The sequence below is a fragment of the Molothrus aeneus genome, unplaced genomic scaffold, assembly GCF_037042795.1.
Source record: "Molothrus aeneus isolate 106 unplaced genomic scaffold, BPBGC_Maene_1.0 scaffold_34, whole genome shotgun sequence".
NCBI lineage: Eukaryota > Metazoa > Chordata > Aves > Passeriformes > Icteridae > Molothrus > Molothrus aeneus.
In genome coordinates this window covers 656,530-798,459 of record NW_027099005.1, presented here as the reverse complement: position 1 = coordinate 798,459, position 141,930 = coordinate 656,530, and the positions used below count along the sequence as shown (strand labels likewise).

At 52.9% G+C, this 141,930-nt stretch overlaps 3 protein-coding genes and 1 pseudogene across 3 annotated transcripts; 2 read left to right on the top strand and 2 right to left on the bottom strand.

The window, feature by feature from the left end:
* Positions 1–63,305: 63,305 nt before the first annotated feature.
* Positions 63,306–64,070, bottom strand: LOC136570424 (olfactory receptor 14J1-like; the record flags this gene model as incomplete). The annotated part of the gene is made up of 1 exon (XM_066570900.1): positions 63,306–64,070. A coding segment is annotated over one exon (765 nt), but the record flags the coding sequence as incomplete, so codon positions are not given.
* A 7,761-nt stretch (positions 64,071–71,831) lies between these two features.
* On the top strand, positions 71,832–122,577 carry LOC136570473 (serine/threonine-protein kinase pim-1-like; annotated as a pseudogene).
* On the top strand, positions 95,195–96,112 carry LOC136570475 (olfactory receptor 14C36-like). The gene has a single exon (XM_066570940.1). The coding sequence runs from the start codon at positions 95,195–95,197 to the stop codon at positions 96,110–96,112; it is 918 nt and encodes a 305-aa protein (XP_066427037.1).
* LOC136570404 (serine/threonine-protein kinase pim-1-like) lies at positions 118,165–120,275 on the bottom strand. Its single transcript, XM_066570882.1, is given in 6 exon segments — positions 118,165–118,295; positions 118,562–118,738; positions 118,966–119,335; positions 119,593–119,618; positions 119,621–119,642; positions 119,736–120,275. Coding segments are annotated over 6 exon segments (1,266 nt in total).
* Positions 122,578–141,930: the final 19,353 nt, after the last annotated feature.

Here is a 141,930-nt window from a genome sequence, read left to right as displayed (position 1 = left end):
GCAAACAGCATGGCTGGGGCTCTGCAAGGGCCCTGGGGCAGATGGGAAGGAGCAGCAGAGCAGGGGCTGATCCATCCCCAATGCGCTGCATAGCCCAGGGCAGCGTCCCAGAGCGTCCTCATGCAGCTGCCAACAACATCCCCCCTCTGCAGCCCTGGCCTCTCCCCCAGCTCACACAGGTGCCCCATCCTTGCAGGCACAGACACGGCAGCACTGGCTCAGCAGCCCCTGTTTGCATTGCACACAGCAGGGAGAGCACCCCCATGCTGTTGCTGTGGGAACATGAACCTGAGGGAGCACAAATGCCATCAGCCCCTGGGGCCAGCAAGGGCTGGGGGACACCAGGGAAACCACTCAGCTTTGTCCTGGCCTCTGCAGTCAGCCAGAAAGTTTGTTCCCATCAGCTGGGAGTTTCCTGTGCCTCTGCAGACGCTGTTGCTCAGAGCCAGGGCTGCCTGGCAGCCACCCCCAAACAGCCCTGAGCATTTCCTTGGCTTCACCTGTGCTTTCTTTCCTCTTTCCTGATCCAGATTTCTTCCTATTGCCCATCACTGTCCCCTCCCCTGCAAACAGCCCATCCCTGTTTGCCCTTTCCTCTCTGGCCCCACTCCCCATTGCAGTTCCTGACTTGGCACCATGGGAACGTCCCTTGGGCAGCAGGATCATCCTACAAGTGCTGCAGGAATTGTCTGCAGGCTCCTGCAGTGCCTGCTGCTGCTCCCTTGCCAGAGGCACCCCAGGCCAGGGGGGCACATCTGGGCTGCTGTGTCTGGCTCTGGGGCTCCCTGTTCTGGGCAGTGAGGAGGGGCTGCAGAGGCTCTGCAGGACTGACAGAATGGGCTTTGGGGCTGCCAGGAGAAGCTGAGGGACCTGGGCTGCTGGAGCTCCTGAAGAGGAGGCCCAGGGCTCCTCCTGCAACTGCTCCAAGGGTGGTTCCAGAGAATCACAGAATCAGCAAGGTTGGAAAAGACCTTGGAGATCATCAAGTCCAACCTGTTCCCTGAAACCACCTTGTCTCCCTGAGCCTCCTCTTCTCCAGGATAAACAACCCCAGCTCCCTCAGCTGCTCCTCACAGGACTTGTGTTCCAGACCCCTCCCCAGCCTTGTTGCCCTTCTCTGGACACGCTCCAGCCCCTCCATGGCCTTCCTAAATTGGGGGCCCAGAACTGGACACAGCACTCAAGGTGTGGCCTCACCAGTGCCGAGTGCAGGGGCAAGAATCCCCGCCCTGCTCCTGCTGGCCACACCATTCCTGATCCAGGCCAGGAGCCATTGGCCTTCTTGCCCACCTGGGCACACTGCTGCCTCATGTCCAGCCTGCTGTCCATCAGTGCCCCCAGGTCCCTTTCTGCCTGGCCGCTCTCCAGCCACTCTGTCCCCAGCCTGTAGCGCTGCAGGGGTTGTTGTGGCCAAAGTGCAGCACCCAGCACTTGGTCTTGTTCAACCTCACCTTGTTGGATTTGGGCCCTGGATCCAGCCTGTCCAGGTCCCTCTGCAGAGCCCTCCTACCCTCCAGCAGATCCACACTCACACCCAGCTTGGTGTCACCACAGCTCCTGGAGGTCAAAGAGTGTCACAATGGTCTCCATGATTCCATGAAGCCTTCCAGTGTCACAATGCCCCTTTGGTTCCATGGAACCCCTTTGGTGACAAAAATTCACTTGGATCCTTGGGTCCCACAGTGTCACAATGGATCCTTGGTTCCATGAGGTCTCACAGTGCAGCAATGCTCTCCTTGGTCCCACAGTGCCCCAATGGCCTCTTGGTCCCAAGGTCTACCATGGTGTCAAACATGTTTCCTTCATTCCATGAGTCCCTGCAGAGCAACACTGGCCCCTTGGTTCCATGGGGCCATGCAGCGTCACAATGGCCCCATCATTGCACGAGGTCCTGCAGTGTCACAATGGCCTCCATGGTTCCACAAGGTCACACAGTGTCACAGGCGTCCCTTGGTCCCATGAGGCCCCAGAGTGCCCCAATGGATTCCCTGGTGGTGCAGTGTCACAATGGACCCCTGCTCACAGAAGATCCTGCAGTGTCATGAGGGACCCTTGGTTCCATGGGGCACCAGAGTGTCACAATTGTTCCTTTATGAGCTGGTTTTGCATTAACTGACATTTGGTGAGGAGGGAAGAAGCTACCCATGGAATTGATTATTCGAGAAGAGCTGCTGAGAGCTTCCTCTGTGGCTAACAGCACCAATCAGTGACTGGTTTTGAAGACTGACACCTTGTTAAACCACTAGAAAGCTGAACACACCTCCATGAATACACATTTTAAAAATGACCAAGACCTGGGAAAAGCGCTCTTTTCCTTCTGGCTGGGAACAGGTAACAAGGCCGGCCTGGCTCCCGTCTCAGCCGAGCCAGGCCAGGTAGGCACTGTTGCAGGGCTGGGCCCCTTCTCAGGGACCCTGCCAAGCCCTGTCCCAGCAGAGCTGGGCCACAGCAGCTGCCAGGCAGGGGGAGGAGAGGCCATCAGCCCCTGGTGTGTTCCAGCTGAGATCTCAGCCATTTCCCCCCAGTGTGGCCGCTGCACGAGATCGTGTGGCTGAGGCCAGAGGCGGCCTTGTAGCCCACACAGAGAGTGGCCCTGAGCCTGGAATTGAGCGCAGCAGGGGCCAGAGACCGGCCATGGGGCTGATCCTGACACAGCCCCCAGGGCAGCCTGAAAAATCCATCACCGCGATTGAGCTGCCACACAGCAGGAAGCACATGACCATCTGCAGGCCCCAGGTGAGATATTAACTCTTTCAGTGCATAGATAAGGCTTACAGACCTTCAGTCCTGCCTCGGGTGAGAGAAAAGGACAGAGTGAAGACACGTACAGAACAACATGAGACATGAAGGTCAGTAAGAGGAAGTCAAGTTCCAGATGGGAGGGTTGAGGAGATGCCTCAGTCCTGAGCTGAAATCTTCCTGTAGGGCTATGGAGAAAATATAATTTATACATCAGACTCTTTTTTCCCTGTAACTCATTGAAGTATGGGGGGATGGAAGTGTTCAAATTGGAGATATGAGCAAAGGCATTTCTGCTAAAGCAAGCAGATTTTGAAGTAGCTGTGATCCCATGAGAATTTTGAACTGAGGGAAGGAGAAGAGTGATGAAGACCCTTTGCCGCCAGGGAAAGAAAAAAGATCTCTGTTCCTAGAGATGAAGATGATGTCAGAGGCAGATAAAGAGAATCATTGCTCTTGAACAGCCTAACCTTAAATTAATACCTCATAAGTTGACATAGCCCACAAACACAGCCATGGGAAGGCTGTGAAATAATGGGAGGGACTTCACGATTGCAGATTCCAGGGCAGTCACTATTCATGGAAATTAAAAGCCACGAGAGAACTGTTTTCTTGTGGAGAAGTCTCCATAAAATAACAAGAGGGACTCCTCTCCCTAAGTGTACTGAAGAAAGAGTATTCTAGTTGTGATAAACTGACTAAATTGTTTCTGTGTCATATGAGTGGGAAATAAAAGGTTGTGGGGGAGGAGAAGTGTTTCAAAAGTTTTATTCTGATTCTCATAATTTTTTCATTTAGTTACTGTTAATAAAGTTTTCTTTACACCCTTTGAAAGTCTAAAGCCTGCTTTGCCTTCCTTCTAATTCTATCTCACAGCAGAAAATGAGTAAGTATATTCTAGTGGGGGCACTAGCATTTAGCCAGCACTGAACCCCCCACAGCTTAGTTCCACCAGTCCCTGCAGTGTCACAATGGCCCCTTGGTTCCATGGGGCACCAGAGTTTCACAATTGTTCCCTTAGTTCCACCAGTCCCTGCAGTGTCACAATGGCCCCTTGGTTCCATGGGGCACCAGAGTTTCACAATTGTTCCCTTAGTTCCACCAGTCCCTGCAGTGTCACAATGGCCCCTTGGTTCCATTGGGCCCCAGGGTCTCACAAGGATCTCCTTGGTTCCGTAGTGTCACAATGGCCCCTCAGTTTAACAAGGCCCTGCAGTGTCACAGTGGCCTCCATGGTTCCACAAGGACCCAGAGAGTCCCACTGGACTCCTCGCTTCCATTCAGCCCCACAGTGTCACAATGGGGCCTTGGTTCTATGGTGCCTTCAGTACCCAGTGTCACTGTGATCCTCTTAGTTTCACAGGGCCCTGCAGTGTCACAATCACCACAGAATCACAAAATTAACCAGGTTGGAAAAGACCCTGGAGATCATCAAGTCCAACCTCTGACCCAACACCACCTTGTCACCCAGACCATGGCACTGAGGGCCACATCCAGTCTTTGCTTAAACACCTCCAGGGGCGGTGACTCCACCACATCCCTGGGCAGCCCATTCCAGTGTCCAATCAGCCTTTCTGTGAAGAATATTTCCAAATATCCATCCTAAATATCCCCCGATGCAGTTTAAGGCTGTCCCCTCTTGTCCTGTCACTGTTCCCTGGGAGAAAAGCCCGACCCTCCTGGCTGCACCCTCCTGTCAGGGAGTTGCAGAGAGTGATGAGGTCTCCCCTGAGCCTCCTCTTCTCCAGGATAAACAACCCCAGCTCCCTCAGCCACTCCTCACAGGACTTGTGCTCCAGACCCCTCACCAGCCTTGTTGCCCTTCTCTGGACATGCTCCAGCCCCTCCATGGCCTTCCTAAATTGGGGGCCCAGAACTGGACACAGCACTCAAGGTGTGGCCTCACCAGTGCTGATGCAGGGGAAGAATCCCTGCCCTGCTCCTGCTGGCTACATCATTCCTGATCCAGGCCAGGAGCCATTGGCCTTCTTGCCCACCTGGGCACACTGCTGCCTCATGTCCAGCCTGCTGTCCATCAGTGCCCCCAGGTCCCTTTCTGCCTGGCCGCTGTCCAGCCACTCTGTCCCCAGCCTGTAGCGCTGCAGGGGTTGTTGTGGCCAAAGTGCAGGAGCCAGCACTTGGTCTTGTTCAACCTCACCTTGCTGGATTTGGGCCCTGGATCCAGCCTGTCCAGGTCCCTCTGCAGAGCCCTCCTACCCTCCAGCAGATCCACACTCTCACCCAACTTGGTGTCATCTGCAGATTTGCTGATGCTGGACTCAGTCCCCTCATGCAGATCATCAGTGCAGACATTGAAATCCACGCTGGCTGGCTCTGATCCCTCAGCCATCCTGTGGGTGCCCTGTGATGGCACTCAAGGTGATCTGTTCCATAACCTTGCCGGGCACCCAGGTCAGGCTGACAGGCCTGCAGTTCCCCAGCTCCTCCTTCCAGCCCTTCTTGGGGATGGGCTCACATTGGCACCTCCAGTGCTCTGGGACCTCCCTGCTGAGCCAGGACTGATCGTAAATGATGGAGAGCAGCTTGGGGAGCTCATCCACAGCTCCCTCATCCCCCTGGGATGGATCCCATCTGCTCCCAGAGACACCTGTGAGCATCTGAGTGGCTCAGCAGGTCCCCAGCTGCTTCCTCCTGGATTACAGGGGGGCTGTTCTGCTCCCTGTGCCCATCTACAGCTCAGGAGAACACTTGTCCTGAGGACAAGCTGTCTTATTGTTGAAAATTGAGATACACAAGGTGTTAAGCAGCTCAGCCTTTTCCTTATCTTTAGTTACTCTGTTCCCCACTGCATCCACTCTCAAGTAGAGGTTCTCCTTATTCCTCCTTTTGCTATTAGTTTATTTATAAAAACTTTTCTTTATTACTTTTTACAGAAGTGGCCAGGTGAAACTCTAATTGAGCTTTCATCTCTCTACTTTTCTTTCTGCATGACCCAACAGCATCCTTAAACACTTCCTGAGCTGCCTGACCTATTTTTTCTGAGTTCCCACAAAAAGCTCATGCCCAGACAGGACAGTAATTTTCCTCTCTGGTTCAACTTTGGCACAGAGGCACAGGCTGCTCCTTCCCCCTTAAGATTCCTTTCTTGTGGTGTGTCCATCCTTCCTGGACACCTTTTTTTAAAGGCTGTTTCCCTTTAAAAAATCAGGACCTGATTCAGTACTCTCCAAATCTGCATCCTGAATAGGCCAAGGTTTGCCCTTCCTGATTCCAGGGTAGACGTTTTGTTCATGCCCTTCCTTCTTTCACAGGATATTGAAAACTCGATTATTTCATGGTGGCTGTGCCCCAGGCAGCCTCCAACCACCACATCTCCCACCAGCCCTTCTCTGTTTGTGAACAGCAGCAGACAGAGCTTTCCTTCGGAGTGGGATTGTTACCAAAAATGCAGTAAAATAAAAACTCCTTAACACCAATGTAGCATTAAGAAGCAGCATTCTTTATTTGGCCAGATGCACAGGGGGATAGCTCCTCCCAAATCTGTGCATGCTCAGTACAGGAATGTTTCTGTTTACATTCTGTATTTTGCACACATCTTCATTGATTGTCCCAGACTAAACATACATATGTGTGGAGTTGGCCCAGCTGTGACTCAGACTCAACTGGATTTTACCCCAAAAGCACCGAGCGTGAGCTTCAAGACCTGAGAATCATTTGTTTAACTTGGGGTGAGCTTGAGAGTTCCCCCAGAAGCCTTTGGTGTTGTTATGCTAAGTTGTCCCAGTTCTGCTCCCCTATTGGTTACCTGTTTGCCCTAGATGGTTGTTGTTCTAGAGTGTTCCACCCCCAAGTGTATATATTGTTGTTTCCCCTTTGCCTCAGGTCTTTGGATCCTGTCCCTCATACTGTGGTCGTCTTCTCCACATTTGTTGTTTTTCACCCTGTTATTCAAGTTCTTTTTAGACAACTCCATCGAATCCACTCCTTTTCATTTTCGCCACCCTCGCCCTGAAGTCAGGGAACCAGAGAGGTTTGTCGCGCTGCATTCACTGTGATGCATATGATAATCATTTCCCCAAAATCATTAACATATTTCCCCTCCCCTTTATCCATGCGTTCTTCTGTCCTGGGGGTCTCTCTGGTGGTCCCTGGTGCTCGTGGACCCCAATGTTCCAGTGGGCCTGGCTGAGCTGGCAGGACACTGAGGCTGGTGAATTTCAGTTCCCCTTCTCACACAATGGGCATTGTGTGGTTTCCATAGGCCTGGGGTTTTGAAGAACAAGCATTGTGTGTGCTCACCTGGTGATGTCTCTGTGACATCACAGAGCCAGCTGTGACATCACAGGGCAGAGGACTGACATCACAGAGCAGACTATGACATCACAGTGTTGACTGTGACATCAGAGACCAGCTGTGTGACATTAGAAAATGGGTTGTGACATCACAGAGCAGGCTGTGACATCACAGGGGGAGGGGTGGCTGTGTGACATCACAGGAGGGCTGTGTGGCTTCACAGAGTGGGTTGTGGCATCAAAGACCAGCATAGCGATATCAGAGAATAAGCTATGACATCACAGAGCAGGCTGTGACATCACAGGAGGGCGGTGTGAGGTCACTGGGTTGGTCACTCTGCCCCTGACCCCCCTCACAGTTTCCCTCGAGAAGTCCAAAGCTGTTCATGCCCAGCAGGGTCCCTGTCCCCTGGTATCCCCCTGGTCCACCTGGAGCTGCAGCCTCCCCCAAGGATGTTCCACAGGATCCACCCCAAAACCTGACTCAGGGACAAGGGGCTGGGCTGTGTGACCAGGACATCAAGGACGGGGATTACCCAGGTCACTGTGGCCTGGGTTGGGTTGCCCAGGGCAGGAAAGATGTCTGGCAGCTGGAGCAGGGTCTGGGAAGGGCCTCCAAGGTGGGGCTGGAGCCCTTGGGCTGTGAGCAGAGGCTGAGGGAGCTGGGCTTGTCCAGCCCAGAGCAGAGAAGGCTGAGGGGCTCCTCATCCCAGCCTGGCAGTGCCAGCGAGGAGGGGATGGAGAACTCAGAGCCAGGCTCTTCACTGGGGGGCCTGGGGGGAGACAAAAGACAATGGGTGGAAGGGGAAAAAGAGGGGAGATCAGCCAGGACAGGAGGAGATGAAATGAGTCAGGCAGGTTTCAGCATTTCTTCAACACCAAAAGCAGCCTGACTCCCTTCTCTGTCCACCACTGACAGCTTAAAAAAATGGGAATTGTTCAGGCTGCTTTTCCCCCACTCCAGGATGGGCATCCTGATACAAGAGTTTGAGTGTGCTTATATCTATCACAGAAACATATTTTTCTAAAATTAATTTTAGTATGGAAATCACTTGTGGATGGTGGACATGTCAGAGGCTGCTGGGACATTGCACATGGCTCAGGGAAGAGCGTGATTGTTACTGAATTGTGTCCTGTTCAACCATGGTCTGTTGGCCATGAAGAGAAACTTCCTGTGCCTCTGAGTCCCACCAGTTCCTAACCCCCAAAGGACACAAACCTGGTGAGTTCTGGTTCCCACTCCAGCGGTGGCACCTGCACCTCCCTCCATCCCCAGAGCAGAGCTCCCTTGTCCCAGAAAGTCCCTGGCAATGCAGGGATGAAGGAAACAGGGCAGGCTGTGGGGATCAGGGGCAGGGCACAGCCAGGGATTTGGGGTGGTTGTGAGCCCAGGGCAGGACTTGGCCCCTGGCCTTGGTGAACCTCATCCCATTGTCCTGGGCCCATGGCTCCAGCCTGGCCAGATCCCTCTGCAGGAGCTCCCTGCCCTCCAGCACAGCCACACTGCCACCCAGCTTGGGCTCACCTGGGAACTGACTGAGGGTGCCCTCCATGGCCTCGTCCAGATCAGCAATAAAGAGATTTCACTGACCTGGCCCCAATCCTGAGCCCTGGGGACACCCCTGGATGTGACTCCATTCCTCAGCTGCTCTGAGTGCCAGGGGTTGGATGAGGGAAATGGTGGGGAGGGGGTAGGGACAAAGTCTGATTGATTGTCAGCCATGGAGGGTCTTGATTTTCATATCTGTTCAAACTGCATTAGGAGGGGCTGGGGATCAATATCAAATGAGGATTTCTGATAGCAATCTATAAACAGGGAAAGAAAACTAAATAGGACAAAGCAATTCTCTCTTCATTCTTTTCAATTTAGTAGATTCAGTTTGAATACACATCTGAAATATCTCTAATTAACCACAAAAGAATTCAAGACTTGAATTATTCCCATGGGCTTGTCTTGTTTGGGTGTTTTGAACAAATGTTTATGAGCCTTTGTCACTGAATTCCTGAACTGAAGTGCTCAAGCAGGAAGAGGCCTCTGCAAAAGTAAAGTTCATCACCAAACTCCAAAAGGCTGAGAATCCATCCTGATCAGAGCTGGAATGAACAGAAATGGGCAGAGCTTTGTGGCTGCCCCAGCTCTGGGATGGGCCCTTGGCCTGGAGCAGGAGCAGCTCTTGAGGGCCCCAAGGCCGGGGCTCTTGTGCTGCCCTGGGCAGATGGGATGGCAGCAGGGGCTGCAGAGCTCTCAGCATCTCCTGCAGAGGAGAGCAGGGCACCCAGGGAGCCTCCTTTCCCTTGGCCAGGCACCTTCCCCCATGGTGGGGCTGAGTCCTGTGGCAGCTGCAGCTGCTGCTGTGCCCTTGGCAGGGGCTGAGGCCGTGGGGCAGTGCCCAGAGCAGCCTGGCCTGAGCAGAGCTGTGGGGCCAGAGCTGGCTGGGCTGGGCTGGGCTCAGAGAGGCCCTTGGTGCTGCCCAGAGCTCAGGGCAGCTGGCAGAGCTTGCAGGGAGCTGGGCTGGGCTCAGAGAGCCTGGCCCAGAAACCATCAGTGTCCATCTCAGCCTGGCTGAGCGTGCAGGGGCCAAGAAGAGCAGCCCAGGCTCTGCAAGTTCTCTGGGTGGGAGCTGAGTTTGTGAGCCCTGAGCCCTGCCCAGTGCTGGGGCTGCACCTCCAGCTCCAGAGGAGATGGGACAGATGGGAGCAGAGACAAAGAATCCCAGCTGCATTCTTTCTTGTGTTTGCTTTTACAGGTCACCTGGATCCATATGTAGAGGAGGTGCTTGGTGACAGATAACACTCCTAGAATGAGGAGAATAATATTCTCTGGCTGAAAATATTATTTCATGCATAAAACACAATGAGAAAAAAAAATAAAAATATATGATCAGAAGAGCATCTGAATTTTTCAGAGGAGGAGAGACTCATTGATGTTCCAGTAGTCAAAGCTGTTCAAATAGTTTCCCCAGAGCTTCCTTGAGATGAGAGGTGACCACCAGAAGCCAAGGCCAGCCAGAGCTCTCTGTCCTGGCAGCTTTTGTCTGGGAGAATCTTGCATATAGGGAATTTTTCAGAGGGAGTATCAATTTTGGCTGTGGGCACCTGGAAAGGTGGGTGGTTCTTTTCCATAGTGCTGCTTCACACTGGCACCTTGGGACCATGCAGCCCAACACTGCCACAATGATTGCCTTGATTCCATGGGGTCCCCACAGTGTCACAATTGCCCCTTGGTTCCTTCATGCCCTGATTTTTTTTGTTACCACGATCTCCACATGAAGGAAAGCACAGAGCCCCAGTGTTTCAGGGGCTGATGAACAGCAGCCACCAGAGGCCAAGGCCAGCCTGAGCTGTCTGTTCTGGCAGATTTCATCTAGGAGCAACCAAATAAATATCTTGGATTCTGTATCTCAGATTTACAGAATTTTGGGGACAGAATCCTGATTTTAGACATGAGCACCTGGAGGAGATGGCCAGTTCATTCCCACAGTAAGGAAAGCCCAGAGCCCTAGTGTTTCAGGGGCACAAGGGAACAGACCCTCAACATGCCAAGGGCAGTTCAGCCAGTCAGGCCAAGCAAACCAGACCTGTTCTCTGTTCCCTTGGATCCACAGGGCCCCACAGTTTCAAAATGCTGGTGTCATGTTGGATCCTTGGCTACACGAGGCTCTGCTGAGTCACACTGGCCTCTTGCTTCCATTGGGCCTTGCAGTGTCACAATGGTCCCTTGCTTCCATGAGGCCTTGCAGTGTCAAAACGGTTTCCTTGGTTCCATGGAGCTGTACAATGGCACAATGGCCTCCTTGGTTTCATGAGGCCGCAGAGTGTCACAATGGCCTCTTGGTTCTTTTGAGCTCCTCAGGATCCCAGTGGCCCCTTGGCTGCATGAGGCCCAGCTGTGTCACACTGGCCCCTGGCTTCCATTGGGCCCTGTAGCATCACAATTGGCCCCCCTTGCTTCCATGAGGCCCAGCAGTGTCACAGTGCTCCCCTTGGTACCGCTGTATCACAATGGAGCATTGTTCAATGAATCCCTGCCATGTCAAAATGGTGTCTTGTATTTCATGGGGTGTCACAACCTCACAATGGACCTTTGGTTCCATGAGTCCCACATTGTTCCATGAATCCTTAGCTCCATGGGGCCCTGTAGGGTCACAATGGTCCCTTGGTTCCATGGTGCCACACAGGGCCACAATTGCCCTTTGGCCCAACAGGGCCTCATAGTGTCACAATGGACTCCTTGCTTCCATGGGGACACAAAGTGCCACAGGTGCCCTTTGGTTTCACCAGGCCTCAAAGTGTGAAAATGGCCTCCATGGTTTCATGCAGCCATGCTGTGTCAAAATGGACCTGTGGTTCCATGATGCCCCATAGTGTCACAATGGCCTCCTTGGTTCTGCACTTTAAGAATGCCCCCTTGGTCCCATGGAGCCCCACAGTGTCACTATTGTGCCCTTGGTTCCATGAGGCCTTGCTGTGTCACAATGGCCTCCTTGGTTCCATGATGTCCCGTAGCATAGCAATGGTCTCCTTGGTTCCACAGTGTCAGAATGGCCCCTTTGTCCCATGGAGCCCCACAGTGTCACTTTGGTCCCCTTGATTCCATGAGGCTCTGCAGTGTCACAATAGCCCCTTGGTTCCAATGGGTTCTGAAGAGCCATAATGGTCTCCATGGTTCCATGAGGCCCTGCAATCTCCCAATGGACCCTTGGTTCCAAGGGCCCCGCAGTGTCACAAGGCTGCCTTAGTTCCACAAGGCCCTGCAGTGTCATGGTGGCCCCTTGGCTCCATGAGGCAAAGCAGAATCAGAATGGCCCCTTGGTTCCATGGAGCACCACGGTGTCACCATGGTCCCATTGGTTCCACAGGGCCCCACAGTGTAACAATGGACCATTGGTTCCATGAGGTTCCTCAGTGTCTCAGTGGCCCCTTGGCTCCGTGTGGCCCCGCTGTGTCACAGTGCCAGGTGGTTCCATGAGGCCCCACAGTGTCCAAATGGTCTCCTTGGTTCTGGGAAGCCCCACAGAGCCACAAGGGACCCTTGGTACCAGGAGGCCTTGCTGTGTCACAGTGGACTTTTGGTTCCAGGAGCTTTCACACTGTCAACAATGGTCTGAGCACTGCAGTGTCACCATGGATCCTTTGTTCCATGAGGTTCCAGAGCATAACATGATCCCCTTGATTCCAGAAGGTTCTGCAGTGTCCCAATGGACCATTGGTTCCATGCAGCCCCACACTGCCACAATGACCCCATGGCTCCATGAGCTTCCACACTGTCAGCAATGCTCTCCTTGGTTCCATGAGGCCTTGCTCTGATACAATGGACTTTTGGTTCCATGTGGTTCCAGTGCATCACAATGGACCCTTTGTTCCATGGGGTTCCACAGTGTCACAGCTGACTCCTTGGTTCTGTCAGCCTCTGCTGTCACCAAATGTCCAAAATATCAGAATAAGACTCCATAACACTAATTTGTTGTTTCAGAGGGTATCATTTATTCAGGCCTAAGGTCCAACATGGAATAACTGCTAACCTTATTAGGACATGTAATTCTACCACTGTGTTGCTTATACACAGTGGCTAAATACGAATTACAACTTACCCATTTCCATAAAACCCACCCCAAGTTCCCAGATTCACTCCTTGTTTTCTCTATCCCTGCACCCTTGAGCCAGATGTCTTCTTCTTCTCTTCCAACCACCCTTGCTGGGAAAGCAGCCCCTGCATGCCTTATTCCCGTGCTGAAATTTCCCAGGCAGGGTAAAAATGGAATGAACCCTTTTGGTATCAGCCCCAGGCTTTGTGTGGGCAGGCAGAGGCAGGCAGGAGGCAGAGCTGTCAGCAAAAGAAGGGCCCAGCCAGGTGGGGCAGGCGGGGGATGCCGACAGCCTGCAGGGACAGAGGCGCAGGGCAGGGACACCGTAGGACAGCCTGGGCTGCACAGGGCACAGGCATGGGCAGCAGCTGCAAGACAGCCCTGCCAGAGCCAACTTGGGCAGCACTTTGGCCATGGCTGCTGGGCCTGGGCCTGAGGCAGGAGCAGGAGACAAGTGACCCTTGCAGGCCTGGGGCCTCATGGCCTCCTTGTCCCTGCTCAGCAGCCTGGCAGGGGCCGCCCCATGCTCCTGCCCTTGGCATTGCGCATCCCCACATGCCAGAGCCCATCCTGGCAAGAGCCCTGAGCAAGGAGGGAGGGACAGGATCTGCCTGGCCAGGCCCTGGGGCTCAGGCCTTGGCCCTTGGCATTCCTCAAACACATCCAGCTTTGCTCAGCACCAGAGACACCTTGGCCTTGTTTGTTCCCAGCTGTCATCATTGCCTACAGTGTTCTGCTCTAACTGGAACCTGGGGACATTTTCTCAGTCGTGTCCCTCAGTGGGATCCATTAAAACTTCAAGAAACTTTGCAGTTTCAATTTAAGTTTGAGGTCTTGAGAGGTTTTTTGAAGACACTCTCAGGGATTGAGTCTGATGTAAACAACACCAAAGCTCTGAGAGAGTCATTAAAGTTTTCCTAGTCCAGTGATGGAGAAAGATTTCAAAAAACTTATCAGAAACAGACATTCCTATTTTAAACGATGTATTTTATTTTCTTTCTCTTTAGAGTAGAGACGATTGCAGCATTCTGTGATTGATATTGACCCAGGGTCTCTCCTCAGCAGCTCTGGCCTGCTCACAGAAGCTGTGCCTGGAGCTCTGACCCAGTGTGGACAACCTTGCTCCACATTGCCCAGCCCCATCCTGTCTGTCCTCACTGCCCTGGCACCTGCTGTGCGTGGAGAGCTGGCTGCACTCAGCCTAAGAGGGGTTTTCTCTTTTTGGGGTTTTTTGAAGCAATCTGAAACTCCTGAGTTTCCCCACTGCAAACAGACACACTGCTCAGGTGCGTGCCAGCCCCAGGTGCCACCAAAGCCACTGCAGAGCTGCCCTGGGCCAGCTGTGAGGGTGGATCATCAGCCCAAGCTGCACTGGGCCACTGCAAGGGGCTGTGGCCATGGGCACTGCTCTGACCCCACTGCTGGGTTTGGCTGCCACGGCCACTGTGAGAAATTAAACTGTCCTTGGAAACACTGGGGAGGACTGGGACATACTGGGGAACACTGGGAACATTGTGGGGAAGACTGGGGACACAGGGGCACCCTGTGTTTGAAATTGGGTGGAACTGGAGGGAATGGGAATGGACTCAGGTGTTTTGGGAGGGACTGGTGTGTATTGGAAGGGATCAGAGGGGCACTGGGGTTTTACTGGGGTTGTACTGGGGTAGTACTGGGGATGAACTGGGCTGTACTGGGAGGGAATGGAGAGGCTGTTCCCGCCTCCGCCGCCTCTCATTTGCCGAGGCTTCCGCCCATCACCACTCACAGCCAATCAGCGCCAGAGATCGGGGCTTGGGGGCGGTGCCTAGACGGCTGCAATATTTTCCTTTTGCCTACAACTCCCATCATGCCCCGCGGCCGGATACAGCCCCATTGCAGCCCGGACTGTTACGCCCGTCATGCCCCACGCTCCCAACAACCCCGGGATCCGCCCCCATCTGTCCCATAAGTGTCCCCTAGACCCTCCAGGATCCCTCAGTGCCTATCTGGGAGCCCACAAAGGCGTCCCCAGTTCCCCTGAGTGCTCCCAACCCCAAAGATGCCCGGTACAGCCACTTCTGGGAATTCGTCTCCTCTCATCCCCCGTGGCCCCAGAGCCCCTCAGAACACAGTCCCGCGCCTAAAACTCCTGCCGTTTCCGCGCCCTAAAGAGCCCGGTTAGAGCTCCCCGAGCTCCCCCCAAGGATTCCCGAGCCGTTTACGTTCCCCCGAGGACCTCAAGTCACGGCTTGGACGCAAAAGTGTCCCCCAAGAGCCTTCCCGGACCCCCAAACGCCACGTTTCTACCACTTCCAGGACTACAGCTCCCATCATGCTCCGCGGCGCACGTCCAGCGCTATTCCAGCCGGGACTTTATCTCCCGCCATGCCCCGCGACTCTCGGAGAGCCATTGCAGCTGCGCCTCGAACTCCCATGATGCTCTGCGGCCCCGTTAAACCGTATGATACCCGCGCCTACAACTCCCATCAGCCCCCGCGCCCCAGAGAGCCCCGTTCGAGCTTCCCAAGGGCGCTCCCGGACCCCGAAGGGCCCCGAATTCCCCTCCCTGACCTCAAAGGGCCCCCCTGGACCCCCAAGTGCTGTCCCGGACCCCGAACTGTCCCTCAGAATCCCTGAGTGCCCCGTCCAAGTGCCCACCTGGCTGCCCCAAGTGTCCTCCAGACCCTCAAGTTCTCTCTGAATTCCCTCCCCAGACCGAAAATTGCCCCAAATGTGCCCCAGAAATGTCTCCATGGACCCCAAAGTGCCTCCTCTTGACCATATGCGAAAAAAAAGATGATAAAAATGATGGCAAAAGGTCTACAAAGAATATTAGTTACCATAAAGAGGAAGAAATAAATACCCAATAGAGCTTAATGAATTAATGAAGGGAATTGTGTTACTTGGAACCAATGACCAATAATTTTCTTGGTTGCTAAAAGTGTATAGACTTTTTAATATAAATATACAAATTAGGTAATTAATTTGAATAATACTATCAGAATAATATAATTATCATTTTATTAATTAATTGAATTTTATTTATAAGGAAAAATGCTTAAATTTTTGGATATGTTTAGGGATGTCACTCCCAGGTGGGCGATGGTTTTATCATTCCAATGGTGCAACTGCCAGACCAGTCTCCTGGCAATTTAGTGTATGCTGTAGTACCACAGATCCCAAACAGGTGTTTAGGGGCCCCCCAAAATGTATACTTAGGTTCTGTTGGACATTCCCAATATTTAGAAATGGCTTTCATTCCCCAAAAGGGGTTTATCCCTTCTTCAGAATACTCATAAAATTCATATGCTTCATGGTAGATACACTTGTTCTTTTCTTTCAACAGACCAAAATCTATTTGGATCTCTTGGGATCCGCTGGGTAGCAGAGTTCTTTACTGCTAAATGCCATTTACAGACCATTCTTTTTACTGGTGTACTGTACCCCTTAATACTAAATTAATACTAAATTCTGAGTTATTCTGTATCCAGTTACAGATTTCTAATAGCCTTAGATTAATCTTCTCCCATGGCCAAATTTCGGTCATCTGAGTACAAACTCAACAATCAGTTAAATTTAGTTTGTGGCTAACTTTTTTCACTGAATCTATGAATAGGTTCTTACCTCGGGGTATCTCTAAATGGTCTTGTTCTCTTATTGCTTTTACTGTCTCTTTCTCTTTGACCTGATGTACCAGGCTTGCTTCAGTAGCATCACATTCAAGGCACAACCAGGTTTCTCCTACAGGGCACTCTCACAGGAGTTGCTGCCTAAAAGTGGTGGTATTCTGGACTGTCCAATACATTGGGGGAGGTTAACACAATTCGGGTTAGAATTGGTGTGGACTCTAGACAAGGAGCTCACTTCTTCCTCCTCAAAGAGGGGTTGGTAGCACTCACTGCATGGCTCTCTTGGGCTCCCCAGAGCACCACCAGCAATTAGAGCCATCATTACTGCTCTTCCCAAGAATCTGGTATGGGTCATCTGGCACGACCGGCCCACCCGGCCTTGCCTCTTGGGGAACTTTACCAAGAAGAAGCTTCCAAGCTCTTTAGAGTCCCTTCTCCCCGCTTCTCTGGTTAAACTTCTCTTGGTCCGTTCCTTACTAATTTTGTTTTCTCTTAGGGGAGTGGTCTGTAGAGGATTAACCTGGAGTCTTTGGAACTAAATTGGGGGAAGTTAACCAGAGTTACTTATTAACAGTCTTTAACTTTTTACAAACTTATTTTAAACACAGAGCTGTCTTATAACACTTTAAGATAAGGTATGGTTCTGATACCAAACTCTTTTCTTATTCAGTTCATCAGTCTTTTGGGCTCTTCCTTTTGAGAGTCAACTTTAAGTCTTTTGGTCCTTTTATAATGGTATACTCAGGTGAATTAACTCGTGATGTGGTTGACTCCTGTCCTGAGTTAGGGGGTGAGTCATGTGGAATCCTGTCCAATGCTAGGGGGTGAAACTGACATTGAATCCGGCCCAATGCCAGAGGGTGAGTGGTGTGGAGTCCGGTCCAATCCCAGAGGGAGAGTGGTGTGGAGTCTGGTCCAATGCCAGGGCGTGAAACTGATGTTGAATCTTGGTCCAATGCCAGGGGGTGAAAGTGGTGTGGAATCTGATGATGTGGGTCCAACGTTTTCCTCTGGTCCGCACAGTCGAATTAGCACTGAGGAGTACCTGAAAGGGGCTTTCAAATATAGGCATTAATGGTCTACTATGATTTTCTCAAAACCCAATTTCTTGGGTTAATGTTATGTATAATTTGTTAATTTCCCTTTTTCCATAGCTTGCATGTTTCTCTCATCAATTTCTGCCTACTCTGTATTTTGCAAGGAGTTGTATTTCTGTTAGCTAACTTAACTCCCAAAGGGCTGTCTTGGGGGTATCTTTTCTAGCATGCTTTTATTCTCCCATTTTTCTCGGCAACTAACTTACTGGTTTGCTGTTCAATTTTCAAGATCTTATCTATTCATCCCCTGCCTCTGTTTCTCACTTTCACTAACAGCTGAAATACCACTTTTCTTTCAACCCCTTGCATCTAAAACAAACTTTTTCCCCACACTGCTTTTCAACACAATACACCTCCCTCCAAGGAGATGTGGTAAAACTTACAATGCACAATCCACATTACCTATACTTTAATTCGTCTACATTCACTCACTTTTATTTCTCATTCACCTTCACACATTCCTTCACACCCTCAAGACACAAAGTGGATCCTCATTGCCAGAAAATCACGGGTCCCTGTGGCCCCCCCTCGCCTTGGGGTTGGCCTCCAGCTCTCAATATCTCCGGGCCTTCTGGAAGGGCCCTGGCTCTGCTGCCTCCGGTGCCCGTTCACCTGTGAGGCTGCCTGCGTGTCACTCACGCTCTTACAGCTACGGCCCCCTCACACACCGGGGAACACTGGTCTGGTTTGCAGGTCACACACACTCTTTCTACTGCCCCCTTCCTACCTGCCCGGGAAGTTGAGGCTGACTTTGTTTGTGACTCACTCTCACACACACAACAGACAACAATAAGGTACCTTTTACTTTCACATCACTTATTACAAGTTTAGTGCTACTGTCCAGTCCTAATGCTATTGGATATCCTTCTACCTAGCTGTTTTTGTCTCACCTCAGATGTTTTTGGGTATTTTACTATACTTTTTGGTACTTTGTTGAGACAGGACTTATCTGCTCCTGTATCCAACCAAAAATTCAAATTCTTCATTTAGGGGTCCCACCTCAATGTTTACCAAGGGCTTTTCTAGATGTTGCATCAGGTCCCCTAAAGTGTAAAGCCCCTGTCACCCTTAATCATCACCTCTAAGAACCCTCTCCAAGGCTTCTTGTTCCCTGGCTATTGCCTCATCGAGACTGAGCTTTCTACAAAACTTCCTGACGTGTCCTGCCTCTCCACAATAATAGCAGTGTCATTCACTCAAAGGGACTTGAGGTCTCTCTATCTCTCTTGTACCTGACAGTCCTGGCCTATCTTTGCCTCCTCCTGGTGGTGGACCCACCCACCCCTCACTTTCTTTAGCTATGGCAACCATGATCTTGGCCTTGGCCTTTGCTTTTTCTCAGTCTCTCCTTAAATACACTTTCAATGCTTCTCTTAATAACTCATTTCTGTCCTTCTCTTGCCAATCTTCATTTTTTTTTCTAGTTTTCTCCATATATCTGGCCAAGATTTGGTAACAAATTGGACTTTTAGTAGCACTTGACCTTCTGTGGTGTCTGGGTCTATTCTAGAGTACAATTGGAAGTTCCGCTTTGGGCGATTAAGCCAAGCAGCAGGAGCTTCATCCTTCTCTTGTGCCCCCTCAAATGCCAATTTGGTATTAGTTCCTTTGGGAACTGACTCTTTTATCCCTGAATTATCAAAGACCTATATTCCATCATGGCCTTCCTCCCTTCCTCCTGGTTAGGGTTCCAGCTGGGATCTGTCAGTGGCAATTTCTGTTCACCTGATGGCACTTGGGACAGTTCTCTTTCTCCCAAATTCTTATGCCAGCCGCCCTAATCATCTGGACCTCTTCTGGGGAAAATAATATATTTAGAATGGAATTCATCTCCCCCCAAGTGTAGATATTTGGACCTAAGAATTGATCCACTTGGTTGGCTATGTCCACTGGGTCCTCAACTAAATGCCCTAACTCTTTCTTGAATCTTCTCACCTCAGAAGCTGTTAGGGGAGCATTCACAAAGCCAACACCTCCCACTACTCCTCCCATAGGAACTTCTCTGAGGGGAAAAAGTCTCTCTGCCTTGGAGGTCTTGGATCTGGTACTACAGTACGGCCCATCTTCAGACACCATGCTACTCATTTGAGGGATATCAGGGTTACCCTGAACTTTCTGCAGATCAGCAGGTGTATTTGGTGATAGCTGTTTATCGGGCAAGGAGACATTTGTGTCCCAACTAGGAGGAGGTAAAGGGACAGCAATAGGAGGGGGAGAAGAGCTTGGGTACATTTTAAGTGGAGCTGGAGAAGGGGTGGAGAATGCAGCAGGTGGAGTAGGCAGGCACTTGTGGTGGTGCAGGAGGAACTGGAGGAGCCAAAGGGGGTGGTGAGGGAGTGGTTACTAGGGGAGATACTGGGTCTACCATAGGGGAAGCCTAAGAGGTAGAAGGAGGAATTTGAGCAGGCGGTAATGAGATGGCAGCCGGGGGAAGAACCGGACCTGCCATTTGAGGTGCCCAAGGAAGAGGATTATAAGGTGGAGGGGCAGGAGGCAAATAATCCAGGGGGTCCCATCTTTTACCAATTCCAGCATCCTCTCCTTCATTCCCCTCTTTCGTCCTCTGTACCTTACAAATTCGCACCCTTCATCCCCAATAGCGTTCTTTAACCAGCAAGCTACATACAATAATTGCTCAGGATCGGTATCTCCTCGAGCTGTCAGACAATGACTCAGTTGTTGGCTCATCCACTTGTCCCTTGCCCCACACCAAGGCCATCCTCCTTGCACCTCTAATTCTGGCCAGACTTCTACACAATAGTGGATTATCTTCACCTTATCTAATCCCTCTGTGGCCTCTGTAGAATGCCATTTCTCTAACAGTTCCCCCAAGGGGCTATTGGGAGGTATATTCCTCAGATGCAGGCAGGGAAGCCGGCGGAACCGCGGCCGGAGCACCCACAGGCTCTTGCGGAGGGGCGGCCGCGGGACGGGCCGCGGGGGGAAGCGCCCTCACGCGCCGGGCGGGTTGGGGCGGCGCTCGCGGCGCTGGCCGGGGCGGCGCCGCCCACTCCCATCCCCCCTGAGAGCAACGGGAGGGGGGAACAAACGGCTCCGTCTGAGCATGCTCCGAAGACACAGTAAAAAAAACTTCGGCTGCGGGCGAAACTTCGCCCCCCCACAGTGGTTCAGGGGGGCTGGAAAGCAGCAGATCGTCCCCCTCCAAAGGGTCTTCCCCCGGAACTGGGGGGAATGGGGCTTTCCCCTTGCAGTTAGCAATCCAGGGAAAAACAGCTGCTCTCCGTTTCAAGACTAGAAAGAGCTTCAAAAAGGTTGGATAAATTGAGGGGCATCCGAACCCCCGGTATAAAAAGAATTGGAAAATGGAGCCCATACACTCCCAGACAAACATATCGAGGGCATATAGCACATTCGTAAAAAACCCAAAGAGCTTTGCCCATCGAAAAAACTCATAGAGATCTGTCTCCAACAGGAGAATTCTGTCCTCTTCACCCCATTTTTGCCAGAGGGCAATAAGTTTCTCCTCTGAAGGGGAGAATGGAACCTCATCCTCTAGGGGAGAAGTCCTCCAGATGAGCAGCCACAAACTGTGAATGGCCTCATCTTTAGGAGGGGAAAAACCAACAGTACCTTCTGACAGTGTCCAGGACTCTCTGGCTATCTGCATGGTTCTGCTGAGCTTTCTGAACATCTTCCTGGAGGCTTTTCAGAAGGTTCTCTTTGTGGTCAGCCTTGCTGTGAACTCTGTCCAAATTCGGATCTTCAGTTCTTCAGCTCCTGGCTAGAATCCACTTCTGTGGTCACTTGTGAAGCAACCATCAATGCCACACATTCAGGGTTTACCCAGTGCAGCAATGCTCCTTTGGTGGTCTCACCAAGTGATGATTGTCCTCCTCAGTCGAGGGTCACCAATTGTGACTGTGGTCACAAGGGTTTTCAGGATGAAGAAGAGACGAGAATGTTGGCTCCATGATCAGAAGGCTTGATTTATTATTTTATGATATATGTTACATTAGACTATACTAAAAAGCAATAGAAAGGAAAAGGTTTCTTGAGAAGCTAGCTAAGCTAAGAATAGAAAAGAATGAATAACAAAGATCTGTGTCTCAGACAGAGCAAGAGCCAGCTCTGCCATGAGTGGTCAAGAAATCCAAACACCCATAGGAGACCAATCATGGGTCTACCTGTTGCATTCCACAGCAGCAGATAACCATTGTTTACTTTGGTTACTGAAACTGCAGCTTCTCACAAGGAAAAATCCTAAGAAAGGATTTTTCATGAAAGATGTCTGCGACATCCCTGAGCTTTGAGGGTGCCAAGGGATGTGATATTGCCATTTAGTGCCTAAGGCCCTGCTTACCTCTCTCAGTACTTTGTTTGCAAAATGGGGACCTCTATCAGAGTCTAATATTTCTACTAGTCCATACCTAGGGATTATTTCTTCCAGCAGGGTTTTAATCACCATATTTGCAGTAGCCCACGATGTAGGATATGCTTCTACAAAGTGGGTTAGATGATCTACCAGTACCAAGAAGTACTTGTATCTCCCTACTTTCGGTAGCTCGGTGAAATCTATTTGTACATGTGAAAAAGGTCAGTGTGCTAATTCCCTTCCTCCTGGAATCCTTTCTCGAGCCTAATGTCTGTTAACTCTTTGGCATGTTATACATCCCCTAACTACTTGTTTTGCTACATCGTAAATTCCTATACACATGTACTTAATAGTAAACTGATCTACTAAGGCTTGGGTTCCCCAATGAGTCTGGTCATGCAGCTGCTGCACTATTCTTCGGGCCATAGATTTTGGCAGTACCTGCTTATCATCTGGCAATTTTCAAATATCCCCATTCTCTTTTATTCCCATTTTGTCTAATTTCTCCTTTTCCTGGGCTGTGAAGCTCAGGACTCGAACTTTCTCATCATCTCGCGTTCTCCTTATCCCCTGATCCTGGAATTTTCTGAGAGCAGCTTCCTTTGCCTCTCTGTCTGCTGTGTTGTTTCCTCTGCTCAAATGGGAGAGACCCTTTTGATGTCCTTTAACATGTACGTTTGCTATTTTCTTTGGGCCTCTTAAAGCTTGTCGTACCTGAGTAATTAGTTCCTGATGTATTAATTCTCTTCCTTGGGAGTTTATTAACCCTCTTTCTTCCCAAATTTTCCCAAAAGTATGTACCACTCCAAAGGCATATTTTGAGTCCATGTAGATGGTCCCAACCTCAGCTTCCAAGAATTTTAGAGCCCGCAATACTGCATACAGCTCACAGGCCTGGTCTGACCAACTAGGACTCAAAGGTCCAGATTCTATTATTTCCAAATTTTCACCTCCCACAATTGCATATCCAGAGATTCGCTTTCCCTCAACAACTCTAGAGGACCCATCCACAAATAGCCTTTCTCCCTCTTCCAGTTCTTCCTCTTTGAGGTCCGGCCTAATTTTTGTTTGTTTTTCTATGCTATGTAGGCAGTCATGAGTTAAATCCTCCTGTGGATCTCCAAACAAGAATTCAGCGGGGTTTTGCAGAGAGGTGGTTTCAAGTATCAACCAAGGGGATGACAGTAAAATGCCCTGGTATTTCAAAAGTCTGGAGTCTGTTATCCATTTTTCTGCCTTTTGTTGCAATACTGCCTGTATGTTATGGGGGGTAAAGACTTTCAGTTCTCCTTCACAGGTAATTTTGAGAGCTTCTTCCACTAAGAGGGCTGTTGCCACTATAATCTGCAAACATGTTGGCCATCCTCTACTTATGGGGTCTAGTATTTTAGAAATAAATGCTACTGGTTTTCGACTGCCAGCCCAGTCCTGAGCCAGTACCCCAAATGCTACTCCTGCCTCAGTGTTAACAAACAAATAAAAGGGTCTCCTAACATCCGGGAGGCTTAGCACCGGGGCATTAGCCAATTCCTCTTTTAATTGTTCTAATGATTCATCATCCTCCTCAGTCCATTTCATCAAACCTTCAGCAGTTAGTTTTTCATAGAAAAATTTTACTTTACCCCTAAAGTTTTCAATCCATTGTCTGCAGTATCCTACAAGACCCAATAGCTGCCTGATTTGTCTCTTATTTCTTCGGGGAGGAAGGGAGAGGATTCCCTTAACCCTCCCTGGGTCTAGTGTTTTAGTTCCTTTACTAAGTCGGTGTCCTAGGTACTTCACTTCTTCTTCTACGAATTGCAATTTACTTTTGGACACCTATAGCCCCTGGATGCTTAAAAAGTTCAGAAGCTTAATGCTTTCTTCTCTAACTGATTCCTCACTTTTTCCAGCAATTAAAAGGTCATCTACATATTGAACAATGGTTATTCCTTGGTTTGGGGTATAGGATTTCATTATTTGCTCTAGTGCCTGCCCAAACAAATTCGGGGATTCTGTGAATCCCTGTGGGAGCACTGTCCACCTTAGTTGTTGCTTTCGGTGGGTATCGGGATCTTCCCATTCAAATGCAAAATAATCTCTACATTCTTCTTTCAAGGGGCACGCCCAAAAGGCATCTTTCAAATCTATAACACTATACCAGTAATCATCTGGTTTCAATTGACTGAGCAATGTATGGGGGTTTGCTACTACAGGGAACCGGGCAATGGTTCTCTTATTTATTTCCCTTAGATCATGTACTAATCGGTATTTTCCGTCTGGTTTCTGTACAGGTAAGATGGGGGTGTTGAAGGGAGACATGCAAGGTTCCAAGAGCCCTTGTTGTATTAACCGTTCTACCTCTGGTTTTAGTCCCCTTTGCCCCTCATCTGACATGGGATATTGTTTTATCCTTACTGGGATTTCTGGGTTTTGAATGTTGACTGTGAAGGGCTCTATATTCAATCTTCCTGATGTATCAGGGGTATACCAGACTTCTGGGTTGATTTTCTCTTCATCAGTGACCCGTAAGGGGCACAACCTGGCTTTCAGCTGTTTTTCTTCAATATTTATATTTATCCCTAATTCCACCATTAAATCTCCTCCTAATAAATTGTAATCGGCTTCAGGGACCAGTAGCAGTGATCCTACCCCTATTTTCTTCTCTGATTCTATTTAGACATCTTTAATTACAGGAACCTTGAAGGGTTCTCCTTTTGCCCCAATAACCTGTACTGTGGAAGGTGAAATCTTACATCCCGGGGGTAAAGATTGAACTGTTGATCTCTCGGCCCCTGTATCTACAAGGAAGGTTATGGGGGTTTGCTGGGGACCCACCTTAAGTTTTACCAAGGGCTCCAATGACATTTGGGTCCCCAATAGATAGAGCCCTTGACCCCCCTAATCCCCTTTGAACATTTTCTCATCCCTAAGCCTCTTTCGACATTCCCTCTTCACGTGTCCTTTTCCACCACAATAGTAGCACACGGTTCCTTCTCTCCCTCCAGCTGGAGGTCCTCCTGAATCCCAGGGACCTCTCCTCATGCCATTTCTTTCTCGTGGTGGAGGGTTGTTTCACTGTCCCTCCCTGACTGCCGCCACCATCATCCGAACTTGTCTTTTGTGTGCCTCATCCTCCTGTCTAACATACACCTTCTGAGCCTCCCTGAGCAATTCATCAAGTCCTCTGCCCTGCCAATCCTCTAACTTCTCTAATTTCTTTCGAACATCCTCCCATGATTTGGCTACAATCTGTGTTTTAAGGAGCACTTGCCCCATTGGCGTCTCTGGGTCCACCCCTGAGTATAACTGAAAACTCTTCCTTAATCTTTCCAACCATTCAGTGGGGGTCTCATCTTTTCCTTGGCACTCTTTGAATGCCTTGCTTATATTTTGTCCCCAGGGCACAGCCTCTCGTATGCCCTGGATTATGATGGTTCTTAAGTCCTGCATGTGACCACAATGGTTGGGGTCCTGATTGTTCCAGTTGGGATTTTGCAAGGGCCATTTCACATCAGCCGCGGGACCTTGAACATGTTGGGTGCCCCAAATCCTCATTCCTGCCCTCCTAATCATCCCTCTCTCCTCTGTTGTAAATAGGATGCCTAGAATGGATTGCATCTCCACCCAAGTATATATGTTTGGCCCTAGGAACTGATCCACTCTTTCTGCTACTCCTATAGGGTCTTCTAATAATTTTCCCATCTCTTTCTTAAACTCACGGGCATCTCCTGAGTTCAAGGGGACAGTGACAAACCCCATCCCAGCTTGAGGTCCTCCTAATGCTATTTCCCTGAGAGGGAACAACCCACTGTTCTCTCCTTCTTCAATTACTGTCCTCATCTGACTCCAAGTACGCCTCCTGCAATCCGGGGAGTCCGTGACCTGCTGTCTATTAGGGGCCGATGCCGGGGGTGCGTTTGGGGGGGGTTCAGGGGGAGCTGGTGGTACATACGGGGGAGGATAAATAGGAACATATTCCTCCGGTCGAGACTTTTTGTCTTCCTCCCCTTGACTTCCCTTAAGGGGGAACAACCTAGCCGTTTGCTCATTACTTTCTACCAACCATAATTTAGCATGTGCACTCTCCTCCGCGTCCACTGGCTCTTTAGAATTCACATAAATGTTCAGGGCTTGACAGACCCAATCCTCCAAGGATCTGAAAACGGGCCAGTATATACTTCCTGAATCCAGATTCTTACCTCCCCATACTACCATGCAATAATTTATCATTTTTGCCTTATCCTTTTCCTTTCTGGAAGGAAAGTCACCCCAATGCTTGATCATTAATCCTAACGGACTGTCCTTAGGTATTGGGGGTAACTGGGGACCCTCCCCCATGGGATCAGAAGGCTTGCTCTTCTTCTGCCCCATCTTCCAAGGCACCTCCACAATCACACACACGCACAAAACCCCTCGGTCATGGCTCGCTCCCTCGCGGGCTATGAGAACCGCACTACTAGAGGGTCCCTCTCATGTCGTCCGCAGGTGGACGTCTCATTCACCGTGCCCTGGGATCCCAACCCCAACCGAGCGGTTCACCTCGTATACTCACGCATCCTGCGTCGTCACTCGGATCTTCGTGCACAAAGTTTACAGGGTTACTGGTGTTTTCCTTGCTTATTCCCAAATTTAGGTTCGTCAGCCCAGATGAGGGGTCGGGTGAGAAGGCCAGGGCCACAAGGTGGTGGGGCGCCCGCCCAGGATTCTTGAACCAACCCCGTTTTCTGGATGTGAGTCACGGCAACAAATTGTGATAAATGAATTCACTGGATTTAAGGATCATACAATTATTTTTATTATTATGCAAGCAAGAATAAGCAAAGTCCAGCGCTGGGTGGCCGGGAGTCTCCGCTCCTCTAGGCTCGCACTGTTCCTATCCCCAAGGTTTGCCTTTTATTGCCTTCTTCTCCCGGGTCCAGGGATGACGTGGTCTGTCTTTTGCGCTTGCTCGTTCAGTTGCTAGGGGGTCTTTTTCTGCCTTCTGGTGGTCGTGGGATGAAGGCTCCAAGTCTTCCTGTTTTAACTGCTGAGTGAACTTTCCCTTATAAGGCATATCTATACAGTGGAATTTCCAGAACACTATACAATTCCTGCAAGCCTAAGCAATTCTTGCGAGTTTAAGGATTGTTGTTACAGCCTTCCTCTGTGACCACTGGGTGAACTTTTTCTTATAAGGTATATCTTTACCATGGAATTCCCAAAGCACTATACGATTCCTGCAAGCCAAGCAACCATGTGTGCCTGCACATTTAAGAATCAAGCGGTTTTAGCTATTTAGTTATTGCTTTTATATTGTATAATTATTTAGCTATTGATTTAATTAATGAACAAATGTATTGCTACTTATTAAATTCAATTTGTGTTGAATTGGGGCTGGGTTGGGAATTGTTGTTTTGGGGAGAGTTAATGGGTGTTTGTTGTGGGTCCTGGGGAGGGGAGGTCCAGGGTTTGGTGGGGGCGATAGTCGAAGGGGGGCAGGAGGTGATTGGACAGGGGACTTGACCAATCATTCGATGCCCTGAGAAAATGATTGGTCCAGAATGAATATCGATAAGGATCAATGAGAACACTGGAAAATGACCAATCAACGTGCGGATCCAAACCCCATCAATCCTGGACCCAAGAGGGGTTATAAAATGAGGGTTTGGTTGGGTTGGGGTTCTTCTCCTTCTGAGGGAGGTACTATATGGGGGGGAACCCAGTGTGTTTGGGACATGTTGTTATCTTTGGGTTGTTGGGTGGGAGTTTGGGCTTATCTCAAACTCCCTCTCCTCTGTAGTTTGTTTTGATAAATGAGAGCCTATTTCCTTCTCAAAATCTGGCCTCATTCGAATTCATAACAGCATGGTTTTTCACTAGCACTGAGTGGGATCTTCCTTGTTATGGTTGGGCCTTGCCAGGGTTTCCACTGCCCTCTTCCAGCCCCAGTGGCTTCTTTCCCAACCCCAAGTCTGTACACAAGTCCCAGGTGCTGGTGAGAGGGCAGTGGGTCACCCCGTGTGCCACTGGGGCAGCCCCCGCACGCCCAGGGATGCTGGGGCCAGGCTCTGGGAGCAGCAGCATCCCCCTGCTGAACTCCATCTGTATTCCATAGGAACACGGTCATACAGCCCCCCAGAATGGACCCACTTTGGCCGGTACTATGGCAAGCCAGCTACCATCTGGTCCCTGGGCATCCTGCTGCACCAGATGGTCTGTGGGGAGCACCCTTTCAGGAGGGGCCAGAACATCAGCTGGGACCATCAGCTCTCGCTGCCACAAGGGCTCCCTCAGGGTGGATCCTCATCTCTGGGCACGGGGGGAATCCCAGTGCTGGGAGACAGCAGAGGGCTCGTGGGCATCCCGCTCTGGGAGCTGCTGAGGAGGTGGCACATGTCCTGCTCTCCTGCTCTCCTCCAAAACAGGGAATTGATGGGAAAGTTTAGGCCCAGCTCTGAGCACATCCAGCAAGGCCTGGGCATGGGAATAGTGGGGCAAATCCAACAGGAGCCTTCTCAACTGCCCGGTGGTTTCTGGTTTCTGTGCCCAGAGTGCCAAGATCTGATCTTGTGGTGTTTATCCATGCTGGACTTGAAAGGCCCTCATTAGAAGAGCTGTTCTGTCATCCTGGGATGCAGGATATTCATCTGCCCTAGAAGAAGGGAGAGAGCCACAGGCACACTTTGATGCAGGGCCCTGGTGAGTTGCAGCCCCACACATGCCTTGGCAATGAGTAGCAAAGGAACCCAGACATTTTGTCCTGCCTGTGTCACTGCCCAGGGCTCATCAGATGGGAACACACAGCCCTTGTGCTGGAGCTGAGCTGCTCTGCCCAGCACTGGTGGCTGCCATCTGAGCTGGTTTTGCTTGTCCTGGTTTCCTGACAGCTGGGGCCCTGGGCAGAACCCTGAGAGCCTGGTCTCATCCCAGGGAAGGAGAAGGAGCCCCTGGAGAAGCTGTACCAGGTGGGGCTGCTGCTGCTGGAGACAGCAAGGACGACATCAAGGATGACAACCTCTTCCTGGACCTGCCCACTGACCAGCTGAAGATGCTGGACTTTGATTGGGGCACCTTCTTCAAAGCCAGGCTCCACAGGGAATTTGCAGATGAGTCCACACGCAGGGGGATGCTCCCAGATTTGGGCATTGCACAGCCTGGGCAGGAACCAAAGGTTCCCCCTTTGCTGGGGTGGGTGCAGCTGATCCTTCAGCCGCTGCCCAGCTGCTTTTGGCAGGGCTGGGGCATGGGCTGGGGTGGGTACAAATGGGAGTGGGCTCCTGGCCCTGCCAACAGCCCCCAGCACCCACCGTGCCCCGGGCTGGGGCTGGGGCTGGGGCAGCCAGCCCGACACAAACAAAGCCCCATGGTGGGAGCAGAGGTGGGACTCCAGAAGCTGTGCAGGGGCTGCTTTGCTGTGCAGGCAAGGAAGGGCTTGGGCTGCTCCACTGCCCTTGTTTGCTTTGGGGTCACTGTTATTGTTGGGGGCAGTGCAGGGGGGAAGGGAGAAATCCTGGGCCTCCCTCACCCGTGGGTGGGTTTTTCCCTGGCATGCAGGGGTTGGGCCTTCCTCAAGCCCCTGGTAGAGATAAGATTTTTCACCTTTTTTCTTGTTTCCCCTTTTGTCTGTAATCTATTTTCAAAAATTTTTTGTTTGTTTTCCTAGAGGAAGCATTCCAGGTGGGCTCCAGTCTGGACTGGGAAGTGCTTGGGAGCAGCTGCAGCGTGGATGGGCCGTGCCCTTGGAGAAGGCTGAGGACATCGTTTGGGAGCAGCTTTTCTTCCAGCGGGGGATGGCGTGAGGTGGATCCCTGTGTGCTTGGCAGGGTGGGATCAGAGCTTTTGGGAGATGGCAGCGAGCACAGGAGCATCCTGCTCTGGGCAGCTGCTGAGGGCTGGATGTGCCCTGGCTGGCTGCAGGCTGGGCACATGTCCTGCCCTCCTGCTCTTGCTCAAGTTGTAGCTCAGCCCTTCTCTGAACCGTTCTCTCCTCCACCTGCCTTTTACTTCCCAACTGCTCCCTCTTTTCCCCCAGTGAGTTCCCAGCCCATTGCAGTCTCCATCACACTGTTGCCTTCCTTGGTGCCCCTCACCATGAGGAAGGCAGAGCCCCAGGTTTAGGGACTCATCCTGTCACTGCCTGAGGAGCAGCAATGTCTCAGAGGTCCAGTGGGATTTTAGCGTCATTCAGAGCCGCTCTGCAGCCCTCAGCTCTCCTCACTGCTGAGCTCCCTCTCCCTTTTCCTCGTCCTTGCAGCAGGATGAGCTCTGTGAATCCCCTTGAGCCTCCCCACTCTTCCCAGCCCACGCACCCACCTCAGTTAGGCTGAAGCTGAAGCTTCTCTGTCTCCTGTGGCACACCAGCCCAGTGCCCTGGGCGGGGAGCCCCAGCCCCAGAGCACAGCACACAACAGTGCAGTCCGGGCTGCAGCAGCTGCCCTGCAGCCCTGGCTTGGCTGTTTGTGGCAAGGGAATGCTCCCTGTGTCCAGCTGTCCCTGCAGGATGGCCCCAGGGCAGAGCCCAGCTGGGCTCCCACTGCAGCCCCTGGAGCTTGGGGCAGACAGTGCTCCTAGAGCTGAGGTTCCTGGGGAGCACCCGGAGCTGTGCCTTGCACTCTGTTGCCGTGTGTCACAGTGCAGGCTGGCTCGGGCTGTGTGAATGTACCAGCCCTGGTTTGACTGCCAGGGGCCTCGCCCAGTCACATCTCTCCCAGGGCTGCAGCATTTCACCGGCCAGAATCTGACAAGGCATAGAGATCAGAGCAATGAAATTATCCAGACTGGGTTTCTCAAAGGCCCTTTAGAAGGAAGGGCTTGAGAATAAACGCTCACTGTTTGCCACATGAACATCGGGGTGAGTGCTCTCTCTGTCTCCAACCCACTCCCCCTCCAGCCACTGTTACAGCCACCCACTCCCTCACACATCCCCCTCGTGCCTTCCCACTGCCGTGTCCTGTCAGGGCTTCCCAGCCCCTCATCCCTTCATGGCCCCAGCCCCTCAGGGGCTGCCCCAGCCTGGCCAAGCTGCCCGGCAGCAGCGCCGCAGCCCCACAGCAGCTCCAGAGGAGCCCCATCCAGAGGCAGCCGGGAGCCCTCAGCAATCCAGCCAGCAGCACGCGGGCAGGAGGACACAGAGAGCGCTCCCTGCCTGGCACAGGGCTTGTGGCCATCTCCAGGCACCGCTCTCACAGGGATCCCCACAGCTCCGGCCCCTGCCCAGCTGCTCTGTCACCAGCACAAAAGCTTCCACAGAACCATCAAAGGCCAAGGGGTTTCTGGCCATTTTCCCTGCAACACTGCACGCCTGGGCAGCTGGCCGAGCCCAGGCACCCTTGTCCCCCTTTTCCCCTAAGCCCTGCAGAGCCTGGGTAGCAGAAGAAAGCTCCTGGGAGTCTGTGTATTATAACAAACTCTATATTGATATACTAAAGAACAACCAAAAAGAAGAAATGAACAATCTGAAAGAAATGGAAAATTCCTGCTGGCTCAGGTGGCCGCCGCAGCAGACAGAGCCTCTGGTATCAGCTCTCTGCAGAGCTGCAGCAGTGCAGCCAGCCGAGCGCCGAGAGACGAGGCCGAGTCCTCCATGCCCTGCGGAGCTGATCTTGCAGCCTCTGGAAGACGGAATATGGCTCACTCTGCAGTGCCTGGAGGACATCCAATGTTGCAAGTGCCACGTCTGACACGGCACTGCTGGTGTCCTCTGTCAGGTGTTGAAGGGCTGAAAGAGAGAGGGACAGAGCCATGGTCAGATGCCGCATCTGCGGGGAGCCGAGGAGAGCGCCCTGGCAGGGCCATGGCAGCCGGCTCTAGCCACGGCCAGGAGGGAGCAGGGACCAAGGGGACCAGCCCGAAGCTGCTGGCCACGAATCCCCCGAGTGGCCCTGAAATCTGTGTGTGCTCTGCCCACGCCAGCCCTGGTGCGCACAGGGAGCAGAGCCCTCGGCAGCCGGGGCAGGGCTTGCAGCTCCCCCGGCAGCCCCCGCTGGCCTCACTCACCGTTGTAGATGAGCCGGAGCTCTTCCTTCTTCCCCCTCAGGTGCCGCGCGGCCATCCCTGTGAACACAGAGCCTGTGAGGGCACCAGCGGCACAGCTCCCTGCCAGCGGCGCTGCCGGCGCTGTGGCCACACAGGCTGCTGGCCCGGCAGGGCTCAGCCCGGCCCTTGGCGCATGCTGCCGCCCCAGGGCACGGCTGCCAGAGGGCGGCAGCAGCAATGCCCAGGCCAGGTGGGGCTCCACGGCGCCGGGCCCAGCTGGCGCTGCTGGGGCAGTAGGCGGGGCTGGGGCCGAGCTGCGGCGGGCCGGGCCTGGGAGGGAGCCTGGGCTCGTGGCTCACCCGTGAACCTGATGGCCGCCGCTCGCAGGGACTCCTGTGGGCTCTGCAGGTAGGGCAGGGCTTGGCGCAGGTGCTCGGCCGCTCTGCTGCTGTCCTCTGCCAGCTGGAGAGAGCGGCAGGAGGGAAGGCTTGGCGCAGGCTCAGCCCCTGGACCGGGCGCTGCCTACGCCCGACCCTGGCCTCCCCTTCCCGCACAGCCCTGAGGCGTGGCCAGCAGCTGCCTGCGCCGGGCTCCCGAGTGGAGGGGGCAGAGGGGGCCGGCTGCTGCCCGGGGAGCCGTGGTGCCGGCCCGCCCCGCAGCCCCGCCGGGCCGGGGCTCCATCGGCCCCCGGCTCGGGCCCTTGGGAGCCTGGAGAAGAGCCTGCAAGGCCTCTGGCTGCAGCAGTGGGCAGGGGCACAGCTGCCAGCCCCACACTCTGTGCACCTCCCTCAGGGGGATTCTCTGGGCTGAGGCTGGGGCTTCCAGGCCGTCCTTACCAGGCACTCGCTGAACTTCCACAGATTCTGGCTCTTCAGCAGTCTTTCAAGATCCTTCCTCTTCAGGAACTCGGCCACACAAAGCAGCGATTCCTGAGAAGCCTGGAGAGCAGCAGAGACGCGGAGATGGCCCCACAGCCCAGGGCGCAGGACCCGCGTCCCTGTGCCAAGGCCTGCAGGAGGCTGCAGCCCGGCAGGCGCCAGGCCAGGAGGCAGCCGAGCCCCCTGCCAGGGGGACAGCAGCAGCCCACGAGTCCTCACCTGTGCCACAAGCTGATTGTCATCATGGCAGTGGAAGAAGAGGGGCAGCAGGCTCTGGTGCAGGGGTGTCTTCAGGGCCTTTTTTTCATTTTCCCTTTCTGGAAGAGTCACCAATGTTCGGAAGAGCAGGATGGAGAGCAGCTGCACCTGGCTATTGTTCTGTATGGAAGCAAGAAAAAAAGACCTCAGCATTGCGGCTGCATGGGGCTCAGCTTGGCGCAGGCCTGCAAATGCACAGGACACAGTGTGCGGGCAGCAGCCAGTGGCCGTGGCTGGGGGCAGTGAGCCTTACGTGGTCAAAGAGTGGCAGGAGCGCCTCAAGCAGCTGCAGTGTGATGGGGCCAGGCATCAGTGTGTCATTGTCCAAGATAATAAAGCTCAGTAGCATGACTGTCATGCTAACTATCTCTCCATCTGCGTCCCACAGGAACTGCACAAGACTTTCAGTCAGGCTCCACATTTTTTTGGTCTGTGCGGAACACAAGTTTGCGAAATGCCATCCTGCTGCCGCAGGGCCCAGAGGCCAAAGGCCTGTCCCCAAGCACTGGGGCAGCTGAACTGGGAGGCAGGAGAGCTGGGAGCAGCTGCCCCAGCGCCCAAAGCCCTGCCAAGCCCAAGTGACTGCATTCCCCAGCTCAGCCTCAGCCGCTGCCCCCTTCTCACCATGAAGGGCTCCTCAATGAGCTCGAGAAGGGCCCTGAGCGCCAGGCGACGCCTCTCTCTGCACTCGCTGTGCAGCTGCCTCGACAAGATTTGCAGGACTCTGTTAGCACCACGTTGACTCAAGTCCAGGAACTGGAGGACCTGAAAGGCACAGGGCAGTGACAGGGGAGCCGGCCGGCAGCAGCCTGGAGCCGCACAGGCCTGGGCCCGGGCAGCAGCACAGGGCGCAGGCACCGTCCCAGGCAGCTGCGGCTCCGAGAGGGCAGAGAGCTTGGAGGCAGCTCAGCCAGGCAGCGCTGGCCATCAGGCTCACCTCCACAAGGAAGGCCAGGGCGGGCAGCTCCCAGCGTGGCTCCTGTGTGCTGAGCAGCTGCAGCAGGTAGCGAGCGATGCGGGAGCACAAGGGGATGGAGACACAGCACATCTCCCTGGAAGGAGAAAAAGGAGCCAAGCCTGTGGGCCAGGGGGACAAAGTTCTGCCAGGACTGACAGCCAGAGCTCTGCTCTTTCCCCAGCATCCTGCAAGGGGCCCTGGGCTATTTGGGAAGCAGCTTCTGCTGGGCACCCTCCTCTGCCAGCCTTTTCCAGTCTGCTTGGCCATCCCTCAGTGACAAGGCCCTCTGGCCCACGACTCGGGGACTTTGTGGAGCTCCCTGGGCCCGGAGCACAAATGTCAGAGGCTGTGGGGAGAAGGGGCTCTCACCTGGCCAGCAGAGCCACGGCATAGTGGTGGGTGTCAGCACACAACAGCGTGTCCCAGCCATGTTTGCGTTCAATTGCCACCACCACATCCTCATGCTGCATGCGGCAGAGCAGGGACTTCAGGGTCCGCACTGCAAACCTGCGTGCACAGCAAAGGCCAGGTGACGCTGGGAGTGCTGGCTCCTGCCCAGGGACATGGCAGGGACAGGAGGAGTGGGATGGAGCACCTGTTGGGGCTGGTGGCAAGGCCGTATTCCTCCTGGCATCCCTTCCAGAAGGCATCGACCTCCTCTGGCATATCCAGAGTGCTGAGGAACACTTGGAAGAGCAGATGCACAAAGAGGCGGGGGAAATAGACCGTCACCATATGTGGGACACAGGGCACCTGCAGGATCTTCCACATCACCACGGTTGCCTGCAAAGGACAAAGCCCCCCGAGACAGTGCTCAGTGCCCAGGTGTCCGTGTGGCAGGGCCTGAGCTTGGCAGGGAGAGGCCCGGAGAGACCTTGGCAGGGGGAGCACGGGGCCTGCTGGGCCTGGAGCTGCCCCTGGGCCAGATTTCAGCACAGCGCCTGCAGCAGGGAGATGCAGTGGGGGAACGGGGATGGAGAGCTGCTGGAGAAGCAGCCTTGGGGCCAGCAAAGGCCAGTTAGAGAAACTCACAGCCAGGACAAAGACACCCGTTTTGTCCCCGTCGGAGGTGCATGTGCTGTGCTTGGGCCAGTTGCCCAGCACATGCAGGAGGATCAGCAGCGTTGCCTCTGCAGTCCTGGGTGAGCACATGATGCTCTTCCACATGGTGAAAGCAGCTCTGTGGGGTTAGAGCTCTGTCTCAGGGGGGTCTCAGACACAGCACGGGGGCCTGGGCAGCAGTGGGGACCTGAGCTGGCTGCCAGCTCTGCCTCTGCCCACTGCCACTGGCCAGCAGCACCCAGGCAGCCCAGGCCTGTGGGGACAGGCCCCTGAGGGGCAGCGAGGGAGCATGGCAGCAGGCTCGAGGCCTGACGTGCCAGGGCTGGCAAAGGGAGCAGCCAGAGGGCCCTGGAACTCTTTGTTGCTCGGACACCTGGGCCAGGCTGTACAGGCTGATGGGCTGGGGATCCCTGAGCCCTCTGGGCAGGTGGGCACCATACCTGTCACAGGACGGGGCCACACGCAGGAGCGTCACAACTACGTCAGCGGGCTGTGCTTCCGTCAGATCCAGCAGGCTCCTGTTCAGCCTGTGCTCAGCAAACTGATTGGCCTGGAGCCACTGGTGGATGTACCTGACCAGGGCGGGCACCTGGACAAGGCACGGGGACACTTGGAAGGCTGCCAGAGGGAGGAATGTGCCCAGCTTCTCCAGACAAGTGCTTCCCTTGCCACCACGCTGCCATGGCCTCCAAGAGTTCCAGTGACCAGCAGGCATGGCTTGGGAGAGCAAGCAATTCCTGGGAGGATCAAAGCCTGGCCACAGGCTGCTTACTTGCTTTGGGTTGGAAAAGCCCTCCTCTACCAGCATATCCAGCAGAGCAGCACTGGTCTTAGTTTTGAAGATGTGCGAATAGGCTCTGAGCCCACTGTCCATGGTGCTGGTCTCTTCCTCCCTAATTCTCCTCATGAATTTGCAAACCAGCTGTAGGAGAAGGGCAAGAAGCCAGGGATGTTACAGGGAATGCTCCAAGCGCGGTGCCAGCAGGCCCAGCCCAGGTGAGGATGGCTGCAGGTACCTGCACTGTTCTGCGGAAGAGGCCACGGGCGGGCTCCTGCTCTTGTGTGCGCTCCAGGGCTGCACCTGGCAAAGAGCGAGCACAGCCAGAACTGAGGGGCTGCTGGAGAGGCCAGAGAACACGGCCCAGCCCTGCGCTCCCCAGGCAGGGAGAGCCCCGGGATGCCCCAGGGGATGGAGCACGGCCCCTGCGGGGTGTCTGCCCGGCCCCTTTTCTGTCCTGTCCATGGGCATGGCCCAGGGGATGGGATGGGATGGGATGGGATGCAAAGGTGCCAAGCTGGCTGCAGGCACCCACCCTGTGGCCCAGCTCTGGCACTCACCCTCCTGTGGCAGCCCGAGTGTCACCTCCTCTTTGGTTTCCTGTGTTGGAGCAGGTCCACGGCCTTCTTCCTCCTCCTCCACCCTGAGCAGCTTGGGCACTCTTGGGTCTCTCTGCTCCATGTCTTCTTCATCCCTATTCCATTCTGTCCATGGGAACATCCCCAGGAGATGGGATGGGTTGGGATGCAATGCGATTGCATGGGATGGGATGGGATGGGATGGGATGGGATGGGATGGGATGGGATGGGATGCAAAGGTGCCAAGCTGGCTGCAGGCACCAAGCCTGCGGCCCAGCTCTGGCACTCACCCTCCTGCGGCAGCTCAAACGGCACCACCTCTTTGGTTTCCTGTGCTGGGACAGCTGCAGGGCCTTCTTCCTCCTGTTCCCCCCAGGCCACCTTGGGCGCTCTCAGGGGTCTCTGCTCCATGTTAGTGGCTGGATTTGTGGCTACTTGCAGGAGAGATGCCCGGGAAAAGCTCCGAGTCAGCACGTCCTGCAGTTGTGCCTGGAAGGCACCTTCAAGACAGAAGCCTGGGGAAGCCTACAGGACAGCAAGTCCTGCACTCTGGTCTCCAGGGCTCCTGCCACAAGGACAGGAGATTCCTGTCAAGGATTGTGGTCGGGCCTCGAGGGCACTGGTGGCAGGGATGGGAGATGCCTCTGGGGCACCAAGTGCCACGCTCTGCCCTCGAGAGCAGCTGCAGAAGAGAAGCCTCGGCAAGGCCACGGGTCACCAAGTCCCGTGGTCTGGCCTCGAGCTCAGCTGCAGGAATAACGCCTGGGAAAGGCTGCGGGTCAGACAGGAACGAGAGCGTTGTGCGGGGGCTCCTGACAGCACCGCTCTGTCCCGTTCTGCCCCATTGCCTGTTCCCAGCAGCCGGGCAAGCTTCTTTTTCCCACGTGTCACAAAGGGGCCTTGGACACCCGTTCCATGGCATGGTGACCGTGCTGCAGCGTGTCACAAAGGAGCCCTGCACACACTGCCCCCTGCCTTGGGGCCGCCCCCAGCCCAGCCAAAGGGGCTCAGGTTGGAAGAAATCACTCACACCAAGTGTCTAAGACAGCCCAACAGGGTCTTTAGGAACAGCTCAAACCATCAGCAAACACTGCCCTGCTCTGCAGGCTCAGGGCAGCAGAAGGAGCCCCAGGGCTGCTGATGCAGCCCCGCTGGGAAGGGCACAGGACCTTCCACAGAAGCTGGCACGGCCTCCTTGGGACACGTCCCAGCTGGTGGCCATCCTAAACCCACGGGTGTGACACGGACAGGGAACGTGTGGGCCAGGGCACGAATGCTGCTCTGACCCCTGGGACCCGGGAGCGCTGACATCAGCAGGTGTGGCAGAGTCCCTGCCCAAGCAGAGCTGCCACCCCCCGAGCCCTGGCAGCGCTGGTGCCCATCTCCTGCCCCAGAGACCTGTGCCCCCGGGGGGCTTCTGTGCCCCCGGGGAGCCAAAGCCCACGTGCATTGGGGGCTGTGCTCCTTCCTGCAGGGGCTGTTGGCAGCAGCACCTGGAGCAACTGCTGGCAGCACTTGGTCTCTTACTCCATGCTGAAATTATTTTCTCATTGAAGTCATTTCCTTCAGCACAGAAACACCTTAGTGACAAAGGCACAGAAGAACCTGGCATTTAAGAATCCTCAGTTCAGGAAATCTTTACTTCCCATTGCTCAACTCAAGTAGTTCTAAAAAGTTGCAAAGTTCCGAAATTTATTGGGATGGCCTGAGAAGGTGAAGAGTTGGAATTTTGCTTCCCTTCTCAAAGCAGCAACTCATTTGCCTTAACATCATCCACTGAGAGTCACTTTACAGAACATAACACTACACAGAGGCAAACAAAAGGCCATTCTTTGGTTTGCAAACAGTTTCCTATGAAGGGATGATAATATCCTAATTCTCTTAAGGAATAAAAGCTCTCAAGAAATTACAGTCCACTCAGTGTTACAAAAGTAGCCCAAGCAAATGAGTACATGGCAAAAGGGCTAATCCTCCCCCTGGTACAGATATCTAAGTGGCCAGAAAAGTACAGCTCTCCCCTCTTGTTCCCTGCAGGAGAATCAGGACCATGAAGAGTAAAAGTCACAGATATTCTTTCTGCCCTCTGTAACCAAAGCTGTGCCAAAGCACAGATGCTGCCTTCAAACTGACTCAAATTCCAGCCTAGACCTCTCACCTTCCAGACAACGCCTTCTCCAACACCCACCAACACCAATCCCCCAAACTCCCACACAGAAGCCCTCAACACCCCACCAGGACCCCCAGCTGTCCCTGTCCCTCCGCAGAGCTTTCCCAGCCTCCAGCAGACGCCCTGGCTCCCTGCACGTGCCGTGGGCTGGCACTCAGGAGGATCTGCTCCAAGGCCTTCCCCGGTGGCAGCTCAGGCTGCCAGGCCTGTGGTTCCTGGATCACCCTTCCCACCGAGCCTTCCTGGGCATGGCTGTTCCATGGGCACCTCTGCGCTCAGCTCGCACTGCTCCACTCAGCCAGGGCTGCTGGGAAAGGATCCAGAGCAGCCTGGCCAGCTCTTTCTCCAGCTCCCTCTTTACTCTCCGGGGAGGCAGAACATCCCACAGCAAAGCAACTGGTGCCACAAGGAGCAGGGGACCTCAGGCACTTTTGGCAATGGAACAAGGCCTTGGTTTGACATAAGTAAGCACAAGCAATTCACATTAGTAAACAAGTGCTTAGCACAGACAGACATAAGTCCTTAGCACCAGCTAGCATAAGAAAAACCTGGCAGGCCTAACTTGAAAAGAGAGTGACATGACAAAAGTTTTAGACATAGTCTGCCAGAAGAACTAAGGGCAAGTGGCGAATCAGCCCAGTGCAGGGAAGCCATGAGGAAGACTTTGTGCTGCTTTAGGGCATCAAGAGCGCTCCTGGCCAATGCCTGGACATCAGCTTCAAGTACAGGAATCTGACCCAATGTCTTTCTAACCACCTGCCTATCAAATCACCTCAGCAGTGTAAAAATGGATGGTATTTTTGATACAATTCCTACATCAACCTACTGAAATTTATATGTGGTGGAGAAACATTTTAGTAGGATGCAGACTCCTGCCCTCCTGTCAAGTCAATAAAAGGGCTTTTGGCAGACAATGCATTTGTCTGCCGATTTCTTTGATTGAGGAAGAGCCCTCAGGACTGCTATATCCTGAGGGAACACCCTTGGCCTTGACCTGTAGGCACCTGCACAAGCTTAAAATCAGCTGCCTCAGCTTCCAGGACCTCTCTTGGCCCGCATCCTGACATGGGTGCAGGGCTGCTGTGAGGCACTGCTGGGACCCAGCAGGACAGGAACGGCTGTCTCATGTCCATGTAGCACCCCTGACACAGCCAGGGCCATCCCAAAACCAGACAAACGCTCACGTGTCAGCAGAGAGGAGCAAGGAGCACTGGGCTACTCTCAGGTATCTCAGCTGGGCTCGCTCCACAACACGCCCCCATTTTGAGGCCTGCTGATGCTCAGCTGCCAGAAATGCCCACCTTGCTCTCTCCAAGATGCACAGGGAGAGCCAATGAGCAGGATGCCTTGGGAGGCAAACCTTCCAAGCCTTTTGTGAGGCCAGGGACACACCAAGATCAGCCAAGGCTCTCCACGCTGCCTGGCCCACACAGCCCAGCTCTGTGCCAGCCCTGGGCCACAGCAGCTTCCACCAAGCAGGAGCCAAATGCACATTGCCAAGAGTTGAAACACAGCAGACAGGGAAGATGAGAAAAGTGTGTGTGTAAAGGCCTTTTAATTCACAGCTCTCAAAGAGAGCTTTGGGGCGCGTGGCTGGACAGAGATGCTCCTGCTCACACCTCTGTCCAAAGGGAGGAACACACCCTGCTGCAGGTGCTTGGGTTGGTCTCTGCAGGTCCAGGCAGATGCCAAACCTGCTCTTCACAGCCTTCTCCCTTGCCCTGCCCCTCTGCCAAGTGCAAGGGGCCTCAAGGACTGAAAGGAGCACAGAGAGCCAAAGGGGGACACTTGCACCTACCTCACTGGGAGCTCCCTGGGAAGCACTTTGCTTGAGAAGCAAGACCCTTTCCTCCAAAGGCATTTCCCCAAATGTGTAGCTTTCCTGGGGAACACCAACACACTCTTTAGAAAAGCTGGCAGGGCTGAATGACTCCAGGTCCTTTCAGGACAGGCACTCCAGCTCTAGCTCGTATTCCCCCAAGTGTGTGTCCAGGGGGAGGTTCAGATGTGCAGCCCCAGGCCCTCTACAAACACAAGCTGCCCGCTGCCTCTTCACCTGCCTCAGCTCCTGCCTGCGCTCACAGCAGCAAAACCAGGCTGTTCCCAGCCAGAGCCCAGAGCCCTGTCCCTGCAGGATGCTCTTGCCAGCACCTTCCAGGACTCTCTGCTGTGCACACAGCGCTTTTCATGCCCGCTCTCAACAGGCTTTGGAACACAGAGCACAACCTGGCTGGCTCTGCCACCAGCACACCCCAAACACAGGTGGAGGAAGAAGCAGCAGGGGCTCTTTTGTGGCCATGCCCAAGAGAAACTGGAAGGGTGCCCTCCCTCTGGTCTCACTTGGTTGGCTTTCTGACTGAGTCTGAGCCTGGGGCTGCCATTCCTCAGTTGTGGGGACCAGAACCACAGCCAGGATCCCGGCACTGCCTGACAGCGCTCCAGGCACTGGCACGGTCGCGCGTCCGAGTCTCGGGCACCGTGCTGCTGCTTCATTTGCTCTTAGGCACACCCAAAGCTCTCTGTTAAGCCCAGATGGTCTCTGGTTCTGCCCTCTTCCTGATCCATGGCAGGGATGGAGCACTGCTGTGCTTTCAGGAAGCTGTTCCTGAAACCTTCCAGCATTCCAAACTCCTTTACCCTCCATGGATGCTTGCCATGGAATCCCTCACAGCTGGGTTCAGAGCATCCTCAGGTTGGCTCTTCCAAAGTCCAGGGGCTCCAGGGTGCTCAGCAACATCTCTACCTCCACAGTGTTGTGGAACTGGACCTTCAGCACAGGGACCTTTCCAGCCTCATCTGCCCTCGTTCCTCTGTGTCTGTGCACAAAACACGGCGTGGAGGAGAACAGCAGGAGGGGCCTGAGTGTCCCGGGGCCCTGGATCTGCATCGGTCCAGCTCCACAGAGATGCAGGTAAAGCGAAGAAGCCAAACTGTTTGTTAATGGAAGGCGAAGCAAAGGGATGAGCTGGAAGGGAGAAAGGGGACGGGCAGGTGTGGAAGGGCTCTGCAGCCACGGGATGGAGCTTCTCTGGCTGGCACACCCTTGGTGGCCGAGGGCACACTCGAGAGTGGCCGCCCCCTGATCTCTGCCGAGACCGTCCAGGGTGGCGGTAATCGCTACGGCGTGGGTGACACAGCAGGAGCACGGCACGAGAAATCAGAGGCAAAGGAAACAAGGAAGGATCACTGGTCTGAGTTTCCAAGGAAGGTTTATTCCCAAAAGGGGTCAGATGCAAGTCACAAAGCAAATGGGTCCGACTAGCATTTTTAAAGAGGGGATGGTACAAGGGGTGGATACAACTCTCACCCAATGAGGGGATCTTAGGGGAGGAACAGATCACTCAGCAACTCCAATAAGGATCATTCAGGGGAGGGAAGAAGCCTCACAATGCAATCAACCATCGAGACATTGCTGACACAGAACATTTGAGAATACAAGGGGAGTGACTACAGAGACTGACAAGAGTAAGGGGTAGTACAACTGAGATTGACAAGGGCTTATAAGGGAATGAGGGGAGGAGCAGGGAGACTGACACACTGATGGGCAGACAAGTGGCAGAAAACTTTGTGGTGAACAACTTAGGACTGAACCATTAGGGGGAACAAAATGGGGTACATGGGAGAAACCATTATAACTGACTAACATGGAAATCTATCTTTTCTATTAAAACAACTGTAAAACACCAACTACCACAGGCAGGGTCTGAGGGCTGGAGAGAGGGAGCTGTCAACAGGGAGGGAGAAGGCAGGAGCTATGGGAGCTTCCCCAGGCTCAGCTGTGCCAATCATCAGCTGTGCCTGGAGCTCCAGCTGGTCTCCTCTGGTCTCCAGGTGCTCTCACCTTCCAAGGGATCTGGAGGTCTTCAAGAGAAACTGGTTCTTCTGAGCCAGCAGATGGAAATTGTTCTGCAGCTCTTCCCTCGAACATCACCTGAACAAATGTGCTTATGTGGGAGGGGCTGTTGTCTTCACTCAGGGCTTGAAGGGCTGGAAGAGAGAGGAACAGAGCCATGGTCAGAACCCGGATCTGCAGGAATCCATGGAGACCTTTCTGCCAGGGCCATCCCACCCAGCTCTTGCCATGGCCACAAGAGAGGAGGGGCCAAGGGGATCAGCTGCAAGGTGCTGGCCATGAATCCCCTCACCCATGTCCCTGGAATCTCTGTGTGCTCTGCCCACGCCACCCCTGGTCCACACAAGGAGCGAAGCCACCGCAGCCGGGGCAGGGATTGCAGCTCCCTGCCCAGGCACTGCAGCTCGCCCGGCCAGCCCCCGCTGACAGCCCACTGCCCTCATCAACCTCACAGAGGGCCTGGAGTTCTTCCCTCTGCCCCATCAGGAGCACCCCGGCCATGCCTGGAACACAGGCTAACCATAACTAAGGCTGCTGTGGCTGTTACCCAGTTTGCTTTATGGCTTAATGAGGTGTGGAATTCATGGATCTTTAACTTCCACCAGAAGGCAGGCACATGGATTCAGAACTATCACACACTAACTGTATGGTTTTGGGGTTACTTTAATAATGGTACCCACTGTAAGGAGATTACACCAGAGGAAATTTTCTCCCAACCCTTCACCCAGCTCTTTGGGTCTGTCCCCCCAGTTTTCAAAGGGCTCAGATCCACTCTAAATGCTAATGATATCATACAGTGGTTGGTGTTGCTGATAGGCCTGTTCTATTTAGCATTCAGAGATAAGGGAAGATTAACCTGGATAACCACCCTGGCACCTACCCCAGAGACAAGGGATGCTGCAGCCCCAGAGGCTGACCCTGCCCCACAGCCCAGCTCAGAAATGAACCACCCAGACTGGGTGGGGGCTCTGGTGAAGGAGATGGGCCAGATGCTGAAGGAGCACATTTCCCCAGCTGGTGAGAAACCCTCCCACTGCCCCAAAGAGGGAGAGTCTGATGGTGCAGCAGTGAACCCACAGATGTTACAACCATCCAGGTTCCAGCTGAACTGCAAGGGCAGTCACAGCCAGCAGCAGTCACCCCTGTGGAAACAAGGAGGTCTAAGATGAAATCAGATCACCCTAAATAAGGGTAAAAATGGAGGCCCCTCACAACCCGCAGGGGAGCCAACGGTTGAGATCATCACTGAGTCCCTGATGTACAAAAGTCTCTGTAATCTGCACAAAGACATTGTACGACAGGCATGTGAGGCTTATACAACCTGGTTACTCCGGGTCTGGGACCTTATGGGTACAGGCCTGATTTGGATGGTGGTGAGGCAAGGAATTTGGGACCCTTGACCCAGGACTCAGGTGTGAATCAGATTTTTGAAGGGGGGCTAGGGTCCCTTTCTCTCTGGGAGCAGCTTTTATTGAGTGTGAGAGAGAGGTTTGTCCGCAGGGAGAGAATGCAGGAGCAGCACCATAGAATGTGCTGGAAGATCCTTGAGGATGGGATCCAACAGCTGAGAGAAGTGGCAGTGTTGGAGGTACTCTTTGGGAGGGATGGACAGCATGATAATGGCCCTGACAAGGTCAGTGCACAGGGCAAATGCTGTGGAGTCTGGCAAATCTGGGGCCATCTCAATACACCACCTTCATTGCAATGATTAATGCTGATAACAACCGAGAGACAGTGGGCTCTGTCACCAACAAGCTTAGAAATTGTGAGAGTGTGATCAATGGCCTCATGCAGGCTCCTGTCTCTGCTGTGATCAAGGCCCTAAAGAGGAGATGAGGTGTCGCTATAGAGCACGACATGGCAAAAGCACCAGGACTCAGATCAGAAGGCTGTATAAGAGAGATTCATTAAAGCAACAGGTTGCCTTTATAGCTTTACAAGATTATTATATTTACTTAACAAACACATACACTGCCCATTGGTCATGAAAAGTAAACAAAGTTCTCAATAGGTGAAAAGGAGCCGCGTGACTCTGTGAGCCAACTAAAGTCCATATCTTGTAACTTTCTCTCTTTCTTCACGTTGCCATGCTGATAGCCTTGGTACCTTCCTCCAGAGAGATATGGGGCTTTCCTTATCTTCAGGAAGCCTTCACTGGCTTACAGCAACAGCACAAAAATGTCTTTCCTACAAGTCCCCCTTTTTGTATTTGACCCACAAAAACAACTGCTAAGGACTTCTGCAGGGCCCTTGCAAAAATCCAAGCAGACAGAAGATCCATTCTTCATTCACTTACAACTAACCAACTTCTACCCAATCCACAACACACACCCTCACAGTCTTAACATTCATATACAAACAAGGCACATAAAAAATAGATCTTCAAATACCATTACAGGCCTCGCAATTTCCAGATGACACATTTCTAGCATAATGACACCTTCACCTCTAGTCAAATAACTTTCACCCACACAGAGTCAGAGACCAAGTCATCTGCCTAGTCACCACTTAGGACCAAGTAGCATCCACTTAACTTTACAACTGGTTGCTGCTATCATAATGGGCAACCAACCTAGTTGCTCAAAGTTTGGAGTTCAGCTACTAATTCAACCCCTCTGCAAAGGCAACACTTCTCCCTTAGGTACATCAAATTCCCCTATTTTTGGGACTGTCGGTGCCCTGCAAAAGGAAATGGTACAAGACACATTTCTCAGTACTACCAACCTCTCTGTAAGACAATTCAAGGAAAAGAAGCAAAAGTAACACCCACTAACTTAAATTTTGTATTTTCAGGGTAAGCCTATAACTCCCTTTACTCTGTCTCGAATTACCATCTTTACCACACATTCCTTGAGGGTCCATGCTTCCATCCACCTAATAACCAATGCAATTGCCTACTCATTTTGCTTCCACTGTAGAATCACCCATCCTGTCCTTTTCTGTGTGCTCCAAATAAGGTTTAACACAACGGGCAGAGACCCAACGAGAGCCATTTCCTGTTAAAACACATGCACATCCTCTTCTCCATGTTACTAATTCCACTGGGCCAGTCCACTTTCCCGTGATTAAATCTTTTACCCATCCATTAATACCTTTCTGAAAGTTTGGCTGTTTTGAATTCAAAGACAAAAAATGGTAGAATATAGGAGACAATTCTAAGTCAGGTAAAGGATGTAGAAAGTTTAAGACATAAACAGTTTTATCTAATCTCACTTGAGGTGACTCCCTCTGCATTTCCCCTTTTTTTTTGTACCTGTCGTTTCAACACACCATGAGCACGTTCAATAATTGCTTGGCCTGTCGAATACCAGTGGAATGATCAAAACCCCAGGCACGAAAAAACACTTACAATTTCTTTGAAACACATGCCGGGCCATTATCTGTCTTTACATGTGATGGAACGGCTAAGATGGAAAAGGCGTGGCAAAAATGACGAATAACACCCCGAGCTGTTTCACCTGCCAATGCTGAAGCAACCATGGCATGAGAAAAAGCGTCAATTTTAACATGAACATACTTTAGACTGACAAATTCAGGCATTTTTGTAACATCTGTTTGCCATTCTTGGAAAGGGAGTAAGCTTCTAGGATTAGTGCTGTAATATTGTGAAACATGAGCCATATGACAATCAGGGCAAGAAGAAATAATTGACTTTGCTTCGCTGTGTGATAACTTAAATTGCTGCCATAGCGCCTGAGCACCCTGATGAAAAAATTGGTGAGATAGAACAGCTTGCTGTAACACATTAGGCACCGTTTTTACTGCTGGGGCAGCCACAAGGGAATCCACATAGGCGCTACCTTCAACAAAGAATCCAGGTAGCAATGTATGGATATGGATATGCATAATAAAATAAGAATGCTTTCGATTATGAATAACAATCCACAATTTTAACTACATAACAAATAATGGTTTCTCCTTTACATTATACAACACAGCTTGATCCAACTGTTGCACTGAATTAGAAACATAAACAGAATCAGCAACTATATTGATGGAATTAGGAAATAAGGTAAAGGCCAAAAGTACGACACAAAGTTCAACTAATTAAAAGACCCTTGTTGAACCCATATTCCCAGCAGTCATTCTTCTTCCAGGCTACAGCAGTTTATCCAGTTTTCCCTGATCTATCTGTAAAAACTGTGGCACCTTCCATTGGCACAGAAGAGCAAAATTGTTTCCCCTGAAAGGGAATCTTCTTAGTGAAATCCAAAAGAGGATGAGAAGGTAAATGATATGCTATTTGACCTGTAAAGGAAGATAAGGCAGATTGCAACTCATGATTGTTTTGAAAACACCACTCAAAATACCATTGTTGTACCGGTATGACAATAGTTACAGGAGCACGGCCTAAGATCTCATGGCAGCGTCTGCGACCTTTGATAATGATGTCTGCAAAAAGCTCATACAGGCCTGGAGCTGTTTTTTGGGACCTGAAAGACAAAAAATATCCACTCCAAAATATGCAATTTGTCTTCCCATTTATCATTCCATTGAGACTACAATCTGCATGGTATTTCATCATCTCTCAAAATAAATAATTGCACACCAAGAGAAACTCTGTCCTGGTAACAAATTTAGATGTCAAGGGCAATTCAACAACTTCTACAGCCTTTTTTGCTGCAGCAGTCAAATGTCTCTCATCGGTAGAGGAAGTTATCCCGGATAGTAAGTCATACAAAGGTTGAAGTTGATGATTGGTTATCCCCAAGTATGGCCTAAGCCAATCTATTGCACCAACTAATTTCTGTACGTCAACAGCAGTTTTAATATCAATGTCCAATTTTACAGGTTGAGGCACAATTTGTGTATTGGTGATTATCAACCCCAAATATTTCCAAGGCATCTGCCTTTGAACTTTCTCCGGGGCGATAACCAAACCAACTGGAGTGTACACATCGTCCAGCAATTTGAGGGCATTGTGTCTTCACATGCCCCGATTCTTCACAAGCAGAACATCTGGGTGAAGACTTCATGACTTCAGCCAAAGCAGCCATTTTATGCTCAACCGAACCAACCTTTGAGCAAGCAACTACAATATCAGACAGTGGGGGGTCTCCCGCTAAAGAATCAATAATTCACCTGCAGTCTTTGTTTGGTTGTCCCAGGCTGTCTGCATAAAATTTGCCTGAGCTTATCATCTCCTACTTGCTTCTCAAGGGCTGCAGCAACCCTCTCCACAAAGTGCAGCAAAGGTTCCTTCACCCCTTGCTGGATGGTAATAAACCTTGGTTTAGGAGCTGCCATTTCCATTGTTTGGAGTAAAGCACTCATGTGTGGTGTTTGTGAGGTCCCCAGGACGAGGTGAGAGATGAGAATTTGACTCCGTGTTCTCAGAGGGCTGATTTATTATTTTATGACATTATGTTTTATGAAAAGAAATTATATACTAAAACTATACTAAATTATAGAGAAAGGAAACATCAGAAGGCTAGAAAAGAATGATGATAAAACCCCATGACTCCTCAGAGCCTCAACACAGCTGGACCATGATTGGTCATTAAATTAAAACAATTCACATGGAACCAATCAAACATTCGCCTGTTGGTAAACAAAGTTCAAGCCACATTCCAAAGCAGCAAACACAGGAGCATCAATCAGATACTTATTGTTTTCATTCCTCTCTGAGGCTTCTCAGCTTCCCAGGAGAAAATCCTGGGCAAAGAGGATTTTTCAGAAAATATCATGGGGACACTCATACCCAGCTGCTGGGCCTATGCCAGAACCAGGGGGTCCCATCTTGCCTGCAAATCCGGGTTAGAGAATGGTCCATTGCCCAGCAAGGCATCAGCTCCCACAGCGTGACCTGGATCCTGCTGGGGTAACTGCACATTGTCCAATGCTGCTCTTTCAACCATTTGTTTCCAGGTAGCTTGAAACACACCATACTGCACTGGCTGAAACAGAATCATAGCAAGGTGAGCAATATCATAAGGTGCAAGTACATCAGCATTTAGAACACGAATCACTTGCATCACCTGCGAAGAGTTAACACCATACTGATCTACTTTTGACTGGAGATCCCTCCATGCAAAAACCTGATGGCTATCTTCTTGTCCCGAATTAGGAACAGCTTTGAAAACAGGAAAAGCCACAGGCCCACCAGAAGCAGCAGAAGCCATCTCCATCCTTTTAGGTGGACCTATTTTCTCTAACAAATTCCAATCTCCCACTTCTGCTGCTTTCCTTCTCACATGCTCCCAGAATTGCAAAGAGTGTCAAGGATGCCGAGCCACCTGGCAGGGAGGCAGAGTCCAAGAAACAGCAGGCCTGGATCTGCTCCGAGGGCTAACAGAAACAGATTCCTGCGTCTTTTTGGGTGCACTTATAACCGGCAGTTCACCATCAGAACTATCACTAGAGAAAGAAGGACGCAAGGTTAAAAATTGCTTGTGTTCAACCAGTTCAGGAGGGAGGGGCAGGCCAGATGGCTCAGCTGGGGCTGGAGTGGAGGACGAGGACTCGAAGGAGGGCAGAGGAGGGGCGGACGGCTCAAGGGAAAGCTGGGGGTGGTGGGGAGCAACTGATCCACGGGAGGGTGAGAGGGGAGCAGGGGAGCAAACGGCCCAGGGAGAGACAGAAGGGCCAAGGACCCAGCCTGTTTTTCACTTGGCTTCTTCTGGAACTTCATTTTGGCTAATTGCTGTGCAGGCGCAAGATACTTTGGTTTGGTACTCAGTTCAACCAACTGCTGAGCAGTTTAACACAGGTTTAACATACACTCAACAGTCTGTTGGAGATGAGTACCAAGGAGCAGTCTCAGCCTGCCGCTTGATTCTCACGATAGCAAACCCTGGGGGAACCTCCACAGCAACTGCAGCAGGCTCTTCAGGGGGAGATACATGGACAGGCTCAGCCTCAACCTCCTCCTGTTCCTCTACTTCAGTTTCTTGCTCTAATTCCTCTTCCTCCAATTCCTCCCCTCTATCTTGTTCTGCTTCCCGTTCCTTTGTTATAAATGATCAATCAAAAAGCCAAATTTATCAAAATGCAAAAAAGATTTTTTTTTTTTTTTTCCATAACCAAAATACAGTCCTCAAAAACCCCACAGCCAAAGAGAAAGTGTCGAGCCTGGGGTCGGCGCTGGGTGAACCTGGATCTGACCTCTATCGCATCAGACCTTCCCCTGTTCACGAGCACCACTTCTTGCGGGGCTGTTTTATACAGTTTGTTATGCCTGAGGCAGAGGAGTCCCAATTTATTTTGTAACTGCATATTCCAGACAGCATCTTTCACTGTGCAGAGCTGGACAATCGCTGTTTCCTGGTCAACAGCCGGCGTTAATTGCGTCCGGGGAAGTCGTCTATTCAGATGTATTGTTCTGGCAACTTCTGCTATCTCGATCGATTGTATCAGTTGGGCAATGAAAGTCCTTGGGCGTCTTCCGATCACTCGGGATAGCAGCAATCATTGCGTTGGACACGTCTATTCATAAGTTAACTGGGTATTGTTCTCCTGCTGCCTTCAGGAACCTTGAGATTCCAAGTAGACGTCTGCCTCTGGGCTGCTTGTGGTTAGAGACTAGTTTGGATTTCACAGTCTTATAAAATATGTTCTCTCTATAAGCATGAATTATTTCATAACATATATTACACCTTCAACGCCTCATACAACAGTCTCCCGGTAGCAGCCAAATCAACAACTGTCTTATACCCCTTAGATATCTCTTCCCATAGTCTCTTCCCAACCTTTTTCCATGCCTGGACACTGAAGGCAGTGTCAGCATCAGCTTCAAAGTCCTGTGATTTACACCATGTCAGTAAACTACCAAGAGCATAATCAGAAGCTTGAACATTTTTCCTTTTCAATAAAGCCTTCCACGTGGACAAAACAGCCTTTTTCTCATTTAATAAATTATTTCCCATTATTTTTCCAAATCCCTTACCTCGAATCAGACGTCTGAATTAGGTCTGGACCTCCGCAGCGTCCTTGCTGCCTTCACTCGTTTTTAGGGTACCTTTCAACTTTTTCTCTCTTTTGTCTTTCCGTTTTTACAGTCCTGTTGCAATCATGGCAGGGCCACCAGATGCCGATATAGGCCACGACACAGCACAAAGTACCACGACTCCATCAGAAGGGTGCAAGAGAGATTTATTATAGCAACATGTTGCTGTTATACTCTGTCAAGATATTTACATTTACTGAACAGACACATTCACTGCCCATTGGTCATAAGAAAGAAACAAAGTTCTCAGTAGGTGAACAAGGAGCCAGGTCACTTTGTGAGCCAACTAAAGTCCCTATCTTCTAACTCTCTCTCTTTCTCCATGGTGTCATGGTGATAGCCTTGGTACCTTCCTCCAGAGAGATATGGGGCTTTCCTTATCTTCAGGAAGCCTTCGCTGGCTCACAAGAACAGCACAAACATATGTTTCCTACAATGAGAGAGATGAAGGAGGAGGTGAGGAAGATCAGTTTGGCACCAGTGCAGGTTACAGGCCCCAAAGTCAGAGCCCAACATCCCCCAGCTAGAGAGAGAGGGTACACCCAATGAGCCAACCTGTAGTTCTTCCTGCGTGACCATGGGGAAGACATGGGAAGGTGGGATGGGAAATCCACTTCTCTCCTGGCAGCACGGGTGCATCAGCTCAAGGAGGGAAACACTAACTGAGGGAATTCCACTAAAGTGAAGGCAGTCCCAACCTGCCATGACCGAGCTGCCAGGTGTGATCTGTCAGATCCCCTTGAAGGAACCTCTACCATGTATGCCCAGGAAAGAAATAATAACCAGAGCTAGGGGGGTCCTGCCTCTAGCCATGGAGAGGCACAGTAGAACCGGATTTTCTGGATGTGGATCCGATGGCCTGGCACATCAGAGCCACAAAAATACAACACCTTAGTTGATACTGGTGTGCAGTGTACCCTAATGCCATCGGGACATGTGGGGGCAGAACCTGTTTCCATTGCTGGGGTGACGGGGGGATCACAGCAATTGACCCTGTTGGGAGCTGAGGTGAGCCTGACTGGGAAGGAGTGGCAGAAACATCCTATTGTGACTGGCCCAAAGGCCCCATGTATTCTGGGCATAGACTTCTACCAGAATGGCTTCACAAACACCCCAAGGGACTCGGGTGGGCTTTTGGAATAGCTGCGGTAGAGGCAGAGGACATTAAGCAGTTGAACACCTTGCCTGGACTATCAGAAAACTCATCTGCAGTAGGACTCCTGAGGGTGGAAGAGCAACGAGTACCAATTGTCACCTCGACGGTGCACCACTGGCAGTGTTGAACAAATTGAGATGCCGCGATCTGTAGCAGGCTCCGAGCCTGCTAGGGCTCGACGGAGGGAAGAGGCTTAAAGATAGGAAAATGCCAAGTCACGGTGAAATAGCAACGAATTGAGATGCCGTGATCCCCATCCACAGAATGATCTGTGAGCTGGAGAGCCAAGGGGTGCTCAGCAAATCTCACTCACCCTTCAACAGCTCCATCTGGCCTGTGCACAATCTGACAGAGAATGGAGATTCACTGTGGACTATCGTGGCTTGAATGAAGTGACTCCACCGCTGAGCGCAGCTGTGCCGGACATGCTGGAGCTCCAGTACGAGCTGGAGTCCAAGGCAGCAAAGTGCTTTGCCACTATAAACATTGCTAATGTGTTTTTCTCCATTCTGCTGGCAGCAGAATGCAGGCCTCAGTTTGCTTTCACCTGGAGGGGCGTGCAGTACACCTGGAACCGACTGCCCCAAGGGTGGAAGCACAGCCCCACCATCTGCCATGGACTGATCCAGGCTGCACTGGAAAAGGGTGAGGCTCCAGAACACCTGCAGTACATCGAGGACATCATTGAGTGGGGGAACACGGCAATGGAAGTGTTTGAGAAAGGAGAGAGCATCATCCAGATTCTGCTGGAAGCTGGCTTCACCATCAAGAAGAGCAAAGTCAAAGGACCCACCCGAGAGATCCAGCTTCTGGGAGTGAAGTGGCAAGATGGATGGCGTCAGATTCCCACTGAGGTCATCAGTAAGATCACAACAATGTCTCCACCGACCAGCAAGAAGGAAACACAAGCTTTCTTAGCCATAGGTTTTTGGAGAATGCACATTCCTGAGTACAGCCAGATTGTGAGCCCTCTCCACCTGGTCCCCTGCAAGAAGAACGAGTTCCACTGGGGCCCTGAGCAGCAACCAGCCTTTGCTCAGATCAAGCAGGAGATCGCTCATGCAGTAGCCCTTGGCCCAGTCAGGACAGGAGCAGAGGTGAAGAACGTGCTCTACTCTGCAGCCAGGAACAATGGCTTGTCCTGGAGCCTTTGGCAGAAGGTGCCTGGGGAGACTCAAGGCCGATCACTGGGATTCTGGAGCCAAAGTTACAGAGGATCCAAAGCCAACTACACTCCCACTGAGAAGGAAATCTTGGCTGCCTATGAAGGAGTTCAAGGGACCTCAGAGGTGATTGGCACAGAAGCACAACTCCTCCTGCCACCCCGACTACTGGTGCTGGGGTGGATGTTTAAAAGAAAGGTTCTCTGTACCCACCACACCACTGACACCACATGGGGCAAATGGGTTGCTCTGATCACACAGCGTGCCTGTATTGGAAACCTGAATCGCCTTGGGATTTTGGAGATAAATACAAACTGGCTGTAAGGTGAAAACTTTGGTCTCACTGACAAAGAGGAGCAGGTACAATTGACACGGGCTGAGGAAGCTCCACCGTACAACCAACTACCAGCAGAGGAAACACACTACGCTGTTTTCACTGACGGTTCCTGTTGCATTGTAGGGATGAACTGGAAATGGAAAGCAGCTGTATGGAGCCCCACACGACAGATTGCACAAGCTACCAAAGGAGAAGGTGGATCAAGTCAATTTACTGAACTCAAAGCCATTCAGATGGCCCTGGACATTGCTGAAAGAGAGAAGGGGCCAAAACGATACCTTTTATATCGATTCATGGATGATAGCCAGTGATCTGTGAGGTTGGCTGGAAAGGTGGAAAAAGTCCAACTGGCAGCATAGAGGAAAATCAATCTGGGCTGCTGATGAATGGGAAGACATTGCTTCTTGGTTGGAGAAGCTACCTGTGAAAGTCTGCCATGGAGATGCCAATGTCCCCAAGAGTCGGGCTAGTGAGGAACACTAAAACAACGAGCAGGTAGGTCAGGCTGCAAAGATAGAGGTGCCAAAGATAGACTTAGATTGGCAACATACGGGGGAGTTGTTCCCAGCTCAATGGGCCCATGATGCCTCAGGTCATCAGGGCAGAGATGCCACCTGTAAGTGGCCATGAGACCGAGGGGTGGATCTAACCATGGACAGTATTTCTCAGGTTATCCATGACTGTGAGACGTGTGCTGCCATCAAGCAGGCCCAGCAGGTGAAGCCCCTGTGGTACGGTGGGCGGTGGTCCAAGTACAAGTATGGGGAGGCCTGGCAGATTGACTCCATCACACTGCCCCAGACACGCCAGGGCAAGCGCTACGTGCTGACCATGATGGAAGCCGCCACAGGATGGCTGGAGAACGACCCTGTGCCTCACACCACTGCCCAGAACACCATCCTGGGCCTGGAAAAGCAAGCCCTGTGGAGACATGGTGTGGGAGGATCTTCATCCACTCGTCCCAGGTGTCCATGGGGTTGGGTTTCTTACCTACATATGGGCGGTCGTTTGGTGACAGGGGGACTCCCACCAGGCATGTTAAGAGTGGACCGTCTACGCTTCCAATGGCCATGCAAAGATTGTCTTGCTTTAGTGACTTTGCCAAAGTCACCCAGATGTTTTGTTTTGGCTGAGGGACGATCCAGCCGGTGGTCACTTGGATACAGATGAGGGCGCTGATAAAGACGATGACAACGATGGCACTGGTACTGCTGTAGGGTGCCCTGGAGGGTGTGACAGAAAGAATCATACTTCTTCTTTCCCACTGGGTAGTTTTTTCCTGTGTATGATAAAAACACACATTAGTGGACTTATTTTAAGACATTCTTAAATATTTTTAAGTTCCTTCTATAGTTCTTCCCAACTCCTCCCAATCATGCCCTTCTCTTTTTTAAGGGAAGTTTGAGGGAGGGAAAAAGGAGCAGTTTCAAGAGGGGAAAGAGGGAGGGGGTAGGGATAAAAGGTCACTGGTAGAGGGATGGTGGAAAAGGCAGGAGTGTGTCTGCATTTGAGATTGACATGGATGTTATCGGTGGGATGTATCTACGTGTGATGAGTGTCCTTGCCACAATGTTTGGATATATGAATTTCTTTTTTCTTCATCTCCAAGAGAAAGCTGCTTCTGTGGCATGGTGGGAAGAGGATCTGACTTTGTGTTCATTCGAGGGGTCATCGTCAGATCTGTGGTCTACTGATAAATCTTCTGGGAATCCACCAGGGTCCTGTACCTGTAGAAACACAAGCATATCCTCTCCCCCACATAATGAGAGGGTATGGCCCTTCAATAATTTTAGATTCATGATTCTGGTCAAGTACTGGAGGTCTTTCTTTGAGGTGTGTGTACATGTTGTTATGAAAGTGCCTTAAGACAGGGGGGTTTGGTTCTTTTTGAGAGCAATTCATGAAATTCATAGCATAAAGTACTTTGCACAGTCTGTCTTGTATAGAGAGAGCCAGGGGCTATGTACAAATCACAAACGGGACAGGGCTGCTGAGGAATGTGCCTTGAGCTGTTTTATTTTCCAGCATCAGTCTCATTACATGGTAGTGACAATGAGAAGATGCCAGCAGCTCGTGTCCTCGGCAGCAGACAAAGAATGCAATGTTACAACTTACTTTAAAAGTTTTTTTACCAAAACCCACAAAGCAAAAGCATATTGACAGTAGTTCTATCCAACCACAATAAGCACAGGTACCTTTGGTTAAAACAATGCTTGCCTATTTTGGATACAATACCTGCTTGTAAGCCTTAAAACACAATGCACAGAGCTCCATTATTAAGCTTCAAATTTCCTAATATCTTGATAGAAAAACTTTTCTGTAGCTTAGAGACTTTTTCTAGACAAGCGTTAATACACAGACCATTGTTCTATTTGTCCGTGCTTTTCTACTTTTTAAATAATTTTTCTGCTAACCAATCTCATGGCTACTGCTTAGCTCTAATCACAGTCCTGCTGTCTCTGAGGCCTGCCTTTTGCGGCTTTCCCAGAAACCCTCTGATTTTGTGGATTCCCACACTGAACACAAGTTCAGCTATTTTAAATCAAATGCTCACTGAGGTAGATAGTATTAGACATGGCACACTGCAAAATAGAGCTGCTATAGATTTTTTGCTGTTAGCACATGGGCACAGGTGTGAGGATTTTGAAGGAATGTGTTGTATGAATCTCTCTGGCCAGTCTACATCCATTCATAGGAAACTCAAACAACTACAAGACAACAGGAAGAAATTGACTCTGAATGATTGGGGCTTGGATGAATGGTTTGAGGGATGGGGAAGAACTGGATGATTGAAAGATCCCTTAAAGGGAGCTTTGTTATTACTAGTAGTTATTATTATATTGCTTTGAGCTATTCCATGCATAGTGATATTGGTGACCCACTTGGTAAAAAATACAGTGAAAAGGGTTTGGCTGGTGCAAGAAGAAGAAGGGGGAGTTGTAGCAATGTATCTGAACAACTTAGGCCACACTGTGCTCCAGCCATATTGCTTGTAGTTCTTCTTATCAGAGCCCTCTGGAATTCACCAAGGTTACTTAGACATAAACTGTGCTAAATGAAGAAAGAAAATGCTGAGAAACAGAATACCAAGAGCACAAGAACTAGATAACAGAGGGCTGTAAACCACCTGGACTGTAACCAATCACATATCCAGAGAAATGAGTGCAGAACACAAGGACAAGAGAGAGGCACCAATGAAGAGATGCGTGATCAGTGTGTGCAGTAGAGTTAGAATGCATAAATAAGTGCATAATGTAAACAATCAATGGCTTCAGCTTAATCATATTGGTGAGTTGTATGGGAGTCCTGTTTTCCCACCAAGGGTGCCTGGGAAGGAGGGATGGTTCTTTTCCATAGAAAGGAAAGCACTGAGGCAGGAGCAGGAGACAAGTGACCCTTGCAGGCCTGGGGCCTCATGGCCTCCTTGTCCCTGCTCAGCAGCCTGGCAGGGGCCGCCCCATGCTCCTGCCCTTGGCATTGCCCATCCCCACATGCCAGTGCCCATCCCAGCAAGAGCCCTGAGCAAGGAGGGAGGGACAGGATCTGCCTGGCCAGGCCCTGGAGCTCAGGCCTTGGCCCTTGGCATTCCTCAAACACATCCAGCTTTGCTCAGCACCAGAGACACCTTGGCCTTGTTTGTCCCCAGCTGTCATCACTGCCTTCAGTGTTCTGCTCTAACTGGAACCTGGGGACACTTGCTCAGTCATGTTCCTCTGTGGGACCCATTAAAACTTCAAGAAGCTTTGGAGTTTAAGTTTGAGTTCTTGAGAAGTTTTTTGAACACTCTCTCAGGGACTCTGCTGTAAACAACACCAAAGCCCTGAGAGGCTCATTAAAGTTTTCCTAGTCCAGTGATGGAGAAAGATTTCAAAGAACTTGTAAGAAATACACATTTTTATTTTAAAGGATGTATTTTATTTTATTTCTCTTTAGCGCAGAGACGATTGCAGCATTCTGTGATTGATATTGACCCAGGGTCTCTCCTCAGCAGCTCTGGCCTGCTCACAGAAGCTGTGCCTGGAGCTCTGGCCCAGTGTGGACAACCTTGCTCCACATTGCCCAGCCCCATCCTGTCTGTCCTCACTGCCCTGGGACCTGCTGTGCTTGGAGAGCTGGCTGCACTCAGCCTAAGAGGGGTTTTCCCTTTTTGGGGTTTTTTGAAGCAATCTGAAACTCCTGAGTTTCCCCACTGCAAACAGACACACTGCTCAGGTGTGTGCCAGCCCCAGGTGCCACCAAAGCCACTGCAGAGCTGCCCTGGGCCAGCTGTGAGGGTAGATCATCAGCCCAAGCTGCACTGGGCCATTGCAAGGGGCTGTGGCCACGGGTACTGCACTGACCCCACTGCTGGGTTTGGCTGCCACGGCCACCGTGAGGATTTAAACTGTCCTTGGAAACACTGGGGAGGACTGGAACATACTGGGAACACTGGGAATGCTGTAAGAGACACTGGGACATACTGGGAGTGACACTGGCGAGGACTGGGACATACTGGGGAACACTGGGAACATTGTGGGGAAGACTGGTGACACTGGGGCACCCTGTGGATGAAATTGGGAGGAACTGGAGGGAATGGGAATGGACTCAGGTGTTTTGGGAGGGACTGTGCTGAATTGGAAGGGATCGGAGGGGCACTGGGGTTGTACTGGGGTTGTACTGGGGTAGTACTGGGAATGAACTGGGCTGTACTGGGAGGGAATGGATAGGCTGTTCCCGCCTCCGCCGCCTCTCATTTTCCGAGGCTGCCGCCCATCACTGCTTACAACCAATCAGCGCCAGAGATCCGGGGCTGGTGGCGGTGCCTAGGCGGCCGCCGCCATTTTTCTTTTTGCCTACAACTCCCGTCATGCCCCGCGGCCGGATACAGCCCCATTGCATCTGGGACTGCAACGCCCGTCATGCCCCGCGCTCCACAGAACCCTGGGATCTGCCACATCTGTCCCTTAAGTGTCCCCTAGACCCTGAAGGATCCCTCAGTGCCTCCTCAGCGCCCATTTGGGACCCCACAAAAGCGTCCCTGGACCCCCTGCGTGCTCCCAACCCCACAGATGCCCGGTACAACCACTTCTGGGAATTCGTCTCGTCTCATCCCCCGTGGCCCCAGAGCCCCTCAGAACACAGTCCCGCACTTAAAACTCCTGCCGTGCCCCGCGCCCTAAAGAGCCCAGGTAGAGCTCCCCGAGCTCCCCCCAAGGATTCCCGAGCCGTTTACGTTCCCCCGAGGACCTCAAGTCGGGGCTCGGACGCAAAAGTGTCCCCCAGGTGCCTTCCCGGACCCCCAAACGCCGCGTTCCAACTACTTCCGGGACTACAGCTCCCATCATGCTCCGCGGCGCAAAAAAGCGGTATTCCAGCCGGGACTTCATCTCCCGTCATGCCCGGCGTTCCTCCGAGAGCCATTGCAGCTGCGCCCAGAACTCCCGTGATGCTCTGCGGCCCCGTTAAACCGTATGATACCTGCGCCTTCAACTCCCATCACCCCCCGCGCCCCAGAGAGCCCCGTTCGAGCCCCCCAAGGGCCCGCCCGGACACCGAAGGGCCCCAAATTCCCCTCCCTGACGTCCAAGGGCCCCCCTCAATCCCCAAGTGCTGTCCCGGACCCCGAACTGTCCCTCAGAATCCCTGAGTGCCCCGTCCAAGTGCTCACCCGGCTCCCCCAAGTGTCCTCCAGACCCTCAAGTTCTATCTGAATTCCCTCCCCAGACCTAAAACTGCCCCAAATGTGCCCCAGAATTGGCTCCAGGGACCCCAAAGTGCCTCGTCTTGACCATATGCGAAAAAAGATGATAAAAATGATGGCAAAAGGTCTACAAAGAATATTAGTTACCATAAAGAGGAAGAAATAAATACCCAATAGAGCTTGATGAATTAATGAAGGGAATTGTGTTACTTAGAACCAATGACCAATAATTTTCTTGGTTGCTAAAAGTGTATCGAATTTTTAATATAAATGTACAAATTAGGTAATTAAAATTGAATAATACTATCATAATAATATAATTGTCATTTTATTAATTAATTGAATTTTATTTATAAGGAAAAATGCTTAAATTTTTGTTATGTTTAGGGATGTCAGTCCCAGGTGGGCGATGTCAGACATGGTGAGGCTGGGGGTGAGGAGCAGCTTGTCCAAACAGGCTCATCCTGCAAGGCGCTCATTCTTCTCCCTGCCCAGACCTCCTATGGAGACATTCAGCATCAAGATAACCTGGGGAATGCTTCCCTCCCCTCTTCTCTGAAATGAAAAGTAAAAAAATATTCCCTTGTCTAAAACCAAAAATCATGAGGTGCACTTTGAAATCTCCCTCCTGAACAGAATTCCAAACTGACTCCAATCACTGCACAAGGCCTGGAGACTCAAAGGCAATGGAAGGGAGACAAAGAGCTCCTGAGGGCTTTCTGTATTTTAATCAGCCCCACGGTGGATTTGGGGCTGGGTCCAGGAGCCTCAGGCACGGAGAGAAGGATGAAGAAGCTGCTCAAGGAGTCAGCAGCAAAACTCCAAGTGCCTTGGAGCACGGCTGAGCCCCAGTGAGGGCAGGGAGTGCCAAAGGCTGCCCAGGGCCTGGTGAGAGCAGATCCTCGAGGCCAGGATTGCAGGGAGCCCAAGGCTCTGAGCAGGGAACTGCAGTGCCGAGCAAGGCCTGGCTTGGCTGCAGGAAGCAGAAAGGCCAAGGCCTGAGCCCAGCCTGGGCCAGCAGGGCCTGTCCCTCATGGCTGCCTCGGGGCTCTTGGTGGGCCAGGGGGATGTGAGGGGCAGCAAGGACAAATGGCATCAACCTGCAGCCCCTGCCAGCCTCCCCAGGGAGGCCAAGGGAGAAGCAAAGTGCAGCCCCTGCCAGGAAAGTTCCTCCTGTGGGGCCTCCAGAAGCGCTGCCCGAGCCCAGGGCACAAAGGCCTGGCTGCCTGTGGCCCTGCCAGCCCTGCCCAGCCCTTGGCCATCTGTCCTGCAGGCTGTGGCCCCTGGGCGTGCTGCTCCTCTGCCCTGGCCGGCTGCACTCGCCCATCTCGCTGTCCCCCAGCATTTCTCACCCAGCGTTTCTGTGCCCTCCCTGGGCTCCCTGCACCCAGCGCTGCCGGCTCCTGGCACACAGAGCCCGGCCATGGCCCAGCCTCACGCTGCCACACCTCCAGCACCAACATTCTGCCCTGCGAGGGACTTTGCTTTCTCCTTAGCTCCAGCCTGAACCTTCCAAGCTGCACTTTGAGGAGGTTTCCTGCAATTCCCACTGCCAAGCAAAGCTCTGTCTCCTGCTGGTCACAAACAGAGATGGGCTGGAGGGAGATGTGGTGGTCAGAGGCTCCCTGGGACACAGTGACCATGAAATTATTGAGTTTTTACACATTCTGTGAAAAAAGAGGCATCAACAAATCTTCTACACTGGACTTGTAAGAGCAGACTTCAGCCTATGAGGATGTAGATTTGGCAAGTACCAAATCAGGTACTGATTTTTTAAAGTGAAACAGCCCTTTTAAAACAAAGGATTCCAGGGAGGATGGATGCACTTCAAGAAAGAAATCTTGAAAGAGCAGGAACAGCCTGTCCCTTTGACCCAAAAAGTGAGCTAGCAAGGAAAAGGACTGGCCTGGCTGGACATGGAGCGTTTTCCAGGAACTCAAGGGAAAAAAGAGGGTGCAACATCTTTGCACAGAGGGGCAGGCAACTCAGGAAGTGTTTTAGGATGTTGTTACGTCATGCATGTCCCAGACTGCAAGGCAAGGTGGATTCTATTTGCCATCTCTATGGCAGTTTTCTTCTGTTAATTGGGCAGTTTTCCTTATCTCTTCCATAACCACTCCTCCCTCCAGGGGTCATCTGCTGATACTGGGCTATTGAATGCCACTGCATGACTGATAAGAACTACAGCATCCCATTGGGAGATGCTCCGCCCAGAGGGAGGAGCCAAGCAGTCCTAGCTGGATATAATCTGAGTTTCTGGAACACCAGCACAGCTTCTCCCCTGGATTTCCCAGAGGAACAGCAGCTGCCTCTTCCACTGGATCTTCAGAGGAAGACTACACCTTTCTACAGGATCCCTGCTCCAACAGAACCACACCTGACACTCCAGGAGGGCTGCAGCCACAATTCCAATTGGACTGCTACCAACACCCTGACCCACAGGTGTCAGGTTGTGTTCTGACTCTGTCAGTGTTGTTTTGGTTTACTGCATTGTTTATCTTTTTTTTTTCTTTCCTAATAAAGAACTGTTATTCCTGCTTCCATATTTTTGCCTGAGAGTCCCCTTAATTCCAAATTGATAACAATTTGGAGGGAAGGGATTTACATTTTCCATTTCAGGGGAGGCTCCTGCCTTCCTTACCAGACACCTGTCATTCCAAACCAAGACAATGCAGAAAGAAAATTAGAGAGGTGAAAGCATAATAGTTGCTGGCCACTTCTTTGAAGAATATTAAAAATATTTTTTATTAATGCATTAATGGCAAAGGAGTGAAGAGGAACACCTCCATTCCTTATTGGGGGGATATGGTAACCAAAGCTGAGGAAAAGGTTGAGGTACTTAACCCCTTCTTTGCCTCAGTTTCCAACAATAAGTCAACTTGTCCTCTGGGCAAGTGTTCTCCTGAGCTGTAGATGGCACAGGAAGAAGAACAGCCCTCCTGTAATCCAAGAGGAAGCAGCTGAGGACCTGCTGAGCCACTCAGATGCTCACAGGTGTCTCTGGGAGCAGATGGGATCCATCCCAGGGGGATGGAGGATCTGGTGGATGAGCTCCCCAAGCTGCTCTGCATCATTTACCATCAGTCCTGGCTCAGCAGGGAGGTCCCAGAGCACTGGAGGTGCCAAGTTGAGCCCATCCCCAAGAAGGGCTGGAAGGAGGAGCTGGGGAACTCCAGGCCTGTCAGCCTGACCTGGGTGCCCGGCAAGGTTATGGAACAGATCACCTTGAGTGCCATCACAGGGCACCCACAGGATGGCCCAGGGATCAGAGCCAGCCAGCGTGGATTTCAATGTCTGCACTGATGATCTGCATGAGGGGACTGAGTCCAGCATCAGCAAATTTGCAGATGACACCAAGCTGGGTGTGAGTGTGGATCTGCTGGAGGGTAGGAGGGCTCTGCAGAGGGACCTGGACAGGCTGGATCCAGGGCCCAAATCCAACAAGGTGAGGTTGAACAAGACCAAGTGCTGGCTCCTGCACTTTGGCCACAACAACCCCTGCAGCGCTACAGGCTGGGGACAGAGTGGCTGGAGAGCGGCCAGGCAGAAAGGGACCTGGGGCACTGATGGACAGCAGGCTGGACATGAGGCAGCAGTGTGCCCAGGTGGGCAAGAAGGCCAATGGCTCCTGGCCTGGATCAGGAATGGTGTGGCCAGCAGGAGCAGGGCAGGGATTCTTCCCCTGCACTCGGCACTGGTGAGGCCACACCTCGAGTGCTGTGTCCAGTTCTGGGCCCTCAATTTAGGAAGGCCATGGAGGGGCTGGGATATGTCCAGAGAAGGGCAACAAGGCTGGTGAGGGGTCTGGAAGAGAAATCTGGTTAAAAGGACCTGAGGGAGCTGGGGTTATATTATCTGGAGGAGGCTCAGGGAAGACAAGGTGGTGTTAGAGTGCAGGTTGGACTTGATGACCACAAAGGTTTGTCACAACAAACCTGAGTGGTTTCCCTGGTGTCCCCCAGCCCTTGCTGGCCCCAGGGGCTGATGGCATTTGTGCTCCCTCAGCTTCATGTCCCCACAGCAACAGCATGGGGGTGCTGCCCCTGCTGTGTGCAATGCAAACAGGGGCTGCTGAGGCAGTGCTGCCGTGTCTGTGCCTGCAAGGATGGGGCACCTGTGTGAGCTGGGGGAGAGGCCAGGGCTGCAGAGGGGGGATGTTGTTGGCAGCTGCATGAGGACGCTCTGGGATGCTGCCCTGGGCTGTGCAGCGCACTGGGGATGGATCAGCCCCTGCTCTGTTGCTCCTTCCCGTCTGCCCCGGGGCCCTTGCAGAGCCCCAGCCATGCTGTTTGCCCCCAGCCTGCCCACGGCCAGCCTGGGGCTGCTCACGGGGCTTTTCTGTGCTGAGCATTGGCCTGGCCGTGTTCTTGAGAGAGCCTGGGCAAGGAGCCTGGAGCCCCCAGGCCCTGGGCTGAGGCGTCAGCGCTGCCCCAGCAGTGCCCATGGCCTGTCCCTGCTGTAGCCCTGGCACTGCCACCCCCAGGGCTGTGCCCGGCCCCGAGAGCACTCAGGCCCTGCAGCAACACCAGGGCCACCAGGGCAGCGGGGCAGGGCCACGGCAGCAGCACTGGCAACACCAAGTGCTGCTGCTGCTGCTGCTGGGCACAGCTGCTGGGCCAGCACTGATCTGCCCCAGCTCTGCACACAGACATTGCTGCTGCAGCTCCAGAGAAGGCAACAAAAGGGCATCTCTGCAGAAAACTCTGCTGGGAGATCCTTAATTCTGTTAAAGCCTCCAAGAGTGTAGCTCCTCATTCACACAGTCTGGGGCCACAGCAAAGGTGGAGATAAACAAAATGATAAAGGGCAGAAGCAATGACCTTGATTTGTGACCATCATTGAAATCTAAAACAATGGAAAAAATAACCCAACAACCAAACCATCAAGAACTATTAAAGATGACTTTTGTTATATGTGATTTACAGAAAATTTTCCAGCAGTTTAATGTTTCAGAAATCGTCCAGTCATCATTTTGCACACTGCAGCCTTGTGCTCCTGGTTCCTCAGGCTGTAGATGAGGGGATTCAGGGCTGGAGGCACCACTGAGTACAGAACTGAGAGTGTCAGATCCAGGGATGGGGAAGAGATGGAGGGGGGCTTCAGGTAGGAAAATATGCCAGTGCTGACAAAGAGGGAGACCACGGCCAGGTGAGGGAGGCAGGTGGAAAAGGCTTTGTGCCGTCCCTGCTCAGAGGGGATCCTCAGCACAGCCCTGAAGATCTCCACGTAGGAGAAAACAATGAACACAAAACAACCAAAACCGAAACAGACACCAAGCAATGAAATCCAAATTTTTCTGAAGGTGGAGTGTGAGCAGGAGAGCTTAAGAATCTGGGGAACCTCACAGAAGAACTGGCCCAGGACATTGCCATGGCACAGGGGCAGGGAAAATGTATTGGCCGTGTGCAGCAGAGCATTGAGAAAGGCACTGGCCCAGGCAGCTGCTGCTATGTGGGCACAAGCTCTGCTGCCCAGGAGGGTCCCGTAGTGCAGGGGTTTGCAGATGGACATGTAGCGGTCATAGCACATGATGGTCAGGAGGGAAAGCTCTGTTCCAATGAAGAAGACAAACAGAAAGACCTGTGCAGCACATGCTGAGTAGGAGATGGTGCTGGTGTCCCAGAGGGAATTGTGCATGGCTTTGGGGACAGTGGTGCAGATGGAGCCCAGGTCGCTGAGGGCCAGGTTGAGCAGGAAGAAGAACATGGGCGTGTGCAGGTGGTGGCCGCAGGCTACGGCGCTGATGATGAGGCCGTTGCCCAGGAGGGCAGCCAGGGAGATGCCCAGCAAGAGGCAGAAGTGCAGGAGCTGCAGCTGCCGCGTGTCTGCCAATGCCAGCAGGAGGAAGTGCCTGATGGAGCTGCTGTTGGACATTCCTTCACTCTGGCCATGGTGGACTGTTGAAAGAAGACACTGACAAGCTCTTTGAGTCAATCCTATGGGGTTATTTTAGGAATTCCCTCAAAACTACATCTCTACCTGTCGGAGAGCTTCACTCAACATTTTTATTTTTGAGCTTGGGTTTATGCTCCTGAGTTACTGATTCATCTTCAGCATTGCTCTCAGCCTGAACCCTGGGGAAGCCCAGAAGGAAAACAGGGCTCCCTGTGTCTCAGGGCAGTCAGACCTGCTGATCCCCAGCCAGGTGCCCTTTGCCCATGACACCTCCCTCTAGCTCTGGGTGATCAAACCTTAAACATGCTTGAAAAAAAAGTGGAGTTTCTATAGACTCCTGTTTCACAGTTAGTGTCTCTAAGCTGTATTCTCTTCCCAGTGCACCTGAACAGCAATGGGTACCAAGGGTTGGTCTGGCTCTCTGCTGCCTGGAGTTTTGCCTGCTGGGAGCTGTTCTCTCTATCCAAGCCTTATCCCTTCCAGTGCTGCCAGAGCCCAGCCCAGCCCTGGGGGCTCAGCTCTGCCCTGCAGACCCCTCCCAGCACAGGGCACTGCCCAGGGGCATCTCCCTGGCAGCAGGGCCTTAAGGGCAGGCCAGACAAACAGAGATGCTGCAAGCCAAGGTGCTGCTGCTGCTGTGTGTAGGGAGAGGAGGCTGAGGAGGCACTTTCTGAGGGAGATCTGAGGCCCATCTGCTGATGCCCAGGCTGACAGTGCAGGAGGCTCAGGGACACAGCCAAAGCTGGCAGCCCCTTTGCCTTCCCTTTAGGAGAAAGCTGAGAGCAGCCCTGGCCATGCAGCACCATCTCCAGAGCAGGAGGAATCTGCCCTGATGGGGGTGGCTCCTTGCACCTGGAACTTCTCCCCTGCAGCGTCCATGGGGAGCTGCCAGGCAGGCTGAGAGCTGCCCCTGGCAGGTGGCACATGCCCTGGGCTGGCCAAGAGCCCTGAGGGCTGCAGGAGCTGCTCTGCAGGACAGCCCTGGGCAGCCCTGGCTGCAGCCCCAGCTTCAGCCCCTGCAGCCGTCCCTGGCAGCAGGAGCCGTCCTGCCCTGTCCCTCTGACGGTGCCCAGGGCAGCCCCGCTCTGCAGCACATCCTCCTCCTCCTCCTCCTCCTCCTGCTCCTGCTCCTCCTGTGCCACAGAGAAACTGGGAGAGTCCTCCTGACACATCCCCCAGGCTCTGGGGTCTGCTGGCTTCAGGAGATCCCTCCAGGAGCACAGGGGACATTGCCCTGCACCCACACACTCACCATGCACAGGGCTGTGAAGATCTTTCCCCAGGTGAAGTCTCAGTTCAATGTCTTCCCAATCCTGATTGCCTTCAGCCTGTCTCTGCCTGGCTCCTGTCCCCTCAGTGCCTGCAGGCAGAGCTCTCAGCCCTGCTGTGCTGGGAGAGGAGCTGGCCCTGGGAAGAGCTGTTCCTTTAAAGCTCAGCAGCACAGACACAGCACAAGGACTTTAATGAGCCTCTCGGGGGTTTGGTGTTGTTTACATCAGACTCAGTCCCTGCGAGAGTCTTCAGAAAAGAATTTCTCAAGAACTCAAAGTTAAATTTAGACTCCATCGTTTCTGAAGTTTTAATGGGTCCAAGTGAGGGACAAGACTGAGCAAGTGTCCTCAGGTTCCAGTTAGAGCAGAACACTGGAGGCAGTGATGACAGCTGGGGACAAACAAGGCCAAGGTATCTCTGGTGCTGAGCAAAGCTGGATGTGTTTGAGGAATGCCAAGGGCCAAGGCCTGAGCCCCAGGGCCTGGCCAGGCAGATCCTGTCCCTCCCTCCTTGCTCAGGGCTCTTCCCGGGATGGGCACTGGCATGTGGGGATATGTAATGCCAAGGGCAGGAGCATGGGGCGGCCCCTGCCAGGCTGCTGAGCAGGGACAAGGAGGCCATGAGGCCCCAGGCCTGCAAGGGTCACTTGTCTCCTGCTCCTGCCACAGGCCCAGGCCCAGCAGCCATGGCCAAAGTGCTGCCCAAGCTGGCTCTGGCAGGGCTGTCTTGCAGCTGCTGCCCATGCCTGTGCCCTGTGCAGCCCAGGCTGTCCTACGGTGTCCCTGCCCTGCGCCTCTGTCCCTGCAGGCTGTCGGCATCCCCCGCCTGCCCCACCTGGCTGGGCCCTTCCTTTGCTGACAGCTCTGCCTCCTGCCTGCCTCTGCCTGCCCACACAAAGCCTTGGGCTGGCCCAGACTCCTTCTGGGGGATGTGCTGCACCACAGCTCTGCCCTGGGAGAGAAATTCCTCTCTCCTTGTGTCTAGTCTGGGCCTCACCAGCTGCCCTTGGCATCAATTTTTTTTGGTTCTCTCTGGCTGTTCTCTACTACATTAAACGCATCCACCATCTCTGAAACCGCTCTTCAGTCCCTCCCAGGGCTCTCCTCTGCTGTCCTCAGTCTCCACCCCACTGAGCACAGAGCTCCTCTTTCCCTGTACAGTGCTCATGTGCTTGAGGCCATGGCTGCCTGGACAAGAAGGACGGTTCTTTTCTGCAGGGAGGAATACACAGTGCCCCAGGGTTTTAAAAGGCAGATCAGAGGCAGTCACCAGAGCCCAAGGCAAGCCAGACCTGTCTGTCCTTGCAGCTTTTGTCTGAAAGCCACCCTTGGATTATTGTGGAGTTTCAGAAATGGACTTCCATTTCAGCCATGAGTGCTTGGACCAGAATGACAGTTCTTCTCCACAGGAAGGGAAGGGCAGAGCCCCAGTGTTGCAAAGGCTGATTAGAGGCAGCCCCAAGGAGGCCAAGGCCAGACAGACCTGTTGGTCTTGGCAGTGTTTGTCTGGGAGCTGTCCTTGGATATAAGGAATTTTGGAGGCGGATTCCCAATTTTGGTTATGGACACCTGCATTGAAAGATGTTCTTTTCCATGAAAAGAAAAGCAGACCCACCCTCCCCTCCCCAGTGTTTTGAAGACAGATGAGAGGTGGCCCCCAACATGCCAAGGCGATCCAGAGCTGTCTGTTCTGGCAGGTTTCATATGGGATAATCTGTGGGTTTAATCAAATATGGAGGTAGAATCCCAGTTTCAGCCATGAACCCCTGGAGGAAAAAAGAGAGTTCTTACCCACAGGAAGGAAAGCACACAACTTCAGGGTAGATGAGAAGCAACCCTCAACATGCCAAGGTCAGCTGGACCAGTCAGGCCAAGCGAACCAGAACTTTCCCATGTTCTTGGATCCCTGGGGCCCTGCAGCATCACAATGGCCTCTTGGTGTCATGAAACCCTGGAGTATCACAAGAGATCTTTGTTTCCATAAGGCCCAGCAATACCACAATGGTCTCCTTGGCTCTGCAGCGGCACAATGGCCCCTTGCTTCCATGAGGTCTTGCAGTGTCAAAATGGTTCCCTTGCTTCCATGGAAATGCGCAATGGCACAATGGACCCTTGGTTACATTGGGCTCCCCAGGATCACAATGGAGCCTTGGTTCCACAAAGCCTGGCTGTGTCACACTGGCCCCTTTCTTCCATGAGGACCTATAGTGTCACACTGGCCCCTTGGTGCCTAGGGGACTCACGGTGCCAGAATGTTCTCATTGCTTTCTCAAGTCTCTGTAGTGTCACAAAGAGCTCCTTGGTTCCACAAGGCCCTGCAGAGCCCCTTGATTCAACAAGGCTCAAAGTGCCATAATGGTCTCCAGGATTCCATGAGGCCCTGCAGTGTCACAAGGGCTCCTTGGTTCCATGAGGCCCTGAAGTACGGAATGGCCTCATGATTCCATTGGGCCCCTCACTGTCACATCAGTTCACAGTTCCATGCAGCCCTGTAGTGTCACAATGGTCTCCTTGGTTCCACAGACTTAAAATGTCCCCGTGGTCTCATGGAGCCCCACTACGATCCCCTTGATTCCATAAGGCCCTGCCGTGCTACAATGAGCCCTTGGTTAAATGAGGCCTTGCAGTGTCACAATGGCCCCATGGTTCCAGTGGGTCCAGAAGTGTCCTAATGGTCTCCATGGTTCCATGAGGCCCCAGAATGTCACAATGGACTTTTGGTTCCGTAGAGTTCCATATGCAAACAACAGTCTCCTTGTCTCCAGAGTGTCATAATGAATCCTTTGTTCCATAAGGCGCCTGGCCTTCCACAGCCTCTCAGAGACCGTTTACCCCTCAGGGTCCCCAACAGCCCCTCATGGCCTCTTGTGACCCCTCAAGGTCCCCAACAGCCCTTCATGGCCCCTCAGAGCCCCTCATGGCCTCTCATGACCCCTCACAATACATCACAGTTCACAGCCCCTCATGGCCCCTCACAACCCCTCACAGCCCCTCTCAGCCTCTCGAGGCCTGTCACAGCCCTTCATAGCCCCTCATGGCCCCTTGCAGCCCCAGGCCTGGGGCTCCTCCCAAAGGAGAAGGGGTCAGGCCCTGCTTGTTCTCCTTTTATTTCGGTCCCTTCACAGCCATGAGTGCAGAAAGGCTGAAATGGAGCCTTTCCCCAGCGTTTCCCTCGGGGTTACCTGCGGGCTGAAGCTCTGTGCTGGCGCTGGCCCGAGCGCCACCATCCCTGCAGCCGCCAGGCCTTTGCTGTCCCCCCGTGTCCGTTCCCTGTCCCCGAGTCCCGCCCGGCTCTGGCAGCAGCAGCAGCCGCAGCGCAGGGGGCGCCGGCCCGGCCCAGCCGGGGCTCCCGGCCAGGAGCAGCAGCAGCGCCAGCCCCTTCCCACCTGCTCCTGCCTGGGCTCCCAAGGGCTTTTTCCAGCTCAATTCTGGACTAGAGCAGCAATCACCCACACACAGCCCTGACTCCTCAGGGCCTGCCTGTGCTGCCCTGAGCCAGCCCTCAGAGGAAGAAAGGATCGGGTTCCAGCGCTGTTTTCAGCACTGTTTTACTCACCCTGAGGTGACAGCAGGAGGCTGCTGCTGCCTTTGCCTTTGGGAATTGGAGAACCTGGGTGCTCTTGCCCCTCTTCTGCTTGCCACTTGAAATTGATCTGTAAAACTGCAATTGCCTTTTTCGATCAGCACTACCCAGAGTGCTTTTGTGACAGTGAATTTAAGAATCCTTAAAATCAGAGGAGTTTGAAAAAAACTGCAAAAGGCAGACCTCAGAGACAGCAGAACTGTGATTAGAGCAAAGCAGTAGACATAAGATTTGTCAGCAGAAAAGTTATATTAGAAGTAGAAAGTAAGGACAAATAGAACAATGGTTTTTGTATTAACGCTTGGTAGACTAACTCCCTAAGCTACAGAAAAGTATATCTAGCGAGATATTAGGAAGTTCTAAGCTTGAGCTCTGTGCATTGTGTTTTAAGGCTTACAAGCAGGCATTGTACTCAAAATAAGCAAGCACTGCTTTAACCAAAGGTACCTGTGCTTATAGTGGTTGGATGGAACTACCGTCAATATGCTTTTGTTTTGTGGGATTAATAAAAAAACTTTTAAAGTAAGTTGTAACATGGAGTTCTTTGTCTGCTGCTGAGGACATGAGCTGCTGGCATCTTCCCATTGTCATAACCATGTAATGAGACTGATGCTGGAAAATAAACAGCTCGAGACACGTTCCTCAGCAGTCCCATCCTGTTGGTGATTTGTACATGGCCCCCAGCTGGCAATAGGTGAACTCAGGCTTTTGGTCACAGGCATCATGATTAGCAGATCTTGAAATGCTCTCAAGTCCCTGAGCACAAAGTCAAGGAGAATAAAGCAGCCACACAGGCCACATTTGCAGTGCTCAAACACAGCCCTGCTGCTGCTGCTGCTGAAATAGAATCAACTGACAGAGGCCATCACAGAAATTGCCTCTCGAGTGTTAAATCAAATGAAAGAATCCACCAGGAGAAAGAGAAACCAGAACTTCTCGGCTCACTTCATTGTCTCTTCTTCTGAGCAGCAGCAGCAAATGGAGATGCCCAGAGGTATTTCCAGCTGCTGCTGGTCCCAGCTGGAGCCCAGCCTGCTGCCCAGGCCTAGCGGGAAGCTGAGCCCAGCCCGGGGAGCTCCCGCAGTGTCGGGAGCTCAGCGCACGCGGGGCCAGGCCCAGAGCCCCGGGCACGGCCGCCCATTGCGGGGCAGTGTCGCAGACGGAATGTCCTGCGGCCCAAACCTCCTGCTCCTGCCACACAGCGCCAGCGCTCTCCCCCTCCTCCTCCTCTCCCAGCATGGCACAAATTCCAGCTCGGAGGAGGCTGCCCCAGAGAGGGCTCAGGCTCCTGCTTCAGCCTCAGTGTCCCTGCAGAGGAACAGGGCATCTTTCAGCCACTTCCACAAGCTCAGGGTTCCCATTGCATGGGGAAACTGGGATGAAAATGGCCTTGTTAGGAAGGACAAAAGCAGAGGGAATGGATTGGAAATTATTAGGAAAAATGATCCTTTGTACAGGCAAAGCTCACTAAGTCATTCCCTGCATTTCTCCTTTTCACATTCTTTCAGTCATCTCCTGAGAGGTCCAGCTTGTTCTGCTGCCTTTCATGAACTGACTGTATTCTTGATTCATATCAGTGCTGGAGATGTAGAAGCATCTGAACTGAACACTGAAAGAAACTCCCTCTGTCAACCCATTTTCATCTTCTAGATCACTTTCAAGATGTCCATGGGGGTGTTGGAATGATTATCACACAGCTCTCCCTTTCTGGCTGCAGGCTCTGGAGATTCTTTCTCTGCATTGAGTCAGGCTTGCATTGCCTAACAATTCCTGGTAGCCCATCATGTTTTCTTAGGGTAGAACAGTAACAATGAAAACCTCACCAATGGCACAACTGCCCAGCCCACAAGGAAAAGAAAGAACAAGCTGTAAAGTTCTTCAAACATTTGTCCTGCTTTGCTGCAAGAGTCGTGCTGCTCGCACGGTGTGGAAAGCCAAGAGAAGCTGCAGTTGGTGGCACATCTTGTGACAGAAGCTGCACCTGGTTCTCCAGGAAGGGTTCTTGGAAAGAGCAAACAGGACTATGGACAAGATTCTGGAAGAACTGAAAGAGCTTTTAAGAAATGAAATGAAAACAGAAAGAAACAAACCAAGATGTTTTACTGTATTTATTTTTATGCTCCCCATTTCCATGTTGCACTACTTTTCCATCCCATTCATACCAAATGGATCTCACCTCGAAGATCCATGACTTGGCATGTTTAAGACACTGTCAAATACCAAGAGCTGCATGAGCTCCATCCAGTTTGCCTTCCCGTTTGTTTTTTTTTTTTTTTTGAAAGCAATGCTGGAGAGGTAAGTGCAGTGCTTGGGTCAGGTACAAATTCTGCATTCAGGGAACACTCTCTGATAGTGTTTGACCCTCAGCAGGGACAATGCACAGCAGCAACCAAGGGGATTCCTGTGCCGCTGTGCAGGAGTCCAGACTCTGGGTCTTGGCTGAACAGGGCAAAGTTCCCGTGTTTGGACAGGCTCAGGGGCTGCCCCAGGAGAGCGCGGGGCTCGGCACGGGGGCGAGCGGGCAGCGGACAAACGGACACAGGAACAAACGGCCCCAGAGCTTCAGTTGCAGCGGCAGCGGCAGCAGCAGTGAAAGTAGTGAAAGAAGCAAGTTTATCGACTCCCTCTCGCTTCGCCTCTCCCTCTCCCACAGTCCCGCACCCTCTCCCGCTCTCCCTTTCCCGGTGTCCCCTCCTCTCCCAGTCTCTCTCTTTCTCCATGCCCGGCCGGGCCATGCCCTCAGACCGCCCCTGGCCCTGGGCGGGGCTGCCCCGTGCCCGGCCCTGGGTGTCCCGCCGCGGTCTCGCCTCCGGCCGGCTCTGGCCATGCTGGCGGTGGCGCTGCTGGGCGGGCATCAGTGCCTGGGGCTGGGGCGGCATCGCCTCCCTTTGGCTTGGCCTGGCCCCAGCCCAGCCCCGGCCCTGGCCCCGGCTCCTCCTGGTGCCTGCGGAGGACACAGGCGGCACGGCCACTCCCGCCGCCTCCGCTGCGGCTTGCCCGGCCCGAGCTCTGCCGCTCGGCAGCGCGGCCGCCGGCCCCGAGCCGCCGCTGTCCCGTTCCCGGGACTGAACGCCTGGGCATGGCCCGCCCAGGGCGCTTGAGGGGCGCTCAGGGGCCCTTGCTGGCCCTGGGCTGAGCGCTGACAGCCGCATCCCGCTGGCAGGGAAGTTGCAGCAGGGCCTGAAGGAGCAAGACAGGCTGGGCTCGCTGCTGGGGCACGGCGACTTTGGCAGCGTCTTCGCAGCCACGCGGCTCTCGGACGGCTCCCCGGTGAGCGGCGGGGCCGGCGGCGGCCGCAGGAGGAGGGGGCGGACAGGGAGGAGGGCGGAGGATGGGTCTGGGCAGGGCGGGCGGCGAGCTGAGCCCGCTGCTGCCCTTGGCTTGCAGGTGGCCATCAAAAGGGTGCCACGGAAGCGCGTCCGGCACTGGGGCGACCTGGTGAGTGAGCGGGGCCAGCAGCAGCAGCCGGGGCTGCCGGGCGAGGATGAGCTGAGCCCCGGCAGGGTGGAAGCCGCCAGGACGCCCCGAGGGAGAGCGGGCGTGGGTCCAGCGCAGGGCGCAGAGCATCCCGGGCTGGCTGAGGGCTCCCCGAGCCCCGGCACGGCATCAGCCCCACTGAGGGCATCGTGCTCCTCCCGCAGCCCGACGGCAGCAGGGCCCCGCTGGAGATCGTGCTGCTGGCCACGGTGTCCACTGGCTTCCCTGGTGTGGTGCAGCTGCTGGAGTGGCTTGAGCTCCCCAACAACATCTTGATGCTGCTGGAGCGCCCGGAGCGGTGTCAGGACCTGCAGCATTTCATTGGGGCACGGGGGTTCCTGCCCGAGGAGGCGGCGCGGGAGCTGTTCCGCCAGGTGCTGGAGGCCGTGCGGCGCTGCACCAGCTGCAGGGTCCTGCACAGGGACATCAAACCAGAGAACATCCTGCTTGACCTGCACACCGGGCAGGCCAAATTGATTGACTTTGGCTGTGGCACTTTGCAGGTGAGCCCACGCAGGGGTGTGCTCCTGGTCCCGGAATCTCATGGCCCAAAATCTCACAGCCCAAGCTGGGTGTGGCAACAGGGATTCTCTCTTTTGCTGCCCTTCATGGCACTGAGATTTCAGCTGAGTTGCTTTTGAGCAGGGATGAGTGGGGAGCCAGCTTCCAGCCCTGCTGGCAGCTTTTGCCCACCACTCTGCCCAGGACTGGGGCTGGGGCAGCCAGCCCAACAAAAACACCCGTGGGTGGAGGTAGCAGAGAGGGGGAACAGGAACCTGTGCCCCAGCCAGTTTGGTGTGCAGGTGAGAAAGGGCTTGGACTGCTCCATTCACCTGGTCTGTTTTGGGTCGATAATGTTTTTTGGGGCAATGCAGGCAGGGATAATGATGGCATGGTTTTTCCCAGCACTGAGTGGGTTCTTCCTTATTATGGTCGGGCCTTGCCAGGGCTTTCACTGGCCTCTTCCAGCACCAGTGGCTTCTTTCCCAACCCCAAGTCTGTACACAAGTCCCAGGTGCTGGTGAGAGGGCAGTGGGTCACCCCGTGTGCCACTGGGGCATCTCCCACACGCCCAGGGATGCTGGGGCCAGGCTCTGGGAGCAGCAGCATCCCCCTGCTGAACTCCATCTGCATTCCATAGGAACACAGTCATACAGCCCCCCGGAATGGACCCACTTTGGCCGGTACTATGGCAAGCCAGCTACCATCTGGTCCCTGGGCATCCTGCTGCACCAGATGGTCTGTGGGGAGCACCCTTTCAGGAGGGGCCAGAACATCAGCTGGGACCATCGGCTCTCGCTGCCACAAGGGCTCTCTCGAGGTGGATCCTCATCTCTGGGAACGGGGGGATTCCCAGTGCTGGGAGACAGCAGCGGGCTCGTGGGCATCCCGCTCTGGCAGCTGCTGAGGAGGTGGCACATGTCCTGCTCTCCTGCTCTCCTCCAAAACAGGGAATTGATGGGAAAGTTTAGGCCCAGCTCTGAGCACATCCAGCATGGCCTGGGCTGAAGCTTCAGCTCCTCTGCCTCCTGTGGCACACCAGCCCAGTGCCCTGTGCGGGGAGCCCCAGCCCCAGAGCACAGCACACAACAATGCTGTCCGGGCTGCAGCAGCTGCCCTGCAGCCCTGGCTTGGCTGTTTGTGGCAAGGGAATGCTCCCTGTGTCCAGCTGTCCCTGCAGGATGGCCCCAGGGCAGACCCCAGCCGGGCTCCCACTGCAGCCGTGGAGCTTGGGGCAGACAGTGCTCCCAGAGCTGAGGTTCCTGGGGAGCACCCAGAGCTGTGCCTTGCACTCTGTTGCCGTGTGTCACAGTGCAGGCTGGCTCGTGCTGTGTGAATGTACCAGCCCTGGTTTGACTGCCAGGGGCCTCGCCCAGTCACATCTCTCCCAGGGCTGCAGCATTTCACCGGCCAGAATCTGACAAGGCTTAGAGATCAGAGCAATGAAATTATCCAGACTGGGTTTCTCAAAGGCCCTTTAGAAGGAAGGGCTTGAGAATAAACGCTCTCTGTTTGCCACATGAACATCAGGGTGAGTGCTCTCTCTGTCTCCAACCCACTCCCCCTCCAGCCAATGTTACAGCCACCCACTCCCTCACACATCCCCCTCGTGCCTTCCCACTGCCGTGTCCTGTCAGGGCTTCCCAGCCCCTCATCCCTTCATGGCCCCAGTCCCTCAGGGGCTGCCCCAGCCCGGCCAAGCTGCCCGGCAGCAGCGCCGCAGCCCCACAGCAGCTCCAGAGGAGCCCCATCCAGAGGCAGCCGGGAGCCCTCAGCAATCCAGCCAGCAGCACGCGGGCAGGAGGACACAGAGGGCGCTTCCTGCCTGGCACAGGGCTTGTGGCCATCTCCAGGCACCGCTCTCACAGGGATCCCCGCAGCTCCGGGCCCTGCCCAGCCGCTCTGTCAACAGCACAAAGGCTTCCACAGAACCACCAAAAGCCAAGGGGCTTCTGGTCATTTTCCCTGCTACACTGCACACCTGGGCAGCTGGCCGAGCCCAGGCACCCTTGTCCCCCTCTTCCCCTAAGCCCTGCAGAGCCTGGGTAGCAAAAGAAAGCTCCTGGGAGTCTGTGTATTATAACAAACTCTATATTCATATACGAAAGAAAAACCAAAAAGAAGAAATGAACAATCTGAAAGAAATGGAAAATTCCCCCTGGCTCAGGCGGTCCCAGCAGACAGAGCCTCTGGGATCAGCTCTCTGCAGAGCTGCAGCAGTGCAGCCAGCTAGCTGAGCGCCGAGAGACGAGGCCGAGTCCTCCATGCCCTGCAGCACTGATCATGCAGCCTCTGGAAGATGGAATATGGCTCACTCTGCAGTGCCTGGAGGCCATGCAATGTTGCAAGTGCCACGTCTGACACGGCACTGCTGGTGTCCTCTGTCAGGTGTTGAAGGGCTGAAAGAGAGAGGGACAGAGCCATGGTCAGATGCCAGATCTGCGGGGAGCCAAGGAGAGCGCCCTGGCAGGGCCATGGCAGCCGGCTCTAGCCATGGCCAGGAGGGAGCAGGCACCAAGGGGACCAGCCCGAAGCTGCTGGCCACAAATGCCCCGGGTGGCCCTGAAATCTCTGTGTGCTCTGCCCACGCCGGCCCTGGTGCGCACAGGGAGCAGAGCCCTCGGCAGCCGGGGCAGGGCTTGCAGCTCCCCCGGCAGCCCCCGCTGGCCTCACTCACCGTTGCAGATGAGCTGGAGTTCTTCCTTCTTCCCCCTCAGGTGCCGCGCGGCCATCCCTGTGAACACAGAGCCTGTGAGGGCGCCAGCGGCACAGGTCCCTGCCAGTGGCGCTGCCGGCGCTGTGGCCACACAGGCTGCTGGCCCGGCAGGGCTCAGCCCGGCCCTTGGCGCACGCTGCCGCCCCAGGGCATGGCTGCCAGAGGGCGGCAGCAGCAATGCCCAGGCCAGCCGGGGCTCCAGGGCGCCGGGCCCGGCCGGCGCTGCCGGGGCAGCAGACGGGGCTGGGGCCGAGCTGAGGCGGGCTGGGCCCGGGAGGGGGCCCGGGCTCGTGGCTCACCCTTGAACCTGATGGCCGCCGCTCTCAGGGACTCCTGTGGGCTCTGCAGGTAGCGCAGGGCCCGGCGTAGGTGCTCGGCCGCTCTGCTGCTGTCCTCTGCCAGCTGGAGAGAGCGGCAGGAGGGAAGGCTTGGCATGGGCTCAGCCCCTGGGCTGGGCACTGCCTGCACCGCCCTCAGGGGGCTTCTCTGGGCTGAGGCTGGGGCTTCCAGGCCCTCCTTACCAGGCACTTGCTCAACTTCCACAGATTCTGGCTCTTCACCAGTCTTTAAAAATCCTTCCTCTTCAGGAACTTGGCCACACAAAGCAGCATTTTCTCAGAAGCCTGGAGAGCAGCAGAGACGCGGAGATGGCCCCACAGCCCAGGGCGCAGGACCCGCGTCCCTGTGCCAAGGCCTGCAGGAGGCTGCAGCCTGGCAGGTGCCAGGCCAGGAGGCAGCCGAGCCCCCTGCCAGGGGGACAGCAGCAGCCCACGAGTCCTCACCTGTGCCACAAGCCGATTGCCATCATGGCAGTGGAAGAAGAGGGGCAGCAGGCTCTGGCGCAGGGGTGTCTTCAGGGCCTTTTTTTCCCTTTCCGGTGGAAGAGTCACCAACGTTCAGAAGAGCAGGATAGAGATTAGCTGAACCTGCCAATTGTTCTGTATGGAAGGAAGAAAAAAAGACCTCAGCATTGCGGCTGCACGGGGCTCAGCTTGGCGCAGGCCTGCAAATGCACAGGACACAGTGTGCGGGCAGCAGCCAGTGGCTGTGGCTGGGGGCAGTGAGCCTTACGTGGTCAAAGAGTGGCAGGAGCGCCTCAAGCAGCTGCAGTGTGATGGGGCCGGGCATCAGCGTGTCGTTGTCCAATAGGATAAAGCTGAGTAGCATGACTGTCATGAAAACTATCTCTCCATCTGCATCCCACAGGAACTGCACAAGACTTTCAGTCAGGCTCCACATTTTTTCGGTCTGTGCAGAACACAAGTTTGTGAAATGCCATCCTGCTGCCGCAGGGCCCAGAGGCCAAAGGCCTGTCTCGAAGCACTGGGGCAGCTGAACTGGGAGGCAGGAGAGCTGGGAGCAGCTACCCCAGCGCCCAAAGCCCTGCCAAGCCCAAGCGACTGCATTGCCCAGCTCAGCCTCAGCCGCTGCCCCTTTCTCACCATGAAGGGCTCCTCAATGAGCTCGAGAAGGGCCCTGAGCGCCAGGCGACGCCTCTCTCTGCACTCGCTGTGCAGCTGCCTTGACAAGATTGGCAGGACTCTGTTAGCACCACGTTGACTCAAGTCCAGGAACTGGAGGACCTGAAAGGCACAGGGCAGTGACAGGGGAGCCGGCTGGCAGGAGCCCAGAGCCGCACAGGCCTGGGCCTGGGCAGCAGCACAGGGCGCGGGCACCGTCCCAGGCAGCTGCAGCTCCCAGAGGGCAGAGAGCTGGCAGGCAGCTCAGCCAGGCAGTGCTGGCCATCAGGCTCACCTCCACAAGGAAGGCCAGGGCGGGCAGCTCCCAGCGTGGCTCCTGTGTGCTGAGCAGCCGCAGCAGGTAGCGAGCGATGCGGGAGCACAAGGGGATGGAGACACAGCACATCTCCCTGGCAGGAGAAAAAGGAGCCAAGGCTGTGGGCCAGGGGGACAAAGCTCTGCCAGGACTGACAGCCAGAGCTCTGCTCTTTCCCCAGCATCCTGTAAGGGGCCCTGGGCTATTTGGGAGGCAGCTCCTGCTGGGCAGCCTCCTCTGCCAGCCTTTTCCAGTCTGCTTGGCCATCCCTTGGTGACAAGGCCCTCTGGCCCATGACTCGGCGACTCTGTGGAGCTCCCTGGGCCCGGAGCACAAATGTCAGAGGCTGTGGGGAGAAGGGGCTCTCACCTGGCCAGCAGAGCCACGGCATAGTGGTGGGTGTCAGCACACAACAGCGTGTCCCAGGCATGTTTGCGTTCAATTGCCACCACCACATCCTCGTGCTGCATGTGGCAGAGCCGGGACTTCAGGGTCCGCACTGCAAACCTGCGTGCACAGCAAAGGCCAGGTGACGCTGGGAGTGCTGGCTCCTGCCCAGGGACATGGCAGGGACAGGAGGAGTGGGATGGAGCACCTGTTGGGGCTGGTGGCAAGGCCGTATTCCTCCTGGCATCCCTTCCAGAAGGCATCGACCTCCTCTGGCATATCCAGAGTGCTGAAGAACACTTGGAAGAGCAGATGCACAAAGAGGCGGGGGAAATAGACCGTCACCATATGTGGGACACAGGGCACCTGCAGGATCTTCCACATCACCACGGTTGCCTGCAAAGGGCAAAGCCCCCCGAGACAGCGCTCAGTGCCCAGGTGTCCGTGTGGCAGGGCCTGAGCTTGGCAGGGAGATGCCCGGAGAGACCTTGGCAGGGGGAGCACGGGGCCTGCTGGGCCTGGAGCTGCCCCTGGGCCAGGTTTCAGCCCAGCGCCTGCAGCAGGGAGATGCAGTGGGGGAAGGAGGATGGAGAGCTGCTGGAGAGGCGGCCTTGGGGCCAGCAAAGGCCAGTTAGAGAAACTCACAGCCAGGACAAAGACACCCGTTTTGTCCCCGTCGGAGGTGCACGTGCTGTGCTTGGGCCAGCTGCCCAGCACATGCAGGAGGATCAGCAGCGCTGGCTCTGCAGTCCTGGGCTAGCACATGATGCTCTTCCACATGGTGAAAGCAGCTCTGTGGGGTTAGAGCTCTGTCTCAGGGGGGTCTCAGACACAGCACTGGGGCCTGGGCAGCAATGGGGACCTGAGCTGGCTGCCAGCTCTGCCTCTGCCCACTGCCACTGGCCAGCAGCAGCCAGGCAGCCCAGGCCTGTGGGGACAGGCCCCTGAGGTGCAGCGAGGGAGCATGGCAGCAGGCTTGAGGCCTGACGTGCCAGGGCTGGAAAAGGGAGCAGCCAGAGGGCCCTGGAACTCTCTGTCGGTCAGACACGTGGGGCAGGCTGTAGAGCCTGATGGGCTGGGGAGCCCTGAGCTCCTCTGGGCAGGTGGGCCCCATACCTGTCACAGGACGGGGCCACATGCAGGAGCGTCACGACTACATCAGCGGGCTGTGCTTCCGTCAGATCCAGCAGGCTCCTGTTCAGCCTGTGCTCAGCAAACTGATTGGCCAGGAGCCACTGGTGGATGTACCTGACCAGGGCGGGCACCTGGGGAAGGCACGGGGACACTTGGAAAGAGGCCAGAGGGAGGAATGTGCCCAGCTTCTCCAGACAAGTGCTTCCCTTGCCACCACGCTGCCATGGCCTGCAAGAGTTCCAGTGACCAGCAGGCATGGCTTGGGAGAGCAAGCAATTCCTGGGAGGATCAAAGCCTGGCCACAGGCTGCTTACTTGCTTTGGGTTGGAAAAGCCCTCCTCTACCAGCATATCCAGCAGAGCAGCACTGGTCTTGGTTTTGAAGATGTGCGAATAGGCTCTGAGCCCAGCGCCCATGGTGCGGGTCTCTTCTGCCCGAATTTTCTTGATGAATTTGCAAACCAGCTGTAGGAGAAGGGCAAGAAGCCAGGGATGTTGCAGGGAATGCTGCAAGTGCGGTGCCAGCAGGCCCAGCCCAGGTGGGGATGGCTGCAGGTACCTGCGCTGTTCTGCGGAAGAGGCCGCGGGCGGGCTCCTGCTCTTGTGTGCGCTCCAGGGCTGCACCTGGCAAAGAGGGAGCGCAGCCAGAGCTGAGAGGCTGCGGGAGAGGCCAGAGAACACGGCCCAGCCCTGCACTCCCCAGGCAGGGGGAGCCCCGGAATGCCCCAGGGGATGGAGCACGGCCCCTGCGGGGTGTCTGCCGGGCCCCTCTTCTGTCCTGTCCATGGGCATGGCCCAGGGGATGGGATGGGATGGGATGGGATGGGATGGGATGGGATGGGATGGGATGCAAAGGTGCCAAGCTGGCTGCAGGCACCAAGCCTGTGGCCCAGCTCTGCCACTCACCCTCCTGCAGCAGCTCAAATGGCACCACCTCTTTGGTCTCCTGTGCTTGGACTGCTGCAGGGCCTTCTTCCTCCTGTTCCCCCGAGGCCACCTTGGGCACTCTCAGGGGTCTCTGCTCCATGTTAGTGGCTGGATTTGTGGCTACTTGCAGGAGAGATGCCTGGGAAAAGCTCCGAGTCAGCAAGTCCTGCAGTTGTGCCTGGAAGGCACCTTCAAGACAGAAGCCTCAGGAAGGCTACAGGACAGCAAGTCCTGCACTCTGGTCTCCAGGGCTCCTGCCCCAAGGACAGGAGATTCCTGTCAAGGATTGTGGTGGGGCCTCGAGGGCACTGGTGGCAGGGATGGGAGATGCCTCTGGGGCACCAAGTGCCACGCTCTGCCCTCAAGAGCAGCTGCAGAAGAGAAGCCTCGGCAAGGCCACGGGTCACCAAGTCCCGTGGTCTGGCCTCGAGCTCAGCTGCAGGAATAACGCCTGGGAAAGGCTGCGGGTCAGACAGGAACGAGTGCACTGTGCGGGGACTCCTCACGGCACCGCTCTGTCCCGTTCTGCCCTGTTGCCTATTCCCAGCAGCCGGGCAAGCTTCTATTTCCCACGTGTCACAAAGGGCCCTTGGTCACCGGGTTCCGTTCCATGGCACGGTGACCGTGCTGCAGCGTGCCAGCCAGGGCCCTTGCACACACTGCCTTCTGCCCTGGGGCCGCACCCAGCCCAGCCCAAGTGGCCCGGCTTGGAAGGAATCCCTGGTCCCTGGTGTCTAAGACAGCCCACACAGGATTTTTAGCATGGGCTCAGAGCATCAGCAAACGCTGCCCGGCTCTGCAGGCTCACTCCTATCCCCATATCTTTGCCTGAGAGAATTTGAATTTCTGAATTAGAATCATTTCAAGGGAGGGCATGTTCATTTTCCATTTCAGAGAAGCCTTCTGCCTTCATTAGCAGACGCCTCTCTCTTCAAAGCAAGGCAATTGTTTATCATCTTGCAGATCCGCAGTTGCTGGGGAGCCCCGTTTTACACCAGGGACCTGGAGAACCATTGCCAGCAATTGGGAAAATCCTAGCTGCTCCATCCACCCGTAGATGAGCTCTCCAAATTTGCCCCAAAATTGGGTCCAGCTCTTAGAGGCCACAAAGAGCAAGTCCAAGTGACTTGATGATATTTTTAGCCCAGAAAGCCCTGCAGCTGATGGCACACTTGACAATCAGCAGGGGACACAGCTAGGCCAAAGGCCAGAGCTCTGCTGGGAGCCTTTCTCCTCAAACACCCTTCAAACAAACCTCCATGCAAGTCACTTGGGAAAGTTTCTTCAAATTATCCATTGCTGGCACACAACTACACAGCCTTATGGGAAAGATCCTAAAGCAGCTGCTCTGGAGTCCAAGAGCCAGCACTAAGAGTCCTTGTCATCTCTTTGGAGCTGAATGCCACTTTGGGGGATTTGAAGGAGTTCGGAAGGAGCTAGAGAGCGGACCTCTGAGTTTTTTAAAGGATGCCATTGCTTTTTCTTCTCTTCTACATAGCCAGGAAGGGTGACTTTGGCTCACATCTCCACTGCATGACTCACAAGGCCGCAAGACTTGTAGTTCCAAGAGCTTTGAAGGACTTCTTGGCCAAGAAGACACTGCCAACAAGGATATTGATGTTTTGGAGCCAATGCTTCAATATTTCCTCTTCTGGACTCAGGCTACAGTGGAAGCTTCCTTAGCCAATCATGTTAGGACACACAAACCTACAGCACTGCATCCTAAGCTTCTTGTTTACCATTGGAACTACTTGGATTTTTTCTAGATCTTCAGCCCTAAAACTCTCAACTTTCCTCCACTTCAACTTTCCTCCCCGTGTCTCTGCTCTAATCAACTAGAAATCCGCACGCTGGCTTCTAGCACCTAAGTTTGGAAGCCCTTTGCAAGGTCTCCGATCAAATGCTGTGTTGAATTCTAAGCTTTGCTGACAAGACCAAAGGTCTGAGATTTCCCTGTGTTTGGCTTTCCAACAGCGCTGATGCTGTTAGTTGCGCAGTGCCCAGGATCCCTCTTGCAAGTCAACTCTGGCAGGAAGAAGGCGGCTGCCAGGGTGCTGCTTGTGGCCTCTGACAGCCCCATTGCTCAGGGCTTGCCAGCGCCCCAGCCCCTCAGGGGCTGCACCAGCCCGGGCAAGCTGCCCGGCAGCAGCGCCGCAGCCCCACAGCAGCTCCAGAGGAGCCCCATCCAGAGGCAGCCGGGAGCCCTCAGCAATGCAGCCAGCAGCACACGGGCAGGAGGACACAGAGGGCGCTTCCTGCCTGGCACAGGGCTTGTGGCCATCTCCAGGCACCGCTCTCACAGGGATCCCCGCAGCTCCGGGCCCTGCCCAGCCGCTCTGTCACCAGCACAAAGGCTTCCGCAGAACCATCAAAGGCCAAGGGGCTTCTGGCCATTTTCCCTGCAACACTGCACGCCTGGGCAGCTGGCTGAGCCCAGGCACCCGTGTCCCCCTCTTCCCCTAAGCCCTGCAGAGCCTGTGTTGGATCGGCGGAAGAAATGCAGCTCGCAATATACGTGATCAGCAAGTCTCCAATTTTATTGATAGTTCACACATATCTATATTGGTGTTAATGAAGCTTATACATATTGCAGGTCTGAGCTCATTATTGGTTAATCACTTATCGGTCTACCATGCCTACTTCTATACTCTTATGCTTATTTTGTTTCTACTTTTACCCGATTCTACCTGTAGGTTCCCAGTTAACCTCTGCAACTCAGAGAGTTGGGAGTGAATGGACTGTGAATGATCAGAAAGATTCATGCAACACATGCCCTCAAATTCTTCACAACCATGGCCTTGCGTAAGTAAAAGAAAATCGATTGCAGCTCTATTTTGAAGTGTCGCATGGCGAATAGAATCAACATCAAGCAAAAGGCTAGAAAGTGCTAAAGAGGTGGCATTGGTTTGCTTAGCAAGCCAACATCCCAACTTGTTTAAAATACCATGAGCACGTGCTGCTGATGCGCCTGGAGTCAAGAAAGATGCTGCAACTATGGCCTCTGGGGACCAGAATTTTACATCATCCCTGCAGTCTGCAGCAAATGCATGAGCCATTCGTTTATTTCGACGATGGTGGCGGCTCATGTTCAGTATCATGGACATGTTGGGTGTGAGTAGAGACAGCCATCCAATTGTACATGGCCCGCCATGCAGCATTGATGGGACACCGGCCCAAGCATGGTCCCCATATATCAGGAAGTATCCTGCTGGCAATTGAATAGGCTCATTTGATGAGATTGACACTTTCTTTGTGGTATAATTGCACCAGGCTGTTGCATTACGGTAGATAGCCATGCTGGAAGTTACAATATTGGAATGGTTCTTGGCTGGCAGCTGGCTTCTATGGTTGAAATTAAGACATGCATCTGCCATCACTGAACCTAACAGCTCCAATTCTTGGGGTTCCTGCGGTGCTATGGGAAGAAAGGAAACCCATTGGTCCCGATTATCTACACTTGCCCTAGCATTGTTGACTCTACAGGTGGGTACATGTGAGGGGCATGGCCAGGGATCTGCTGGTAACCCAACCAAACAGGTTGTAAATGGATTGCCAGGAGAAGACAATGACAGGCAAATAGCCTCCTGGTTAGTTAAGTTTGCCAGGGTGACCCATATGTTAGTCTTGGGCTGAAGTGGGGCCCATGCCTGATGGTCTACACTGTCCACAAAAAGAGCAGAAATTAATAAAGTAATAGCATAAAGTCTCCACATCAAACCGATCTTTCCAGGCACTACTTTGAACCACCCAGACATTTTGGAAACAAGCATGTCTGTCACAAACCGTTAAGAATATCTCTTTTTTCCTCTTCTTTCCTTTCCCTTTGACCTGCCCAGATTTAACCCTTTTAGGTCTTTGAAACAATCATCCCACACTTGGTTGGGATCCTGACCTCCTGAAATCGGACCTATTACACTTGACTGTGACAGGGGAATACCCTGACCACACTTAGACTGTAAAATACACGACTGAGATTGCCCTAAAGCGCGTTTGACTAAGTGCTGGGTTTCCCACCTAAACCATGCAAGGATTTTCTGCTCTGGGGATTCATACAACTGTAACCCTTGGCGGCCAGGTAGCCCTGTAAATGCTTCAAGTTCTCTCTGCCAGGAGTTTGACTGCCAATAGAAACCACAGCTCCTACACCACAACTCAGGTAATTGGGATTGATGCACACGCTTAGTTTCCCGACAACCCCCACAAAAAAGCAGTATCCATGCAGCACAATGTCTATTTTGACACTTAATACAAGCTAAAATCCTAGGTCCTCTAGATTCAAATGTAGAAAGCACCGAAAGCAAGCTTAATATATTATCAACAGATTTGCACCAATCAACCACTTGGTCGATGGCAAAATCACACTGTCCTTTCAGTTTAAGAAGTATTGGTCGAAGGATGATCAACAGCCTCGTCTCCACTCGCTGACGATCCTCTTCGCTCAGTTGATTGAGGTCTTCCATCAAACACGGCTGCTCGGGTCCATTTAGTACCCACAAAGATCCTGTAGGGGTAGAAACACAAAGATATCTGCGGCCCCAATATAACACCTTAGCAGGACCTTGCCATTGTCCTATTTTAGGATCCCTGTATCTTACCCATACATCTTGTTTCACATCATCTTTTTCCTCTACATAGTGATGAATTACAGCAGGAACTTTACTTTACCCAAAAACATACAAGTGATTCAAAACAAATAAACACTTTAACAATCTTTCTTGTGGCTCTCTGATATCTGTGTATTTACTCAGATATCTTTTCAAGGTACCATTTGCTCTCTCTACGATTGCTTGCCCTGTTGGAGAATTAGGGATGCCTGTCACGTGTTCTATCCCCTACATTTGCATGAATTGCTTTATTCTTTTGCTACAGTAAGCAGGCCCATTATCTGTCTTGATGCGCTCTGGCACTCCCATTACTGCAAAACAACTGCTGAGATGTCTCTCTACCTGCCCTGCTTTCTCACCAGTTTGTGCTGTGGCCCTTATAAAATGACTATAAGTATCTAAGGTAACATGCACGTACTTCATCCTTCCAAACTCAGCAACATGTGTGACATCCATTTGCCAGGTCTCATTTGTGCTCAGCCCTCTTGGGTTAACTCCCAGACCTAACCCGCAGCCCCCATTATGATGACTACATATAGGACAGGCTTTGACTATTGCCCGTGCCTCCTCCATAGATATCTGAAATTCTCTATGGAGGCCTTTTGCATTTTGGTGGAACATGGAATGTGCCTCTCTGGCCATAGTCTGCCTGGGAATTGGAGTTGCTTGTGTGATTGAGACTAACTTATCTGCTCGCGCGTTACCCTCTCCCAGACCAATCTCCCACTTGTGACTTCTGATATGGATAACAGAGAAAGAATGTTTCCTCAGCTTAATTGCCCTCTGCAACTGTATAAACAGCTCATGCAACCTCCTGTTTTGAACCTCTTTTATAGAGGCATCTTCTATTCGTTCACACACTCCTGCAACATACAAAGAATCTGTTACTATTTTGAGAGGCCCAGAGAAATGCATCATGGCCCATACAACAGCCAATAGCTCCATCGTTTGTAAAGTATCCAACTCGGTAGCCTGGAGTATTTGATGATGCCATTGTCCCTCTTCCTGCCAGGTCACTGCAGCAGTTTTGGATTTTCTTCCTGCATCCGTATAAACTGTTATAGCATCCAATAAGGGCTTTTGTGATCTTTTTGGGCATTGAATCCAACCCCACTGTCCTATCCAATTCAACGGTATATTGGGAATATCATCAGTGGCAATCACACAACCAGCTCCCAACAGAGCCTCTTGTAATTCCGTACTGTTTGTCAGGTACCAGGTCAATGTATCCTTCTTCATTGGTATCCGTATCTGATCAGGTTCCTTTCCCGTAATCTGTAATGCCCGTTCACGATCCTTTTTGAGCAAATCAGCCAAAATTTCAATATTTTGAAGAAGGGTTTTATGTTGTTGAAGTGGAGGAGATATCCATTCCAAGGCCCACACCTCCCCCGTTTTTCTGACTTGCTGAGTAAGTGCACCCAGTAAAAATTTAGTTCCAGACCAAACTGTCAGCTGTATGGGGAGGTTAAGATCGCGTCTCCAAACACTGCCTTGTGTCACACAGTCCAGTATCTGTTGCAGTGTCTTAACCTGCTCAGAGGTTACATGAACAGGCTGTGCTGGATCAGTTCCTTTCAGCAAAGGTCGAAGTTCATCTAACAGTTCATTAGGGATACCAACAATGGGGCGCAGCCATTGCAGATCACCAAGTAACTTTTGAGCATCATGCAATGTATGTATTTTAACATTTAATTGCAATTTCTGGGGGGTAACAATTTGATCAGTAAGTATCCATCCTAAATATTTCCAAGGCGCAGATAATTGAATTTTTTCAGGTCAACTGTATGTTGACACAAGGTGGCGCTGTTGCGCCTGCCCTGGGGAAGAGAAACCCATTCAAATCCCTTGTCCGGCTCTTCCCTGTTTAAAGCTGGCGAGCTAAAGGCAAACCGCCGAGTGTCTCGAGGATGAAGAGCAATAGTAAAAAAGCAGTCCTTCAGATCAATAATCAAAAGTGGCCAGTCCCTTGGCAACATAGCCGGGTTAGGTAATTCTGGTTGTAAGGCTCCCATAGGCTCCATTTGTTCATTTACAGCCCACAAATCATGTATTAAGCGATACTTCCCCAATTTCCTTTTAATAACAAAGATAGGGGCATTCCATGGACTTGTTGACAACTGTAAATGAACTTGTGTATATTGTTCATGTACTAGTATATGAACTTGTTCCAGACTTTCCCTTTTTAACAGCCGTTGCTTAACCCACACTGGAACGTCCGTGATCCAGGTTAATGGGATTGGGAAAGTCCACGCAATGGCCATTAGCCTAAATGGTGCTCGTTTGTCAGTACTACTCCCATTTGAGCCAAAATGTCCCGACCAATAAGGCATTGTACAGTAGGGGGCAAAGGTACAATTGATAAAACACTCTGCAAAGTTTTTCCACCAATAGTTACAGATAACATGGGTGATTTTCTTGCAAGTCTTAGGCCTCCAGCCCCGGTAACTGTCACTGTGGTTGGCTGTAATGGTCAGTTGTGGGGCCAAAAATCCGGACTCACAATGCTGGAGTCTGCTCCAGTATCCAATAATCCTTCCAAGGTTTGCCTTTCACCCCGATAATCCAGTATTACAGTGCGCTTTGGTCGATCATTCAGGTTCATTGTTAATAAAGTGAGTCCTCCAGTGGAACCAAATCCTCGCTCCCCTCTTGACCGTGATTGACGAGGGGGTAAAGTTTTAGCCATTTGTTCCAAAGGAACCAATTGAGCTATCCTTTGTCCTTTCTCGATTTGTATAGGTGGAAAAAGAGTATGCACCATAACACAAATTTCCCCCGTATAATCAGCGTCTATTACCCCAGGTAAAACAAATAATCCCATTATGGTGGCCGATGATCATCCCAGAAGCAAAGCTCCCATAGGTAATCTATCAATAATGATTGGTCCCTTTATTCCAGTCGGAACCTTTTCCGGTTGGGTGGTCATCAAGGTTACTGCTGCTGCGGCTGCCACGTCCAGCCCGAGGCTCCCGGTGGTGGCTGGTTGAAGGGAAGCTGGGCTGAGGTGTTGACAGCAGCTACTTGTGTCTGGGCGCGGCGGCTGGTGGACGCGCTGGCTTTCCCGTTTCCTGAGCGGCGTCGGCAGGCTCCAGTGTTGTGGGTATCCAAGCGCGAATTTTGGCACCAGACGCTGGCTGCTTGACAGGCCCGTCGCGTGTGTCCTGTGCCTCCACACTGGTAACATTTGAATCAGCCAGTGGATGGAGCCTGTGGAGTATTTGTTGCCGCTGCTTGTAGGGGGGCAAGAGCAGCTAACACCTGACTCTGTGAGGCTTCTGCCTGTTTTTGTAATCCTGCCCCTAACTCCTTAATAGCATCTACTAACATCGCTTGATTCCCTACGGGCACATTCACCAATTGTTCTAAAGCTTCTTCTATAGACCAATTAGCTCCTAGGGTATTTAATACATTCTTTGTAGCCTGATTACTGTTCGGGAGTGCACATTGTTTTAACAAAGTACCCTTCATGAAATCAGGGACTCCTGCCCGCTCAATAGCATTGGCTACCTTATCTATAAAAGATCCAAATGACTCATCTCTTCTTTGCTTTATTCCCATATAAGAAGGAATCCCCCCTGGCTCTTTTATCCTATCTATAGCCAACCGCACCAGACGCATTGCCTCCCGACACTTATCAGGACCGAGTAATGCTTGTGCTTCTGTCCGAAGAAAAGGCCCGAGACCCATTAACTCCTCCAGGGTTATCCCGTGTAACGGGTTGCCTGGCTGCCGTATTACTGCTACACATTCCTGACAGAGTGACTGCCAGTGTGCATTAAACAAGAGCTGCTGATGCTGAGTGAAGATAAGCTTCGCTATTCCTCTGCAATCAGCCGGCAGCAAAACCTGAGTCCCCCAGATATAATCCAGCATTTGTTTTGTGGGCTCACCGGTTACCCCAAATTGACTAACTGTGGACTGTAATTGCGACAACAACTCCCAGTCTAGAGCAGTTATTGTTGCTTGAAACCCACCCCCTGCCATGGGTGAATATATCACCAGACAAGCAACATCCATAGCTGCTTTTATAGCCTCCTCATCCCCCGTATCCATGATATCTTTTGCTACCGCTGCCCATGCCTCCCTTCACTCCTGTGCAATGGCCCCTGCTAGGTCACTCTCTGACCCAGGGATCGGCTCATTACTAGGAGGAGGAGATGGAGGGTTTGACACAGGCAGTGCGGATGGTGCTGTTGTAGCACACGCAGGGGGTGAGCTGCTGCTTTAGGCAGGAGCCGATGTTGGTGGCAAAATGACTGTGGATGTGGCAGGGGGTAATGGACAATTAAACCAGTCCCCATAACCCTTATTCTTTTCATGTGCAACGATAGCTTGCTGAGCAGCCTTTTCTTCTGCCTGATATTGTCATAACTCATCATGCACAACTCGCCACAGCTTTCCCAACTTTTTTGCAGTTTTATCATCTATGATTGCCTCCCACAGCTTATCCCCAAATTTGCACCACTCTGTTAACTCATGAACTGTATGAGGATTTTGAAAAACTCCCTGTTCATACCCATAAGCTAACAACCCAGGAAGCTCTTTCTGCAAATCTATGCCCTTAACCTGACGCTTTTGTAAAAAGCTAGTAAATAAATCATATGCTGCTTGCATTTCTCTATCCATTTTAAGAAGGTCAGCGCTGTTGCAGCCCTACAAGGTCTCGGCAGCACGTATCGGCCGGGCTCTCTGTTGAGGTCACCCAGGGCACGGCACCTTCCCTTTTTCAGCCGTGCTTGTTCGCCGTCCTTGCTGCGACAGGACCCGAACTCCTACACTGATCCACCGTGGTTGCCGTTGCCGGTATCACGTTGCGGGGTCACCAATTGTCGGATCGGCGGAAGAAATGCGGCACACAATATGAGTGATCAGCAAGTCTCCAACTTTATTGATAGTTCACACATATTTATATTGGTGTTAATGAAGCTTATACAAATTGCAAAGCTGAGCTCATTATTGGTTAATTACTTATCAGTCAACCACGCCTACTTCTATATTCTTATGATTATTTTGTTACTACTTCTACATTCTTGTGGTTATTCTGATGAAACTATCATATTTTTGGCAAAAGATCTTCTCCTCTATCCAGTTGTTGCACCAAGGGCACAATGTCCTTGTCAGTGGTTGGACACTGACTGCTGAATCCTAGACTTGCCTCCTTCTAACTTAACCAATGGTATTATGTCAACATGACCTTTCTCAGCTAGCCAACTCTCCACAAAGCTCTCCACACTTCAGGACCCACTGGAACCAAGGGGCCATTGTGACACTGCAGGGCCTCATGGAATCAAGGGGATCGTAGTGGGGCTCCATGAGACCAGGGGACATTCTGACTCTGGGGAACCAAGGAGACCATTGTGACACTACAGGGCTTGGTGGAAGTAGGAACTCATGTGACAGAGAGAAGTCCAATGGAATCAAGAGCCTATTCCGTACTTCATGGTTTCAAGGAGCCAAGGAGCTCTTTGTGACACTGAAGGGCCTCATGGAAGCAATGAGACCATTCTGGCACTCTGAGTCCCCATGGCACCAAGGGGCCAGTGTGACAGAGCCAGGCCTTGTGGAACCAAGAGTCTGTTGTGATCCTGGGGAGCCAAATAGAACCAAGGGGCCATTGTGCCACTGCAGAGCCAAGGAGACCATTGTGGTATCACTGGGCCTTGTGGAAACAAAAATCTGTTGTGATACTACAGGGCCTCATGGAACCAAGGGGCAATTGTCATACTGTAGGGGCCTCAAGGATCCAAGAACATGGAAAAGTTCGGTTGGCTTGGCTCAACTGGTCCAGCTGACCTTGGCATGTTGAGGGTTGCTTCTCATCTGCCCCTGAAGCCCTGGAGTTCTGTGCTTTCCTTCCTGTGGGAAAGAACTCTCCTTTTCCTCCAGGGGTTCATGGCTGAAATTGGGATTCTACCTCCATATTTGATTATATCCAAAGATTATCCCATATGAAACCTTCAAGAACAGACAGCTCTGGATGGCCTTGGCATCCTGGGGGCCATCTCCCATCTGCCTTCAAAACACAGGGGGGCCAAGCTTTTCTTTCCATGGAAAAAACATCTTTCATATGCAGGTGTCCATAGCCAAAATTGGGAATCTGCCTCCAAAATTCCCTATATCCAAGGATAGCTCCCAGACAAAAGCTGCCAGGACTGACTAGGTGCCCTTGGCTTCCTGAGGGCCAGCTCTCATCTGCCTGTGAAACTGGGGCTCTGTACTTCCCTTCCTATGGAAAAGAACTGTCCTTCTTATCCAGACGCCCATGGACAAAACTGGGATTTGGCCTCCCAAAGTTCATCTACCCAAGGACTGCTCCCAGACAAAAGCTGCCAAGACAAACAGGTCTGGCTGGCCTTGGCCTCCTTGGGGCTGCCTCTAATCAGCCTTTGAAACACTGGGGCTCTGCCCTTTCCTTCCTGTGGAGAAGAACTGTCATTCTGGTCCAGGCACTCATGGCTGAAATGGAATTCCACCTCCAAAACTCCCCAAATATCCAAGGGTTGCTTTCAGACAAAAGCTGCAAGGACAGACAGGTCTGGCTTGCTTTGGCCTCTGGTGACTGCCTCTGATCTGCCTTCAAAACCCTGGGGCACTGTGTATTCCTCCCTGCAGAAAAGAACCGTCCTTCTTGTCCAGGCAGCCATGGCTTCAAGCACATGAGCACTGTACAGGGACAGAGGAGCTCTGTGCTCAGTGGGGTGGAGACTGAGGACAGCAGAGGAGAGCCCTGGGAGGGACTGAAGGGTGCTTTCAGAGATGGTGGATCCTTTTGACATAATAGAAAAAAGACAAAGAAAGAATTAATAAAAATAGCAGCTGGGGAGGTCCAGACTGGACATAAGGAGACTGGAATTTCCCTTCCAGGGCAGGGCTGTGGTGCAACACATCCCCCAGAAGGAGTCTGGGTCAGTGCAAGGCTTTGTGTGGGCAGGCAGAGGCAGGCAGGAGGCAGAGCTGTCAGCAAAGGAAGGGCTCAGCCAGGTGGGGCAGCCGGGGGATGTGTTTTACAACATGGCTTATGTGGTCCAAGACCTGTTCCACATTGCCAAAAGATGGCTGTAGCCCTGGGAGATATTATTTGGCCAACACCCCTGTCAATCACTGTAACATAAGGTGACCAGGAGATATTCACATCAGACCTCTGTCAGTAGTTTGGTTCCACTGAAGGACAGAAGTTTATTCTGTATTATCTCCATTTTGAAAGTAAGAGCAGTGATACTGGAGTCTTCTGTAGCAGGGGACATGGTATACCATATGGAACATGTGGACCACGGTAAAAGATGCTAAATAAATAAATAAAATACATTAAATTTAAAAATAAATTTCTAAATAAATAAATAAAAACATTCCCAGATGTTCCAGGAGCACCTCAGCCTCATGGTCTGGGAAGAAAACTTATCACCATGAGTCAGCAGAGTGGCTCTCCAGATGGCTTTGCAGAATGGCTGGTATCAGTGCCTAGTGTTACAGGGTTAATATTGGGGTGCAAGGAAGCAGCATTTTTGAATTTCACTAGACTTAATATGGAATCTTAGGGGAAGAACCAGAGAAGGAAAAGGGAGGGATCAAGGTGGTTTGGAAAGAAATAGACATAGGAAAATAGAGGAAGAATACAATAAGTGGGGTCAGTCATGCTGACAGATGCTGACAAATGCTGATGAGTGTGCTTGTAAGGCCAAACCTGCACTGTTCCACAGTGCCCTGTTTCCTCATTAGACTCAATGTGTATTTTCTTACTGCTCTGCAGAGCCAGTGGGATCTGGTGGAGTCAGATGAGAAACCTTTTTGCACTCTTGTCTGTGTGTATGAACATGTCTGTATGAGGTAGCTGAAAAGTTGAGTGTCCAAAGGCCAGCTGTGGGGTGGTCCATATGGTGTTGATAAAGGGACCCTTTATCAAGGTATACCATGATAACTTATCCTTTGGGGCTCAGTAATCTAAAGATTTATAGAATATCTGACGGATAGGCCTTAGTTACCCTTAATCACCCCTTTTTTCCTCTAAAAATACAAGTGACATCAGATTAGTTATAATTTTACACACAAATTTGTTAAAAAAGAAGCAACATAAGGCTGCAGGACAAAGTCACTTCCCAGTTATCCTCTTCAGTTATGTTTCAAGCTTCCAGAACAATAGTTGTATTGCAAAACACATGGATTCTAACTTGGCCCCTTCCTGGAGTGCTATGGTCATGAATTCCAATGCCTAAAATGATTCCTAATAATTTTTACCTTTGTATTAGATATTACACACAAAGAAGGACACCCTTCTATTCAGAAAGGTCAGTTTCATAATAATGAAAACCACCAAAGGATAGTATAGGGACTTATGATCCTATATTTTCAGAAAAAAGGGATGAGAATGTATGTTTTGGTGTTCTGTAGCCATCCATGTGGACAACATACTATTATGCCATGGTGTGCGTCCAAAAAAATACAGGGGGAACTGTTCCCAAAGCCTGCAGGGACAGAAGCGCAGGGCAGGGACACCGTAGGACAGCCTGGGCTGCACAGGGCACAGGCATGGGCAGCAGCTGCAAGACAGCCCTGCCAGAGCCAACTTGGGCAGCACTTTGGCCATGGCTGCTGGGCCTGGGCCTGAGGCAGGAGCAGGAGACAAGTGACCCTTGCAGGCCTGGGGCCTCATGGCCTCCTTGTCCCTGCTCAGCAGCCTGGCAGGGGCCGCCCCATGCTCCTGCCCTTGGCATTGCCCATCCCCACATGCCAGTGCCCATCCCAGCAAGGGCCCTGAGCAAGGAGGGAGGGACAGGATCTGCCTGGCCAGGCCCTGGGGCTCAGGCCTTGGCCCTTGGCATTCCTCAAACACATCCAGCTTTGCTCAGCACCAGAGATACCTTGGCCTTGTTTGTCCCCAGCTGTCATCACTGCCTGCAGTCTTCTGCTCTAACTGGAACCTGGGGACTCTTTCTCAGTTGTGTCCTTCAGTGGGACCTGTTAAAACTTTGAGAAACTTCAGAGATTCAATTTAATTTTGAGTTCTTGAGAAGTTTTCTGAAGACTCTCTCAGGGACTGAGTCTGATGTAAACAACGCCAAATCCCCAAGAGGCTCATTAAAGTCCTTGTGCTGTGTCTGTGCCGCTGAGCTTTAAAGGAACAGCTCTTCCCAGGGCCAGCTCCTCTCCCAGCCCAGCAGGGCTGAGGGCTCTGCCTGCAGGCACTGAGGGCACAGGAGCCAGGCAGAGACAGGCTGAAGGCAATCAGGATTGGGAAGACATTGAGCTGAGACTTCACCTGGGGAAAGATCTTCACAGCCCTGTGCATGGTGAGTGTGTGGGTGCAGGGCAATGTCCCCTGTGCTCCTGGAGGGATCTCCTGAAGCCAGCAGACCCCAGAGCCTGGGGGATGTGTCAGGAGGACTCTCCCAGTTTCTCTGTGGCACAGGAGGAGCAGGAGCAGGAGGAGGAGGAGGAGGGGAAGGATGTGCTGCAGAGCGGGGCTGCCCTGGGCACCGTCAGAGGGACAGGGCAGGACGGCTCCTGCTGCCAGGGACGGCTGCAGGGGCTGAAGCTGGGGCTGCAGCCAGGGCTGCCCAGGGCTGTCCTGCAGAGCAGCTCCTGCAGCCCTCAGGGTTCTTGGCCAGCCCAGGGCATGTGCCACCTGCCAGGGGCAGCTCTCAGCCTGCCTGGCAGCTCCCCATGGACGCTGCAGGGGAGAAGTTCCAGGTGCAAGGAGCCACCCCCATCAGGGCAGATTCCTCCTGCTCTGGAGATGGTGCTGCATGGCCAGGGCTGCTCTCAGCTTTCTCCTAAAGGGAAGGCAAAGGGGCTGCCAGCTTTGGCTGTGTCCCTGAGCCTCCTGCACTGTCAGCCTGGGCATCAGCAGATGGGCCTCAGATCTCCCTCAGAAAGTGCCTCCTCAGCCTCCTCTCCCTACAGACAGCAGCAGCAGCACCCTGGCTTGCAGCATCTCTGTTTGTCTGGCCTGCCCTTAAGGCCCTGCTGCCAGGGAGATGCCCCTGGGCAGTGCCCTGTGCTGGGAGGGGTCTGCAGGGCAGAGCTGAGCCCCCGGGGCTGGGCTGGGCTCTGGCAGCACTGGCAGGGACAAGGCTTGGATAGAGAGAAACAGCTCCCAGCATGCACAACTCCAGGCAGCAGAGAGCCAGACCATCTCTTGGTATCCAATCCTGTCCAGCTGCACAGGGAAAGAGAGAAGGGCTTAGAGAAACTGACTTTAAAGCTGGAGTCTTTAAAAACTCCACTTTATTTTTCAAGCACATTTTAATTTCAGTCATGCTGAACTAGAGGAAGGTGTAATAAGCAAAGGCACCTGTGTGGTTCCAGTAGTTCTGACTGCACTGGGGCCCAGGGAGCCCTGTTTTCCCTCTGGGCTTCCCAGCGTTCAGCCTGAGAGCAATGCTGAAGATGAGGCAGGAACTCAGGAGCACAAACACAAGCTCAAAAATAAAAATGTTGAGTGAAGTTCTCCAACAGGTAGAGAAGTAGTTTTGAGGGAATTCCTAAAATAACTCCATAGGATTGACTCAAAGAGCTTGTCAATGTCTTGTTTCAACAGTCCACCATGCCCAGAGTGAAGGAATGTCCAACAGCAGCTCCATCAGGCACTTCCTCCTGCTGGCATTGGCAGACACGTGGCAGCTGCAGCTCCTGCACTTCTGCCTCTTGCTGGGCATCTCCCTGGCTGCCCTCCTGGGCAACGGCCTCATCATCAGCGCCGTAGCCTGCGGCCACCACCTGCACACGCCCATGTTCTTCTTCCTGCTCAACCTGGCCCTCAGCGACCTGGGCTCCATCTGCACCACTGTCCCCAAAGCCATGCACAATTCCCTCTGGGACACCAGCACCATCTCCTACTCAGGATGTGCTGCACAGGTTTTCTTCTTTGCCTTTTTCATTGCAGCAGAGTATTTCCTCCTGACCATCATGTGCTACGACCGCTACGTGTCCATCTGCAAACCCCTGCACTACGGGACCCTCCTGGGCAGCAGAGCTTGTGCCCACATGGCAGCAGCTGCCTGGGCCAGTGGCTTCCTCAATGCTCTGCTGAACACAGCCAATACATTTTCCCTGCCCCTGTGCCATGGCAATGCCCTGGGCCAGTTCTTCTGTGAAATCCCACAGATCCTCAAGCTCTCCTGCTCACACTCCAAACTCAGGGAACTTGGGATTGTTGTGGTTGGTGTCTGTGTAGTTTCTGGCTGTTTTGTGTTCATTGTTTTCTCTTATGTGCATATCTTCAGGGCTGTGCTGAGGATCCCCTCTGAGCAGGGACGGCACAAAGCCTTTTCCACCTGCCTCCCTCACCTGGCGGTGGTCTCCCTCTTTGTCAGCACTGCCATTTTTGCTTACCTGAAGCCCTCATCCATCTCCTCCCCATCCCTAGATCTGGCAGTGTCAGTTCTGTACTCGGTGGTGCCTCCAGCCCTGAACCCCCTCATCTACAGCCTGAGGAACCAGGAGCTCAAGGATGCCCTGAGGAAAATGATGACCAGATGATTTCTGAAGCAACCAACTTCCCGTTTTCTTCTGCATAGTTTTTGGATTGCAACTCATGACAGGCCAAATAGCCCTTCCCAGTTCTTTGGTAGTTTTCAATGGGGCTTTCTGTTATTAAATTATTCTAAAAGAAATTTTTTAATCACCCCCATCAAATTCACTGTCTGCCTCTTGAATTTGACCCAGAAGCTCTGTAAACCAGGGTTTGGGCTATCACTACATTTGAAGAAAATAAACTACCTTGCAGTGCCTGTTTTATCTGGGATCCCAGCTCAGAGACCTGCATGAAGTTAGAGGGGAGAAGGGGAACAAGTCCCAGCAGAGCAGCACAGCCAGGGAGCAGCAGGGATTGGTCCTTTCAGAGCTGCTCTGCCCAGCTCCACCCTGTCCTTGCCAGCCCTGCTGTGGCTGTAAGGCCGGAGTGCTCTGGCAGCTTGGTCCCTGTCCTGCTGCGTGTCCCTGCTGTGGCCACAGGCAGGGCCAGGCCATGGGCACTGCTGGGACACAGCTGGGCTCCAGCACAGCAGCTCCATCAGCAAAGGGCATCTCCTGAGGGCAGGGCAGGGAGGCTTTGCTCTCCTCCAGAGCTGCTGTCAGCAATGTGCTCCAGGAATGCCCTGGCCCAGCAAAGCCCAGTGCCTGGGGCAGGGGGGAGTGTGCAGGGGGGGCTCACAGCAGTGTCCTGGCACAGCCAGAGCTCCTGGCATGGACCTGAGGCAGCAGCAGAGCAGGGCCTGGGCTGTGTCTTTGTTCTGGGACAGCCTGGGAAGGTGCCCCGGGGCAATTGTCCCACAGCAGCCCCTGCAGCCACCATTGCCAGCACTGGCCTCTCCCCACCTGCAGGAGGTTGTTTGTCCCTGCACGGAGGGACACCAAGGGACCAGGCCAGCAGGCCATGTTTGCTCTGTGCTGAGGAGATCTCAGCAGTGCATGGTGTGTGTGTGGGGAGATTAACCCCAGTGAGCACAAACACCAGCAGCAGCACCCGGGGGTGGCACAATTCCAGCGGCACAAACAGTGCCTTGAGGCCACTTCACTCTGAGAGTAACATCCTCTGGGAAAACACCTGAATTCTTTGCTGGGTTGTGGTTAGGACTGCATGGAGAGAAATATCCCAGGCAGGGAGGCTCCAGGGAAAAATGCTCAGGGCAGCCATGGACTGCACAGAGAGACATTGGATAGAGTGAGGGTCTGTGGGGAGAAATCAGAGCTGCCTCCCTTCTGAACCAGCCCGAGGACCTGACAGGGCTGTGCTGTGTTCTGGGCACTGGCCTGGAACTGAGGGATGTGGAAAAGGCCTTTGGTGTCAGGGCTGTTGAGAAGGCTGGGGAGTGTCACTGTGGGACCTCTCTCAAACCCCTTGGAAAGGCCAGAGCCATCCCAGAGGGTCCTGGGCACTTGGGAAGGGCAGACATGGAACCAGTCTGCAAACAGGGCAGGGAGGGGGACTGGGAGAGTCACAGCCTGGTCAGGCTCAGCAGGGAAAGGGATGTGGCAAATCCTCCTGCAGCCTTTCCAGGCACTGGCAGGACAGGGCAGGGACTGCAGAACCCACGTGGGAGGGAAAAGAAGGGGATGTTGTGTGCCCAGACTTCAGGCAGGCCTGGGACAGGGTCTGCTGTGGTCTCCTCAGAGCCAGACTGGAGAGAGCTGGGCTGAAGGAGTGGAACATGGGCTGGGTGGGAATTTGGCTGAACAATGAGGGTCAAATGTCATCCATGGTACAGAGTCCTCTTGGCAGCCACGCCCTGGTGACATCCCTCAGTGACCAGCCCCTGACCACCACTGTGGAATATTTCTATTGTCTCTAAAATGGCATTAAATGAACTTTCAATTCCTTTGTGGATGCTGCCAAATTGCAGGGAGTCTGTGACTGAACTCATCTAGTTAATGGTGCCTGCAAACATAATTGGGCAAGATGACAGAGTTGGGTAAATTTGTCTTGTCATCAGGTGCCAAGCAAGCCACAAGAAAGGACAGAAAAAACTCATGCATCAGAAGAAAGTCAATTCAACAGGGAAAAACCCAAATCCAATGATAAAAACCTCCAAACTCAACCAAAAAAAAGGCACAGCAAGACCCACTAACAGAAGAAAAGCAAATCCTTAGGAAATCTCCTATCAGCAGAAAATGTTTGACCACCTTGTGGCAGGAGAAGATTCTGTATGTGTTGGTGCTGTTTTCAAAGAAAAATGTCTTAAAAATAAATTATTCCCTCCTCCCCTTGCCCCCCTGCTTCTCTCAGGTGATTGCTGATCATGGTGTGACATGGAGTGGAACATCCCTTGGGTCAGTCCAGCCCAGCTGTCCCATCCCTGTTCCCCAGGAACACTTGCCCACCCCAGGCCCATAGGTTGAGGGGGTTGCAGACGCCTCATGGGGGGCGAGCACTGAGACAAGGACAGGAGAACAGAACAACATTTACTCTTGTCAAGGACAGTAGAACAGAACAGCACAGCCTTGGAGAAACTGATTGAGGATGTGCCTCTGGCAAACAGAAGCCACACAAAATGCAAGCAGGATGCCAGCTCAGCTCTGCAAGGCTGACAAAACAGAAGTTTTGCAGAACAATAATATTGCCCTTACTCAAAAGGGGGGGTCAAGGAACAGCCACCTAAAAAGGACACTGGATGTTGAAGACAGACCCCAAAGAATCATAAAAGGATTTGTCATAAGGGGTGCAACTATGTCAAATAAATTCAAAGACGTGGGGATAGCTAGTGGATACATAATGAGTGTGTGTGATAAAAACTCTGTTCATTCAATGCTCAGTGCAGTCGAATGGAGGAAGGATGGCCCAAGTGACCACCATGCTGTAATAAAGAAGACCTCCTTTCAAATACTCCAAACTCTGTTCAGAAGTTTCTATCCAGTGGATTTCAGTATCAGTGGTGTCCTTGACTCCATTATGCCCCACACTTTCACAATGGCCCCTTGGTTCCATGAGGCCCTGCTGTAGAACAATGGACCCTTGGTTCCATTGGGTTCCGTACTGTCAAAATGGCCTCCTTGGTTCTGCACTGCCACAATGCTCTCCTTGGTTCCACGAGGGCCTGGTGTGTCACAACAGCCCCTTGGTTCCATCAACTGCCACAGTGTCACCCTGGTCTCTTGGATCTGCAGTGTCACAATGGACAATTGGTCACAAGCAGCCCCGCTGTGTCACCATGAATATTTGGTTCCATGGGGCCCCATGGAAGAGTGTCACAACGGCCCCTTGGTTCCATGAGGTTCCACAGCATCACCATGGTCTCCTTGGATCTGCAGTATCTCCATGGACCCTTGGTTCCATGTGGCCCTGCTGTGTCACAGTGGTTCCTTGGTTCCATGAAGCCCCAGTGCATAACAATGGAATCTTGGTCCCGTGAGGTTCTGTACTGTCACAATGGTCTCCTTGGTTCTGGACTGTAACAATGGACCCTTGGTTCCAGAGGTTCCATGATGTCACAATGGTCTCCTTGGTTCCATGAGGTTCCATGATGTCACAATGGTCTCCTTGGTTCCATGAGGTTCCATGATGTCACAATGGTCTCCTTGGTTCCATGAGGCCTTGCTTTGTCACAATGGCCCCATGGCTCCATGAGCTTCCATGGTGTCACCATGGTCTCCTCAGATCCTCATTGTCACAATGGACAATTGGCCCCATGGGCCCTAGTGTGTCACAATAAACCCTCAGTGCCATGAGGTTCTGTGGTGTCACAATGCTCTGCCTGGTTCAACGAGGCCCTGGAGTGTCACAATGGCTGCTTGGTTCCATGAGCTTCCAGAGCATCAACAATGGTCTCCTTGTTTCTGCAGTGCCATAATGGACCCTGGTTCCATGAGATTCCTAAATGTCACTGGTCTCCTGGGTTCCACGTGGCCCTGCTGTGTCATCACGGCCCCTTGGTTCCATGAGTTTTTGTACTGTTAGCAATGGTTCCTTTGTTCCAATGAGGCCCTGCTGTGTCCCAATGGACCCTGGGTTCCATGAAGTTCTTCAGTGTCACAATGGCCCCTTGGATCCATGAGTTTCTGTACTGTTAGCAGGGAGTCCAGGGGGGAGTCCAGGTTTCTGTATCTCTAGAGGAAGGGGTTGATCAGTGCCATGGGGGCAGTACAAAGATGGAGCCAGTGGGGGAAGGGGGAGGGAGTGGCTGAGGGACACAGAACAAGGGGAAGGAGCCAATGGGGTCAAACAGCTTTTGAAGGAAGCTTCTTGTGTCTCCCGAACCCAGGGAATGACTCTCAGGGTCTCCACAGCTGCAGAGTGTCACAATGGCCCCTTGGTTCTTTTGCGCTCCTCAGGATCCCAGTGGCCCCTTGGCTGCATGAGGCCCAGCTGTGTCACACTGGCCCCTTGCTTCCATTGGCCCCACAGCGTCACAATTGTCCCCTCATAGTTCCATGAGGCCCCTCAATGTCACAATGGACCTTTAGTTCCATTAGTCCCACACTGTTCCATGAATCCTTAGTTCCATGGGGCCCTGTAGTGTCACAATGGTCCCTTGGTTCTGTGGTGCCACACAGTGCCACAATTGCCATTTGGCCCAACAGGGCCTCATAGTGTCACAATGGACTCCTTGGTTCCATGGAGACACAAAGTGCCACAATGGCCCTTTGCTTTCACCAGGCCTCAAAGTATGAAAATGGCCTCCATGGTTTCATGCAGCCATGCTGTGTCACAATGGACCCTTGACGCCATGATGCCCCATAGGGCCACAGTGGTCTCCTTAGTTCTACATTTTAAGAATGCCCCCTTGGTCCCATGGAGCCCCACAGTGTCACTATTGTGCCCTTGCTTCAATGAGGCTTTGCTGTGTCACAATGGCCTCCATGGTTCCATGATGTCCCGTAGCAGAGCAATGGTCTCCTCGGTTCCATAGTGTCAGAATGGCCCCTTTGTCCCATGGAGCCCCACAGTGTCACTGTGGTCCCCTTGATTCCACGGGGCTCTGCAGTGTCACAATGGCCCCTTGGTTCCAATGGGTACTGAAGGGTCAGAATGGTCTCCATGGTTCCATGAGGCCCTGCAATCTCCCAATGGACCCTTGGTTCCAAGGGCCCCGCAGTGTCACAAGGCTGCCTTAGTTCCACAAGGCCCTGCAGTGTCACGGTGGCCCCTTGGCTCCATGAGGCAAAGCAGAATCAGAATGGCCCCTTGGTTCCATGGAGCACCACGGTGTCACCATGGTCTCATTGGTCCCACAGGGCCCCTCAGTGTAACAATGGACCTTTGGTTCCATGAGGTTCTTCAGTGTCTCAGTGGCCCCTTGGCTCCATGTGGCCCCACTGTGTCACAGTGCCAGGTGGTTCCATGAGGCCCCACAGTGTCCAAATGGTCTCCTTGGTTCTGGGAAGGCCCACAGAGCCACAAGGGACCCTTGGTTCCAGGAGGCCTTGCCGTGTCACAATGGACTTTTGGTTCCAGGAGCTTTCACACTGTCAACAATGCTCTGAGCACTGCAGTGTCACCATGGATCCTTTGTTCCATGAGGTTCCAGAGCATAACATGATCCCCTTGATTCCAGAAGGTTCTGCAGTATCCCAATGGACCATTGGTTCCATGCAGCCCCAAACTGCCACAATGACCCCATGGCTCCATGAGCTTCCACACTGTCAGCAATGCTCTCCTTGGTTCCATGAGGCCTTGCTCTGATACAATGGACTTTTGGTTCCATGGGGTTCCAGTGCATCACCAGGGACCCTTTGTTCCATGGGGTTCCACAGTGTCACAGCTGACTCCTTGGTTCTGTCAGCCTCTGCTGTCACCAAATGTCCAAAATATCAGAATAAGACTCCATAACACTAATTTGTTGTTTCAGAGTGTATCATTTATTCAGGCCTAAGGTCCAACATGGAATAACTGCTAACCTTATTAGGACATGTAATTCTACCACTGTGTTGCTTATACACAGTGGCTAAATACGAATTACAACTTACCCATTTCCATAAAACCCACGCCAAGTTCCCAGATTCACTCCTTGTTTTCTCTATCCCTGCACCCTTGAGCCAGATGTCTTCTTCTTCTCTTCCAACCACTCTTGCTGGGAAAGCAGCCCCTGCATGCCTTGTTCCTGTGCTGAAAGTTCCCAGGCAGGGTAAAAATGGAATGAACCCTTTTGGTATCAGCCCCAGGCTTTGTGTGGGCAGGCAGAGGCAGGCAGGAGGCAGAGCTGTCAGCAAAGGAAGGGCCCAGCCAGGTGGGGCAGCCGGGGGATGCCGACAGCCTGCAGGGACAGAGGCGCAGGGCAGGGACACCATAGGACAGCCTGGGCTGCACAGGGCACAGGCATGGGCAGCAGCTGCAAGACAGCCCTGCCAGAGCCAACCTGGGCAGCACTTTGGCCATGGCTGCTGGGCCTGGGCCTGAGGCAGGAGCAGGAGACAAGTGACCCTTGCAGGCCTGGGGCCTCATGGCCTCCTTGTCCCTGCTCAGCAGCCGGGCAGGGGCCGCCCCATGCTCCTGCCCTTGGCATTGCACATCCCCACATGCCAGAGCCCATCCCGGCAAGAGCCCTGAGCAAGGAGGGAGGGACAGGATCTGCCTGGCCAGGCCCTGGGGCTCAGGCCTTGGCCCTTGGCATTCCTCAAACACATCCAGCTTTGCTCAGCACCAGAGACACCTTGGCCTTGTTTGTTCCCAGCTGTCATCATTGCCTACAGTGTTCTGCTCTAACTGGAACCTGGGGACATTTTCTCAGTCGTGTTCCTCAGTGGGACCCATTAAAACTTCAAGAAACTTTGCAGTTTCAATTTAAGTTTGAGTTCTTGAGAGGTTTTTTGAAGACACTCTCAGGGATTGAGTCTGATGTAAACAACACCAAAGCCCTGAGAGGGTCATTAAAGTTTTCCTAGTCCAGTGATGGAGAAAGATTTCAAAAAACTTATCAGAAACAGACATTCCTATTTTAAACGATGTATTTTATTTTCTTTCTCTTTAGAGTAGAGACGATTGCAGCATTCTGTGATTGATATTGACCCAGGGTCTCTCCTCAGCAGCTCTGGCCTGCTCACAAAAGCTGTGCCTGGAGCTCTGACCCAGTGTGGACAACCTTGCTCCACATTCCCCAGCCCCATCCTGTCTGTCCTCACTGCCCTGGGACCTGCTGTGCTTGGAGAGCTGGCTGCACTCAGCCTAAGAGGGGTTTTCTCTTTTTGGGGTTTTTTGAAGCAATCTGAAACTCCTGAGTTTCCCCACTGCAAACAGGCACACTGCTCAGGTGTGTGCCAGCCCCAGGTGTCACCAAAGCCACTGCAGAACTGCCCTGGGCCAGCTGTGAGGGTGGATCATCAGCCCAAGCTGCACTGGGCCACTGCAAGGGGCTGTGGCCATGGGCACTGCTCTGACCCCACTGCTGGGTTTGGCTGCCACGGCCACTGTGAGAAATTAAACTGTCCTTGGAAACACTGGGGAGGACTGGGACATACTGGGGAACACTGGGAACATTGTGGGGAAGACTGGGGACACAGGGGCACCCTGTGTTTGAAATTGGGTGGAACTGGAGGGAATGGGAATGGACTCAGGTGTTTTGGGAGGGACTGGTGTGTATTGGAAGGGATCAGAGGGGCACTGGGGTTTTACTGGGGTTGTACTGGGATAGTACTGGGGATGAACTGGGCTGTACTGGGAGTGAATGCAGAGGCTGTTCCCGCCTCCGCCACCTCTCATTTGCCGAGGCTTCCGCCCATCACCACTCACAGCCAATCAGCGCCAGAGATTGGGGCTTGGGGGCGGTGCCTAGACGGCTGCCATATTTTCCTTTTGCCTACAACTCCCATCATGCCCCGCGGCCGGATACAGCCCCATTGCAGCCGGGACTGCAACGCCCGTCATGCCCCACGCTCCCAAGAACCCTGGGATCCGCCACCATCTGTCCCATAAGTGTCCCCTAGACCCTCCAGGATCCCTCAGTGCCCCCTCAGTGCCTATCTGGGAGCCCACAAAGGCGTCCCCAGTTCCCCTGAGTGCTCCCAACCCCACAGATGCCCGGTACAGCCACTTCTGGGAATTCGTCTCCTCTCATCCCCCGTGGCCCCAGAGCCCCTCAGAACACAGTCCCCCCAGAGCCCCTCAGAACACAGTCCCGTGCCTAAAACTCCTGCCGTTCCCGCGCCCTAAAGAGCCTGGTTAGAGCTCCCCGAACTCCCCCCACGGATTCCCGAGCCGTTTACGTTCCCCCGAGGACCTCAAGTCACGGCTTGGACGCAAAAGTGTCCCCCAAGAGCCTTCCCGGACCCCCAAACATCGCGTTCCAACCACTTCCAGGACTACAGCTCCCATCATGCTCCGCGGCGCACGTCCAGCGCTAGTCCAGCCGGGACTTTATCTCCCGTCATGCCCCGCGACTCTCGGAGAGCCATTGCAGCTGCGCCTCGAACTCCCGTGATGCTCTGCGGCCCCGTTAAACCGTATGATACCCGCGCCTACAACTCCCATCAGCCCCCGCGCCCCAGAGAGCCCCGTTCGAGCTTCCGAAGGGCGCTCCCGGACCCTGAAGGGCCCCAAATTCCCCTCCCTGACCTCAAAGGGCCCCCCTGGACCCCCAAGTGCTGTCCCGGACCCCGAACTGTCCCTCAGAATCCCCGAGTGCCCTTCCAAGTGCCCACCCGGCTCCCCCAAGTGTCCTCCAGACCCTCAAGTTCTCTCTGAATTCCCTCCCCAGACCCAAAATTGCCACAAATGTGCCCCAGAAATGGCTCCAGGGACCCCAAGTGCCTCCTCTTGACCATATGCGAAAAAAAAGATGATAAAAATGATGGCAAAAGGTCTACAAAGAATATTAGTTACCATAAAGAGGAAGAAATAAATACCCAATAGAGCTTAATGAATTAATGAAGGGAATTGTGTTACTTAGAACCAATGACCAATAATTTTCTTGGTTGCTAAAAGTGTATAGATTTTTTAATATAAATATACAAATTAGGTAATTAATTTGAATAATACTATCAGAATAATATAATTATCATTTTATTAATTAATTGAATTTTATTTATAAGGAAAAATGCTTAAATTTTTGGATATGTTTAGGGATGTCACTCCCAGGTGGGCGATGGTTTTATCATTCCAATGGTGCAACTGCCAGACCAGTCTCCTGGCAATTTAGTGTATGCTGTAGTACCACAGATCCAAAACAGGTGTTTAGGGGCCCCCCAAAATGTATGCTTAGGTTCTGTTGGACATTCCCAATATTTAGAAATGCCTTTCATTCCCCAAAAGGGGTTTATCCATTCTTCAGTATACTCATAAAATTCATATGCTTCATGGTAGATACACTTGTTCTTTTCTTTCAACAGACCAAAATCTATTTGGATCTCTTGGGATCCGCTGGGTAGCAGAGTTCTTTACTGCTAAATGCCATTTACAGACCATTCTTTTTACTGGTGTACTGTACCCCTTAATACTAAATTAATACTAAATTCTGAGTTATTCTGTATCCAGTTACAGATTTCTAATAGCCTTAGATTAATCTTCTCCCATGGCCAAATTTCGGTCATCTGAGTACAAACTCAACAATCAGTTAAATTTAGTTTGTGGCTAACTTTTTTCACTGAATCTATGAATAGGTTCTTACCTCGGGGTATCTCTAAATGGTCTTGTTCTCTTATTGCTTTTACTGTCTCTTTCTCTTTGACCTGATGTACCAGGCTTGCTTCAGTAGCATCACATTCAAGCACAACCAGGTTTCTCCTACAGGGCACTCTCCCAGGAGTTGCTGCCTAAAAGTGGTGGTATTCTGGACTATCCAATACATTGGGGGAGGTTAACACAATTCGGGTTAGAATTGGTGTGGACTCTAGACAAGGAGCTCACTTCTTCCTCCTCAAAGAGGGGTTGGTAGCACTCACTGCACGGCTCTCTTGGGCTCCCCAGAGCACCACCAGCAATTAGAGCCATCATTACTGCTCTTCCCAAGAATCTGGTATGGGTCATCTGGCACGACCGGCCCACCCGGCCTTGCCTCTTGGGGAACTTTACCAAGAAGAAGCTTCCAAGCTCTTTAGAGTCCCTTCTCCCCGCTTCTCTGGTTAAACTTCTCTTGGTCCGTTCCTTACTAATTTTGGTTTCTCTCAGGGGAGTGGTCTGTAGAGGATTAACCTGGAGTCTTTGGAACTAAATTGGGGGAACTTAACCAGAGTTACTTATTAACAGTCTAACTTTTTACAAACTTATTTTAAACACAGAGCTGTCTTATAACACTTTAAGATAAGGTATGGTTCTGATACCAAACTCTTTTCTTATTCAGTTCATCAGTCTTTTGGGCTCTTCCTTTTGAGAGTCAACTTTAAGTCTTTTGGTCCTTTTATAATGGTATACTCAGGTGAATTAACTCGTGATGTGGTTGACTCCTGTCCTGAGTTAGGGGGTGAGTCATATGGAATCTAGTCCAATGTTAGGGGGTGAAACTGACATTGAATCCGGCCCAATGCCAGAGGGTGAGTGGTGTGGAGTCCGGTCCAATCCCAGAGGGAGAGTGGTGTGGAGTCTGGTCCAATGCCAGGGCGTGAAACTGATGTTGAATCTTGGTCCAATGCCAGGGGGTGAGAGGGGTGTGGAATCTGATGATGTGGGTCCAACGTTTTCCTCTGGTCCGCAGAGTCGAATTAGCAATGAGGAGTACCTGAAAGGGGCTTTCAAATATAGGCATTAATGGTCTACTATGATTTTCTCAAAACCCAATTTCTTGGGTTAATGTTATGTATAATTTCTTAATTTCCCTTTTTCCATAGCTTGCATGTTTCTCTCATCAATTTCTGCCTACTCTGTATTTTGCAAGGAGTTGTATTTCTGTTAGCTAACTTAACTCCCAAAGGGCTATCTTGGGGGTATCTTTTCTACAATACTTTTATTCTCCCATTTTTCTCGGCATCTAACTTACTGGTTTGCTGTTCAATTTTCAAGATCTTATCTATTCATCCCCTGCCTCTGTTTCTCACTTTCACTAACAGCTGAAATACCACTTTTCTTTCAACCCCTTGCATCTAAAACCAACTTTTTCCCCACACTGCTTTTCAACACAATACACCTCCCTCCAAGGAGATGTGGTAAAACTTACAATGCACAATCCACATTACCTATACTTTAATTCGTCTACATTCACTCACTTTTATTTCTCATTCACCTTCACACATTCCTTCACACCCTCAAGACACAAAGTGGATCCTCATTGCCAGAAAATCACGGGTCCCTGTGGCCCCCCCTCGCCTTGGGGTTGGCCTCCAGCTCTCAGTATCTCCGGGCCTTCTGGAAGGGCCCTGGCTCTGCTGCCTCCGGTGCCCGTTCACCTGTGAGGCTGCCTGCGTGTCACTCACGCTCTTACAGCTACGGCCCCCTCACACACCGGGGAACACTGGTCTGGTTTGCAGGTCACACACACTCTTTCTACTGCCCCCTTCCTACCTGCCCGGGAAGTTGAGGCTGACTTTGTTTGTGACTCACTCTCACACACACAACAGACAACAATAAGGTACCTTTTACTTTCACATCACTTATTACAAGTTTAGTGCTACTGTCCAGTCCTAATGCTATTGGATATCCTTCTACCTAGCTGTTTTTGTCTCACCTCAGATGTTTTTTGGGTATTTTACTATACTTTTTGGTACTTTGTTGAGACAGGACTTATCTGCTCCTGTATCCAACCAAAAATGCAAATTCTTCATTTAGGGGTCCCACCTCAATGTTTACCAAGGGCTTTTCTAGATGTTGCATCGGGTCCCCTAAAGTGTAAAGCCCCTGTCACCCTTAATCATCACCTCTAAGAACCCTCTCCAAGGCTTCTTGTTCCCTGGCTATTGCCTCATCGAGACTGAGCTTTCTACAAAACTTCCTGATGTGTCCTGCCTCTCCACAATAATAGCAGTGTCATTCACTCAAAGGGACTTGAGGTCTCTCTATCTCTCTTGTACCTGACAGTCCTGGCCTATCTTTGCCTCCTCCTGGTGGTGGACCCACCCACCCCACACTTTCTTTAGCTATGGCAACCATGATCTTGGCCTTGGCCTTTGCTTTTTCTCAGTCTCTCCTTAAATACACTTTCAATGCTTCTCTTAATAACTCATTTCTGTCCTTCTCTTGCCAATCTTCATTTTTTTTCTAGTTTTCTCCATATATCTGGCCAAGATTTGGTAACAAATTGGACTTTTAGTAGCACTTGACCTTCTGTGGTGTCTGGGTCTATTCTAGAGTACAATTGGAAGTTCCGCTTTGGGCGATTAAGCCAAGCAGCAGGAGCTTCATCCTTCTCTTGTGCCCCCTCAAATTCAGTATTAGTTCTAATACTAATTTGGTATTAGTTCCTTTGGGAAATGACTCTTTGATCCCTCGTATTATCAAAGACCTATATTCCATCATGGCCTTCCTCCTTTCCTCCTGGTTAGGGTTCCAGCTGGGATCTGTCAGTGGCAATTTCTGTTCACCTGATGGCACTTGGGACAGTTCTCTTTCTCCCAAATTCTTATGCCAGCCACCCTAATAATCTGGACCTCTTCTGGGGAAAATGATATCTTTAGAATGGAATTCATCTCCCCCCAAGTGTAGATATTTGGGCCTAAGAATTGATCCACTTGGTTGGCTATGCCCACTGGGTCCTCAACTAAATGCCCTAACTCTTTCTTGAATCTTCTCACCTCAGAAGCTGTTAGAGGAGCATTCACAAAGCCAACACCTCCCACTACTTCTCCTATAGGAACTTCTCTGAGGGGAAAAAGTCTCTTTGCCTTGGAGGTCTTGGATCTGGTACTACAGTACGGCCCATCTTCAGACACCATGCTACTAGTTTGAGGGATATCAGGGTTACCCTGAACTTTCTGCAGATCAGCAGGTGTATTTGGTGATAGCTGTTTACCGGGCAAGGAGACATTTGTGTCCCAACTAGGAGGAGGTAAAGGGACAGCAATAGGAGGGGGAGAAGAGCTTGGGTACATTTTAAGTGGAGCTGGAGAAGGGGTGGAGAATGCAGCAGGTGGAGTAGGCAGGCACTTGTGGTGGTGCAGAAGGAACTGGAGGAGCCAAAGGGGGTGGTGAGGGAGTGGTTACTAGGGGAGATACTGGGTCTACCATAGGGGAAGCCTAAGAGGTGGAAGGAGGAATTTGAGCAGGCGGTAATGAGATGGCAGCCGGGGGAAGAACCGGACCTGCCATTTGAGGTGCCCAAGGAAGAGGATTATAAGGTGGAGGGGCTGGAGGCAAATAATCCAGGGGGTCCCATCTTTTACCAATTCCAGCATCCTCTCCTTCATTTCCCTCTTTCTTCTTCTGTACCTTACAAATTCGCACCCTTCATCGCCAATAGCGTTCTTTAACCAGCAAGCTACATACAATAATTGCTCAGGATCGGTATCTCCTCGAGCTGTCAGACAATGACTCAGTTGTTGGCTCATCCACTTGTCCCTTGTCCCACACCAAGGCCATCCTCCTTGCACCTCTAATTCTGGCCGGACTTCTACAAAATACTGGATCATCTTCACCTTATCTAATCCCTCTGTGGCCTCTATAGAATGCCATTTCTCTAACAGTTCCCCCAAGGGGCTATTGGGAGGTATATTCCTCAGTCTCTTGCCTGTCTTTTTACTATTACACCCTCCAATTTTTCAGGTCTCAACAGAAAAAAATCCCAAAGGTGCCTCTACTGACAGGTAATCTCAAGAAAAATTTATTTGCCTGATGCTCAGGACTTTACACTGAAACAACTGCCTGATCTCTAGATTGCCTAACTTTACTAATGTCAGGTCTTATATCTATCAGGACTTGAAAACACGAAACCCTGGCGTAAGAAGCCGGTTCGTGCCTGACTCCCCTCTGTCAGGAAAAACAACTGCCTGATTTCTAGTTTGCCTAACCTTCCAAATGTCAGGCCTCACCGTATCAGGACTTAAAAACAAACCCCAGCTTCCTTCGCTGGGATTTGTGCCTGATCCCTTTGTCAGGACTGAATTTGCCTGCAGGGCTTGTGAGCTTGCCCGAACCCTCCTTGGGACTTGCAATCTGCCTGACTTCCCTCTGTCAGGACTTTTGGGGGTGCGTGGCACTCATACAACTATTTCCTCCACACGCCCCGAGGGGGGGCCCTCTCTCCCCCTTAGGGGACGACTCACTCACGCTGATTCCATGCGCTTCCCCCTGTTCCCGGCCGGGCCCTTCGCAGGAGTCCGGAAACGCGGCACTGAGGGGTCCACTCTCGCTCCGAGGGCCCGGCCCTCGTCTCACTCACACACACACTCGTTCCTCTCCTACTCCCGCCACCGGATTTCTCACCAGTCCGGAGCTCCTCAGCGTCACTGGTCCCAAGCCGATCTCTCTGGTCCTGATGGCCAGCTGTCCTCGAGGTCCAAGATGGCCAGTCCCGGTGTCCTCTTCTGGCCTGGCTATCCCGGACAAACCCCCAGCTGAAATAAACAGGGCAGGAGACTTTTTCTCCTTTTAATGCCTTTATTCAAAGTGATCAGCTCAAGATTGGGAAGCTCGACAGGTCTGCAGTCTCCATCATCTTTCCCAGAGTGACTCAGAGGAGGAGGATCTGCGCAGCTTTGTCCATTAGGGGCAGAGCTGGGGGTCCAGTCCTCGTGGGAGCCTTTTGGGCATGACCCAGATGTTGATCTCTACAGCTTCTCTCTCTCTGGGTCCCGGTTTGAGAGGATTTTCTGCTCAGGGTGAGGGGCAATGAAGGTTTTCAGCATCTCTGCAGGCCCAGCACTCTGTTCCTCACGTCCAGACATCACTCCAATTATCCCAACTCTATATTGGCTTGTTGTTTTGGGGGTCTTTTCAGTAAGTTTGGAGTAGTAGCTTCTCATGGCATGCTGGTCCTGAGGTTATTTTGCATGCCCCCTTCCTACCTCTCATCCCTTCTCCTCACTGTCTGGGGAAGTCCCCTCCCTTCACTGTCTTGGTGGAAGAGCCATTACCTTAGCCCTAGCCAGGGCCTTTACTGATACAGAAAAAAGAACCATTAATGACAATGACTCATAATTATCATAATAACCAGGTAGCACTTTAGCAGCAACACTGGTCTGACTAGTTTTTGTAACTTTTTTCTCACAAAAAAAATTGGCAGATTTTTTGCTTATAAACACTCCTGAGCCTCTTCTCCAGTATGAACAAACCCAGCTGCCTCAGCTACTCCTCATGGGCCATGTTTTCTAGAGCCTTCGTGAGCCTTGCTGCCCTTCTCTGGCCACATTCAGCCCCTCAATGTCCTTTTTCCCGAGGGGCCCAGAGCTGGACACAGCACTCGAGGTGTGGCCTCAGCAGTGCCCAGCACAGAGGGGCAGGCGCTGCCTGCTCCTGCTGCCCACACTGCTGCTGATCCAGGCCAGGTGCCATTGGCCTCTTGCCCCCTTGGGCACACTTTGGCTCACCCTGAGGCGGCTGGTGACCTGCAGGATGTGCCACTTGGCCTTGTGGAACCTCACGCCCTTGTCCTCGGCCCATTGATCGAGTCTGTCCAAGTCTCCCTGCAGAGCCTTCCCGTCCTCCAGCAGATCCACACTCCCACCCAACTGGGCATCTGCAAATTTACTGAGGGTGCTCTCAATGCCCTCCTCCAGATCATCAATAAAGATGTTAACCAGGACCAGCCCCAAAACGGAGCCCTGGAGAACACATTTCAATGCAGCTCAGTTTGCATGGTCTGCAGTTGGAGGCTGCAATGCCCCCACAACAGAAAGAGCTGCCATCCCTTGGCATTGGCCACACACACAGGTGCAGGAAAAAAACCTTTTACTAGGTGAATATGGCTGACAGAACTGAGCTCTCAGGCACACACTCCCTTTCCCTAATGACCCTGAACTCAAGAAAAGGGATTTCACCTCCCAGCTCTTTGCACCATTGGATCCTCACACCATCAGAGCTCCACCAGCCTCTCTCATCCTTTTGCACCTTCTCCCCACTCAAGCTGATGAGCAGCTTTGATAAGAAAAAATGCAGTTCTGCTGCCAACAAGCTGAGCCAATTTGCAAATGCAACTTACCCTGCCAAAAACAGCTACTGCCTTTTTCTTTCAGAGGTGAGTCATCAGAAGGAAAGAAAATGTGTTGCATTTTAAACCAAAGAGGAAAAGAAACGAAATCACTCACAGAGGATTTGGCAAAGCCAAGAGATGCCAGTGTGGCTTATCCTGTTGGCTGCTCAGTTATTGCAGCCCTTTGCTACTTTACCATTTGTCTTGTTTGGAGATTGTGCTCAGATCATTCAGTTATGGGTGCAGGAGAAATTTAAAAAATCATAGCTGATTGCAAAAGAATACAACTTAGGAAAATTTAAAGAGATTGTGAAGTATTTACATCAGGGTGATGACAGTTACCACATAGAGACCAAAATAAGCCCTTTTAACAAAACTTCATTTCTATCCTTGTTCCTCAAGCCCTACTATCCATTTCTTTGGCTGATGTAGTGTAATGTCAAAATACTGTTCAATATCTTTTATTGTTTATACTTTGCAACACTTCTGTTGTGTTTTCTAAAAGCCCTGGGTATTTTTTAGTTTGAAAAAAAGATCTATTATTTTGGTAGCAACACTGCAGTTCTGTGTTTCCTTTTGGTACTCAGCTGAAGACATAAAGAAAAAAAACAGAGCAGAAAAAATTGCAGAGGTGGATAGTAGATCACAAGGAGCACAGATACAGGAGATGAGTACATTACTACTGCCACTGCTTAAGAGCATCTCTCACAAAAAGCAGACTGGCTACACTGTCCCAACCCCATCATTTCAACTCTCCATGACTTGTTTCTTGCTTTGCAAAGCTGAGCTGATCCACTTTTACCTAATATGAATAACAACTAGTAATACACACTTACAGTTCTCTTGTATTACTGCAACAGCACTAGGTGCCCTTAGAATTTTTTAGGGCAATTGTAATGCCATCCCTGAATTTAAACAGGTTCAAGATATTATTTGTAGCTTATTCTTGAAGGTAATTTGTAGCAAAAGTCAAAAAATTCTTGCAGATGGTCAGTAACTGGACTGTTACGTATATGGGATGCACACGATGATTTAAGTACTGCTTCATTCTGTGTGACTCCAGGCTTTGAGAAAGAGTAATCCCACTTGACATTTGGACTCCCTTTGGTCTCAGGAATTATGGATCCAGAGTAACTTGTTAGAAGTTTGTGAAAAAATGTCTCTGAAGTTTACAGCAGAGCTGAAGTGTACAGAAGGATGAGAATTCAATGAATAATTCAATGAATACTAAGTTTGAAAAGCATATCCAGTTATCCTACTGGCTATGTCCAGTTACTATCCACTGTTACAGTACAGTGCACAATATCACCAGGAAAATTGTGAATGTCATCTTCAGACCGATCTATTAACACATTTTGGTTTTGATCCAAGTTACTTTCTACAAATTACCAAGCTGTTTTGCCTTTTTGAGGCTCTTGCTTTTTTTGTGTTACGTATTTACATGTATAACACAGGTGGCTCCTCTGTCTTGGTTTGGAAAGACAGGTGTTTGCTAAGGAAGGCAGGAGCCTTTCTTGAAATGGAAAAATGTAAATCCCTTCCTTCTGAATTGTCATGAATTTTAAATTAAGGGGGGCTCTCAGGTAAAAATCAAGAATAACAGTTCCTTATTAGGGAAGAAAATAAAAAGATAAAATAAACAATGCAGTAAACCAAAACAGCACTGACAGAGTCAGAATACAACCTGACACCCTGTGGGTCAGGGTGTTGGTAGCAGTCCAATTGGAATTGTGGCTGCAGCCCTCCTGGAGTGTCAGGTGTGGTTCTGTTGGAGCAGGGATCCTGTAGAAAGGTGTAGTCTTCCTCTGAAGATCCACTGGAAGAGGCAGCTGTTCTTCTGGGAAATCCAGAGGAGAAGCTGTGCTGGTGTTCCAGAATTTCAAGATTATATCTGGGTAGGAATGCTTGGCGCCTCCCTCTGGGCGGAGCATCTCCCAATGGGATGCTGTAGTTCTTCTCAGCCATGCAGTGACATTCAATAGCTTATTATCAGCAGATGTCTCCTCTGGAGGGAGGATTGGCTGTGGAAGAGATAAGGAAAACTGCCCAATTAACAGAAGACAACTGGCATACAGGTGGCAAATAGAATCCATACTGCTTGGCAATCTAGTATATCCTGAATCTGATCAAGGAACCGAAAAGGAGCTTTTAGATTTTCTAAGCTGAGGTCTGTCTTGCCTGTTTCTGAAGCTGCAGTCCAAGAGCAGTGACAGAAAGGTTGCTGCTCTGGGAGCACGCTTCTAGCTTGAATTTAGGCCTGAAGGCATTGTACCAATTTACAGCTCTTACAAGAGCTCTGTCACTGCACAGAATTTCCATAGGCATTACAACACAAAGAACTCCCTTTCCCCCCACAAGCTCTTGATGCAGCTTTCTGTACCACCCTGGTTATGTCCTCAGGGAGGGGCCTTTCTGCAAAAGGAGAAGGAGACTCTTTAGCATAACTGTGTATTCTGTGGAGTGTTTTATCATAGTCTATTAATATTCCCTTTTCCTCAGTTCCATAGCTGCTTACTACTTTCTAACTCATTGATTTTAATAAACCAATTAGGCATGCTGCTGTATTCTATTCTACTCTCCCTGTATTCTTTTCTACTCTCCCTATGGAGGAAAAAAATTGCCCATAAAACCTATATGCAACAACTGCCTCATTCCAATGAAATGCAAGAGGAAACAAATGCCCAAAGAGCAGAAATCCCCAAACATGTCACATCCAGTCACGGAGAAGCTCATGGGACAGAGCCATGTGGCTGGAGAATGTGTATTGCACTCTGTATTGTTAATTGACTGATGCTGAGTATTTCAGCAGGTAACTTCCAGGGCTTCCAGGACTGTCCTGGTGGCTGTGATCCCAAATTACTCATCGGTAGCAAGTGAACAAGAACAGCCTCTAGGAACAAGGGCATTGCTGAGGCTCTTGCTTGCTGTGGCGGCAGGGTGGCCGTGGTAAGGGTGCCACAACCTTCCTGAAGAGCCTCCTAAGAAGGACAGCTCAGGGGCACAGGCACATCCTCCTCCCAGAGCAGCGTGTGATGTTCAGCTTCCTTCTTCAGGTGACACGGAGAAAAAAGGCTGGAGCTCTGCATGGCATTCCACAGAGAAGAAGCCTTTATTAAGAGCAGGGCACTCTGCATAGGGAGCCAGGGACAGAAACTCTCAGAACCAGGGAAAAACGGGATTATATAGGGAAGGCAAGGGGCGGGACAAAACTGGTAACCAATGGGATAAGGACTCAGGGGCAGAACACAAAGGGAAGGACCGATGAGTACTGGGGGATCAACATAAAGTTGCAAAGGCAGCTGGGGGTCATATTTGCTCGCCCAAACTAAAAGTCAGTGGGTCAGGAGTTGGCCCTCCAGGGGAGCACAGTAAGTTCTTCTCTGGCTGGATCTCTGGCCCCCACAACTCCCCCTTCTTTATTTACTAAAAAATCTTCTCCTAGAGACCTTGCGAGTAACTTCTTAGAACAGCTGAACATATATAAGAAAATAACAACATTTAAAAGGACCCAAAAAATATTTCTTAGGAGATCTCAGGATCTCTAGCTGGTCAGAGTGACCCTGATATACGTTAGAAAGTCTCTTCTCCCAGCCTGGTGCTCGAAGAAGGAGTCAGAGCTCTTCCGTTCTTGGTCTCAAGGTTGTTTATTGTATCTTATCTATAAAATTCTTTCTCCTGTCCTGATGAGGTCCGCTCAGCAAGACAGTCAGAGGCATTCTGCCGGCTCCGAGGAGGTGTTATCTTTTTATACTAAAAACTACATGTACGATATTTACAATTATTTTCCAATACCTATCACCTATGTTAGACTGTGAGCTTCTACTCTAGACCAATCTAAAAGTGTCAACATCATAGCAGAAGATGGAGGCCAAGAAGAAGAAGAAGAAGGAGAAAGGCTGGACACACCCCGATTGCTCCAACTTGCCCCCTGAATCCCCATCTAGAAACCCCAAAAATCTATTTTTCACCCCATGATAAATTCATTTTCATTCTACTTAAAACTTTCATGGCTCGCAATTCTTCATATAAGGTTGGTAATCGTTTTATCCAAGGGCTAAATCAAAGGCACAGGGGTCTTAGGCTCTGTGCCAAGGTCTCTGTGCCCCCTGGACAGGGGCTCGAGTCCTCCAGGGCAGCCAGAGGAATTTCCTGGGTTCTGACAAGTAGCCCTGTTGCAGTCCCTGCATACAAGAGTTTACTGGATCACTTTGATGCCAGGGAGCACCAAGAACTTGAACTTTCCTGGAGTCCAGCCCTGCCTGCCTATCACGGAGCAGAGGGAAAAGATGAAGAACCTGGGTGGTGGTTGAGCCAAATTGGCATTTTGCCATTTCTGAGTTCCTCCCAGCTTTTGCAGCAGGGCGACAACCCCATCGCTGCAAAGCACTTCCTTTTACAAGGCACATGCAGACCTCACTGGAAGGGGCTCTTGAAGGAGCTGCTGCAGTTGGCTACAGGAGCTGTTGTTGAATTTTTCATGTTGCTTAACCCCCCTTGCCAAATGCGATCAAGAGGCTGAGGAAGGACACAAAAAGATTACCCTGGAGAAAGGGAGGCCAAAAGCTTGGAAAAGGAGGAAAGAAACGCTCTGATGATGACGATGACAAAAAAAACCCAAACAAATTTATTTTGACAGCAAATGAACACCGGCCGCCCTCCAGCCCTCCCAGGCGGGCAGGCCGAGCGGTGCCGTTCCCATGGCATGAGGTGCTGGCAGCCTGCGGAGAGAAACCAGAGAGCCACGGTCAGTGGCAGCAGGCTCCCGTCCCCCTGTCCCACCATGGCCTGTGCCCAGGCCAGGCTGCTGGCTCTGCTCAGAGCCCAAACCTCCCGACCCATTCTCTGTTTTTAGAGAAGGGCAGCGTGGCAGGCCACGTTCCACCTCCTCTGCTTAATCATGGCACAGCAACCTCCTCAGCAGCTGCAAGAGCGGGATGCCCGTGTGCCTGCTGCCATCTGCCTGGAGCCCTTCTGCCAGCTGAGCTGTGGAGCTGGGTGCCCACCTCTGGAGAGCTGCTGCCAGGAGAGGAGCCGATCCCAAACCAGGTCCTCGTCCTTCTGGAAGGGGCTGTCCCTGCAGACCGTGGCCCCTGGGGCAGCGCTGGCAGTGGACGCGCTCCACGGACGCTGCAGGCGCTTCCCTGTCCGGTCTGGGCACCAGGTGTAATCCTCCTGGAAAACAAAAGAACAATTGCATGAAAGTCAATCCAAAACAAGACCTGGAAACAAGAAAAAGCACAAAGCCTCTCACCGTTTCAGAGGCCTGAGGAGGGTCTGACCACTCCATGTGAGAATTAAACCTGTCCAGGGGTGGGGAAAATCCCCACCTTTCCTGCCCGTAAACGCACCTCTTCCTCAAGGGCCTGCAGAGCAGACCAGCTGGGTCTGCACGGCTTCAGAACCCGTCCCCCCCTCTGCCACCCCCCATCCACATGGATGGATGCTTTTGTCAGGCTGGCTGCCCCCACCTCAGCCCGTGCCAGGCTGGCTGGCAGAAGCTGTCAGCGAGGCCAGGAGCCAGCTCCCCTTCCACAACATCCGTCCCCTGTCCCGCCAAAAAGCAGCTCAGCGGCCGGCAGAAAAATTAATATTCCCCAGCACCGCCGAGCAGAGAACCTCCGGCACGTGGCCAGGCCGGGCCCTGCCGTGTCTGGAAGCACCAGCATCCCCCCGCCCCTGCGCCAGCTGGGGACTCATCTTGATTTCATCGGAGTGCAGAGCGTGTCCTTCAGGCAGGGGCCGCAGACAAAACCAATTGGCTCTGCCCCGCCAGCGGCCAGGTCCAGGACGGTGTTCCCAGCTCCACGTCGTGCTCCAGAAGAACATGCCAGCTGTGCCTCGGCTTGCGGGGACATCACGATGCCATTGAGCTGCAGGGGGATGTTTCCTCTGTCCCAATCCATGTCACCTTCACTGCACTGCCACCACTTCTCCAATAGGACGGGCAGTACGGAGCCGCTCCCTCCACAGCTCGTGAGGACCAGCGGAAGCAGCATCTCCTCGGCTGCGCTCTCTCCTCCGCGCCGCGGCCGCAGGGAAATGCTCCGGGGTTTTCTTCCAGTGCCACGAGACGCGTGCCGCTGCTGCTTGCTGGGCTCCTGGATTCTACTGTGCTCAGGGATGCATCTCTGCTATCTCCTGGGCCAGGCAGGGCTCCTGCAGCCAAGAATGCTCAAAAAGGTCCTCCAAGCATGGCCTGTGTGTGGGGTCCATTGATAAACACCACCTGATGAGGTGCTGGCACTCTGCAGAGAGAAACCAGAAGGCTCCTGTCCATGCTCTCCCACATTCCACAGTGCCCAGGCAACACCAGGAGTGCTCAGAGCTGCACCCAAAAGCTTCCTATTGATCCTCTCTTGCGGAGGACACCAGCACAGAGGCACAGGTGCCACCTCCTCCAGCTAAGCCCAGGAGATCCACCTCCTCACCAGCTGCAAGAGCAGAATGCTTATGTGCCAGGTGCCCCTCCCAACCCCGTTCTTCCCCTCGTGCCTTGAAGGCGCATCCCCACCTTGAGACACCGGGGACGGGAAGATGAGCTGGCCCTGGACGATGTCCTTGTTGGTGCGGAAAGGAAGGTGCCCGCAGACCAGGTCATAGAGCAGGATGCCCAGGGACCAGATAGTGGCTGGCTGGCCATGGTAGCAGCCAAAGAGGATCCACTCTGGTGGGCTGTACTCCGGCGTTCCTATGGGACACAGGCGCAGCTCATCAGGCCCATGCTGCTCCCTCCTGCCTTCCTTCCCTCCCTCCCAGCCAGCTCCCGTTCCACAACAGCCAGCCCCTGCCCTGCCAAAAAGCAACTTGGCTGCAGCTGGCTGAAGAAGGATTCCCCCTCTTTCCTTCCCCCCTCTTCCCCCTCTGCCAGCAAAGCGGGGAACTCAGCTGCCCGGCTGGGCCCCGGCTTGGGCTCACCTGACATCCGGGTGTAGAACGTGTCCTGGAGGATCGTGCCGCAGCCGAAGTCGATGAGCTTCGCCTCGCCCGTGGCCAGGTCGACGAGGACGTTCTCGGCCTTGATGTCGCGGTGCAGGACGCCGCGGCTGCTGCAGTGCTGCACGGCCTCCAGCACCTGGCGGAACAGCCCCCGCGCCACGGGCTCCGTCAGGAACCGCCGCTCGTGCAGGAAGTACCAGGGGTCCTCACTGTGCTGCGGACGCTCCATGACCAGGGCGAACCCCTCGGGCACGTCGAACCAGTCCAGGAGCCGCACGACGCCGTGGAAGCCAGGCCACGACACCATCCACAGCAGCGCCAGCTCCAGGGGCACAAGGGCGCCGTTGCGCTGCGGGGGAACCGCGATGCCGTCAGCGGGGCCGATGCTGCGCCGCGCCTCAGGCAGCCCGTGCCCGGCCCCGCCGCGGCTCGCCATGGCCCGGCCCGGGGCGCTGCGCGGCCCCCGCTCACTCCACGCTCGCTGCCCTCGCAGCGTTCCGGCTGCCACCCTGCCAGGCCTCGCCTCAGCCCCGCCCGGCCCGCCCCGCTGGCTCCTCCCCGCTGGCTCCTCCCCGCCGGCTCCTCCCGCTGGCCCCGCTCACTCACCAGCCGCGCCCACTCCGAGATGCGCTCCGGGACACTCGCTTGATGGCCACCTGCGAGCCAAGGTGAGCAGTGGGCTGAGCTCGTTGCCCACCGCCCGCTGCCCGCCGCCTGCCGCTGCCCTGCGAGCCAGCCCCGTCTCTTACCGGGGCGCCGTCGGCGAGCCAGGCCCCGGAGTAAACGCTGCCGCAGCCGCCACTGCCCAGCAGCAGGCCTTGCCGGTAGAGCTGCTCCAGGGGAGGCTTCTCCGCCCGTGCGGGCGGCACTGCGCTCCCGCTCTTCTGCCCGGGGCACCCGCCTGCCCAGCGCGCTGCTGCTTGCCGAGCCGCCCCAGGCTGTGGCGGCTCGGGGCCGGCGGCCGAGCTGGCGAGCAGCGGAGCTCGGAGCGGGGAAGCTGCTGGCCATGCTCTCGGCCATGGGGCAGGAGCTGGGCGGCAGCGGAGCGGCTGCGGGCGGAACCACGGCAGGGGCTTCGTTCGGGGCCGGGGCCTTGGCCGGGGCTGGGCCAGAGCCCGCGCCAGGCTGAGCCAAAAGACCGCGATGCTCCGCCAGCACCAGAGCAAGCAGCTCTTCCTGCGGCGCCACAGCCGGTACGGAGAGAGCCCAGCCCAGGCGGAACCACGGCGGGCCGGGTAGGGGCGGGGACGGGGTGGCCCCACCAAGGGGCACCTTGCGGGACGCGGCATCAGCCGGGCTGGGAGAGGCGGAACATGGACGGCACAGCCCGGGATGGGACGGGACGGGAATACAGTGAGTGGGAGGGAGAAGGGGATGCGGAGCAAGGGAAAAGTCGAGCTGAAAACCGATCAAGAGAAGCGCTGCTGCTGCTGCTGCTGCTGCTGCTGCTGCTGCTGCGTCTGCTGCTGCTTCTGCTGCTGCTGCGGAGCCGCCGGAGCTCGCGGCCGTTCCTCCGTTGCCCCGCGAACCCAATGGAGGAGCCGCCGCGCGCCCCAAGGAACGAAAGAGAGAAACAAACAAATCACACCCCAAAGTCATTCCTATTAGAGAAGTAACCAAAGAAAACAGTGTAGCAATAAAGAAGAGTGTTGGCTTGTGGCTTCTTTCTTCTTTGCGTGAGACAAAACATTTCATGGGTGTGATAAACGAGTTCACTGGATTTAAGGATCATACAATTATTATTTTTTTATTATTATAATTATGCAAGCAAGAATAAGCAAAGTCCAGCGCTGGGCAGCCGGGAGTCTCCGCTCCTCTAGGCTCGCACCGTTCCTATCCCCAAGGTTTGCCTTTTATTGCCTTCTTCTCCCGGGTTCAGGGATGATGTGGTCTGTCTTTTGCGCTTCCCCGTTCAGTTGCTAGGGGGTCTTTTTCTGCCTTCTGGTGGTCGTGGGATGAAGGCTCCAAGTCCTCCTCTTTTAACCGCTGAGTGAACTTTTCCTTATAAGGCATACCTATACAGTGGAATTTTCAGAACACTATACGATTCCTGCAAGCCTAAGCAATTCTTGTGAGTTTAAGGATTGTTGTTACAGCCTTCCTCTGTGACCTCTGGGTGAACTTTTCCTTATAAGGTATATCTTTACCATGGAATTCCCAAAGCACTATATGATTCCTGCAAGCCAAGCAACCATGTGTGGCTGCACATTTAAGAATCAAGCGGTTTTAGCTATTTAGTTATTGCTTTTATATTGTATAATTATTTAGCTATTGATTTAATTAATGAACAAACGTACTGCTACTTATTACATTCAATTTGTGTTGAATTGGGGCTGGGTTGGGAATTGTTGTTTTGGGGAGAGTTGATGGGTGTTTGTTGTGGGTCCTGGGGAGGGGAAGTCCAGGGTTTGGTGGGGGTGATAGTCGAAGGAGGGCGGGAGGTGATTGGACAGGGGACTTGAGCAATCATTCGACACCCTGAGAAAATGATTGGTCCAGAATGAATATTGATAAGGATTAACGAGAACACCGGAAAATGACCAGTCAACATGCGGATCCAAACCCCACAAATCCTGGACCCGAGAGGGGTTATAAAATGAGGGTTTGGTTGGGTTGGGGTTCCTCTCCTTCTGAGGGAGGTACTATATGGGGGGGAACCCAGTGTGTTTGGGACATGTTGTTATCTTTGGGTTGTTGCGTGGGAGTTTGGGCTTATCTCAAACTCCCTGTCCTCTGTAGTTTGTTTTGATAAACGAGAGCCTATTTCCTTCTCAAAATCAGGCCTCATTCGAATTCACAACAGCATGGTTTTTCACCAGCACTGAGTGGGTTCTTCCTTGTCATGGTTGGGCCTTGCCAGGGTTTCTACTGCCCTCTTCCATCACCAGTGGCTTCCTTCCCAACCCCAAGTCTGTACACAAGTCCCAGGTGCTGGCGAGAGGGCAGTGGTCACCCCGTGTGCCACTGGGGCAGCCCCCGCATGCCCAGGGATGCTGGGGCCAGGCTCTGGGAGCAGCAGCATCCCCCTGATGAACTCCATCTGTATTCCATAGGAATACGGTCATACAGCCCCCCAGAATGGACCCACTTTGGCTGGTACTATGGCAAGCCAGCTACCATCTGGTCCCTGGGCATCCTGCTGCACCAGATGGTCTGCGGGGAGCACCCTTTCAGGAGGGGCCAGAACATCAGCTGGGACCATCAGCTCTCGCTGCCACAAGGGCTCTCTCAAGGTGGATCCTCATCTCTGGGCACAGGGGGAATCCCAGTGCTGGGAGACAGCAGCGGGCTCGTGGCCATCCCGCTCTGGGAGCTGCTGAGGAGGTGGCACATGTCCTGCTCTCCTGCTCTCCTCCAAAACAGGGAATTGATGGGAAAGTTTAGGCCCAGCTCTGAGCACATCCAGCAAGGCTGGGCATGGGAATAGTGGGGCAAAGCCAACAGGAGCCTTCTCAACTGCCCGACGGTTTCTGGTTTCTGTGCCCAGAGTGCCAAGATCTGATCTTGTGTTTATCCACGCTGGACGTGGAAAGGCCCTCATTGGAAGAGCTGTTCTGTCATCTTGGGATGCAGGATATTCATCTGCCCTAGAAGAAGGGAGAGAGCCACAGGCACACTTTGATGCAGGGCCCTGGTAAGTTACAGCCCCACACATGCCTTGGCAATCAGAAGCAAAGGAACCCAGACTTTTTTGTGCTGCCCGTGTCACTGCCTAGGGCTCATCAGATGGGAACACACAGCCCTTGTGCTGGAGCTGAGCTGCTCTGCCCAGCACTGGTGGCTGCCATCTGAGCTGGTTTTGCTTGTCCTGGTTCCCTGACAGCTGGGGCCCTGGGCAGAACCCTGAGAGCCTGGTCTCAGCCCAGGGAAGGAGAAGGAGCCCCTGGAGAAGCTGTACCAGGTGGGGCTGCTGCTGCTGGAGACAGCGAGGACGACACCAAGGATGACAACCTCTTCCTGGACCTGCCCACTGGCCAGCTGAAGATGATGGACTTGGATTCTGGCACCTTCTTCAAAACCAGGCTCCACAGGAAATTCGCAGATGAGTCCACACACAGGGGGATGCTTCCCGATTTGGGCATTGCACAGCCTGGCCAGGAACCAAAGGTTCCCCCTTTGCTGGGGCGGGTGCAGCTGATCCTTCAGCCGCTGCCCAGCTGCTTTTGGCAGGGCTGGGGCATGGGCTGGGGTGGGTACAAATGGGAGTGGGCTCCTGGCCCTGCCAACAGCCCCCAGCACCCACCATGCCCCAGTCTGGGGCTGGGGCTGGGGCAGCCAGCCCGACACAAACAAAGCCCCATGGTGGGAGCAGAGGTGGGACTCCAGAAGCTGTGCAGGGGCTGCTTTGCTGTGCAGGCAAGGAAGGGCTTGGGCTGCTCCACTGCCCTTGTTTGCTTTGGGGTCACTGTTATTATGGGGGGCAGTGCAGGGGGAAGGGAGAAAGCCTGGGCTTCCCTCACCCGTGGGTGGGTTTTTCCCTGGCATGCAGGGATTGGGCCTTCCTCAAGCCCCTGGTAGAGATAAGATTTTTTACCTTATTTCTTTTTTGCCCCATTGTCTGTAATCTATTTTCAATAATTTGATGTTTCTTTTTCTAGAGGAAGCATTGAAGGGGGGGATGGCATGAGGTGGGTCCCCGTCTGCTTGGCAGGGTGGGATCAGAGCTTTTGGGAGATGGCAGCGAGCACAGGAGCATCCTGCTCTGGGCAGCTGCTGAGGGCTGGATGTGCCCTGGCTGGCTGCAGGCTGGGCACATGTCCTGCCCTCCTGCTCTGTGCCAGAGGCAGCAGGGATGGGCAGCTCTGGGCACCGCTCTGAGCACGGCCAGCATGGCCTGGGCACCGCGGGCGGCTGGGACAAGGGCACAGGAGCCTTCAGCTGACGGGCGGTTTCTGCTTTCTCTCCTTGCAGCCGGGCTCTGCGGCTGCTGAGGCTGCTCTGGGCTCTGCCAGGGCTCTGCTGGAGCTCAGCACCGGGCCAGAATCAGCCAAAGACAAAATGGTGTGACCTGCAGCACAGACTTGCTTGAGCATTTTGGCAGCACAGCTCAAGTTTGCAGAGTGTACAGCTCCAAGGGAAAACATGACACCCCCCAGAAAATAAACTTGTTCAGTAACTTCGGAAATGAAATCAATCTGGGATGACCCCAAATGACATTTTTCAGCTTGCTCAAGTTGTAGCTCAGCCCTTCTCTGAACAGTTCTCTCCTCCACCTGCCTTTTACTTCCCAACTGCTCCCTCTTTTCCCCCAGTGAGTTCTCAGCCCATTGCAGTCTCCATCACACTGTTGCCTTCCTTGGTGCCCCTCACCATGAGGAAGGCAGAGCCCCAGGTTTAGGGACTCATCCTGTCACTGCCTGAGGAGCAGCAATGTCTCAGAGGTCCAGTGGGATTTTAGTGTCATTCAGAGCTGCTCTCCAGCCCTCAGCTCTCCTCACTGCTGAGCTCCCTCTCCCTTTTCCTCGTCCTTCCAGCAGGATGAGCTCTGTGAATCCCCTTGAGCCTCCCCACTCTTCCCAGCCCACGCACCCACCTCAGTTAGGCTGAAGCTGAAGCTTCTGTGTCTCCTGTGGCACACCAGCCCAGTGCCCTGGGTGGGGAGCCCCAGCCCCAGAGCACGGCACACAACAGTGCAGTCTGGGCTGCAGCAGCTGCCCTGCAGCCCTGGCTTGGCTGTTTGTGGCAAGGGAATGCTCCCTGTGTCCAGCTGTCCCTGCAGGATGGCCCCAGGGCAGAGCCCAGCCGGGCTCCCACTGCAGCCCCTGGAGCTTGGGGCAGACAGTGCTCCCAGAGCTGAGGTTCCTGGGGAGCACCCGGAGCTGTGCCTTGCACTCTGTTGCCGTGTGTCACAGTGCAGGCTGGCTCGTGCTGTGTGAATGTACCAGCCCTGGTTTGACTCCAGGGGCCTCGCCCAGTCACATCTCTCCCAGGGCTGCAGCATTTCACCGGCCAGAATCTGACAAGGCACAGTGATCAGAGCAATGAAATTATCCAGACTGGGTTTCTCAAAGACCCTTTAGAAGGAAGGGCTTGAGAAAAAACGCTCTCTGTTTGCCACATGAACATCGGGGTGAGTGCTCTCTCTGTCTCCAACCCACTCCGCAGCCCCACAGCCGCTCCAGAGGAGCCCCATCCAGAGGCAGCCGGGAGCCCTCAGCAATCCAGCCAGCAGCACACGGGCAGGAGGACACAGAGGGTGCTTCCTGCCTGGCACAGGGCTTGTGGCCATCTCCAGGCACCGCTCTCACAGGGATCCCCACAGGTCCGGCCCCTGCCCAGCCGCTATGTCACCAGCACAAAAGCTTCCACAGAACCATCAAAGGCCAAGGGGTTTCTGGCCATTTTCCCTGCAACACTGCACCCCTGGGCAGCTCTCCGAGCCCAGGCGCCCTTGTCCCCCTTTTCCCCTAAGCCCTGCAGAGCCTGGGTAGCAGAAGAAAGCTCCTGGGAGTCTGTGTATTATAACAAACTCTATATTGATATACTAAAGAACAACCAGAAAGAAGAAAAGAACAATCTGAAAGAAATGGAAAATTCCCCCTGGCTCAGGTGGTCCCAGCAGACAGAGCCTCTGGCATCAGCTCTCTGCAGAGCTGCAGCAGCGCAGCCAGCCGAGCGCCGAGAGACGAGGCCGAGTCCTCCATGCCCTGCGGAGCTGATCTTGCAGCCTCTGGAAGATGGAATATGGCTCACTCTGCAGAGCCTGGAGGACATGCAATGTTGCAAGTGCCACGTCTGACACGGCACTGCTGGTGTCCTCTGTCAGGTGTTGAAGGGCTGAAAGAGAGAGGGACAGAGCCATGGTCAGATGCCGCATCTGCGGGGAGCCGAGGAGAGCGCCCTGGCAGGGCCATCGCAGCCAGCTCTAGCCATGGCCAGGAGGGAGCAGGGACCACGGGGACCAGCCCAAAGCTGCTGGCCACGATTGCCCCGAGTGGCCCTGAAATCTGTGTGTGCTCTGCCCACGCCGGCCCTGGTGCGCACAGGGAGCAGAGCCCTCGGCAGCCGGGGCAGGGCTTGCAGCTCCCCCGGCAGCCCCCGCTGGCCTCACTCACCGTTGCAGATGAGCCGGAGCTCTTCCTTCTTCCCCTTCAGGTGCCGCGCGGCCATCCCTGTGAACACAGAGCCTGTGAGGGCGCCAGCGGCACAGCTCCCTGCCAGCGGCGCTGCCGGCGCTGTGGCCACACGGGCTGCTGGCTCGGCAGGGCTCAGCCCGGCCCTCGGCGCACGCTGCCGCCCCAGGGCACGGCTGCCAGAGGGCGGCAGCAGCAATGCCCAGGCCAGGCGGGGCTCCAAGGCGCCGGGCCCGGCTGGCGCTGCCGGGGCAGTAGGCGGGGCTGGGGCCGAGCTGCGGCGGGCCGGGCCTGGGAGGGAGCCCGGGCTCGTGGCTCACCCGTGAACCTGATGGCCGCCGCTCGCAGGGACTCCTGTGGGTTCTGCAGGTAGGGCAGGGCTTGGCGCAGGTGCTCGGCCGCTCTGCTGCTGTCCTCTGCCAGCTGGAGAGAGCGGCAGGAGGGAAGGCTGGGCGCAGGCTCAGCCCCTGGACCGGGCGCTGCCTACGCCCGGCCCCGGCCTCCCCTGGGCACACAGCCCTGAGGCGCGGCCAGCAGCCGCTGGCCAAGGGCTCCTGAGGGGAGGGGGCAGAGGGGGCCGGCTGCTGCCCGGGGAGCCGTGGTGCCGGCCCGCCCTGCAGCCCCGCCGGGCCGGGGCTCCATCGGCCCCCTACTCGGGCCCTTGGGAGCCTGGAGAAGAGCCTGCAAGGCCTCTGGCTGCAGCAGTGGGCACGGGCACAGCTGCCAACCCCACACTCTGTGCACCTCCCTCAGGGGGCTTCTCTGGGCTGAGGCTGGGGCTTCCAGGCCGTCCTTACCAGGCACTCGCTGAACTTCCACAGATTCTGGCTCTTCAGCAGTCTTTCAAGATCCTTCCTCTTCAGGAACTCGGCCACACAAAGCAGCGATTCCTGAGAAGCCTGGAGAGCAGCAGAGACACGGAGATGGCCCCACAGCCCAGGGCGCAAGACCCGCGTCCCTGTGCCAAGGCCTGCAGGAGGCTGCAGCCCGGCAGGTGCCAGGCCAGGAGGCAGCCGAGCCCCCTGCCAGGAAGACAGCAGCAGCCCACAAGTCCTCACCTGTGCCACTAGCTGATTGCCATCATGGCAGTGGAAGAAGAGGGGCAGCAGGCTCTGGTGCAGGGGTGTCTTCAGGGCCTTTTTTTCATTTTCCCTTTCTGGAAGAGTCACCAATGTTCGGAAGAGCAGGATGGAGAGCAGCTGAACCTGCCAATTGTTCTGTATGGAAGCAAGAAAAAAAGACCTCAGCATTGCGGCTGCACGGGGCTCAGCTTGGCGCAGGCCTGCAAATGCACAGGACACAGTGTGCGGGCAGCAGCCAGTGGCCGTGGCTGGGGGCAGTGAGCCTTACGTGGTCAAAGAGTGGCAGGAGCGCCTCAAGCAGCTGCAGTGTGATGGGGCCAGGCATCAGTGTGTCATTGTCCAAGATAATAAAGCTCAGTAGCATGACTGTCATGCTAACTATCTCTCCATCTGCATCCCACAGGAACTGCACAAGACTTTCAGTCAGGCTCCACATTTTTTTGGTCTGTGCGGAGCACAAGTTTGTGAAATGCCATCCTGCTGCCGCAGGGCCCAGAGGCCAAAGGCCTGTCCCGAAGCACTGGGGCAGCTGAACTGGGAGGCAGGAGAGCTGGGAGCAGCTGCCCCAGCACCCAAAGCCCTGCCAAGCCCAAGTGACTGCATTCCCCAGCTCAGCCTCAGCCGCTGCCCCCTTCTCACCATGAAGGGCTCCTCAATGAGCTCGAGAAGGGCCCTGAGCGCCAGGCGACGCCTCTCTCTGCACTCGCTGTGCAGCTGCCTCGACAAGATTTGCAGGACTCTGTTAGCACCACGCTGACTCAAGTCCAGGAACTGGAGGACCTGAAAGGCACAGGGCAGTGACAGGGGAGCCGGCCGGCAGCAGCCTGGAGCCGCACAGGCCTGGGCCTGGGCAGCAGCACAGGGCGCGGGCACCGTCCCAGGCAGCTGCGGCTCCCAGAGGGCAGAGCTGGTAGGCAGCTCAGCCAGGCAGCGCTGGCCATCAGGCTCACCTCCACAAGGAAGGCCAGGGCGGGCAGCTCCCAGCGTGGCTCCTGTGTGCTGAGCAGCCGCAGCAGGTAGCGAGCGATGCGGGAGCACAAGGGGATGGAGACACAGCACATCTCCCTGGCAGGAGAAAAAGGAGCCAAGCCTGTGGGCTAGGGGGACAAAGCTCTGCCAGGACTGACAGCCAGAGCTCTGCTCTTTCCCCAGCATCCTGCAAGGGGCCCTGGGCTATTTGGGAGGCAGCTCCTGCTGGGCACCCTCCTCTGCCAGCCTTTTCCAGTCTGCTTGGCCATCCCTTGGTGACAAGGCCCGCTGGCCCACGACTCGGGGACTGTGTGGAGCTCCCTGGGCCCGGAGCACAAATGTCAGAGGCTGTGGGGAGAAGGGGCTCTCACCTGGCCAGCAGAGCCACGGCATAGTGGTGGGTGTCAGCACACAACAGCGTGTCCCAGCCATGTTTGCGTTCAATTGCCACCACCACATCCTCGTGCTGCATGCAGCAGAGCAGGGACTTCAGGGTCCGCACTGCAAACCTGCGTGCACAGCAAAGGCCAGGTGACGCTGGGAGTGCTGGCTCCTGCCCAGGGACATGGCAGGGACAGGAGGAGTGGGATGGAGCACCTGTTGGGGCTGGTGGCAAGGCCGTATTCCTCCTGGCATCCCTTCCAGAAGGCATCGACCTCCTCTGGCATATCCAGAGTGCTGAGGAACACTTGGAAGAGCAGATGCACAAAGAGGCGGGGGAAATAGACCGTCACCATATGTGGGACACAGGGCACCTGGAGGATCTTCCACATCACCACGGTTGCCTGCAAAGGACAAAGCGCCCCGAGACAGCACTCAGTGCCCAGGTGTCCGTGTGGCAGGGCCTGAGCTTGGCAGGGAGAGGCCCGGAGAGACCTTGGCAGGGGGAGCACGGGGCCTGCTGGGCCTGGAGCTGCCCCTGGGCCAGGTTTCAGCCCAGCGCCTGCAGCAGGGAGATGCAGTGGGGGAACGGGGATGGAGAGCTGCTGGAGAGGCGGCCTTGGGGCCAGCAAAGGCCAGTTAGAGAAACTCACAGCCAGGACAAAGACACCCGTTTTGTCCCCGTCGGAGGTGCACGTGCTGTGCTTGGGCCAGCTGCCCAGCACATGCAGGAGGATCAGCAGCGTTGCCTCTGCAGTCCTGGGCGAGCACATGATGCTCTTCCACATGGTGAAAGCAGCTCTGTGGGGTTAGAGCTCTGTCTCAGGGGGGTCTCAGACACAGCACGGGGGCCTGGGCAGCAGTGGGGACCTGAGCTGGCTGCCAGCTCTGCCTCTGCCCACTGCCACTGGCCAGCAGCACCCAGGCAGCCCAGGCCTGTGGGGACAGGCCCCTGAGGGGCAGCGAGGGAGCATGGCAGCAGGCTCGAGGCCTGACATGCCAGGGCTTGCAAAGGGAGCAGCCAGAGGGCCCTGGAACTCTCTGTTGCTCGGACACCTGGGCCAGGCTGTACAGGCTGATGGGCTGGGGAGCCCTGAGCCCTCTGGGCAGGTGGGCCCCATACCTGTCACAGGACGGGGCCACACGCAGGAGCGTCACGACTACATCAGCGGGCTGTGCTTCCGTCAGATCCAGCAGGCTCCTGTTCAGCCTGTGCTCAGCAAACTGATTGGCCAGGAGCCACTGGTGGATGTACCTGACCAGGGCGGGCACCTGGACAAGGCACGGGGACACTTGGAAAGCGGCCAGAGGGAGGAATGTGCCCAGCTTCTCCAGACAAGTGCTTCCCGTGCCACCACGCTGCCATGGCCTCCAAGAGTTCCAGTGACCAGCAGGCATGGCTTGGGAGAGCAAGCAATTCCTGGGAGGATCAAAGCCTGGCCACAGGCTGCTTACTTGCTTTGGGTTGGAAAAGCCCTCCTCTACCAGCATATCCAGCAGAGCAGCACTGGTCTTGGTTTTGAAGATGTGCGAATAGGCTCTGAGCCCACTGTCCATGGTGCTGGTCTCTTCCTCCCTAATTCTCCTCATGAATTTGCAAACCAGCTGTAGGAGAAGGGCAAGAAGCCAGGGATGTTGCAGGGAATGCTCCAAGCGCGGTGCCAGCAAGCCCAGCCCAGGTGAGGATGGCTGCAGGTACCTGCGCTGTTCTGCGGAAGAGGCCACGGGCGGGCTCCTGCTCTTGTGTGCGCTCCAGGGCTGCACCTGGCAAAGAGCGAGCACAGCCAGAACTGAGGGGCTGCGGGAGAGGCCGGAGAACATGGCCCAGCCCTGCGCTCCCCAGGCAGGGAGAGCCCCGGGATGCCCCAGGGGATGGAGCACGGCCCTTGCGGGGTGTCTGCCCGGCCCCTTTTCTGTCCTGTCCATGGGCATGGCCCAGGGGATGGGATGGGATGGGATGGGATGGGATGCAAATGTGCCAAGCTGGCTGCAGGCACCCACCCTGTGGCCCAGCTCTGGCACTCACCCTCCTGCGGCAGCCCGAGTGTCACCTCCTCTTTGGTTTCCTGTTTTGGAGCAGGTCCACGGCCTTCTTCCTCCTCCTCCACCGTGAGCAGCTTGGGCACTCTTGGGTCTCTCTGCTCCATGTCTTCTTCATCCCTATTCCATTCTGTCCGTGGGAACATCCCCAGGAGATGGGATGGGTTGGGATGCAATGCGATTGCATGGGATGGGATGGGAGGGATGGGATGGGATGGGATGGGATGGGATGGGATGGGATGGGATGGGATGGGATGGGATGGGATGGGATGGGATGGGATGGGATGGGATAGGATGGGATGGGATGCAAAGGTGCCAAGCTGGCTGCAGGCACCAAGCCTGTGGCCCAGCTCTGGCCCTCACCCTCCTGCGGCAGCTCAAACGGCACCACCTCTTTGGTTTCCTGTGCTGAGACAGCTGCAGGGCCTTCTTCCTCCTGTTCCCCCCAGGCCACCTTGGGCGCTCTCAGGGGTCTCTGCTCCATGTTAGTGGCTGGATTTGTGGCTACTTGCAGGAGAGATGCCTGGGAAAAGCTCCGAGTCAGCCCGTCCTGCAGTTGTGCCTGGAAGGCACCTTCAAGACAGAAGCCTCAGGAAGGCTACAGGACAGCAAGTCCTGCACTCTGGTCTCCAGGGCTCCTGCCACAAGGACAGGAGATTCCTGTCAAGGATTGTGGTGGGGCCTCGAGGGCACTGGTGGCAGGGATGGGAGATGCCTCTGGGGCACCAAGTGCCACGCTCTGCCCTCGAGAGCAGCTGCAGAAGAGAAGCCTCGGCAAGGCCACGGGTCACCAAGTCCCGTGGTCTGGCCTCGAGCTCAGCTGCAGGAATAAGGCCTGGGAAAGGCTGCGGGTCAGACAGGAACGAGAGCGTTGTGCGGGGGCTCCTGACAGCACCGCTCTGTCCCGTTCTGCCCCGTTGCCTGTTCCCAGCAGCCGGGCAAGCTTCTTTTTCCCACGTGTCACAAAGGGCCCTTGGACACCCGTTCCATGGCATGGTGACCGTGCTGCACCGTGTCACAAAGGACCCCTGCACACACTGCCCCCTGCCTTGGGGCTGCCCCCAGCCCAGCCAAAGGGGCTCAGGTTGGAAGAAATCACTCACACCAAGTGTCTAAGACAGCCCAACAGGGTCTTTAGGAACAGCTCAAACCATCAGCAAACACTGCCCTGCTCTGCAGGCTCAGGGCAGCAGAAGGAGCCCCAGGGCTGCTGATGCAGCCCCGCTGGGAAGGGCACAGGACCTTCCACAGAAGCTGGCACGGCCTCCTTGGGACACGTCCCAGCTGGTGGCCATCCTAAACCCAGGGGTGTGACACGGACAGGGAACATGTAGGCCAGGGCACGAATGCTGCTCTGACCCCTGGGGCCCGGGCAGCGCTGACATCAGCAGGTGCGGCAGAGTCCCTGCCCAAGCAGAGCTCCCACCCCCCGAGCCCTGGCAGCGCTGGTGCCCATCTCCTGCCCCAGAGACCTGTGCCCCCGGGGGGCTTCTGTGCCACAGGGAGCCAAAGCCCACGTGCATTGGGGGCTGTGCTCCTTCCTGCAGGGGCTGTTGGCAGCAGCACCTGGAGCAACTGCTGGCAACACTTGGTCTCTTACTCCATGCTGAAATTATTTTCTCATTGAAGTCATTTCCTTCAGCACAGAAACACCTTAGTGGCAAAGGCACAGAAGAACCTGGCATTTAAGAATCCTCAGTTCAGGAAATCTTTACTTCCCATTGCTCAACTCAAGTAGTTCTAAAAAGTTGCAAAGTTCCGAAATTTATTGGGATGGCCTGAGAAGGTGAAGACTTGGAATTTTGCTTCCCTTCTCAAAGCATCAACTCATTTGCCTTAACATCATCCACTGAGAGTCACTTTACAGAACATAACACTACACAGAGGCAAACAAAAGGCCATTCTTTGGTTTGCAAACAGTTTCCTATGAAGGGATGATAATATCCTAAGTCTCTTAAGGAATAAAAGCTCTCAAGAAATTACAGTCCACTCAGTGTTACAAAAGTAGCCCAAGCAAATGAGTACATGGCAAAAGGGCTAATCCTCCCCCTGGTACAGATATCTAAGTGGCCAGTAAAGTACAGCTCTCCCCTCTTGTTCCCTGCAGGAGAATCAGGACCATGAAGAATAAAAGTCACAGATATTCTTTCTGCCCTCTCTAACCAAAGCTGTGCCAAAGCACAGATGCTGCCTTCAGACTGACTCAAATTCCAGCCTAGACCTCTCACCTTCCAGACAACGCCTCCCCCAACACCCACCAACACCAATCCCCCAAACTCCCACACAGAAGCCCTCAACACCCCACCAGGACCCCCAGCTGTCCCTGTCCCTCCGCAGAGCTTTCCCAGCCTCCAGCAGACGCCCTGGCTCCCTGCACGTGCCGTGGGCTGGCACTCAGGAGGATCTGCTCCAAGGCCTTCCCCGGTGGCAGCTCAGGCTGCCAGGCCTGTGGTTCCTGGATCACCCTTCCCACCGAGCCTTCCTGGGCACGGCTGTTCCATGGGCACCTCTGCGCTCAGCTCGCACTGCTCCACTCAGCCAGGGCTGCTGGGAAAGGATCCAGAGCAGCCTGGCCAGCTCTTTCTCCAGCTCCCTCTTTACTCTCCGGGGAGGCAGAACATCCCACAGCAAAGCAACTGGTGCCACAAGGAGCAGGGGGCCTCAGGCACTTTTGGCAATGGAACAAGACCTTGGTTTGACATAAGTAAGCACAAGCAATTCACATTAGTAAACAAGTGCTTAGCACAGACAGACATAAGTCCTTAGCACCAGCTAGCATAAGAAAAACCTGGCAGGCCTAACTTGAAAAGAGAGTGACATGACAAAAGTTTTAGACATAGTCTGCCAGAAGAACTAAGGGCAAGTGGCGAATCAGCCCAGTGCAGGGAAGCCATGAGGAAGACTTTGTGCTGCTTTAGGGCATCAAGAGCGCTCCTGGCCAATGCCTGGACATCAGCTTCAAGTACAGGAATCTGACCCAATGTCTTTCTAACCACCTGCCTATCAAATCACCTCAGCAGTGTAAAAATGGATGGTATTTTTGATACAATTCCTACATCAACCTACTGAAATTTATATGTGGTGGAGAAACATTTTAGTAGGATGCAGACTCCTGCCCTCCTGTCAAGTCAATAAAAGGGCTTTTGGCAGACAATGCATTTGTCTGCCGATTTCTTTGATTGAGGAAGAGCCCTCAGGACTGCTATATCCTGAGGGAACACCCTTGGCCTTGACCTGTAGGCACCTGCACAAGCTTAAAATCAGCTGCCTCAGCTTCCAGGACCTCTCTTGGCCCGCATCCTGACGTGGATGCAGGGCTGCTGCAAGGCACTGCTGGGACCCAGCAGGACAGGACCGGCTGTCTCGTGTCCACATAGCACCCCTGACACAGCCAGGGCCATCCCAAAACCAGACAAACACTCATGTGTCAGCAGAGGGGAGCAAGGAGCACTGGGCTCCTCTCAGGTATCTCAGCTGGGCTCGCTCCACAACACGCCCCCATTTTGAGGCCTGCTGATGCCCAGCTGCCAGAAATGCCCACCTTGCTCTCTCCAAGATGCACAGGGAGCGCCAATGAGCAGGATGCCTTGGGAGGCAAACCTTCCAAGCCTTTTCTGAGGCCAGGGACACACCAAGATCAGCCAAGGCTCTCCACGCTGCCTGGCCCACACAGCCCAGCTCTGTGCCAGCCCTGGGCCACAGCAGCTTCCACCAAGCAGGAGGCAAATGCACATTGCCAAGAGTTGAAACACAGCAGACAGGGAAGATGTGAAAAGTGTGTGCATAAAGGCCTTTTAATTCACAGCTCTCAAAGAGAGCTTTGGGGCTCACGGCTGGACAGAGATGTTCCTGCTCACATTCCCTCTGTCCAAAGGGGGGAACACACCCTGCTGCAGGTGCTTGGGTTGGTCTCTGCAGGTCCAGGCAGATGCCAAACCTGCTCTTCACAGCCTTCTCCCTTGCCCTGCCCCTCTGCCAAGTGCAAGGGGCCTCAAGGACTGAAAGGAGCACAGAGAGCCAAAGGGGGACACTTGCACCTACCTCACTGGGAGCTCCCTGGGAAGCACTTTGCTTGAGAAGCAAGCCCCTTTCCTCCAAAGGCATTTCCCCAAATGTGTAGCTTTCCTGGGGAACACCAACACACTCTTAAGAAAAGCTGGCAGGGCTGAATGACTCCAGGTCCTTTCAGGACAGGCACTCCAGCTCTAGCTCGTATTCCCCCAAGTGTGTGTCCAGGGGGAGGTTCAGATGTGCAGCCCCTGGCCCTCTACAAACACAAGCTGCCCGCTGCCTCTTCACCTGCCTCAGCTCCTGCCTGCGCTCACAGCAGCAAAACCAGGCTGTTCCCAGCCAGAGCCCAGAGCCCTGTCCCTGCAGGACGCTCTTGCCAGCACCTTCCAGGACTCTGCTGTGCACACAGCGCTTTTCATGCTTGCTCTCAACAGGCTTTGGAACGCAGAGCACAACCTGGCTGGCTCTGCCACCAGCACAGCCCGAACACAGGCGGAGGAAGGAGCAGCAGGGGCTCTTTTGTGGCCATGCCCAAGAGAACCTGGAAGGGTGCCCACCCTCTGGTCTCACTTGGTTGGCTTTCTGACTGAGTCTGAGCCTGTGGCTGCCATTCCTTGGTTGTGGGGACCAGAACCACACCCGGGATCCCGGCACTGCCTGACAGCGCTCTGGGCACTGGCACGGTCGCGCGTCCAAGTCTCGGGCACCGTGCTGCTGCTTCATTTGCTCTTAGGCACACCCAAAGCTCTCTGTTAAGCCCAGATGGGTTAACAAAGCAAATGGGTCCGACTAGCATTTTTAAAGAGGGGATGGTACAAGGAGTGGATACAACTCTCACCCAATGGGGGGATCTTAGGGGAGGAACACATCACTCAGCAACTCCAATAAGGATCATTCAGGGGAGGGAAGAAGCCTCACAAACCAATCAACAATCGAGACATAGCTAACTGACACAGAACATTTAGGAATACAAGGGGAGTGACTACAGAGACTGACAAGAGTAAGGGGTAGTACAGCTGAGATTGACAAGGGCTTCTAAGGGAATGAGGGGAGGAGCAGGGAGACTGACACACTGATGGGCAGACAAGTGGCAGAAAACTTTGTGGTGAACAACAGGACTGAACCATTAGGGGGAACAAAATGGGGTACATGGAAGAAACCATTATAACTGACTAACACAGGAAATCTAACTTTTATGTTAAAACAACTGTAAAACACCAACTACCACAGGCAGGGTCTGAGGGCTGGAGAGCGGGAGCTGTCAACAGGGAGGGAGAAGGCAGGAGCTATGGGAGCTTCCCCAGGCTCAGCTGTGCCAATCATCAGCTGTGCCTGCAGCTCCAGCTGGTCTCCTCTGGTCTCCAGGTGCTCTCACCTTCCAAGGGATCTGGAGGTCTTCAAGAGACACTGGTTCTTCTGAGCCAGCAGATGGAAGTTGTTCTGCAGCTCTTCCCTCGAACATCACCTGAACAAATGTGCTTATGTGGGAGGGGCTGTTGTCTTCACTCAGGGCTTGAAGGACTGGAAGAGAGAGGAACAGAGCCATGGTCAGAACCTGGATCTGCAGGAATCCATGGAGACCTTTCTGCCAGGGCCATCCCACCCAGCTCTTGCCATGGCCACAAGAGAGGAGGGGCCAAGGGGATCAGGTGCAAGGTGCTGGCCATGAATCCCCTCACCCATGTCCCTGGAATCTCTGTGTGCTCTGCCCACGCCACCCCTGGTCCACACAAGGAGCGAAGCCACCGCAGCCGGGGCAGGGATTGCAGCTCCCTGCCCAGGCACTGCAGCTCGCCCGGCCAGCCCCCGCTGACAGCCCACTGCCCTCATCAGCCTCACAGAGGGCCTGGAGCTCTTCCTTCTGCCCCATCAGGAGCGCCCCAGCCATCCCTGGAACACAGGCTAACCATAACTAAGGCTGCTGTGGCTGTTATCCAGTTTGCTTTATGGCTTAAATGAGGTGAGGAATTCATGGATCTTTAACTTCTGCTGGAAGGCAGGCACATGGATTCAGAGCTATCACACACTAACTGTATGTTTTTGGGGTTACTTTAATAATGGTACCCACTGTAAGGAGATTACACCAGAGGAAATTTTCTCCCAACCCTTCACCCAGCTCTTTGGGTCTGCCTCACCAGTTTTCAAAGGGCTCAGATCCACTCTAAATGCTAATGATATCATACAGTGGTTGGTGTTGCTGATAGGCCTGTTCTATTTAGCATTCAGAGATAAGGGAAGATTAACCTGGATAACCACCCTGGCACCTACCCCAGAGAGAAGGGATGCTGCTGCCCCAGAGGCTGACCCTGCCCCACAGCCCAGCTCAGAAATGAACCACCCAGACTGGGTGGGGGCTCTGGTGAAGGAGATGGGCCAGATGCTGAAGGAGCACATTTCCCCAGCTGGTGAGAAACCCTCCCCCTGCCCCAAAGAGGGAGAGTCTGATGGTGCAGCAGTGAACCCACAGATGTTACAACCGTCCAGGTTCCAGCTGAACTGCAAGGGCAGTCACAGCCAGCAGCAGTCACCCCTGTGGAAACAAGGAGGTCTAAGATGAAATCAGATCACCCTAAATAAGGCTAAGAATGGAGGGCCCTCACAACCCGCAGGGGAGCCAACGGTTGAGATCATCACTGAGTCCCTGATGTACAAAAGTCTCTGTAATCTGCACAAAGACATTGTACGACAGGGATGTGAGGCTTATACAACCTGGTTACTCCGGGTCTGGGACCTTATGGGTACAGGCCTGCAACTGGATGGTGGTGAGGCAAGGAATTTGGGACCCTTGACCCAAGACTCAGGTATGAATCAGATTTTTGTAAGGGAGCTAGGGTCCCTTTGTCTCTGGGAGCAGCTTTTATTGAGTGTGAGAGAGAGGTTTGTCCACAGGGAGAGAATGCAGGAGCAGCACCATAGAATGTGCTGGAAGATCCTTGAGGAAGGGATCCAACAGCTGAGAGAAGTGGCAGTGTTGGAGGTACTCTTTGGGAGGGATGGACAGCATGATAATGACCCTGACAAGGTCAGTGCACAGGGCAAATGCTGTGGAGTCTGGCAAATCTGGGGCCATCTCAATACACCACCTTCATTGCAATGATTAATGCCGATAACAACCGAGAGACGGTGGGCTCTGTCACCAACAAGCTTAGAAATTGTGAGAGTGTGATCAATGGCCTCATGCAGGCTCCTGTCTCTGCTGTGATCAAGGCCCTAAAGAGGAGATGAGGTGTCGCTATAGAGCACGACATGGCACAAGCACCAGGACTCAGATCAGAAGGCTGTATAAGAGAGATTTATTAAAGCAACAGGTTGCCTTTATAGCTTTACAAGATTATTATATTTACTTAACAAACACATACACTGCCCATTGGTCATGAAAAATAAACAAAGTTCTCAATAGGTGAAAAGGAGCCACGTCACTCTGTGAGCCAACTAAAGTCCATATATTGTAACTCTCTCGTTCTTCACGTTGCCATGCTGATAGCCTTGGTACCTTCCTCGAGAGTGATGTGGGGCTTTCCTTATCTTCAGGAAGCCTTCGCTGGCTTACAGCAACAGCACAAAAATGTTTTTCCTATAATTCCCCCTTTTTGTATTTGACCCACAAAAACAACTGCTAAGGACTTCTGCAGGGCCCTTGCAAAAATCCAAGCAGACAGAGGATCCATTCTTCATTCACTTACAACTGACCAACTTCTACCCAACCCACAACACACACCCTCACAATCTTAGCACTCATATACAAACAAGGCACATAAAAAATAGATCCTCAAGTACCATTACAGACCTTGCAATTTCCAGATGAAACATTTGTAGCAGAATGACACCTTCACCTCTAGTCAAATAACTTTCACCCACACAGAGTCAGAGACCAAGTCATCTGCCTAGTCACCACTTAGGACCAAGTAGCATCCACTTAACTTTACAACTGGTTGTTGCTATCATAATGGGCAACCAACCTAGTTGCTCAAAGTTTGGAGATCAGCTACTAATTCAACCCCTCTGCAAAGGCAACACTTCTCCCTTAGGTACATCAAATTCCCCTATTTTTGGCATTGTCGGTGCCCTGCAAAAGGAAATGGTACAAGACACATTTCTCAGTACTACCAACCTCTCTGTAAGAGAATTCAAGGAAAAGAAGCAAAAGTAACACCCACTAACATAAATTTTGTATTTTCAGGGTAAGCCTATAACTCCCTTTACTCTGTCTTGAATTACCATCTTTCCCACACATTCCTTGAGGGTCCATGCTTCCATGCACCTAATAACCAATGCAATTGCCTACTCATTTTGCTTCCGCTGTAGAACCACCCATCCTGTCCTTTCCTGTGTGCTCCAAATAAGGTTTAACACAACGGGCAGAGACCCAACGAGAGCCATTTCCTGTTAAAACACATGCGTATCCTCTTCTCCATGTTACTAATTCCACTGGGCCAGTCCACTTTCCCGTGATTAAATCTTTTACCCATACATTAATACCTTTCTGAAAGTTTGGCTGTTTTGAATTCAAAGACAAAAAATGATAGAATATAGGAGACAATTCTAAGTCAGGTAAAGGATGTAGAAAGTTTAAGACATAAACAGTTTTATCTAATCTCACTTGAGGTGACTCCCTCTGCATTCCCCCTTTTTTTTTTGTACCTGTCGTTTCAACACACCATGAGCATGTTCAATAATTGCTTGGCCTGTCGAATACCAGTGGAATGATCAACACCCCAGGCACGAAAAAACACTTGCAATTTCTTTGAAACACACGCCGGGCCATTATCTGTCTTTACATGTGATGGAACGCCTAAGATGGAAAAGGCGTGGCAAAAATGACGAATAACACCCCGAGCTGTTTCACCTGCCAATGCTGAAGCAACCATGGCATGAGAAAAAGCGTCAATTTTAACATGAACATACTTTAGACTACCAAATTCAGGCATTTTTGTAACATCTGTTTGCCATTCTTGCAAAGGGAGTAAGCCTCTAGGATTAGTGCTGTAATATTGTGAAACATGAGCCATATGACAATCAGGGCAAGAAGAAATAATTGACTTTGCTTCGCTGTGTGATAACTTAAATTGCTGCCATGGTGCCTGAGCACCCTGATGAAAAAATTGGTGAGATAGAACAGCTTGCTGTAACACATTAGGCACCGTTTTTACTGCTGAGGCAGCCACAAGGGAATCCACATAGGCGCTACCTTCAACAAAGAATCCAGGTAGCAATGTATGGCTATGGATATGCATAATAAAATAAAAATGCTTTCGATTACGAATAACAGTCCACAATTTTAACAACATAACAAATAATGGTTTCTCCTTTACATTATACAACACAGCTTGATCCAACTGTTTCACTGAATTAGAAACATAAACAGAATCAGCAACTATATTGATGGAATTAGGAAATAAGGTAAAGGCCAAAAGTACGACACAAAGTTCAACTAATTAAAAGACCCTTGTTGAACCCATATTCCCAGCAGTCATTCTTCTTCCAGGCTACAGCAGTTTTTCCAGTTTTCCCTGATCTATCTGTAAAAACTGTGGCACCTTCCATTGGCACAGAAGAGCAAAATTGTTTCCCCTGAAAGGGAATCTTCTTAGTGAAATCCAAAAGAGGATGAGAAGGTAAATGATATGCTATTTGACCTGTAAAGGAAGATAAGGCAGATTGCAGCTCATGATTGTTTTGAAAACACCACTCAAAATACCATTGTTATACCAGTATGACAATAGTTACAGGAGCACGGCCTAAGATCTCATGGCAGCGTCTGCGACCTTTGATAATGATGTTTGCAAAAAGCTCATACAGGCCTGGAGCTGTTTTTCGGGACCTGAAAGACAAAAAATATCCACTCCAAAATATGCAATTTGTCTTCCCATTTATCATTCCATTGAGACTACAATCTGCATGGTATTTCATCATCTCTCAAAATAAATAATTGCACACCAAGAGAAACTCTGTCCTGGTAACAAATTTAGATGTCAAGGGCAATTCAACAACTTCTACAGCCTTTTTTGCTGCAGCAGTCAAATGTCTCTCATCGGTAGAGGAAGTTATCCCGGATAGTAAGTCATACAAAGGTTGAAGTTGATGATTGGTTATCCCCAAGCATGGCCTAAGCCAATCTATTGCACCAACTAATTTCTGTACGTCAACAGCAGTTTTAATATCAATGTCCAGTTTTACAGGTTGAGGCACAATTTGTGTATTGGTGATTATCAACCCCAAATATTTCCAAGGCATCTGCCTTTGAACTTTCTCCAGAGCAATAACCAAACCAACTGGAGTGTACACATCGTCCAGCAGTTTGAGGGCATTGTGTCTTCACATGCCGCGATTCTTCACAAGCAGAACATCTGGGTGAAGATTTCATGACTTCAGCCAAAGCAGCCATTTTATGCTCAACCGAACCAACCTTTGAGCAAGCAACTACAAGATCAGACAGTGGGGGACCTCCCGCTAAAGAATCAATAATTCACCTGCAGTCTTTGTTTGCGTTGTCCCAGGCTGTCTGCATAAAATTTGCCTGAGCTTATCATCTTCTACTTGCTTCTCAAGGGCTGCAGCAACCCTCTCCACAAACTGCAGCAAAGGTTCCTTCACCCCTTGCTGGATGGTAATAAACCTTGGTTTAGGAGCTGCCATTTCCATTGTTTGGAGTAAAGCACTCATGTGTGGTGTTTGTGAGGTCCCCAGGACGAGGTGAGAGATGAGAATTTGACTCCATGTTCTCAGAGGGCTGATTTATTATTTTATGACATTATATTTTATGGAAAGAAATTATATACTAAAACGATACTAAACTATAGAGAAAGGAAACATCAGAAGGCTAGAAAAGAATGATGATAAAACCCCATGACTCCTCAGAGCCTCAACACAGTTGGACCATGATTGGTCATTAAATTAAAACAATTCACATGGAACCAATCAAACATTCACCTGTTGGTAAACAAAGTTCAAGCCACATTCCAAAGCAGCAAACACAGGAGCATCAATCAGATACTTATTGTTTTCATTCCTCCCTGAGGCTTCTCAGCTTCCCAGGAGAAAATCCTGGGCAAAGAGGAATTTTCAGAAAATATCATGGGGACACTCATACCCAGCTGCTGGGCCTATGCCAGAACCAGGGGGTCCCATCTTGCCTGCAAATCCGGGTTAGAGAATGGTCCATTGCCCAGCAAGGCATCAGCTCCCACAGCGTGACATGGATCCTGCTGGGGTAACTGCACATTGTCCAATGCTGCTCTTTCAACCATTTGTTTCCAGGTAGCTTGAAACACACCATACTGCACTGGCTGAAACAGAATCGTAGCAAGGTGAACAATATCATAAGGTGCAAGTACATCAGCATTTAGAACACAAATCACTTGCATCACCTGGGAAGAGTTAACACCATA

Bases quoted from the DNA above. Each gene is read 5' to 3' on its own strand.
- LOC136570475 (XM_066570940.1), top strand. From the start codon at position 95,195: ATGTCCAACAGCAGCTCCATCAGGCACTTCCTCCTGCTGGCATTGGCA.